This window comes from Bos javanicus, chromosome 26, assembly GCF_032452875.1.
Source record: "Bos javanicus breed banteng chromosome 26, ARS-OSU_banteng_1.0, whole genome shotgun sequence".
Lineage (NCBI taxonomy): Eukaryota > Metazoa > Chordata > Mammalia > Artiodactyla > Bovidae > Bos > Bos javanicus.
Genome location: NC_083893.1, coordinates 50,935,627 through 51,041,067, shown reverse-complemented (window position 1 = coordinate 51,041,067; position 105,441 = coordinate 50,935,627). Strand labels below are relative to the sequence as shown.

The 105,441-nt window shown below is 60.6% G+C and overlaps 7 protein-coding genes and 1 pseudogene across 31 annotated transcripts; 5 read left to right on the top strand and 3 right to left on the bottom strand.

Annotated features, from left to right (window-relative positions):
- Positions 1 to 307: 307 nt before the first annotated feature.
- LOC133239597 (uncharacterized) lies at positions 308 to 5,078 on the bottom strand. The gene is made up of 2 exons (XM_061403947.1): positions 4,995 to 5,078; positions 308 to 3,723 (listed from the first exon to the last, which is right to left on the bottom strand). The coding sequence occupies exon 2, from the start codon at positions 3,692 to 3,694 to the stop codon at positions 2,468 to 2,470; it is 1,227 nt and encodes a 408-aa protein (XP_061259931.1). The 5' UTR covers positions 3,695 to 3,723; positions 4,995 to 5,078; the 3' UTR covers positions 308 to 2,467.
- Positions 5,079 to 19,815: 14,737 nt separating this feature from the next.
- LOC133239621 (homeobox protein MSX-3-like) lies at positions 19,816 to 22,889 on the top strand. Its single transcript, XM_061403974.1, is given in 6 exon segments — positions 19,816 to 20,077; positions 20,355 to 20,636; positions 20,936 to 21,006; positions 21,172 to 21,526; positions 21,529 to 21,609; positions 21,612 to 22,889. Coding segments are annotated over 6 exon segments (1,092 nt in total). The 3' UTR covers positions 21,653 to 22,889.
- A 9,872-nt stretch (positions 22,890 to 32,761) lies between these two features.
- Positions 32,762 to 37,536, bottom strand: ZNF511 (zinc finger protein 511). The gene is made up of 6 exons (XM_061403962.1): positions 37,337 to 37,536; positions 36,990 to 37,063; positions 36,498 to 36,699; positions 36,227 to 36,351; positions 34,832 to 34,966; positions 32,762 to 34,158 (listed from the first exon to the last, which is right to left on the bottom strand). The coding sequence occupies exons 1-6, from the start codon at positions 37,487 to 37,489 to the stop codon at positions 34,080 to 34,082; spliced, it is 768 nt and encodes a 255-aa protein (XP_061259946.1). The 5' UTR covers positions 37,490 to 37,536; the 3' UTR covers positions 32,762 to 34,079.
- Positions 37,537 to 37,554: 18 nt separating this feature from the next.
- TUBGCP2 (tubulin gamma complex component 2) lies at positions 37,555 to 54,638 on the top strand. 3 transcript variants are annotated; one of them, XM_061403927.1, is made up of 18 exons: positions 37,555 to 37,654; positions 40,243 to 40,425; positions 41,731 to 41,859; positions 42,512 to 42,688; positions 43,505 to 43,664; positions 45,851 to 46,058; positions 46,241 to 46,440; positions 46,700 to 46,889; positions 46,974 to 47,119; positions 48,455 to 48,635; positions 49,055 to 49,235; positions 50,991 to 51,163; positions 51,309 to 51,437; positions 51,624 to 51,744; positions 52,177 to 52,320; positions 52,513 to 52,641; positions 53,283 to 53,446; positions 54,409 to 54,638. In XM_061403927.1, exons 2-18 carry the CDS (start codon positions 40,276 to 40,278, stop codon positions 54,542 to 54,544), a joined length of 2,718 nt encoding a protein of 905 aa, XP_061259911.1. In that variant the 5' UTR covers positions 37,555 to 37,654; positions 40,243 to 40,275; the 3' UTR covers positions 54,545 to 54,638. The 3 variants fall into 3 exon arrangements, with proteins under 3 accessions (XP_061259911.1, XP_061259913.1, XP_061259912.1); XM_061403929.1 differs by having other exon boundaries at positions 37,556 to 37,654; positions 41,764 to 41,859; XM_061403928.1 differs by lacking the exon at positions 37,555 to 37,654 and adding an exon at positions 37,758 to 38,141.
- Positions 54,639 to 56,676: 2,038 nt separating this feature from the next.
- On the top strand, positions 56,677 to 68,324 carry ADAM8 (ADAM metallopeptidase domain 8). 11 transcript variants are annotated; one of them, XM_061403934.1, is made up of 24 exons: positions 56,677 to 56,823; positions 57,825 to 57,928; positions 58,752 to 58,828; positions 58,903 to 58,981; positions 59,082 to 59,158; positions 59,287 to 59,470; positions 59,733 to 59,792; positions 59,911 to 59,979; positions 60,257 to 60,426; positions 60,528 to 60,609; positions 60,947 to 61,095; positions 61,258 to 61,435; positions 61,660 to 61,749; positions 61,833 to 62,022; positions 62,110 to 62,191; positions 62,505 to 62,667; positions 63,023 to 63,100; positions 63,573 to 63,657; positions 64,727 to 64,841; positions 65,306 to 65,483; positions 65,838 to 65,921; positions 66,074 to 66,124; positions 67,392 to 67,469; positions 67,833 to 68,324. In XM_061403934.1, exons 1-24 carry the CDS (start codon positions 56,778 to 56,780, stop codon positions 67,881 to 67,883), a joined length of 2,520 nt encoding a protein of 839 aa, XP_061259918.1. In that variant the 5' UTR covers positions 56,677 to 56,777; the 3' UTR covers positions 67,884 to 68,324. The 11 variants fall into 11 exon arrangements, 9 of the variants coding, with proteins under 9 accessions (XP_061259918.1, XP_061259914.1, XP_061259917.1 ...); XM_061403930.1 differs by having other exon boundaries at positions 65,306 to 65,531; positions 66,071 to 66,124; XM_061403933.1 differs by having other exon boundaries at positions 56,687 to 56,823; positions 66,071 to 66,124.
- Positions 68,325 to 68,411: 87 nt separating this feature from the next.
- Positions 68,412 to 76,539, top strand: LOC133239599 (sperm flagellar protein 1-like). 13 transcript variants are annotated; one of them, XR_009733910.1, is made up of 8 exons: positions 68,412 to 68,850; positions 69,319 to 69,430; positions 70,331 to 70,555; positions 71,329 to 71,708; positions 73,212 to 73,268; positions 73,385 to 75,542; positions 75,714 to 75,724; positions 76,353 to 76,539. XR_009733910.1 is itself a non-coding variant. In XM_061403957.1 (7 exons), the coding sequence occupies exons 1-7, from the start codon at positions 68,712 to 68,714 to the stop codon at positions 73,520 to 73,522; spliced, it is 870 nt and encodes a 289-aa protein (XP_061259941.1). In that variant the 5' UTR covers positions 68,412 to 68,711; the 3' UTR covers positions 73,523 to 73,586. The 13 variants fall into 13 exon arrangements, 9 of the variants coding, with proteins under 9 accessions (XP_061259941.1, XP_061259935.1, XP_061259938.1 ...); XR_009733909.1 differs by having other exon boundaries at positions 75,714 to 76,539; XR_009733908.1 differs by having other exon boundaries at positions 73,385 to 75,724.
- Positions 76,540 to 97,265: 20,726 nt separating this feature from the next.
- Positions 97,266 to 101,197, bottom strand: UTF1 (undifferentiated embryonic cell transcription factor 1). Its single transcript, XM_061403925.1, has 2 exons — positions 98,039 to 101,197; positions 97,266 to 97,871 (listed from the first exon to the last, which is right to left on the bottom strand). Exons 1-2 carry the CDS (start codon positions 98,601 to 98,603, stop codon positions 97,387 to 97,389), a joined length of 1,050 nt encoding a protein of 349 aa, XP_061259909.1. The 5' UTR covers positions 98,604 to 101,197; the 3' UTR covers positions 97,266 to 97,386.
- On the top strand, positions 100,779 to 101,900 carry LOC133239590 (ubiquitin-like FUBI-ribosomal protein eS30 fusion protein; annotated as a pseudogene).
- The last annotated feature ends 3,541 nt before the right edge of the window (positions 101,901 to 105,441 follow it).

The window sequence follows — 105,441 nt, the reverse complement described above, 5'->3', positions numbered from 1 at the left end:
TCCAACAGCGACCTTGCCTTGGGCATCTAAGAGGCCAGGTGTTGGGACCCTCGGGGGTGGGGGGTGGGGTCCAGCTGCTTCACTGCTGTCCCCCTGGAATGTTCCAGTGCCGGGGTCCAGCCCCGGTGGATCCAGGGAATTCAAAGCGGGGACGGCGTCGGTGAGGATCAGGAAACAACTGCTTAATTAAACTTTAATTAAGGATATAAAGAGTAATAGAATAAGGATAGCTCAGTAGGAAAATTCAGTGAAGAGGCTGAATAATTCAGCCAGAAGGTAAGAGAAAGAACGACATGGTGAGACCAAGTTTCGGTGAACAAGGCCCGCACTTTATTTTCCAAAGCAGTTTTTATACCTTAAGTTATGCATAGAGGATAATGGGGGAAGGGGTAGAGTCAGGCAGCAAGCCAGGCTTTCTTCCTGCAAACTTACCATATGCAAAAGCTTAGGTGATTTGCATCATCTTCTGGCCCGGAGGCCTGTTAACATTTTAAGACCCTTTCTTCAGAAAACTTATTTTTCTCTAAAGGTGATAACTCAAGCACCACCCTCCAAAAGCATTAGATAAAGTTGCATTCCTACAGAGCAAAGGTGTGGTGGGCTATAACAAGAAAAAGAATTAACTCAAGGGTCCCAGGTTACAAACATTAAAGCTACTACTTACACCAATTATATTAATCAATACACTGCCAGGGACACAGCAGGTAAGGGATATGGAAACTTAGCAGCAAACATTGGCCCAACAAGTGAAAATCCCTTCACCAATACAATTTCTAATCAATCTTTTAACTACTCAAAAGAATCTGTGTTTAGACAGTTTAGAACATCTCCTGCCTCTCACAGTTGGGAGGCTCTGAACAATCACTTGAGGCCGGAAAAACCTATTCAGGCAGGCTAGAGGATTTCCAAAGGAGTTTGTAGGTTGGAACACTGTCACACCCAGGAATTATTAACTGGAGCTGTAAGCTAACTCTTTTTCAGAGAGGTAGTGGGGGACAGCCCCCCGTAAAGTCAGAGGTGTAGGTGAAAGCACAAAGCAGAAAGTAGGCAGACTCTGGTTTTGAGGGTAGATGCTCGAGAATTTCCAGGGAGACTCCTGAGGCTTGATCCCGCCTTTGCGTATGCCAAGCCTCCTTCCTCAAGACCTTTGCCAGGGGCGGAGCTCGCTCCCTGCATTCCGGGACCAAGGCCATTCAGCGAGCTCGGGCTCACAGGACGTGCCCCCTCTGGGTAGTATCCATCGCCGCGTCCTGGCCACGCTGCTCCCCCATCAGCCCCGTGCAGGGGCTCCAGGTCCCACGGACCAGGGAGGGGCTGCGGCGGAGCCTGTCACGGGGCCCCCGAGGTCGGGGCCCTCCTAACCAGCGCCTATGCTCACACTGCCCCTGGCCCAGAGCCTCCTCTTCGGGGCCCTCGCACACTGGCCAGTCTCCTGTGGGGAACCCTTCTTGTGCCACCCCAGCTCCAGAACCAAGGTGACCCGTGAAGCCTGGAGCCGGCCTCCAGTTCGACAGACCACAGGGGACAATGAGACAGGGAAGCGAGTTCCCGAAAGGGCGGGCGGGTGGGACCAGAGCACGGGCTTGAATCGGGGGTAGGGAGAGTGCTGCAGGGTCCCTAGGCTGGGCTGGGTTGGGTTGGGTGGGGCCGGGTCCACTCTGGAGGCTTCCTCTAAGGGATGCCAGCAGGCCTGGGAGGGAGGGCGCTGTGGTTCAGGGCGGCTGGGCAGGCCCTTGAGGGGCTGCATTTGCCTGAGACTCTGGGGCTGCCGTCCCGGGCTGCGCTTGATGGACTGCAAGGCTACCCGGTCAGAGTGGCTGTGGAGCCACGATACCACGCGGGGCTTAGCCGAGCCCTCGTCAGCACCGCACTCGGCTGTGGACCACGGGCTCCCAGAGGAGGGCAGGAGCATTTGCTCAGCACTGGACTTGGATGCCAGCTGCTCACCTGCAGATCGGTAAACTGAAGCCAGGGCAGAGACCGAGGCCCACTGCACACCTCTGCGGACCTGCCTTGGTGTGTAGGCACCTCGGGGGCCTGGGCCAGAGTCCCGCTTCCTGGCTGCACGCAGAGCGATGGGGCCTCGCGGTTCAGCCAGGGCCCTCAGGTGCCGCCCTGCCGTCCGCACGCCCAGACCATTCTTCCGGGGAGTAACTGGGTCCACAGAAGAAAAGCCCGCTTCCGGGGGCAGTGGGCTGGGAGACGCCAGCCCTCTGCGGACGCCTCGGCTCCAGAGAGGGCGCGGCGGCCCAAGACACGCCCACTGCCGGCCCCAGGTCCGCAGTGGAGGAGCTGGGGCAGCTGGAGGGGAGTCTGCAGTCAGCTGGGTCTGACCGGGCGGGGCGCACAGTGGACCGTGGGGAGATGCCTGTGTGCGCCCCCCCAGGGCTCAGGGCAGCCCAGGCCGCAGGAACCCTCAGGGGCGGCCGGGTGTCCAGCAAGGGGCCCTGCCTCTGCCCTCAGACCGTCACACGGGGTTCACCCCGACCCCCCCGAGTCTCCTCAGCTGCAGAGTCACAAACTGGCAGAAGCACGGGCCCACCTCCAGGTGGCCCGGGGCCCCCGCGGCCTCCTCCCAGTGAGGGAAGTGCGAATGGGCGAGGCAGCAGGCGTAGCTGGACGCGAACCGCAGGATGGCCTCCTGGAACGCGGCCTCGCCATCGGGGGCGCCCAGGAAGGTCTGCTTGCAGTCGCCCAGCAGCACGTACACGAAGTAGAGCTTGTTCTTGGTCTCGCAGCCCATGAGCACCGAGTGCGGCGCCAGCAGCAGGTTGGCCTCCCCAACGCGGCACGCCAGCTCCCGCAGGGTCTTCTTGGAAGACCTTCGGAGCCAGCACAGGGTGTTGACGCTTAAGATCATGAAAAAGGGGCAGAAAAATGCATTGGCGCTGATTACGAGGAACCGCCGAGCTGGCTGGAGCTCCTGGAGCCCCAACACCAAGGGTAAGAACACCGAAACCACAGAGAGGAGAATCAGGACGATGGCGAGGATGATCCTGCAGCCCAGGTAACGCAGGCAGGAGCGGGGCGAGCGCACACCATTCAGGATGCCCACGGCTTGCTTGTACAGCTCGGGGTCCTCCAGCACCTCCTTCAGGGGGTCCGGCACGGCCAGCGTGCTGAAGCTGCCCACCTTCCACGAGGGCAGGCTGTCCCTGTTGATGCAGTCCAGGGTCAGCAGGGCCTTCCCACTGTAGAGGGCGGGGGCCGAGCGCAGGGCCGGGGGGTGCGCCAGGTGCTGGCTGGGGGTGCACAGGAGCTGCACCAGCTTCTGGAAGAAGCGGCCGTCCGTGGCCTCCAGGTAGGTCAGGTGGCTGAGATGCAGCGGGACCCGGCAGGGCCGCAGCAGGACGGGGAGGACCGGCTTCCTCTCCAGGCAGGAGCCCACGAGGGACAGGTCGGCCTCCAGGAGGCACCAGCGGCTTTGCACAAAGTCCTCGCTCAGCACCAGCAGCACCTTCTGGCTCTGCTGGATGCAGCCCGCCATGTTCTCCAGCACGTTCCTGCCGGGCGTGAAGTCCCGCTCGTGCAGGCACACCTTCAGCCCCGGGAGCTCGGCCTCCAGGCGGCCAGTGAGCCTGTGGGTCCACACGGCGTCCACGCTGCTGTAGCTCACAAACAGGTGGAACTGATCGCAAGGCCTCAGCGGGGGGATGGGCGGGGCCACGCCTTCCTCCCCGGCGCAGGAACCCATGCGTGCTGCCCCGGGTCTGCCTCTGGTTCCTGAGAAGGAAAGCACCCTTAGGCTGCAGGAGGTGGAGACGGACGGGCTGACTGTGCAGACGGACTATGGTGACCCTCTGCAGAGGTGGAGCCGCAGACACAACCGGCCACAGTCAGCCCGGGAAGCTGCCAACCACCCAAGCCTGCCAGGGTGCGGTCAGTGACGGCCACCCTTCCCCCTCCCAACGCGGGACCCACCAGAGGAAGTCACAGCCTCCCGGGAGGGCCCTGAGCCCCTCCCACTCTGGGGCCTGCCTTCGGGTCTCCACCAAACCCCAGTGACCGGGACCCTGCTCCAGCACACCCTGGGGGTCTGCCCTCTGCGGCGCCCACTCAGGGCCTCTGGGGACATCCACAGGACATCTGGCTCCAAAGGGCTGGGGCTCACGGAGGCCACACCGGCAGTCCCCAGTGGTTCTCGTTTCCCTCCGCATGGGAGGCTGGACGTCTATGCCCTCCCGGACTTCCTGTGCTGAGATGCTAAGCCCGTGGTGATGGCCTAAGGAGGTGGGGCTTTGGGGAAGTGACAAGGCCACTGGTGGAGCCCCCAGGCAGGGGTCAGTGTCCTTCTGAAGGAGACCCCATGGAGTTCCTGCTGCCCACACCCACCCTTGCACGAGGACCTGCTGTCGAGGAGCGAGGAGTGGGCCTCAGGGAAACATACCAGAGGCCCAAGGCCTGCAGCCTCCAGCCTCCAGGGCTGTGGGAGGGCGCTGGGCCAGTGCAGTCGCCTCCTGCAGTGCCGGCAGCGCAGCGAGTACACTGGCTGGGTCTTCCCAGCAATGTGCCCCCGGGAGGGGTCACACAGTGCAGGGCCCTGGACTGCTTCTGCTCTGCACGCAGACTCCCACTGAGGCCTCGCCGCGCCTGTCCAGGAGCCAGAGCTGAGCCTGGGCCGCCCTCACGGGTCTGCCTGCTTGTCCCCAAGAGCACCTCTTCCCAGGACCCAGTCCTGCAGGCTTCTTCGCACGCCCGTGGCCCCGTGCGGGTCCCAGCAAGCAGCTCTCAACCCCGCAGGCCCAAGGCAGGCTGTGACCTCACAGCCTCTGGGGCCTCCAGCTTGGACCCCTCCCCACTGGGGGATCAGGGTGGGGGTCACGAGGGCCAAGACAGCCTGGGAAGCCCCTGTGGTCTAGCCCCCCTGCCCCTGCCACAAGGCCCCTGCATCCCGAGTTGGCCGGGCAGCTGAGAACCAGGGGAGGAGGCGCTGAGGCTCTGAGGGACGCCCTGGGGAAGCCTGGCGCTCAGGACACCACCCCATCTCCTCTAACCTCCAATGGGCAGAAGGCGCTCCCCCGCAGCGTCCAGGCGTCCGGGAGGCAGAGGCTGCCGCTGTGCTTCCTGGGCACCGAGAGCCTCCTATGTGGTGCCCACGCTGCCCGCTCCCCAAGCCTGTCCTCAGAGGAGGCCTGGGAGCAGCCGGGGCGCGTCTGCCACAGACAGAAGGACTTCTCCAGCCAACGCTTTCTGAGACATCTCTACTAAATCTGATGAACAGCAGGAAAGGGAAAGAAGGAAGGAAGCAAACTGAGGAAGGAGGGTGTTTCAGGAGAAGTGGCCAGTGCGGCTGCTACTGGGAAAGGGCACCAGCTGGTCCCGGAGGCGGGACGGCCAGGGCTCCCTTGGAATCCACCTGATGGTGGTGCCAGGCGAGCAGGAGGCCCTGGCGGGGCCTGGAGCTCTCTGGAGCCTGGGCCGGGCCTCCCGCTGGAAGCAGCGATGGGAAGGGCAGGGGTACCATTCTCAGGAGGGCAGGCCAGGCTGGGGTCCGGGGGTGGGGAGTGCACACGGTAACTGGGGCTGGCTGCCAGCTCCGAGGGAAGATCCCAGCTGCCGGTGACCCTCCTCAACAGCCGCTCTCCTCCAGGAACCTTCCCCCGGGGGTGGGGACCTGGCGGCCCCAGCCTGCTGAGCCTTCCTGAAACCCTCCCTCCCTTCACCAGTGCTGCCCCGTGACTGGGGAGGGCCACTGTGTCCCTCGGGGCCTCGACCTCTCCCTCCCACCTGGGGAAGCTGGCCCCCAAACGCTCCTTTCTGATCTGGGCCATTGGACACATGTGATCACTTGAAAAAATCCGCTAGGCAGCCTCATACCCGAGGAAGAAATACAAGCTAAATCAAAGTGGTGCTAAGTCACTTCAGTCGTGCCTGCTCTTTGCGACCCCGTGGACTATAGCCCATCAGGTTCTTCTGCCCATGGAATTCTCCAGGCAAGAATACTGGAGTGGGTTGCCATGCTCTTCTTCAGGGGATCTTCCCGACTCAGGGATCAAACCCGGGTGTCCCGCATTGCAGGCAGACTCTCCCGTCTGAGCCACCTTTCCACTTAAAAACCTGAGATGTCACATGGGCAGGATAGAGTTAGAGAAAGTCCACTGGTAACCAGAGCACTGAAAACAGGGGAACGGAGCTGCGGCCTCGGGGTTCTCCTGGGAGCCGCAGCAGCAGCTCCGCGTGACCACGGCCCTGACCACAGATGCTGATTGTGCAGGACGGGATGTTCCTGGCGAGAAGCCCGCGGGGGCGCCCTGGGGGCTTGGCTCTCTCCTGGGACCACAGCCCAGAAGACTCCCGCCCCAGCCAGGCTGAGGTCCTGCTCTGCTCTCAGCACCCTTGACCTGGAGGAACGGGGAGGGAGCCAACAGACCGTGCCCCCTGCCGCGTGCTCCCAGGGCTCTCAGGGACAGGCAAGGCTGCTTCCTCTTCCTTCCCATCAAGGCTGGACTAGATGACTTCAGCCAGCTGCTGTCTGAGCCTTTGATCGGGGTCTGGACAGGCGCGGGTGCTGCCAGGGGGAGTGGGCCCTGCTGGCCAGCGGGGTCCCCAGGTGGTCTCCTCCCGAGCTCCATTGGCCCCTCACCCGGCAGGCCCCTCGGTCAGCCCCAGGGCTCCAGCCACACCCAGCCTCCATTGCCTCTGCTGGTCACCCTTTCCCTCTTCACCTCCAGATCTCAGGGGAGCCTCTGAGTAAGGTGCCCCTGGAGTCTCACCCCCTCCCCAGCAGCCCCCAGCACAGGCGCTGTGTCTCAGCTCACTGGCCCTGCTCGCCAAGGTCGGAGGTGGACTCAGTGGGCATCCGTGTGTCCAGCCTGCCAAGCAGCAGATGTATTTGGGATGGACGAGAGGGAGGGAGAACCAAGCTCAGGTCAGCTTCCCACAGGACAGGCTCCTCTGCCCTGGGTCAACCGTGTCTGCACCTGGACTATGCCCACCCCCAGGTGCAGCTCCAGGCCCAGGGAAGGCCTCTAGTGCGCCCTGCAGTCCCCACTCCCCTAGCCAGGGCCTGCCCACAACCCCAGGAAGGGTCTAGGTCGGATGGCAGCCTCAGGCGAGGGCAGGTAGAAGGGCCTCTGACCGGGGTTGGAAATGGTGCTGGTGGCCAGCTCTGTGCTCAGCTGTGACTGGCCAGGGGCACAGAGAGCCTTAAGCAGGCCAGGCCCACCGCCCAGAACCCAGACGAAGGGCAGGCCCCCAGCTCCGCACAGCAGGCTGAGGGGTGGGGGAGACATGTGCCCCCCGCAGATGGAACCCTGCCTCCCACTTGCTTGATCTTGAGAGCTCACGCCTGAGCAGCCAGCCAGGCACTCAGTTCCTCTGTTTTCAAGGCAACAACAGGATGCTGGCTGGCCCAACTCCCTCACACCATCTGGAACTTCCTGTTGGGCAGCCAGTGGGGGCTCCTTGTGGCAGCAGCTTCCTGCCTTCCTGCCAGTCTGTGTGCTGAGGCGCCTCAGGCAGATGACGGGGCAGGAGCCCACGGGTCAAGGGGGAGACTGAGTGCGATTTTAGAAAAGACACACCGAGACCTCGCAGGGAGGGCACACGGGGCAGGGCTGTGCCCACAACAGAGCCCGCGAGGGACTCTGGGGCCACGGGGCCAGGGAGAGCCCCCGGTCCTGGGTGTGGTCCTGCTTCCCAGGGTGCTGCACAGGGGTCGGGGAGACGGGAACCTGAGAGCCATAGTCCCAGCTGAGGCCCAGAGAGGCAAGGGTGCTGGTCAGCACGGGGCGTGTCCATGGCTGTTCCCACACCTTCACCTGGTCAGACTGAGGTTCACCCACGGAGGCCCCTGGCCAGGTGAGGTCTCTGCACTCACGGCCCCAGATTTCGAAGGAGCCCTTCCAGATCTGGTGTCTGGGCCTCATCACAAGATGGAGGCCAGCAGGAGACCAGAAGGCCCCAGTGTGACAGGTGTCCCCGGGGGCCCTGGCCCTGGCGGCCCGGCTGCGAGCGGGGCCAGTGAGGTGGAGCCAGCCCTGCACTGCAGGTGTGTGGGCTCCGGGAGCCACAGGTTGGTGTGGGGGGCTCTGTGTATGTGGGAGCCTGTGTGGTGTGGCTGGAGGGGAGGCCACGCCAAGGAGAGGCCTTCCCAGAGCAGGATGAAGGAGGGGGAGGAAGCCGCAAGGCCCAGGGGTCAGGGGAGTTGGGGGCCCAGGCTGAGGCCTGAGCTGGGACAGGGCCCCAAAGGGTTGTTCTCCCTGGCTCCCTAGGGCTGCATTCCAGGGCCCAGGTACAGCTGGAAAAATGCCCACAGCTGTTTCTTCAATGAATGAATGAATGAGCCAATGAAGGAAAGCGAGTTTACACCTGTGCTCTGCGCCCTTGCATGAAGAGCTGATTGTTCCAGGTAGAGAACAGCCTCCCCAGGAAGATGCGTGCAAATGGAAGGTGCCCTCCTCCGACTCCCACCCCCACGTCTGCTGGTCAGGCCCTCACCACTGCCGGCAGAGCTAGGGGCTGAGGGAACCAGAGCTGACCCCCAAGGGCACTACTCCACCACCACCCGTCCCCGCCATCAGCTCGAGCTCCCAGGGGCAAGACCTATGGGGTCCTTCACACCACACGGCCCTCCAGGAGGGCCGAGCACCGCCTCTGAGGCCCGAGGTCCAGGACGACTGGGGTGGGGCCTTGGTGGCCTGTCCCCTAAACCTGTCCGAATTTTCTCTACTTCTCCGTCTCATTCTTTCTACAAACACTGCTACTGCTGCTGCTGCTGCTAAGTTGCTTCAGTCGTGTCCGACTCTGTGCGACCCCATAGACGGCAGCCCACCAGGCTCCCCCGTCCCCGGGATTCTCCAGGCAAGAACACTGGAGTGGGTTGCCATTTCCTTCTCTAATGCATGAAAGTGAAAAGTGAAACTGAAGTCGCTCAGTCGTGTCCGACTCTTCACGACCCCATGGACTGCAGCCTACCAGGCTCCTCCGTCCATGGGATCCTCCAGACAAGAGTACTGGAGTGGGGTGCCATTGCCTTCTCCGCTACAAACACTAAAAACAACCAAACAGTACCTGGGAGACACACCTGGTCGCTTTGTAGGCTCAAGACGGCTGGCCACGCACGGCCTCGCAGAAACAGCCCGGGCCGTGTCCCCGCGCGCCTGCCCAAAGGGGCCGGGAACCGGACGGGGCGGGGCGGGGCTTCGCTTCCTTCCTGAGCATAGGCTCCGCCCCCTCAGCCATATGACCTCGCCCCCGCCCTCCAGCACAAAGGGGCCCGGGCCGGGGAGGGGCGGGGCGGGGCGGGGCGGCCCCAGAGCGTAGGTTCCGCCCCCTCGAACATGACCCCGCCCCCTGACGTCGGTTTCTCCGCTGGTTTTAATCAAGTGGAGAAGGAAAGGATGAAAAGGAGCTGAAACCGAGGGGCCTGAGGGCAGCTCCGCGCGTGGTGGGAGCGCTGAGGACGCCGCGAAGCCGGCGGGGGCTTCAAAGGGGCAACTACCCCAGGCGAAGACGGAGGCGGGAGGCCGGGGAGGAGGCGGCGGGGAGGGGAGCAGAGGCCAGGTGTGTAGAGGAGAGGAGAGGAGAGAAGAGGAGAGGAAGGGGTGGGGAGAGGAGAGGAGAGCCAGGGGTCGGGGGAGAGGAGAGGAGAGGCGGGGTGTGCGGAGAGCAGAGGCGGGGTGTGGGGAGAGGACAGGCGGGGTGTGCGGAGAGCAGAGGCGGGGTGTGGGGAGAGGAGAGGCGGGGTTTGAGGAGAGGAGAGGCGGGTGTGAGAGCGGAGGCGGAGTGTGAGGAGAGACAGTGGTGCGTGGGGGAGCCAGGGGAAGAGGCCTGAGAGGCTGCGCGGGGAGCGGAGGCCGCGGGAGGCCGGGCCGGGGAGGGCGGAGGGGGCAGGAAAGGAGCTGCCGCAGGACCGGCTCCGGCGCCCTCCCCGGGACCTGCCCGGCCTCCCCACGGGGCCCCGCCCGGCCGTGGCGTCTGAGGGCCGTCGCCGGCCCAGGGGCTCCGCTGCGGGACGCTCCAGACGCCTCCCGGGCACCCAGGGGCTCGGAGCCCGGGCCGGGCTCTCGCCGGGGGCGACAGGGGTGCGCCCCGCCCGCGGACTGGAGGAGCGCGCGCCTCCCCGGTGACCGGGGACGCCCTCGTGTGCGCGACAGAGGCGCCGAGTCCCGGCCCGACCTCGGGGGGCTCCTGCGGGGAGCCGGCGGCATGGCTCTGGCCCTCCCTTGGGAAGCTTGCCGCCAGCCGGCGCCGGCCCTGCTCTCCCGAAGCCAGACGGGCCGGATCGGAGAATCTGGGGCAGGAGGCCCTTGCGGCCAGAGCACCTCTGAGTCGGGGAGCCTGGCTTCCTCTGCCACTGTGGGAACCGAGGACCACAGGGTGGAGCCCTCGCCCTCGGGGTCCGGGGTGCGGAGGGTCCCGGACTTCACGCCCTTCTGCCTCACGCTCCCGGGTCCGAGGGGCAGGACCTGCGTGGACCTCCGCCTGCGGCAGCTCAGCCCGGCCTCCCTCCAGCCTCACACCTGGTGGACGAGGGGGGATGGAAGGGTGGGCAGTGAGCCCCCCGGGGAGAGGCAGCCCTGTGAAGATGCTCCTCAGCAGAGAGCCCTCACTGGGGACATCGGGGAGCCCCTGGGAGGAGCACTGGCCCGCTGCCCAGGGGTCTGGGACCGGGCCTTAACGGGCTGCCTGAGCCCCGCTCTGCCCCTTGTGGGCGGGTGGGGACCCTCAGGGTCCTCGGAGCCCCTCCTGGGGTTGTAGAGGGCGTGGCTGCCTCACGAAGAGGACCGGGACTCGCTGTGCTGGGACCCAGCCCGCCTCACCCTGACAACCTGGGAAGCATTGTCCTTCTCTGGGTCGTGTGCGGCCACAGGCTGCCCAGCCCGGACCTGGCAGGGGGCGACAGGCTCATCTTGGGTGACCGAGGCTCACATGGCAGGGAGTGCCTGGACCCTAGGAGCTCTCAAGCCGGGACATCCCTCAGCTTTGCCTCAGACCCTTTCGGGCCTCGGTTGAGGGTCCTGCCACTGCCCCTGACCCCCCGCAAGTCTCCCCACCCCTCAGATCACAGGGAGCCTTCAATCCTGCCGGGCTCCCTGGCATCCCGGGCTCCTCGCCACCGGCTCCAGGTGGGCCGAGCTCCTCCAGGATTTCACACGTGCCCCAGAGAGGGTCCAGTGACTCAGTGCTGGGCTGAGGGGCACACAGAATGGGACCCCAGCTCAGGCTTGGCCACCAGGGAAGTAAAGAACCCTCTAGTTCCGGTCAAGGCCCAGTCCTCTGCTGGCCCACCTCACAGAGGCCATGCAATAGCCAGGCTCCAGCTGCATGACGCTGCAGGTGTGGGTCAGGTTCGGGGACCAGGGTGGCTGCCCGGAGCCTGTGCCATTCCAGGGGAGGTGCTCCCTCCATGCCCATGAGCTTCCCCCATGATGAGCCCGTCACCCCGACCCATCTGGAGTCTGCTCGGGCAGTCTGGGGGTGCCCGACCCTCGTTCCCTCCTGACTCAAACCCTGGCTTGACAGGCACCCTGCTCCAGGACCTGGTGGTCAGACCCACTGCTAAAGTGTTCACTCAGCTGCTTGGTCTAAATAAACAGGCTTTCGGACCAGGATTAAATTAGATGCTCAGTTATTAGTTATCCTCTATCCTATGTTATTTCCAAACACAGCATCCTCAAACACAATTCATATTACTGGCCTGCTTTGATAGAGAGGTGGAATCCCACTGGCTCCGGTCAGGCCCTCATTGGCCCCCACCCATGGTCTCTGCAGAGCTCCTGGTTGCAGCCCACCCACCCTGCTGGAGGAATCTGTGAGGCGGGAATAGAGAGCTGTCATACCTCCTCTGGTCTGAGCCTCTGATGCTTCATGCCCATCTCTGCCCTGATGTGTTTAGAACAAAACTCAAAGTCTCAGTCCCAGATGTGTTGACCAAGGTCCTCTGTGCCCACAGTGCTCCTGGCCTTGGAGTCTCTGCTCAAAATTCACGCTGGGTTCCTTGACCAGGCCGCCTAAGCGTCCCTCTCCCATGTCAGGCGCCGTCACAGCTGTAGGAGGACGCGTCGGGAATGCCCCGTGTGACTCCTGGGCCCCTCGCTGCTCCTCATTCACTTTGTGTCCCTGGAGAGCCCCAGGCACTGCCCAGCAGCCACTGCGGAGGGTGCACAGGGTGCAGGTGGCCCGAGACCCTCCTTCCTCCTGACAGGGCACCGGCCGGGGAGGATGCATGCTCTGGGGCCACTCCTTTTGGCCCTCACTGCAGGTTGGCCTCCAGCTTGGCCGCATTCAGGAGCAAGGCCATCCTCAGAGAGAACGTCCCAAGACATGTATTGCTTCTTGAGGCAGGGTCTGTTCAATGTGAACAGAAGTCCCAGAGCGCCCTTGAAAGTCCCCTGCAGCTCCCGTCTGAGGTTCTGGAGGGCCCCAGCTCTGGCTTACTTTGGCCCTGGACCCAGACCAGGCTGGCTGACGCGGCCTGTGTGTGACCTTGCACAAGCTGAGGGGAGGCCCCAGAGAGGCAGGCAAGGCAGGCATCTCCATCTTTCCGCTTCATACCTGAGCACAGGTCCTGGACCTGGACCTCCAGGGCCCTGAGCAGGGGGCTTGGGACTGCAGAGGTCCACCCCTGGCCTGTCCCTGGGACCAGGATCTGCTGGCTGGCTCGAGTCTGCTGCATGTGGCTTTCCGCCTGCCCACAGGGATCTGAAGCAGGATCAGGCAAGATTACAAACTCCAGAAGCCTCCCACAGAGACTCAGAGGCCTGCCTGCCCTGTTGGGAGTGGTCCTGCTGCACGGGGGTTGGGGAAGGCTGACGGCACTTTGGCAGAACCCCACTTCAGTGGACAGAGGGTCTCTGTCTACAGAGCTGACCTTGAGACCAGTCAGAGGTGCCCTCCACTCTCGAGGTCCCGGGCAACTGTGCAGGCACCGTTGGCCCTGAGAGCTTGGGACAAGACGGACCCCCTTTCCTCCCCTGAGCAGCCAGACCCAGTAGCCCCTGCTTCCCCCTAAGCCCACCCACTGCCCGGTGTGGCTGGTGACCTGCTCTCCCCCAGGGCCTCTGTGCCTGGCCGACTGGAGGGGGTGCAAGGGCAGTGGGCAGAGGCTTTGATGACCATGACCAAGGGGATTCTTTGTGTGTTTGCTCTGGCTTACATGGGGGAGACCAAGCAGGAATCTGCGGCCCAGAGAGGTTAAGGTGCCAGGTCAGGTGGCACAGCCCTTCAGCAGAGCCAAGACTGGAACCAGGCATGCGAGTCCCAGTGCCCCTCACCCTCCCTCCCTCCTTCTTCCCCTCAAGACCCACCTGTAACTGGCACTGGGTACACGCTCCTGGTCCTCTGCCGTGGGTGAGCTCTGAGCCCAGGAGGGCGGTGTCACACAAGCGATGCAGTGCTGCGTCATGCGGGGGGCGGAGCTCAGGGGCCTGAGACGTGGGCACCGTCTCCAACTCATGTCTGCGGGCCTTAGCATCTAGAACCTTCCACCTGCCCGAGTGCAAAGGGCTCCGTGGGCGGGGGGTAGATGGGCGCTTGGAGCAGGGGCTCCCAGGCGTCGCCCCCGGCTTCTTGCTGTCTGTGAGGGCACCCTGGTGTCGCTCATTACCAGGGAAAAAGAGAACTCCCCTTGCGTGTTCGAGAACACGGTTCATCCCCACCAGGCTTCTTGCTGTCTGTGAGGACACCCTGGTGTCGCTCATTACCGGGGGAAAAGAGAACTCCCCTTGCGTGTTCGAGAACACGGTTCATCCCCATAACTGTGCTCAGGGGGACCCCTCTCTCTGCTGCAGGGTGGCCGGACACTGGGCCACCCCAGACACAGGAAATCAGTTCTGGGTTCTCCCAGCAACGAAAGTTGATCCCCGCAGGCCCTGAAGTGATTTTCACAGCCAGGGGGCGCGACTGTGTTTTCCAAGTGATTAACCAGCTGTAGCCTGGCACGGAGCATGTCCCCTGCGCAGAGCAGAGCTAGAGGGTTCCACAGGCCCGTCTCGCCTGGAGGCTGGAGCCAGGCTGCCCGTTGTCCCCGAAGTGCCCCGCCTGTTAATCAGGCCTGTTGAACACTCCTCCGGCCCTGGGGAGGGCCCTGCCTGGCTGGAGGGGCCAGGCCAGGATTGAAGGGCCTGGCTGGGCATTCAGAGGTGGCTGTGTGCTGGGCAGTTGGGCTGGGCGGGGAGAAGGCCTTTGGGAGGAAAGTACATGGCCCAGCTGAATAGGACTCTCTCGAACTTCCCTGGGGAGTGGCCAGACCCAGGAGGACCCCTCCATCTCTCCCAGAATGAGGCCTGGGGCGGCGGCCTCCCCCACTCATGCTGCAAGCCCGCACCCCTCACCAGCACTTCGGTCCACGGTGCCCGCGGCTGGCCAGAGGCCCCTTCCACGGTGCGACAGCCTATGGAATGGAGCAAAAGACTGCCTAAGGTGGGCCAGGGTGGCTGCCCACCTGCCAACAGGGCTCCATCCCCTCTCCGAACCAGGGCCACCTGTCTCCCGGGCCAGTGGGGTACGGGGCGGGGGGCCCGAGCCAGTCCTTCCTGTAGTGCTGAGAAGAGCAGTGACGCCCTGTGCCGGGGGCTCCCTCCTGTCTCCCTCCTCTCCCAGGAGCCGGGGGCTGCCTTGGGGCTCCTGGCTAGACCCCAGGTTCCAGGTATCACCATCCCTCTGCCCAGGTGCCACAGGGACACTCCTGTGGACTCCCAGAGTCCTCGCAGAAGGCTGGCAAGCAGTACGGAGATGAGCCAGGCCCCAGGCATTTCCTGCCGGTGAGCGTGTGACCCCGCCACGCCCGGTCCCGGTCCCGGAACTGCCCACTGCTCCCAGCTGCCGCTCTCCCCTGGCTCCCTGCATTCAGGCCACACAGGGTCTCCTCTGTTCTGGGTGCATGACGTCCCCCCAGAGGGCTCTCCCCCGAGGCTCTGGGTGGGCCGTTAACTCCCAGGAGAGGTAGAGTTACCCGCTCAGAGCCCTGGGATCCCTGTCCTTGAGTCCCGTGGCCCCTCAGTCCTCACAGGTCTGAGGGCCCCTTCTCTGAGCTCTGTGGCCCTGGCCTCTGCCCCCAGCATCTTTCTCCATCCCAGCTTCCCTTTCTCTCCTCCCCAGTCAAGGCCAAGGACAAGTGTCAAAGTGTAAAATGAAAACAGATACAGAAACGTCCCTGAAAAAAACTCAAATACTTGGGAACTCAGTAACATACTTCTGAGTGACCTTGGGTCAAAGACGAAATCAAAAGAGAATTAATATTTTGAACTAAGAATGAAAACGTCAAAATTGTAGGATGTACCAAAGCAGTACTTACAGGAAAATCCATAGCGCTGACAGCTATATCAAAAAAGAAGAAAGGTTTAAAAATCCATGACAGTGTCCACACTAAGAAACTGGAAAAAGTAGAGCAAACGAAACATAAACTAAGTAATGGAAACACAAAGATCAATGAAGTAGAAAGCCTTTGCAACCCGATGGACTGTAGCCCACCACGCTCCTCCGTCCATGGGATTTTCCAGGCAAGAGTACTGGAGTGGGTTGCCATCGCCTTCTCCAGAGGATCTTCCTGACCCAGGGATTGAACTCAGGTCTCCCGCCTTGTAAGCGAGACGCTTTACCGTCTGAGCCACCGGGGAAGTCCTGAGATAGAAAGCAGGAGATGATAAAGATGATGAATCTGAGAGCTGATTGCTAGAGATCAAGGGCGCTGATAAGCCTTTGCTGCCCAAAGGGCTGGTGCCAGGGGACTCTTGTGGCCTTCTTAGTTCACCCCTGAGTCACAGTCCTGCCCAGATGGCCCTGGAGCACCTGCCAGAGGCCCTGGGTCTAATCACTGTACCCCCCGGGGCCTTGGGGCCGAGGGGCATCAAGCCTGGAGTGGCAGCTTGGCTCCTATTTCCAGAACCATCCTACACTCATCCCCATCTTCTCCTGAATGGTGTTGTTTTCCCACCATGCCCTTGCCTTTTTTCAAGCATCTCCAAAGTTGTTCACTCTCAAAAATAATATATATATATATATATTTACAATTCAGTAATTCCAAAACAGCATCCTCTCTGCGGAGCTTGGTGGACTCTCCCACCCATCCTATGCTCGGGCCCACACCTGGGCTGCACCGCGAGCCCTTCCCTAGGGCCCCCGTTGCTGCAGGCAAGGACTTCCCTGGCCCACTGCTCTCCTGTGTCCACCGAGACCTCTAGCTCACCCGGTCTCTGCAGTTAGACGCCCACAGCCAGCTCCCCCAGGAGACAGAGCCCCACCTCCACCGGGCACAGACAGTCTGACTCCCAGCTCTGCCAGCAGAGGGCGTTTGAGCACTTCCCGCCTGGGGACTTGGCACCGGGGCCGGACAGGCAGCACAAGGGAGGCAACTCGGGATGCCCACGGCCTGGACTCTGCAAGAGCTGGTGCCTCAGCAAGGCCCCAGGTGCCATGGAGCCTGGCTCCCGGGTTCCTCTGACCCATGGAGACAGTGCCAGCCCTCCACCCCAGGCAGCACACAGAGGAAGGAGCACAGACTTGAGAGTGACTCAGGGCTGGGCCCATCCAGCCGGACCCCTGCCAAATCACTTCCCCCAGAGCCTGTTTCCTCTCCCACGAAAGCGGGGATGATAAGAAGTGCCACGTAGGGGACGCCAGCGCCCTACTGCCTCTGGACAGATGCACTGTGAGGGACTGTCTCTCGACCGCAGACAGCGCATATACACCCCTGCACAGACCTGGGGCCAGAAGTCCAAGTGGGTCTCCCTGGGTTAAATCAGGTGTGCGCAGCCTGGGCTGGTCCTGGTGGAGGCTCTGGGTCCTCTAGAGGCCACGGCCAAAGCCAGCTGTGACAGGCTCAGTCCGTCCCACGCTGCCCCCTCTGGCCTCTTGAGGACCCTCACAATTAGATTGGGTCTACCTGGATGCTGCAGGGTACTCTAGCCATCCCAAAGCAGCTGATGAACAGTGTCAATCCCAGCTTTGCCACATACCGTGACATACTGCTGGGTCCCGGGGATTAGGTAGCAGACATCAGGGCGGGGAGAGGTCGTTCTGTACGGGACAAAATTACCTGCACCTGTTGCTCTGGACAGAGGGTCACTCGATAAAAATGGGCTCTTCCTCTGGTTTCTCTTGTCAGGAGGTGTGCCTGAGTTTTAAAGCCCTGCATGTAAAGAGTAAGCATGAAGGTGAATTGGCAGAGAAGCTAGATGGGAACAGGAGAAAAGGAAAGACGTGGGGAGACACCCTGAAGTGACGGGGGTCTCAGGGTGAGTCCCGGAGCCTTCTCTCCTCAGCCCCCACCCTCGCCTGAGCCTGCCCCATCTCGTGGGCCTCATCCGACCTGGAGCAGGTCCTCTCCTGAGCGACGCCCGAGCATCCGCCTGGGGAGACGGACCTCCTGTCCGGCGGCCTCTCCCTCATCACTCCCACCAGCTGCTGGAGCTCGTGTCATCTAGCCCTCTTCTGGCCAGAGTCATGGAAAGTACCACTTGTGTTTGGAGCAATTTTCCAATAAGTCAAGAAGGAAAAAGTCAAAGGCTCCAACACGGATGCCTTTGAGAAGGAGAGTGGCCGGGGCCTTTCGGGATGAAAGGGAGGCGGTCGGGGGCCTCGGCTGAGAGAGATGACAGGGGGTGAGGCATGAAGCGGTGGGGCCGCACGGTACTCCCTGCAGAGTGCACTGTCTGGAAGGCACGGCCTATAGAAGGGGCCTAGAGGAGGGGCGGTGCTGCCCTGGAGCAAGACTAGGAGTCAGCTGTCTGTAGGCCACTGGCCAGCAAAGGTGCCCTGCCTGTAAACCACCATGTAGACCACGCTGGCTGCCTCCATCCATGTCCAAAAGGGGACGGTCAGTGTCCTCAGTCACGTGGTGCCAGCTTCCCTCCCTCAGCACCGCCGCTGTGAGCGTGACCTGACTTTCTCTCACTTCAGCAGACCCTCCCCTCCAAGGTTTTAAGACGGGGGGAGCGTTTCTATTCCTGTTTGAGTCCCACGCAGTTCCAAACCCTGCTGGATGAGTCCTACAAAACGAAATCTGTTCTCAGAACTCACCTCCCTACGCTGACCGCCCCGACAGGAAGCCTCTCGGCACCCGACCCCCGTGCCGGGACTTGTCTCTCGTTTCTGGAAGTTCAGGATGTGCTCATCCCTGTGAAGTCAGCACCAAAAGGATGCACCAGGACACAGGAAGAACAGGTGTCCGGCCTTTGCTGACCTCCTGGCCCCTCAGGGCTCAGAGCAAACCTCAGGAACAACGCCACTCAGACTGGGCTCGGTGTCCACCCCAGTGCGGACTCAGCAGGCCGGTCTTTGAGGCTTTGCTACCATTTCAGGGGCTCACCTGAGATGGGGTGGGGAGTTGGCACTGGCTTCAGCACCTACCAGCCTCAAGAGGGGCCAGTGCTGGGGCTGGGCCTGGTCTCCTGTCCACACAACAGGCCTGGCTGGCCTGCTCCTGGAAGCCAGGTGCCTGCAGGCATCTTCATCTCTTCTGGTGCCCAGAGACAGTGCCCAGGCTCCTACAGCTGGGTCCAGGCTTCTGCGCCCAAAGCCTGCACGTTGACAGAAATGGGGTCCTGTCCTTCTCACACCCAGCACCCCGGCCACCTCCCGTCCCAGGGCCCAGTGGGGCTGGAGAGGCCGCCGTGCCGGAGCCTGTTCGAGCTCGGTGCTGTGGTCTGGGCTTTGACGTCCACGCCCAGGGGCTCTCCTCCATCCTCCAACCCCCTCTGGAGCCAGGCCAGGCAGGAGCCTGGTCAGCACTGGCTCGCCTTGCTGGGAGGGAGACACACCAGTCCAGATGCCTCCTGGGAGACCTCCTGAAGGTCAGCACCGGTCCCTGGCCCCACAGTCCCATCCCACCCCAGACCAGCTAGACACAGCCCAGGCCCCACGTCATCCACCCAGACGCTACCTCTGGGCCATCCTGAGTGGACATGGGGCAGGCCGAGGCAGCTGGCTGTTATCCTCATTAAAATTCGTTTTCAAAGGCTCCGGTGAGCGGCCTGCTAAAGATAAACTATCAGGAGAGAGGCCTTCAAAGAAAGTGCTTTAATGATGCAATTATCTTCAATCAACTCAGAACATCTTTATTACATTAGAAAAGGGCAATTTATCTCGGAATGCAGAAAGAGCTGGTCTAGCCTCAGACACAGGCCTGGCAGGAGGGCTCTGAAGGCCCCTTTCAGATTTGCTTCTAAATTTGCATGGTGAGAAACTTGCTGAGTGAATTTCTCTAGCTTAACTGGACGAAGCATCATCCAAAACTAGTTTTCACTGAACAACTTTGCTTTTTCAAAAATTAACATTTAGTCGATTTACTTTGCTGCTTCTGCGTTCAGGGATATTACTCTGACATGAAATCGTTACTGGCAAACCAATCTCCTGATTTATTCTAAAATGCATGCGGGGTTTCTTCCCTTGGCGGAGAGACTGCAGAGCGGTGCCTCGTTTGCAGCACTCAAGGTTTCCAAACCAAAGATCCGTTCAGTTTCGATACGTGCTAGTCTCTGTCGGACCTTCGCTCCTTCTTCGAACCGGGTCTGGGATCGCTCTCCACCTGGTCGCGGCGTCTCGGAAGCAGATCGGCGGTCCGGCCGGGGTCTGTCCGAACTGGCGTCGCAGGGCTTTTCCCAGGTCCCAAGGCCCGGGTTTCCCGAGGATTCGGCCCAGCAAGTGCGGAGCGGGAGGGGCTGACACCCAGTGACCCGAGGCGCCCTTCTTGTGTCCCAGGCCCCGTGTCGCAGGCGCTTGAGACGTGGGAGCCTCGGCCTCCCCAGCGGCCCCGGGCCCTGCCCTGGGACCTTCGCCGCGCCCCGCCGGCCGCTCCCGGGCCAAGCTGTGGGACGCCAGGGAGAGCGCCCGCCAGCTACGGGCGCCTGGAAAGCCACCCAGGCTCAGGGCGCCATGGCCCGACTTCCAGGCGACGGAAGCAGAGTCTCCAGTCCGGGTGCAAGGTCGGCCAAAAGTGGCCCCCAGGGTTTGGAGACAGCGCCTGGACCACGGCAGGCACGCGCCGATGGCTCCGGCTCCGGGCTGTGGCGCAGCGGGACGAGCCGCCGGCGGGCGAGGACACTGCGGGAGGCGCCCGGACCGAAGCTCAACCCCGTCGCGCCCACTGCGGGCTCCTCCACGCGAGGAGGCTGGGGCCAGCGCCTCATGCTCCCCGGTGTCCCAGCCGCATCCCAGCCCGGCCACAGCGGGCTCTAGGAAACCGACGGGGTGCGCCAGGCTGGCCGGGGCTGGGACTCACATGGCTCCCAGTCCGGGGCTCGGCCGGCGGCCCCGCCCCTCCTTGCCCGACCCCTCCTCCCGGATCAGCGAAACCAATGGGCGTCTGAACCCACGCGGCAGCCACTGAGGCGATTGGACAGCTGGGTATGAAAGGGGCGCCGCTTTTTATAAAAAGGACACCGAGGGAGGGGGCGCCACCGAGTCCCCCGCAGTCTCGCTGCGCGCTGCCCCCACGTTGCGCCCGCCGGGCTCCGCTAGCCCAGCGCCCGCCCGTCAGCGCATGGCCCCGGCTTTGCTCGGCATGAACCCCGCTGGGCTCAGGACGTGGGACGGGGACCGTGCGAGGTTCGGCCCGCTGCCCTTCGGCGTCGAGTCGTTGCTGGAAGCCGAGCGCTGGCTGGGCTCGGAGCCCGTGCAACCCCAGAAGGAGAGGCCGCGGGGCGCCGCGGAACCCCGGGCCTGGTTCCCGCCGGCCGCCCTCTCGAGCGCCCCACGTAAGTGCCCTGTCGCGCGGTCCCGGGCTGCGAGAGGAGCCCGCTTGGCCCGGGCTGGGAGGACCAGGGCGGGAAAGGCGCTGTCGTTCGTAACTTCGGAAATAGCCATCCACTAACGCGCCGGCCTGAGTGCAAAGAAAGAAATCAGCCCAGGAGAGCCCGCCCAAGCCCTCCGGCGCGCGAGCCCTGACCCACCTGCCCCCTCCAAACAGGTATACCCTGCTCTACCCGGGGGCGGGGCCTCAACCCCAGACCCAGGGCCTCTCGGCTCGGAGTCTCTCTGGCCGTGCACCCTACAGTCCCCGCCAAGGTGGACGTCTGCTTCCCCTCCTCGCTCACCGCTCAGGTCTTGCTGCGGTTTCGTGCCCAGGTTTCTCGCTTTTCCAAGCGGGCAGAGTTCCCCTCCTCCCTGGGGAGCAGAGCCCCAGTCCACTTTGTCCCTCTCCGCGCGCCGCCCCCCTCCCCCTCCCGTGCCTTGCTTCTATTACCCCGCAGGCTTCGGGGGTCCCGTCTCACCTGAGGCCCGCGGTCATAGAGCCAGGACTCACATCCAGAATCGGCCGTGGCGGGCGATCCCGGAGTGCGTCCGAGCGCCCGCTTTTGCTCTTTCCTCCCAGGCGCCCCCAGCCCTCCAGCCTGCGCCCTCGGGAAACAGAAGAGCGACCGCGAGCCGCGGACGCCCTTCACCGCCGCGCAGCTGCTGGCGCTGGAGCGTGGCTTCGGTCAGCAGCAGCACGTGTCCGTCGCCGAGCGCGCCGCATTCTCCAGCAGCCTGAGTGTCTCCGAGACGCAGGTCAAGATCTGGTTTCAGAACCGCCGGGCCAAGGCCAAGCGACTGCAGGAGGCCGAGCTGGAGAAGCTGAAATTGACGGCCAGGCCGCTGCTGCCCCGTCCTCCCCTCCCTTCCCGCTGGGCGCCCGCCTTCACGACTCCGCCGCCGCCCCGCCGCAGGTGCCCGGACTCCTCGCCGCGCCGTGGCCGCCTACGGCCTGTATTACCTGCATATATTTGGGTGATCAGTTGCTTCCCCCTTGAATTTGTTAACATGGTAAATTACAGTGGAAAGTCCAGTTTCTCCCTATCATGTCCAATACTTGTTTCTATCTGACATTTTGCTTGCAGCCAGCCGAGTGAATGTGAAGCCTCAAGCTTTAATCTGTGTTTACTAGCGACACCACCTTCTCATGTGCTCATTTGCCATTTATATATTTTCTTTAGAAAAACATCTGCTTAAGTCCCTTGCCTAGTTTTCAGCTGGGTTTTCTTTTGTGTTGAGTGTTTGTAAGCATTCTTTATATGCTCAGGATAGTAAATCCTCATCAGACACAGAATTTGCAAATATTTTCTTCCATTATGTGGGTTGTCTTTCCACTTTCTTGACAGTGTCCCTTTGAAGTACAAAATATTTTAGTTTGATTAAATCCATTGTAGCTATTTTTAATTTTGTTGCTTGCACTTTAAAAAAATTTGATTTGGCTGGGCCGGGTTCTGGTTGTGGCCTGTGGGATCTCTAGCTCTGGCATGCAAGCTCTGAGCTGCAGGACCAGCCCGGGGCACCCTGTACTGGGAGCAAGGAGTCTTTACCACTGGCTCGCCAGGGAAGTCCTTGCTTCTGCTTGTGATGTCATACTTAAGAATCTTTTGCCAAATCCACAATCAAGAAAATTCACTCTGGTTTTTACCCAAGTGTTTTATAGTTATATTTCTTACATTTAGACATTTGATCCATTTTTAAATATTCTGTAAGTATACAACTTGATGCTTTTGCATGTGGTTATCCAACTGTCCCAGCACCATTTGTTGAAAAGACTACTCTCCCCCACTGTCTGTGATGCCCTCAACCGTCGCTTACTGGAGGTGTGTGGGTTTATTTCTGGGCCGTCAGTTCTGTCCCATTGATCTGGATATTTATCCTCTGCCAGGACCAGAGTCTGCATTACTGTTGCTTTGTAGTAAGATGTTGTTTTTTTTTTTTTTTTGGTAGTAAGTTTTGAAACCTTCCTATTTTGCTCTCCTTTCAAGAACAAGAATGACCTATTCTGGGGTCCTTGCAATTCCATATGAATTGTAGAATCAGATTGTCAATGTCTACAAAGAAGTCCACTAGGTTTCTGATAGAGAGTGCATTGAATCTATAAATTAGGGAATATTTTAGGGAATATTGCCATTTTAACAATGTTAGATTAATCATGCATGAGACGTTTTTCTAATTATTTAACTCCTCTTTATCTGAACAGTGTTCTATAGCTTTCATGGTGTGCCGGAGCCAGCCGGCAAAGTCGATCAGGTCCCGAGAACGTGCACGGCGGGGCTAAGAAAGAAACTAAAGCAAGAGACTACAAAGATGGGGTCGAGAGGTTCAGACACGTCACCACGAAGGGACGCAGTCTGACACCAACTTTATTCAACATCTCATATTTATACAGAAAAGCGTGAGAAAGACAAGACAGTTGACATTTTTTCTTGGTTAGCCTATACATCTTACAAACAGTGACAAGAAATCTTGAGAGCATGGGAATGGCTCCCTGTTATTATTTCTTACACCAGATAACATTTCTCTGTGCGTGAGAAGTTTGCACAGAACTCCAGGTGCCTGCAGTAAATAAGCGCCTAATCTCTGGGGTGGCGGGACAGAGAGCTATGTTTGCAAGCAAACCCTCAAGGACTGAGGCAGCTCCCAGAGCTGTGTCCTTCAGACAAAGGACCCCGTTCTCACGGGCAGCTCCCCGCATCTCCCCCTTTCTTTTTATATAGGCGCACGCTTATGTTCCTTTAACCGCAGACCATTTCCATAGATGGAAGCCTTTATGATCCATAGATCATCAATCAGTTTTTTAATTAAACAAGGTGTAAGAAATAAAACAGTTTTATTAGTGTATATGGGAATGGACTGACCCTCCCAGCCCACAGGTTGGAGAAGGGGAGGGTCAGGAAAATAAGCCCAGTAAGCATTTGAATTTTCTTCAGAGTGTGCAGTGTTAATCTGATTTAAGATAATTAATAAGTTATCAGAAGCTTAAGGCGATATCGGATCGCCCTGCACCACAACACGATTCTGTGCCTCTCGCATCAATGCTGAAGTTGTTGCCGAGATGGTAATTCATCATGCTCTTGAATTGTCAATCTCCTCATCTGATTTGCTAGAGACTGTCTCCGCCGTGCGTACCAACCTTTCCGGCAGCCAGCGCGGCGCTTCGGCATCCTGTGGGAAAACACAAACATGCCCTCGTCCCCAGATTAGTGCTGGATCTGGTCCATACCATTTTCCCACAAGTGGGTCTTTCTAAAAGACTTTAGGTCTTATTGTTTGTGCATCAAAGTTCCAAAATCGCTGTGCTGCTGAACGGCCACTTATATCCAATTGTAAAAAATTTAGAACAAATAAAGCGTGGTTTAGAGAGTTGGAGGGGGTATTGGGATACAATTCTCCCTTCTTTAGTTTTTGCAATTGATGTTTGAGAGTTTGATGTGCCCGTTCAATGATTTTTTGACCTTGAGGATTATAAGGGATACCTGTTTTATGTGAGATAGACAATTGCGTACAAAATAATTGAAAATTTTTTTCAGTGTATCTTGGACCATTGTCTGTTTTTATGGTTTTAGGGGTTTTCATAACAGCAAAACATTTAATGCAATGAGCTATACAATGTTTGCTAGCTTCTCTAGATTGTAGAGAGGCATGTAAAAAGCCGGAGAAGGTGTCAATAGTAACATGAACAAATTTTTGTTTATTAAATTCAGGAATACGGGTAACATCTATTTGCCATATATTGTTTGGCAACAATCTTCGAGGATTAACTCTATAGTGGGGGACGCTAAAAAACTGAGGACACGTTTGACATTGCTTAACAATCTGTCTGGCAGCTTTTCGAGTAATGCCAAATTGAAGTCTTAAGCTATTGCTGTTTTGATGGTGTAAGCTGTGGGAAGTTTTTGCCATTTGTTCTAGTGAAGGAAATATCATACGTGTAGCTTCATCAGCCAAAGCATTGCCTCGTGCTAAAGGTCCAGGAAGTCTAGAGTGAGCACGAATATGACCAAAATAGCATTTATTAACTCTGGAGCAAATTAAATGTTGTATATCACGAAAAGTTTGATATAAATTCAGGTACCAATAAATGGAACAGTCTCAATAGTGTTTAAGGCTCTTATGATATATTGACTGTCAGAATATAAATTAAATGGAGCAGAAATTTGTAATAAAGCCTGAAAAACGGCAAATAGTTTTACTTCTTGAGCAGACTTATAATTAGTATGCCAGGTGGTAGTATTGTCTTGTATAATCAAACTAGCTATTCCATTAGAAGAGCCATCAGTAAATACAGTTAGGGCATCGGCAAGGGGCTGAGAAACAATGATTTTTGGGAAGAGAAATTGGTGATAATGAGCAAATTGCAAAATTTTATCTGAGGGATAATGATTATCAAACCGTTTACTAAAACCAGCTAAGGCAATAACTCTTGTAATGCCGTGGCCAAAGTTATGCCTTGAACGTATGAAGGGCCGATATCAGCACAAATCTGTATATAGTCAGATAAGCCTCTCTTTTTCTTGTAAGGTCTCAGGGCAGCTTGACAAGCCGAATTGGCATTTTCATAAGCAAGCTGTTTAGTCAACACCATCTCTGTCTGCTCATCCCTTATCATTTTACTAATTGTCTTAAGCAGGCGGGCAACAAAATCTTGATATGGCTCATCTGGCCCCTGGCGAATTTTAGATAAATCTTTAGTCTTTTTATCAGAATTTGGAAGCTTTTTTCATGCTTGTAGAGCCGCAGCACTAATCTGAGGGTAGGCTCCAGGTAAATAATTAAGTTGACTATTAGTGTCTTGATATTTTCTCTCTCTCACTATCATTTCATAAGTGGTGTTCAGTCTCTGTCGCCGGTTGATATCGGCTGTGATCTCACATTGCTCAGCAAGCTCAGATTTTTATAGTAAATAATCTCTTTTAGATAAACAAGCTTGAGCAACCTGTTTCCAATCATTAGGTGGCAGATTTTGATTTCTTAAAGCCTCTATAATAGCCTGAGTAAACGGCGCAGTGGGGCCATATTGTGCACAAGCCATTTTTAACTCTTTCAGTTGCTTAAAGGGCAGCGGCTCATAATACCTTTGCTGTTGAGCATTTTTAAACACTGGATAGATACCTGAAAACCCGGGAATATGTTCTCTTTCTTCATTAGCTCGCTTAATTGCTTGTTGAAGAGGAGATAATAATATTTCACCTTTAATTTTTATGTTTTTACCGGGCAAAGAAGCAGGGATAGATATAGGCTCTCGCGGTTCTACGAAAGGCGGAGGTGGATTGAGTCCAGCAAGAACCGAGGGAGGATATGCTGGAGGCGCAGGCTGGCTGGAGTGGGAGTCTCTCTGTGTATCTTTTTTTACTGCTATAACAATCTTTTGAATTAAATTCTCCAGCTGTTCTTCAGAAAGCCCTGAATGCTTTAATTTCCCTTTTCTCGAGGGGGATTTTATGTTAACCATCATCTCCCAAGGCATATTTTTTCTATGGTACTGAGCCGCTTGTTTATTTAACTCTTTTTGTTTATCAGAGCTTAACACATTATTATTTTCTCTAGCCTTAAAAGCTGTTTTTTCAGGCACAGCATAAAGCGGCTCAGGTGGAGGGGCAGAAGGCTTTGTAACTTCGGGTCTTGTGGAATTTTTGAGAGCCGTTTGAATTTTATGTCTCTCATGTTTAGGATCTAGGCAGTCTCTTATGAGAGTCCACAAAGAAAAAGCATCCACAGGAACACGATTGGGACCATGTAAGGAATAATATGTCTGTAATTGTTTTTTTACTTTTTTTTAAGTTTCTAGACTAACTGTTCTTTTTTCTGGAAACTAAGGACAAACCTCTTTAATAAAAAGTAAAAACTTTTTTAGCTGTAACTTATTTACATGAATTCTCCTACCTTTTAACATAGTTTTCAACATATGTACAAATAACTGGCGGCTATTGCCTTGTCCCATGATTTATTACTCTCGACAATCACCCTCTCTGCCCTTTACTTTTAATTACTTAGGAATTTTTCTTTACTTACTTCAATCTTGGCGGGCAGCGGCCGTCGTCGCACTCTGATTCTCGGGTCCCTGTTCGGGCGCCACCTGCCGGAGCCAGCCGGCAAAGTCGATCAGGTCCCGAGAACGTGCACGGCGGGGCTAAGAAAGAAACTAAAGCAAGAGACTACAAAGATGGGGTCGAGAGGTTCAGACACGTCACCACGAAGGGACGCAGTCTGACACCAACTTTATTCAACATCTCATATTTATACAGAAAAGCGTGAAAAAGACAAGACAGTTGACATTTTTTCTTAGTTAGCCTATACATCTTACAAACAGTCACAAGAAATCTTGAGAGCATGGGAATAGCTCCCTGTTATTATTTCTTACACCAGATAACATTTCTCTGTGCGTGAAAAGTTTGCACAGAACTCCAAGTGCCTGCAGTAAATAAGCGCCTAATCTCTGGGGTGGCGGGACAGAAAGCTATGTTTGCAAGCAAACCCTCAAAGACTGAGGCAGCTCCCAGAGCTGTGTCCTTCAGACAAAAGACCCCGTTCTCACGGGCAGCTCCCCGCATGGTGTTTGTTCCTCAGTCACTAAGTTGTGTCCAAATCTTTGCAACCCCATGAACTGCAGCACACAGGCTTCCCTGTTGATCACCAGCTCCTGGAGATTCCGCAGACTCATGCCCATTGAGTTAGTGATGCCGTCCAGCCATCTCGTCCATGCAGGCTTCCTGTCCTTCACTGTCTCCCGGAGATTCCTCAGACTCATGCCCATTGAGTTAGTGATGCCGTCCAGCCATCTCGTCCATGCAGGCTTCCTGTCCTTCACTATCTCCTGGAGATTCCTCAGACTCATGCCCATTGAGTTAGTCATGCCGTCCAGCCATCTCATCCATGCAGGCTTCCTGTCCTTCACTGTCTCCCGGAGATTCCACAGACTCATGCCCATTGAGTTAGTGATGCCGTCCAGCCATCTCATCCTCCGTGTTTCCTTTTCCTCTTACCCTCAATCCCTCCCAGCATCAGGGTCTTTTCCAATCAGTTGGCTCTTCGCATCAGGTGGCCAAAGTGTTGGAGTTTCAGCTTCAGTATCAGTCCTTCCAATGGATATTCAGGGTTGATTTCCTTTTGGATTGACTAGTTTGAACTCCTTGCTGTCCAAGTGACTCTCAAGAGTCTTCTCCAATACCACAATTTGAGTGTATCAATTCTTTGGCACTCAGCCTCATTTATGGTCCAACTCTCACATGCATACATGACTTCTGGAAAAACTATAGCTTTGACTATACAGATCTTTGTCAGTAAAGTGATGTCTCTGCTTTTTAATATGCTGGTTAGGTTTGTCATAGCTTTTCCTCCAAAGATAAGCCATCTTTTAATTTCATGGCTGCAGTGCCTGTCAACAGTGATTTTGGAGCCCAGGAAAATAAAATCTGTCACTGTTTCCACTGTTTCCCCTTGTATGTGCCATGAAGTTATGGGACGGGATGCCATGATCTTAGTTTTTTGAATGTTGAATTTTAAGCCAGCCTTTTCACTCTCCTATTTCACCCTCATCAAGATGCTCTTTAGTTCCTCTTCACTTTCTGTCATTAGAGTGGTATCAGTTCAGTTCAGTTGCTCAGTCGTATCCGACTTTGCGACTCCATGAATTGCAGCACACCAGGCCTCTCTGTCCATTACCAACTCCCGGAGTTCACCCAAACTCATGTGTGTCGAGTCGGTGATGCCATCCAGCCATCTCATCCTCTGTCATCCCCTTCTCCTGCTGCCCCCAATCCCTCCCAACATCAGGGTCTTTTCCAGTGAGTCAACTTTTAGCACGAGGTGGCCAAAGTATTGGAGTTTCAGCCTCAGCATCAGTCCTTCCAATGAACACCCAGGACTGGTCTCCTTTAGGATGGACTGGTTGGATCTCCTTACAGTCCAAGGGACTCACAAGAGTCTTCTCCAATACCACAGCTCAAAAGCATCAATTCTTTGGTGCTCAGACTTCTTCACAGTCCAACTCTCACATCCATACATGACCACAGGAAAAACCATAGCCTTGACTAGACGGACCTTTGTTGTAATATTTTTGCTTTTTAATATGTTGTCTAGGTTGGTCATAACTTTTCTTCCAAGGAGTAAGCGTCTTTTAATTTCATGGCTGCAATCACCATCTGCAGTGATTTTGGAGCCCCCAAAATAAAGTCTGACAGTTTCCACTGTTTCCCCATCTATTTGCCATGAAGTGATGGGACCAGATGCCATGATCTTACTTTTCTGAATGTTGAGCTTTAAGCCAAGTTTTTCACTCTCCTCTTTCACTTTCATCAAGAGGCTTTTTAGTTCCTCTTCACTTTCTGCCATAAGGGTGGTGTCATTTGCATATCTGAGGTTAATCACCGGGCCTTATTATTTGTTTTTCTGGTGACTGGTTGGATTATTTCAGTGAAGACTGTCTGCTGCACACACACCCTGCCAGTGGTGAGTGCTGTGCTGAGGGAGACACAGCCCTGGGGCCACACGCCACTGTTCAAGTCCACTAATTGCTGAAGTAGATGCTTTTCTGGAACTCTGGTTGTTGGCGATTTGATCTCTGGTTCCTCTGTCTTTTCTAAAACCAACTTGAACATCTGGAAGTTCACGGTTCACGTATTGCTGAAGCCTGGCTTGGAGAATTTTGAGCATTCCTTTACTAGTGTGTGAGATGAGTGCAATTGTGCGGTAGTTTGAGCATTCTTTGGTATTGCCTTTCTTTGGGATTGGAATGAACACTGACTTTTTCCAGTCCTGTGGCCACTGCTGAATTTTCCAAATTTGCTGGCATATTGAGTGCAGCACTTTCACAGCATTGTCTTTTAGGGTTTGAAATAGCTCAGCTGGAATTCCATCACCTCCACTAGCTTTGTTCATAGTGAGGCTTCCTAAGGTTCACTTGACCTCACACTCCAGGATGTCTGGCTCTACGTGAGTGATCACACCATTGTGATTATCTGTGTCATAAAGATCTTTTTTGTATATTTCTGTGTATTCTTGCCACCTCTTAATATCCTCTGCTTCTGTTGGGTCCATACCATTTCTGTACTTTATTGTGCCCATGTTTGCACGAAATGTTCCCTTGGTATCTCTAATTTTCTTGAAGAGATCGCTAGTCTTTCCCATTCTTTGTTGGGAAAACATCTACTTCTGCTTTATTGACTATGCCAAAGCTTTTGACTGTGCAGATCACAACAAACTGTGGAAAATTCTTCAAGAGATGGGAATACCAGACCACCTGACCTGCCTCCTGAGAAATCTGTATGCAGGTCAAGAAGCAACAGTTAGAACCAGACATGAAACAACAGACTGGTTCCAAACTGGGAGAAGAGTACATCAAGGATGTATATTGTCACCTTGCTTATTTAACTTATATGCAGAGTACATTATGCGAAATGCCGGGCTGGATGAAGCACAAGCTGGAAACAAGATCACCGGGAGAAATATCAGTAACCTCAGATATGCAGATGACATCACCCTTATGGCAGAAAGCAAAGAGGAACTAAAGAATGTCTTGATGAATGTGAAAGAGTAGAGTGAAAAAGCTGGCTTAACACTCAACATTCAGAAAACGAAGATCATGGCATCTGGTCCCATCACTTCATGGCAAATAGATGGGGAAACAATGCAAACAGTGTCAGGCTTTATTTTCTTGGGCTCCAAAATCACTGCAGATGGTGACTGCAGCCATGAAATTAAAAGATACTTGCTCCTTGGAAGAAAAGCTATGAAAACCTAGACAGCATGTTAAAAAGCACAGACATCAGTTTGCCAACAAAGGTCCATCTTGTCAAAGCTATGGTTTTTCCAGTCGTTATGTATGGATGTGAGAGTAGGACCATAAAGAAGGCTGAGCGCTGAAGAACTGATGCTTTTGAACTGTGGTATTGGAGAAGACTTGAGTCCCTTGGACTGCAAGGAGATCAAACCAGTCAATGGTAAACAAAATCAGTCCTGAATATTCATTGGAAGGAATGATGCTGAAGCTGAAACTCCAATTCTTTGGCCACCTGATGTGAAGAACTAAGTCATAGAAAAAGACCCTGATGCTAGGAAAGATAGAAGGCAGGATGAAAGGGGACGACAGAGCATGAGGTCGTCGGATTGTATCACCAACACTATGGACTTGAGTTTGAGCAAGCTCCGGGAGTTGGTGATAAACAGGGAAGTCTGGCGTGCTGCAGCCCATGGGGTCGCAAAGAGTTGGACACAACTGAGCGACTGAACTGAACTGAATTGCCAGCTGATTGCTGTACTGATTTCAACAACCCCCTGGGCATAAATTCCTCTACAACTTACCCAATCCAGTTCCAGCCTGTCTGACACAATCTTTGTTTTTAAACTGGAGTATAATAGCTTTGTAATGCTGTTAGTTTCTGCTGTACAACAACAGTGAATCAGCTGCAAGTGCACACATACCCTCTCCCTCCTGAGCCTCCCTACCCCAACCCCATCCCACCCCTCTTGGTCATCGCAGAGCAGACTGAGCTCTCTGTGCTATACAGCAGCTTCCCGCTATAGCTTTTACACATCACAGTGCATATAAGTCAATGCTACTTTCTCAAGTCATCATGCCCTTTCCTTCCCCCGTTCCCATAAGCCTGTTCTCTATGTCTGTGTCTATTTTGGCTCTGGAAATAGGTTCATCCGTGCCATTTTTCTGGATTCCACATATATGCATTAATTTATGGCATCTGACACAATCTTTTCTGCGTTGCTGTTTCATGTTCCCACCCCATGAGGGCTCCCCTGGTTTTCTTATTCCCTGGTTCCCTCCTGTGAACCAGCCTCCAGCTTAGCCTTATCTCGACTTTCCTCCTGAGTGTCCACCACCGCCTCATGAAACTTGAGAACTTGGGCTTGAACTTGTCCACAGTCTGTTGCAGAGTCACTCCTCTGGGAAGAGATTAGGAGCAATCTGTTGCGCTGACTTGCTCACTCCCCACAGTCCGAGCTGTGACTCTGGAGCCGGCGGGGAGGACAACGGCAGATGTTTCCGTGACACCCCTGCTCCAGGAGCTTGGAGGCGGGGCGCCGGCCTGGGGTCCTCTCTGCCATCTCTCCTGGCGAGAACCACTGCCCCACAGCTGAGGAAGTGATCCGCGGCCCAGCACCCTCAGTGGTGCCAAGGTGGAGCGTGCCCGCCAAGAGGGGGCTGGGCAGGAGGGCGCCCTGCGCTCAGGCGGCCTCACCCCCACTTAGGCAGGCACTGGGCCTGCTCCTCGGGGAAGGAGCCGGGGGAGGAAGCCTCGAGTCCTCAGCTGCAGCCCTGGAGCAGGGTCTCTGCAGTGGACACGTGTTTTGTGTTTGAACATTAAGAACTCACGGATGTAAGTATGTTTGCTGTTTCTCGGTTGTAGTTCTTGTTCTCGGTCCACACCAGCTGTCTAGCCCTCGGCCAGCAGCACCTTTCTGGGGTGCCTCCTGAGCCGAAGCTTGGTATTCCTCAATAGCTTCCTTGATCTCAAAAGACTAATCTGGCTTTCAATAAAGTTGTAGCTTTCGTAAATATGGTATATACATTATAGCTTACAACAAAACTTCTAATTCAAATTCAGGACTATGGGTTTTTAACTTCAATGCTCCTAAATCTACTTTTTCTCGAGCCAAAAAATTTCAGTTCTTGAAACTACTCAGGTCATTTGGTAATTGGGACATTTGAGTTGTTCTCAGTAGTTATTAAAAATTTCACTGAATAAACTGCCTTTTGTATAAATCTTTTGAAGTATTGCAATGTGGATTCAGAATGTAGTCCTAAAAGTGGGGTTGCTAGGTCAAAGATATGTGCAGAAGTGACTTTGTTAGGTATTAGTAAATTCCCCTTCCTAGGGGTTTGCAGCATGCAGCACCCCCACTGACCACATGTGAGATGCCTGTGCCCCCACTTCACACACAAAAGGGTATGCCATCTAACCTTTGGGTTTTGTCAACTGGATGCAGAAGAATGGGTCTCTGTGTATTTTTATTTCTATTTCTCTTTCTATGGGTGAAATGAGGGGTCATAGGGTTGTGTAAAGGCAACACCGAAAGGGCATGGGTGGAAAAGAGAATTGGGGTGAAAATTCATAACCAATAATTTTTAACAATCTATTTTTCTAATAATTTATTTTAAAGTGGCCTAGATCATAGATCTGCAGTCATATGGCAGAAACAAATATTCATTTTTTCACCTAGAACCTAGACATGTCAGAGAAACTCCAGTGGTAAATTCCAAGAAATACAAACTCACAGCCAAAAATCATAAAATTCACCAGGAAAGAAGGCAGCATGAGTGAGGCAACAGAAAAAAGCATAGAGGGATCAGACCCACAGACTTCTGATATTGGTGTTATCAGTCAGAGAGTGTACAGTAAGTTTAATTTGTTAAAAGAGAATGAGTTGAAAATAAGTTTAACAAAAGCTATAAAAGTCCAGCAAATCAGAAAAACAACATAGGACTTAAAAGAACTGAAAATCATAACTGTGGAAATTAAACCCTGTGAATGAGTTCAACAGCACATCTGATACAGGTGATAAGATTAGTGAACTGAAAAATGGGTCTTGAGCAATCATCCAGAATGCAGCAGAGACAGATGAGGGACAGGAAGCAGGGAAGGGCTGCGGAGGGCAGAGCGAGGGCATTTGGACTGCTTCTGCGGTTTTAGAAGGAGCAGGAACCGAGAATGGGGTAGACGTGCCATCTGAAGCGAGAAAAGCCCAGGTTCAGAACACCCCCCGTGGGGCAGGCAGGGGACGAGGGACTTCGCCGGAAGCGCTGATGGAAACCGCACGGAGGAGACGAGGCACCTTCGGGCTGACGACCACAGCACTGCCGGGGCAGCAGGGCTCTGTGCGGGGCTCAGAGGGGCCAGGGACCAGCACCCGCTGACCCGGCCAGACCCCAGACCCGAGCGCCCAGCAGGCCCCTCAGGGGGACGGGCCCTGGAGGACAGCCAGCCGCTGGATCCCCGCTCCCAAGCCCAGCGTGGCGGGCCGGGCGAGCCGCCCGCCCGGCCACGCCACTCTGACTCCGCAGGCCTCGCAGCCCCGCCCGAAGCAGAGTCCCCCCCCCACCCGCCCCGAGCATAGACACCAGGGCCGCGGGCGTCTCCCTAAAACTAGGAAGAGCCCCCAGGGACCTGTCGCCCCATCGCCCCCTCTGAGAAGTGGCCACCGGAGGGCGAAATCCTGTCACCCAGCACAAAAGGCTGACCATTCACTCAATGTAAATGAAGGCCCTTTACTCCATGCCTCTCAAACTATTTACAGCACTCAAGGAAAACTGTTTACCCCACGTGTCTCCAAAGGGCGTTGTGCGGGGTAGCGGCTGCTCTCCGCGCCCTGGTCACCCACAAGGGTCCCTTCCCCGAACCCGCGCGTCCCCCACGGCCTCGGTCAGCTGGCTATTCCCGGCCCGGGCTCCACCATCACTGGCGCTTGCTTCTCTTCTTGGTGCTTTTAAACCCTCGAGAGGCGCCCTGCCCGAAGCAGACAGTCGACGGTATCCTGAAACGGAAAACGTCCACAGGAAGCCGCTGCGGTTTCGCCCACGGGCGGCTCAATGTGGCAGCAGTCTCCTGGGGCCTGACTTGCCGCTCCGATGCTCCCTCCTCCCCAGCGGACCGCAGGGCGGCCACGGGCCCTTCAGGTGGGCGCTTCCTGCGTCCAGCGAGGCCACCGCGGCCGCGCTCCGCCCCCTGTGCCCGTCCCCCGTGGAGCCTGAGACCGCCACCCTGCTCTCCCACCGGGCCCGGCTCACTGTTAGGCCAGAGTGACCACACCCGCGAGCCGGCCGCAGAGGGCCTCCAGGTCCTCCCTCAGACGGGGTGGGCTTGTTGGTCGTTTTTTCCATTTCTCCAACACTGACCCCCAAATTAGACTTGAAATCAAATTAATCCAACAAAAACAGCATTAGCACTAGAAAGACAGGCGGTAGTTGTAACCTGGGCAGTCGCATCCTGCGTCTTTCCATCCCCGCCTAGGCTGCGGTCAGGGTAGGCTGTGCTCCCAGGGCTCCAGGTCACCCAAGGGCAGCGGGGGGGTCAGGCTTTTCATCTCCCCCTGAAGCCAACACTCCAACCCAGTGCGGCTTCTCTCAGTGGGGATGCTAAGCATCAAACCCAGAATTCTCCAGAAGCACAAGTTCAGAACCTGGTTCAGAAAGGGGCCAGGTACTGACCTGTGGCTGTAGACCCGCCTCTCTCTTGGAGGTTCTGGGTGGGCCTCTGCCTGTTCAGAGCAGACTTCCATGGCGTCTCCTTCAGAGGGTGCCCGGTCCTCCCCGATGGCTTCTGTCGACACCTGCGAGGCTGGGCTGGGGAAGACAGAGGCTGAGCGCTCTCCCGGGGCCAGCTCCTGCAGCCCCACCTTCCCCCAGGACTGAACTTGCAAAGCTGTTTTGGCTGTTTATGGCTGTTTTGTCAGAGTAACTCCAGGCTACTGGAATTCCAGGACAAAGAGAGGTGGCGGTTAACACGACACACACCACGTTTTGTGAATTTAGGTACAACGGTCACGCTTCGTCTTTTAAACTACTATACACCACGTTTTGTGAATTTAGGTACAACGGTCACGCTTCGTCTTTTAAACTACTATACACCACGTTTTGTGAATTTAGGTACAACGGCCACGCTTCGTCTTTTAAAGTACTATACACCACGTTTTGTGAATTTAGGTATAACGGTCACGCTTCGTCTTTTAAACTACTACCTTGATGGTGTCATGTGGTAAATGACTATCGATGGTACCAAGTGTCTTTCCACAACAATTAAGTGAGAAATTCACTAAAGCCAGTCAGACAATACTGAGCTTCTCCTCCTTAACACCACTGTCTCAATCCAGCACTGCATGATTTTTCTCCTTAACGTGATTCCTTGGAAAGGAAGGAGTTATGTTATACTCAAGGTCTTAGAAAAATCTCCCATACTGAAGTGGGTTTTCCTGATTATTCTACTTTGAACAGCAAAGTCCTATCTGGGGACAACAATTTAGTCTAACATGATTTCAATCAATGCAATCTTTAGATGGTTACAAAGCTTCCCCTGAGAAAATAAGTTAATGAAAAGGCAAAGAAAACACGAACTTTAGGGCAGTTTCCAGGGGCACTTCCCACAGTGCATGCTGAACAATATTACACAGCTCTGTCGTCAAGCTTGTAAATGGATGGCACAAATGAAAAGCCAAAGGGCTCCATGTGCGGGAAATGGCTCATGGCCTGGGACAAACCCCCCAAAGCCCGTGTGAGGATGGAGAGGTGATGGGGGGGCGGCAAAGGCGAAGCCTGAGCTCAGAGGGGCCCCAGCAGACCCCATGGCGGCACCACGGCCACCGCCCACACAGACCCAGCAAAGCAGCTCCCCCTTCTTGTCCTCCTTACAGACAGAGTGGCCACACACAAACCACCTCCACCTGCTCCACCCCTCTCGGTTAGTAACTCCTGACTCCCAGGGTTAACCCACAACTAAATGTGACGTTAGGTGTCAGGGGTGCTGCACGAGGGCGTCCACAGCCTCTGAGTCCGCACACTCTCAGGCCTGCTGAGCTCAGAAGGCGGCTTCCTCGAGCACCCACGTACCGTCTGCCCTTCCTCGGTTTATCAAAGCGGAAATCTGCAGGGTAGAGGTGATGAGTTACCAGGTGCTCCTTCCGGTCTCTGCTGGTCCTGAACTTCTCCGTGCAGCCCTCCACCAGGCACTGGTACTACAGCAGAAACAGTGTCACCGCCCTGACCCCGGGACCACTGCCTCGCCCAGTCTGGACCCCAGGCTCCAGCACCATGAGGCACACGGCTCCGGGACAAGCCCTGTGATGACTGCCCTTGGCCTCAGTGGGCGAGCGTCCCTCACCATGTCCTGCCGTTCAGCCAGGATCTGGAACAGTGAGTCGTGCCACTCCTGGATGTGGGTGTCCAGCAGGTGACCAGAGGGGAAGGCCCGCTTGCAGGAGGAGCAGACGTTTCCGTGCAGAGTGTGGTAGTGATGCTCGTAGTCCTCCAGAGCGTCAAACGCCTGGCAGCAGCCGGCCACCTGACAGGTGAACTCAGGCACCCTGGCCGAAAAACGCCTGGTGGGGATGCAATTCCTCGGAGGGCAGGACGTCAGGCTCCCTGTCACCACTCCCCTCAAGTGGCTTGGGATAAAGCTGATAAAGCTTCGGATTTTCTCTTGCAATCCCAAGCCCTGCCTTCATTACAAATACATCTTCACGGACAAGCAAGCTGGTGTAGAGGCCAGCCATGCTGGTTTCTCAGTGGTCCAGGCCAGACACCAGGGTGGGGCGAGCAGAGGGAGGGGTGAGGAAAGGGCAAGAAGGGCCCTGAGCTGGGCCACAGCACTCACCTGGGCCTCTCCGGCTCCGCAGCCACCTGCGTAATCACATCCTGGAGGTAGAGGTGCCTCTGCACGTCTCCGTCCTGCGGAAGACAGCTCTGCGTGCTCGCACCCCCGCCCGCCCGGGCCCCTGCCCACACGGGCCCTGCCCCCGCCCCCAGGACCCGGGCCCCGCCCCTAGGACCCCGGCTCTGGCCCACCCGGGTCCCTGCCCCGCCCCTAGCCCCGGGCCCCGCCCCATCGGGTCCCGGCCCCGCCCCTAGGGCCCCGGGCCCCGCCCCGAGCCTTGGCCCCGCCCACCTGGGATCCGCTCCGCCCCCACCCGCAACTGCCTTCTCTTTCCTCTGCTCACGCACCTCGAAGAACTCGTGTTCCCGCGGGAAGCGCACCTGGCGCGCCGCGAAGCGGAAGGGCGCGTTCCCGGCCAGGGAGTCCCGCTGCACGGGCAGCGGCGCGGCCGCCCCAGGGGCCCCCGCCAGGCGGGCGTGCAGCGCGGGCGGCAACTGCATCGCCCTGCGCGCCGGCGGCGGCAGGGCCTGCCGGCCACCGTCCGCGAGCCGGCCGGGGCGGGGCCGGACGTGACGTCATGAAGCACTTCCGCCGCCGCCGCGGGCTTGGCGGGCTCGAGTTCGGGCTCTGGCGCGCTGGGGTTCGGGCTCCGGCACGCAGCCGTGGTGAGTCGGCCTCGGGGCGGCTCTCCCGCGGGTGGCTCGGGTCCCTTTCCCGGCCCCGAGCACAGCACCGCAGGCTCCTTCCGGCCCTCGTCGCCGTCGCGCTTGCTCCCCGCCTCGCCTCCCGCCTGACGTGCTGCCGCGGCCTCCGCGCCGACCTTGGCTCCAGAACGGAGCCCCAGTGGTCTCCGGGGGAGGTTCACGGTTCGCTGTGTCGCTTTGCTGCGCAGAGCCCTCGGCGCCCGGCAGCTCAGTCTCTGTCACGGGGGCCTGTGGGTCCGTTGGCGGCGGCCAGCAGGGAGAAGCGCTCGGGAGCGTCAGCAAGATGAGCTAGATGCTCCTCAGAGCTGTGTTGAGCGGGGCGCTGCCGCGCTCTGGAGGGGGGGTTCGGTTGGTGTTTGGCCCCCCGGCGTCTTGCCCAGGGAGTATCAGGAGCACCCTTCCAGCGAGGCCACAGCCAGAAGTCCTCTCAGGGCGGTGCTGCCCGCCGGTGAGAGCGCAGAGCTCGCGGGAACTGTTCCCAAACCCAGGCTCCTGGGAGTGTCAGTCCTTGTGATGTCTGTTTCTCCCACAGATGTGAGGGTTCACGAAGGTAGTTTTTACATAAATGTTTGCTTACATGAGTTTTTTCACAACAGCCCTGTCCACCCGTTTGTGTCTCTTCCGGTGGCAAGTGCAGTGTTCTTGCCATCTAGTGTCCAGAGTGATCCTCAGGCCTGCTGTTACGGGACACCCCCAGTCCTTGGGAATCTCTTAGAATGTGGGTAAAAGCCCTTGGAATTGAAGAGGCCCCTGAGAGCTCTGTGCTGTCTTTTCTGGTTTGCTTGTCGTTTCCAGGGCCTCCTTACTGCCCTTTGTGACTGGTTACAAGGTAACCATGGTTTAGGGTACTGGCTCTGATCCATGGCCAGTTTTCCATTTCTCAGGTAACAGCCGTTTCCAGTAATTGGCCGGAGAAGGAAATGGCAACCCACTCCAGTGCTCTTGCCAGGAACAGGGGAGCCTGGTGGGCTGCCGTCTGTGGGGTCGCACAGAGTCAGACACGCCGGAAGCGACTCAGCAGCAGCAGCAGTGTTCATTTCTGCTCTTGGTAGCGACAGTGCAGACTCTTAGGTGCCGTATTACATCTCCACGACAGCTGTGTGAGCAGGATCTCGTACTCACCCCCTTTCAGAAGAAGCCTAGAGAGGACAAGCTTTTTGTCCAGGGTCCTACAGCCTGGAAGCCCCGTCAGGGTTCAGCCTCAGCCCCTGCCCCGCCATGCCTCAGGCCCATGACCGTGGTCCTGTGAGCGCCTCCTGATGTGAAAAGTGCATGTGCTGGTGACTTACGTGCCAGCTCATCCTTGCTGTCGGCTTTCTTGTCTGGAGATACTCTGCCTCTGGCCAGTGTTGGATGTCTCTGTCCGATGACTGATGTTCGTGTGCTGGGAGCTTGTTTTCCGTCACTTGGGGTTAGATTCTCTCTCTGTGTGGTTACAAATCAACATTCATACTGTGGGCATGTGTGCTGAGGCTCCCCCAGCTGGGATTTCACTCATAGCTTGTCTTCACTGGAGCTATTGGCACAGTGGTTCTAATCTTAGGATCACGGAGCCTTTGAGGATCTGTTGAAAGACCTTCTCATAAAAATCAGAAATTATCTTGCCTGTAATTTCCAAGGGTGTCCTGTGGTTCATGATCCCAAATTATGAATCCTGCGTAGGTCGTTCAAACGTTGATGTGAAGCACGTAAAGCCTGCTCGTGTTTGTTTTTTGAATCTAGTTGTCCGTCGTTGTCTTAGTGTTAATAATAATGACTAACTGGACTGATCATCAGTGGGAGAACAGAAGTCCCCATGCAGGCCACCACTGTTTGCTTGGCAGGATCTCATTTACAGTTTTGACCTGGAGGGTTATATATCCAGTGAGGAGACATTCGGACATCTGGTTGACAGGGCAGGTGGAACTGAAGGGGAAGTCCATCCAGCTACAGTGCGTGGTGGATGTGAACACCTGGCCTGGGCAAACAGAGGCAGCATCTTGGTTACCAGAGCGGCAGCTGGGGCCTCGCGGCGGGAGCCAGGACGGGAAGTGGCTTAGGCCTGTGCAGAGCTCCCTGTGTGATCAGGACCCCTGAAGGGCAGGGGCCGCTGTGTCTGCGCAGCTGGGGCTAGAAAGTGCTGGCTGCCAGCTGAGGGAGTAGCTCCGCGCTGGCCCAGGGCCGTGTGAGGCTGGAGTCACCCAGAGGAAGGAGGCCCAGGCCTTTAGGCCGCATCCACTCTCTGTGCGTGTGCCAGGCCCCAGGGGAGAGCAGCCTGGACACTGGCCGCAGTTGCCGAAGCTCTGAGTCAGGGCTCCGATTCCCCAGAGCTGCCCACTGAGACTGCCCCCACCAGCAGGGGGATGGAAGGGCCTCCCCAGGAAGGGGCCCCACAGCCTGGTCAGCGCAGGCTGTAGTGGGGGGTCTGCCCGGGGAAGCTGTGGGCCCACCAGGCTAGCTCATGTGACAGTTTGGCTTTTCAAAACCTGACATTGGCCAAATTTGATTGCTTTAAACTTTTTTCATTTATAGGGATTTGTTTTTATAAATGGCTTGTTTTTTATTCTTAGGGGAGCACATTGTGATGTCTCAGAGCCAAAATCATGAGTGAATTTCGGATTCACCACGATGTCAATGAGCTGCTCAGCCTACTGCGGGTGCATGGAGGAGATGGTGCCGAGGTCTACATCGACTTGCTGCAGAAGAACAGGACCCCGTATGTCACAACCACGGTGTCTGCGCACAGCGCCAAGGTGAGTGTCGCCCCAGTGCTGTGCTGGGTGAGGTGGTCCCGCCCCCTGTGCTGGGCTGGGTGAGGTGGTCCTGTGCCCCAGGGCTGTGTGGGTGAGGTGGTCCCACCCCCAGGGCTGTGTGGGTGAGGTGGTCCCACCCCCAGGGCTGTGTGGGTGAGGTGATCCCGCCCCCAGGGCTGTGTGGGCTCAGGTGGTCCCGTGCCCCAGGGCTGTGTGGACTGAGGTGGTCCTGCCCCCAGTGCTGTGCTGGGTGAGGTGGTCCCGCCCTCTGTGCTGGGCTGGGTGAGGTGGTCCCGTGCCCCAGGGCTGTGTGGGTGAGGTGGTCCCGCCCCCAGGGCTGTGTGGGGCACAGATTCACCCTCCTCACTGGGTGGCCACAGTGGTGCCCGTCTGATGTCAGATGCGCTCTGTGGACCGCGCTTCTGCCCAGCTCTACCCGGTGGCTCCTCACGGCCCCTCTGCCCGCCAGGTGCACTGACCGTGAGTGAAGGCTTGCAGCGCGCTGAGCTGCAGCCTGACCTCCGTCTGGAGGCCCAGATGGTCCTGGTTTCTGTTCACGTCATGGCACAGATTCTCTTCTGGGAGGAAAAGCAAGCTCCCAGCTTTAGCCATGGTGAAATCATTTTAAAGTGGATTTTTAAAAATTCGAATACTGTGCAATTTAAAATCATAGGTTTTCTGTAAAAGACAATTTTGAAGTCTGTCTTCAAAACACTATGGGAACTTTCCTGGTGGCCCAGTGGCTAAGACTCTGTCCTCCCAGTGCAAGGAGTTCAATCCCCGGTCAGGGAACTAGGTCCCACATGCCACAGCTAAAGACTCTGCCTGCCTCAGCTGAGACTGAGCAGCCAAGTAAGTAAATACGAACATTTAAAACAAAACATCATGAGAGTTCATTTATTTTGACAGTCTAATGACGGTACAAGGATGACTCAGAAAACTTAGTAGAACAGAGTTTGAAAACACGCAGTTACATCTCCTTTATCATAAAGGGGGGCATATTGATCGGTGAGAACACATAACTCCTGAACCTGTGTGTAGTGATGAATTCCAGAGGGATAAAGTTAAATGTAAAGAATGGATGCATAATCTATCAACAAAAACATGTGGCTGTAAGTTGCTTAGGAAAGTTAAAGTGAGGGAACCACAGAGGAGATGATAACAAGTCTGACAGATTGTTTCTTAGTTTTATTTCAGAGATGGGTGACTATTTCATCTCCGGTTTTTTGGGGGGAGGTTAGTTATTGCACAGCCTTGTAAAGTTCCTGGTTCTGGTCTCTAAATCACTCTGAATATGCTTTTGAGGTTAAAATAGCAGAATTTTCTCGTACTCCTGAGGACTTTCTGAAGAAATACGATGAACTGAAATCTAAGAACACGAGGAACCTGGACCCCCTGGTGTACCTGCTGTCGAAGCTCACGGAGGACAGGGAGGTGTGTGCGGGGCTTGGGGCCGGGCGGGCGGAGCCTGGGGGCCGGGCGGACGGGGACCTGCCTGGCCTGTGTTCTCTCCTGTTCCCTGGTGGTGGCCCCTTGTTGACCCTCAGCCTCAGGCCCGCGGCACTGAGATAACTCACGTGCACCCGAGCAGAAGTGGGTCCTGATGGTGATGAGCACAGGGCGTGTTTCCGGTGACCTCTGGGGCTGAGGGGCTGTGTCTTCCGTGTCTAGTCTGTTTTCCTCTCTTAAATTGAGCGTGTGTTACTTGTGACACTGAGACGTGCGCGTGAAGAGTGTGAGCTGTGGCCCCAGGGTGTGCGGGGCTGGGCAGTGCTTCTTCTCGAGTCATGAGGCCCAGGGTCTGTTCGGGGGCACCTGGTGGCCCCACGCCGGGACCCTTGAAGGGATGTGGTCTCGCACAGCAAGGGAGGCTGGCCACCTGCAGAGGACAGGCCGAGCCATGGGAAATGGGTGTGGGGTCCTGTCCGGTGACCTGGGGACGTGGCAGCTCGTGGCGTGCAGCCTGAGGAGACCCGGCTGCAGCTGGAGGACCCGCAGGCCGAGCTGCGGGAGGGGGGCGGGGCAGCCGTGCCCGGCGAGGGCGGCCATGTGTGGCCAGCGTGACGCTGGGGCCCCGTGTTTTCAGACCCTGCAGTACCTGCAGCAGAACGCCAAGGAGAGAGCAGAGCTTGCGGCCAGCGCTGCGGCCAGCAGCACCGCCAGCTTTGGCGCCCCTGCCACAGCCTCCAAGATCTCCATGCAGGAGCTGGAGGAGCTGAGGAAGCAGCTGGGGAACGTAGCCACGGGCCCCACGTGGCAGCAGGTGAGCAGGTGGCCATGGTGTAGGCCCGTGGAGACTTGCCTGGGGGCACCGGCTCTGGGATGGGGTCCTGGGCCCCGGGCAAGAGGTTCTGGTCTGCCCTGGGGGTGGGGGGTGCCTGCTGCCCGCTGTGCTGCGGGCTCGGCCAGCACGGACCCGGCTCTGTCTCCCTCGGGGACGTGGGCAGCTGGTTTGAGGTGATGCTCTATCTCCCTTTCTTACTGCTTCTCTGACTGTCTCTGGCCCTGGTCGTCTCCCCCCATCTTGTTTCTGGGCCTTCGAGCCCCTCAGAACCACACCCTGAGGTCTGAGCCGCAGGCCCGTGCGGGTTGGGCACGTGCTGTGTCCAGCACCTTGTGGCTCCTCACAGCTCTGCCCCCCCAGTACCCTCCCCCGCAGTGCTTCTGGAAGCGGGGCGCCCTCGGGGACCACTGCTCCCTGTCTGTGCCAGCGGGGCCATGTCTCCCTGCTTCAGCCCAGGGGGCTCAGGTGTGAACACCCCTTCTCTGGCCAAGCTCTCACTGGGCACTTTGCACAGCTGGCAGCTCGGGTCCACACCGAGGACCAGGGGAAGCCATGAGGGTGCGCTGAGGGGTCCGGGGGCCTGTGTGCTGGAGGGGCTCCTGCTTCACCTCGGGCCCCGCCACCTTGGCCCCGGCCCCCTCACCGTGATGGGCTCTGACGTGTGTTTCGCTTCCACATGCGTTTGTTCTCCCACGTGCTTAGGGATGTGTCTTTTCATATGGTAGGTGTGTTAACTTTAAGTGTTTGTATTAAAGGTGTGTGTTTTCTTTCTGTCTTTAAAAACCTCCCCACCAGTCTCTGGAACTCACGAGAAAGATGCTTCGAGACAAGCAGAACAAAAAAAACTCAGGGCAGCGCCTCCCAGTCTTCCCGGCGTGGGTGTACGAGAGGCCCACGCTGCTCGGGGACTTCCTGACTGGCTCAGGCACGAGCACAGATGCAGCTGTGCCCATCGGTAGGTGACGCACAGCTTCGGACAGTGGGGCCTCATTGGGACAGGGAAGCTGATCTCCTTGGAGGTGATGGGTGGATGGCGTCATACTGCCCCCAGGCCCTCTGCTGCCCTCGGCCATGTGGCCACATGCGGTACCCCCTGGCCTCCACATCCTGCCCCCCACCGGTGGGTAGTGATGTGCCAGTGTCTGGGCTGGCTTGTGCCCAGCTCTCAGGAGCGTGTGTGTCTTGGGGCTTGGGTGACTTGGGGGCAGCGGGATCACCAGGGTCCTCCTTCTCGACAATGAGTTGTGTCCCTGCAGGTTCTGCCATTGGGGCGATGGCCTTGGCCACAAGCACCATGGGGCGTTGGGGTGTGTGGGTGTCTGTGCCTCTCCCCCACGTCTCGTGACCCCCTGGGGGCAGAGAGCTGAGTCTTGCCCTCCTGCTCACAGTGTACAGGGGAGATGGGGGTGGGAGGCATGGTCGTGTTCACAGGCGCTAGAGGGGCCTGCCCTGCAGCGGTCTCGTGTGGTGGGACTCATGGAGCCTGGTCCTCGGGGCCACATCCACGGGCGAGAAGCGGGGTGGGGGCTCTGATGCTGCAGCCTGGGGCCCTGCCTCCTGGGGCAGCTGGTTGGGGCATCTGCACGTTCAACACGATCCAAAGAGGTTCATAGGAAAGCCCCCGAGAGGACCTGCTCCCCGAGGTTGTGCAGCCTGTGACTTGATTTGCACGTTTGGATCGGTCAGAAGACTGATCAGTTCAAGACCGCGTGAGGCGCTGCTTGGAACCTTCTGGGGAGGCTTTGCTGGGTTGAGGTGGGGTGCGGTTTTTCGAAGCAGAGGCGGCTGGGCGCTGGTTCTTAGGGCGGGCGGGCTCACAGGGTTTGATGTGGCAGGTTTTCTTTGTAGCGGGATTGCTGTGCTGCCTGCTGGGAGGGGTGAGCTGTGCCTGAGGGTGGCCCCTGAGGCTACCTTGTATGATGCTGTTTCAGGGAGGACTTGGCCAGGACAGGTGGCCTGCCCATTTCCCTCCAACAGCCACACTGCATGGGCTCTGGTGGTGAGATCAGCGTCTGTCCCACGGGCCCTGTGTCACCTTCCTGGCCTCCGTCACACCCTGGCCTGGCACCACAGGCCCCGGTGCCATCCGTGCCAAGATGCCCGTGAGCATCACAGTCATCCTCGGCCTTCCCTGCTGTCCCCCTGACGTAGCCTTTCCTGGGGGGCCCTGCCTCCTCGCGTGGCGTGCAGCAGCCCTGCTGGGCGTCCCCCGCCAGCTGCGTGGTGCCCCCCACAGTCACCTTGACACCCGAGTCCCTTCCTACAGCAGAGGCATGCCCCCGGCCTATGACTAGGCTGATCTCCTCACGCCAGCCTCCAGCTTCCTCTGCTTGTCTGGGCCATCCCGCCCATGGCTGGGCGGCGTAGACTCGTGTCTTCACAATTCCTGGCCTGTTCCCAAGGCCGTGGGCACAGGCGCCTTGTCGCTTCTGACTGTGTGTGTGGTTCCCGCTGGGTCCCTGAGCCTCGGGCTCATGTCCTGCAGACACAGCCAGTTTCCTGGAGTCTGAGCAGCACGTGGCTCTGTCCCTCGCCCCTCCCTGGCCCCCACCCCTGCCTTGGGGCCTCAGCCAGAGCTCCGGGCTCTCAAGTTTCCCCTTTCTGGGGGACCCCGTCTGCGAGGAGGGATCTGCTGTGCCCCGTGTGGCCCAGCGCGCTGTCTGTGTCCCTCTCCTGATTTCCGCATCCGTGACGGGCTCCAGCTTCCCTGGCGTCTCCTCCTGGCCATGTGGTGACTGTGGCGCCCGTCTTTGTCCCTCCCATGGCACAGCCTGGTCCCAGCCTTCTGAGCGACCCAGCCTCACCAGGTTGTGAGTGTTGTGAGCACAAGACGTGTTAGAAGCACTTTGTCACTTTGAAGATGAAGCGAGTGTGTGTGGAGGGTTTTACTTGCTTTAAGGCTCTGATCATCAGGTCCAGACTCGTCCTGTGGTCCCTCGCTGTTGGGTGGTCAGTGCCTCTGCTGGTGGTGGTTTTGGACTCTCAGCCTTTGGTTCCCTGACAGGATCGGTTAACCCAGGCGGCCACCTTGGTTTTCACGTTCACAGCGCTGGAGGAAGTTACATAGATGGAGGTGGGTGGGGAGAGAGGCCAGGGGAGCGGGGCTCTGGAGGCGAGGCCCGCTGGTGTCTGCACCCACAGGCACGCTGCCCCTGGCCTCCCAGGAGGCGGCCATCGTGGAGGACCTGCTGTACGTGCTGGTGGGTGTGGACGGCAGGTACATCACGGCCCAGCCCCTCACGGGGAGGCAGAGCCGAACCTTCCTCGTGGACCCCAACCTGGACCTGTCCATCCGAGAGCTGGTGAGCAGGATCCTGCCTGTGGCCGCTAGCTACTCCACCGTGACCAGGTAGGCACCCCGCTTGCTGCAGTGACTGGAGAGCGCATGCGGAGCCCTGCTGCGGAGAGGCCGGCCTCCCTGTGGGGCCAGCAGACCCGGAGGAGTGCGGGAGGTGGCGTCCACAGGCCCTCGGGCCATCCCTCCCGAGACGCAGCTCGCAGCTGCTCACACTCAGGGCCGTCTTCTCTCAGATTCATCGAGGAGAAATCCTCCTTCGAATACGGGCAGGTGAACCATGCCTTGGCCGCCGCCATGAGAACCTTGCTGAAGGAGTACCTGATCCTGGTCACACAGCTGGAGCAGCTGCAGCGGCAGGGCCTGCTGTCTCTGCAGAAGCTCTGGTTCTACATCCAGCCAGCCATGCGCACCGTGGACATCCTGGCCTCCCTAGGTGTGAGGGCCTGGTGGGAGGGACTCCCTGGGTCAAGGTGGTTGTCTTCCAGTTTTTTCAAGCAGTCGGAGATCACGTATTGTGTTTTACGAATTTGCGAGAGGAAGACTCTGGGAGTTTCTAGAAACCCCAGCTTCATAGTTTGAATTTCTCCCAGAGAGAGGACTGGTCTTCTGAGAAGGTGGGAGATGAGCTGAGGGCTCTCGCCCACCGTGGCCAGGGGCCCTCTCGGCACTGAGCGCCGCCCTTTCCCCGGCAGCCACCTCGGTGGGTAAAGGCGAGTGTGTGGGGGGAGCAACCCTGAGCCTCCTGCACGACCGGAGCTTCAGCTACACGGGCGACAGCCAGGCGCAGGAGCTGTGTCTGTACCTCACCACGGCCGCCAGCGTGCCCTACTTTGAGATCCTGGAGAAGTGGATCTACAGGGGCATCATCGACGACCCGTACAGGTGGGGCGGGGGGCTGTGGGAGGGGTAGCGGCCCTGCGGACCCCCGCCCTCTGCATGCCCGGGAACGCGCGCCCTGCCTTGCAGCGAGTTCATGGTGGAGGAGCACGAGCTGCGCAAGGAGAAGATCCAGGAGGACTACAACGACAAGTACTGGGAGCTGCGCTACACGGTGGTGCAGCGGCACATCCCGTCCTTCCTGCAGAAGATGGCGGGCAAGGTGCTGAGCACGGGTGAGCGCCGGCCCGCCGCGCCCCGGGCGCCCGCGTCTCACGCAGCAGCCGGGGCCCCCCGCCGCGCACCCCGGGCGCCTGCGTCTCCACACGGCAGCTGGGGGCCCCCCGCTGCGGACCCCGGGTGCCTGGGTTTCCACACAACAGCCAGTGCCCAGCGCCCCCGTGGACACCAGCTAGGGGACCACCCCACTGAACTCGGCTCTGACACTTAACCGCCGGGCCAGTGTGGCCCCCAAGGATCAGGGCTCCCTCGAGGCCTGCCCCAGCAGACCCCCGTCATGAGCGTCGGGTCCCCAGGCCACTGCATCTTTCCAGTGTGGCCACCAGTTGGGGTCCCGGGCTCCTCCCCAGGTTTGATATTTGCTACGCCGGCCCCCAGATTTGGAGAAACTTTACTTAGCAGATACGCTGGTCTGCTATAAAGAATGTTGTAATGGATACAAACAGCCTGATGAGGAGGTCTGCAGGGCAGGTCTGGAGGGTCCCAAACTCGGGAGTGTGTCTGTCCCCAAGGAGCTGGGGGCCAGCATGCCCCTCCCTCCTGGCAGGTGGACGTGCTCACCAGCCCAGAAGCTCTCCAAGCCCATCCCGTAGGGGAATCACGTAGGTTCCAGGACAGGGCACGACCAGTCCTCTCGTGGGCTCTTGGTCCCTAACTTGACCTCCAGCCACTCCCCTCCCCAGGTATCGGGGGACAGGCCGAGGGTCTCACTGTCCTGCCGTGTGGTTGGTTCCTCTGGCCGCCAGCCTGCCTCCTGAAGGTCTACAGTGATGGCCAGGAGTCCCCTCGTGGGTGTGAACTCAGGTGGGGTGAGAGGGTTCTGGGTGCTCAGTGATGAACCAGGAGCAAGACCAGAGCACGTGTCGTCTTTCTCCCAGCATCACAGGCCAGCAGAGGAAAAGCAGGAAAGGGCACAGGCCCTGCTGGGCCGGCGGTGTTTTTAGGCATCACCTTGTGGGTCAGGAACCTGGTATAGAGACACGTGTGTTACCTAGAGACAGGCTCCAGCCAGGGCCCTGACGTTGGTTCTGAGAGCTGGGCTGGGGGCAGGGCTGGGAAGTGGCGGAGGGTCTGGCTCTCTGAGGTGGTTCTCGTGGCCTCGATGAGGAAAGTCCGGGGTAAGGACTCGCAGGAAGTCGCAGCGCTCGGTGGGTGACGGCTGTACTGTGCTGCTCTGCTCTGGGCGGGGGGTGGTTTCTGGGACTGTTCTCTCCCGGTTGGTTCTGTTCCCGACCTCTGGCCAGCGTCGGGGCGGCAGCCTCTCGGGTTCAGGCCTGCAGCTTGTCACGTGTGCAGCAGAAGCTCCATGTGTTTTTCTCCACCCTTCCTAGGAAAATACCTGAACGTGGTCAGAGAGTGTGGTCATGACGTCACGTGTCCGGCGGCCAAAGAGGTCATCTACACGCTGAAGGAGCGGGCATACGTGGAGCAAATCGAGAAGGCCTTTGGCTATGCCAGCAAGGTGCTGCTGGGTTTCCTCATGGAGGAGAAGGAGCTCGTAGCTCACCTGAGGTGCGCGGCTTCCTCCTGGGGAGAAGGGGCTCGCGGCCCATCTGAGGTGTGCGGCTTCCTCCTGGGGAGAAGGGGCTCGCGGCCCATCTGAGGTGCGCGGCTTCCTCCTGGGGAGAAGGGGCTCGCAGCCCATCTGAGGTGCACGAGCTCAGCGGCTCCCTGCCCTCCAGGGGCCCATCTGCAGCCCCCTCTGTGCCCTTCTGGTGGCATCTCCTGCACAGCCTGGTGTAGTAGGCCTATGCCCCCAGTTCCTTTGAGCTCATTTTGAGCTTACCTCTGACGCCCGTGTAAGTGTGTTTCTCAGTGGGGGCACTCATAGGCTCTGCGGTCACACGTCCTCCCCGCCCCACCCAGTGCCTTGTGACCTGGCACCCACTGTGGGGAGCACGAGGCAAGCCTGGGCTCTCCCCTGCCCACAGGTCCATCAAGCGCTACTTCCTCATGGACCAGGGTGACTTCTTCGTGCACTTCATGGACCTCACAGAGGAAGAGCTGAAGAAGCCAGTGGACGACATCACGCCCACCCGCCTGGAGGCGCTGTTGGAGCTGGCCCTGCGCATGAGCACCGCCAACACCGACCCCTTCAAGGACGACCTTAAGGTGGGCCCTTGGTGAGCTCTGCTCCCCGGGGGGACGCTCCCAGGAGTGCCCGGGCTCTGTCAGGGACACGCCTCGGGCTGTGGGTGCCCAGCCTCTCCGTGGGTCTCTGCGGCCTCTGCATCCGCACTGGGCAGGGACACTGGCCTTCGTCTTCTGTAGTGTCCGGCCTCATGCGTGGAGCTGGATGGGTACTTGTTTCCATTTTCTGGAAGTTTCAGGAGGGCCGGTTCTAATTCTTCCTGGAAGCTTCTTGGGTTGTGAGGGATTAGTGGTGTCCCCCGTCTGCTCCGCAGTTACAGGTCTGTGCCGATCTCCCGTTTCTTCTTGAGTCTGTTTGCTGCTTTGTGTGTACCTAGGAATTTGTGTAGGAATCAGTTCTCATAATCCTGTTTATTTTTGTAAGATTAACAGTGTCCCCACTTTCATTTCTCTTTTTAATAATTTGTGTCTTTTTTAGTTAAATATAGCTAAACACTTGTCAGTTTTGCTAATTTTTCAGAGCGCTAACTTGGTTTCATCTGTTTTCTATGTTGTGTTTTATTTATCCTGCTCTAATCTCTCCTATCTTTCTATTTCTGCTGATTCTGGGTTTAGTCTGTTATTACTTAGTTTCTTGAGTTGTAGAGTGAGGCTGTTGACTTGAGGCTCTTCTTCCTTTAACACAGACATTTGTGGCCCTGGGTTTCCCACAGCTCTGCTTTGCTGTGCTGGCTGTAGTGTCTCCATTTCCGTTAGTCTGATAGTGTTTTCAGATTTCTCTTGTGATTTCTTCCTTGACCCGTTTGTTTTTAGGAGTGTGTTTCATTTTCTCTGCTCGCGCTTTCTGGTTTTATCATGTTGATTTCTGACGTCCCCCTTCTGTCGTCTGAGGGCTTGCTGGGATTCCGGTTTTGTCAGCCTCATTGAGTCTTCGTGGCTTCCCCTGTGGTCTGTCCTGGGGCGTGTTCTGGGTGCATTTAGTGTCTGGCCGTGCCCTGCGGGCTCAGTCAGCCCACTGTGCTCACACCCGTCCCTGGCCTGCTGGGCGTCTGCATCGTGGACAGCAGGGTGTCAGGTCTCCCTCAGGCCTTCAGCTCACGCTCCATATCTTTTGGGGTCTCTTGTGAGGTAGATAGAAGATCCTGGAGTCAGACTCTTGAGTCAGAGCACACAGCCAGTGCCCAGCTAGACCAGCATCACTGGCACTCCGTCCCTGGGCACTGGGCCGCCCACGGAGCAGGGCTGCAGCCCAGGTGGGAGGCAGCACACGTGTTCCGGGCCCGCTTCTGCAGATGATGTGTGTGCTCACCTGCGGTTCCTGCTGCTGCTTCCCTCTCTTGTCGTCATCCTCTCAACCTTCTTACCAGTTACCATCCCACCATCGCTGGTGCGTGGGAGGCCCTCGTGTGTGTGGCGGAGGCGGGGCCTGCACTCCCTGCCTGGGCTGCCGTGCTGCCCTCAGCACACGCACCCCCAGCTGGGCCTGTGGGAGCTGGGGCCGGGCAGTGACTCACGGTTCGGGGCTTCTTCTTGCCCTTGTTTCTCGTCGATACCGTCAGGGGTGTTTGTAAAGTGATTTCTCTGTACTCTTTTTCTGCTTTCTTGGGAAGTGGTTTAGTTTTTTAATCAGTTTGTCAGTGGATGTCTGGTGTGTTCAGCCATCTGCCAGACTTAGAGTCTGTGTCTGGGGTGCTTTCTTGGCTCTGGGCTCACTGTCCAGCCATGATGCCAGGGTGGGTGTGGCAGGGTGTGATGCTGTTCGTCTGTTTCCCCAAGATCGACCTGATGCCTCACGACCTCATCACCCAGCTGCTGCGGGTCCTGGCCATTGAGACCAAGCAGGAGAAAGCCATGGTCCACGCCGACCCCACCGAGCTCACACTCAGCGGCCTGGAGGCCTTCTCCTTCGACTATGTGGTCAAGTGGCCCCTGTCTCTGATCATTAACAGGTGCGCGTTGGGCTCTCATGCCCGCTCGTGCCCCAGGGGTTACTGGCTGCTGGGCCGTGCTCTGCCCCACGAGCCTCGCGTGGGGCGCCTGGGGCAGCAGCAGCTCCCGAGCGCCCATTGGAGCCACCTCGTCCTGTGCTCACAGGAAAGCCCTGACGCGTTACCAGATGCTCTTCAGACACATGTTCTACTGCAAGCACGTGGAGCGGCAGCTGTGCAGTGTCTGGATCAGCAACAAGACGGCCAAGCAGCACTCCCTGCACTCCGCCAAGTGGTGCGTGCTGGCGCGCAGGTGGGGCCGGCCCCGTGCACACCCGGCACAGACCTGTGGCATGCGCCCACGGCCTCCACCGCCCCGCGTTTGTGCCGCGTGCACGCGGGACAGACCCCGGCCCCTTCAGGGTGTGGAGCGGTGGCATGGGTGCAGCAGGAGGCCACCTGCTGACGCCCTCGCCTGCAGGTTTGCGGGCGCCTTCACGCTGCGGCAGCGGATGCTCAACTTCGTGCAGAACGTCCAGTACTACATGATGCTTGAGGTGGTGGAGCCGACCTGGCACGTCCTCGAGAAGAGCCTGAGATCTGTGAGCTCAGTCCAGCCAGCCCCGCGCCTGGGGGTCTGCAGAGCGGGGTCAGGGAGGCAGGGCCCGGGCCCCACGGCTCCCAGGAGGGGAGGCAGCATGCCCAGGACTCCTGGGCTCAGGCTGCTGGAGGAGCGCATCCTTCCCTCAGAGCCTCGGCGCTGGGCGGGCACCCCATCCAGGGCCCAGGGCCCTTCAGCCAAGAACGTCACGTCACCAAACTCCAGGACTAAAAGCACAGCGAGCACTGTTTTTTGTCTTTAAAAACCAGAATCTTAGACCTTGTGGGGCACGTGAAACGTGCTCTTTCAGCAGCATTTTGGAGGTTTTCCCTAAAGGCCCCAGGGTTGTTTAGAAGCGGAGCAGCGCGGCACGTGTGGCGGCCGTGGGGACGCGCTGCTGCCCCGCGGGCGCCCAACGGTGCCTTCCACGCAGGCCTCCACCATTGACGACGTGCTGGGGCACCACGCCAGCTTCCTGGATGGCTGCCTCAAGGACTGCATGCTGACCAACCCCGAGCTGCTGCGCGTCTTCTCCAAGCTCATGTCCGTGTGCGTCATGTTCACCAACTGCATGCAGGTGCCACCGGGACTCGGCGTGCGGCGGGCACGGGGCGGGTGTGGGGTAGGCGGGGAGCGGGGGATGTGGGGCGGTGGGTGTGGGGCGGGCAGGAGCCACGACCGGAGTCCGCAGTCCGTCCTGGCCACGCAGGGGCTACATTTACTCGCGGAGGTTGGTCGTGGCTAATGAGCATTCCTCCCGACCCCCAAGAGATTTACGCAGAGCATGAAACTGGACAGCGAGCTGGGCCGCCTGACGCTGGAGCACGGCACGATGCAGGGGCCTCCCACAGAGGCCGAGCGGGCCGAGGAGCGCACCCGCAAGGAGCTCGCCCGCAAGGTGGGTGGTGCCGCACGGCCGTCCCCGACGGCCTCCTTCCTCACCTCGCATTTGACACAGTGTTCGGGTCACAGCACTTAGAAGCCTGCTTGCTATATCCTTCCATTCCTGCCTTCCTTTGATTGATAAAAAGACTCTTTAAATTACGTTCCAAACACAAGCCGTGGAGAATCTGCCTTCCCAGCTTGCCTGGTGCAGGGCCGTGTCATCCAAGGGTGTATGGTTAGGCCAGGCCGTGGGGACACCCCACAGGGGCCCAGTGAGCTCGGAGCTCGGGCCCTGTGGCCCCTGAACAGAGTCTGTCTAGTTGGCAGAGTCGGGCACCTGATCGGGTGCAGGTGTGTGTCCTGTAGGGTGGGCGGGGTAAGGTGACCCAGGCGGGCACTTGCAGGTTGCCCACTTGCCTAGGGGCAGCTTGAAAATCTGAGCTCCCTGAGGAAGCCCCGCGGTCCACGTCCTGGCTCCTGGCTCTGTGTGCTGGGGACACAGGGCCTCCTGCCTGGACGCGCCTAGGTCCTCCCGTCTCAGGAATTTGTACGGTGCCCTAACTTTTTATCTTTTATTGATGACTCTCTAAGATGTGTTCTTCTGTTTAAAAAGAGGAGTGGGTTTTGAGCTGTCGGGGGCACCGTGTCTTGCAGTGCCTGGCTGAGCATGTGGACGCGCCACAGCTGGCCTCCAGCTTCGAGGCCACCATCAATAAATTTGATAAGAATTTCTCAGCTCACCTGCTCGACCTCCTGGCCCGGCTGAGCGTCTACAGCACCAGCGACTGCGAGCACGGCATGGCCAGTGTCATCTCCAGGTGGGCCCCCGCCGCGCCGAGTCCTCCCACTGCCCTGCGCCCTCCTGCCCCTTGAGCCGCGGGGACTGAGGCCGCGTCCTTGGCCTCCGTGTGCTGGTGCTGATCCCCGTCACCTGCTGAAAGGAGGCCGTCTGGGTGTTCACACATGTGCGCGCGTCTGTGTGTGCGCACATCCATCAGAGTGTGTTTGCGTGAGTGCTCACAGGCGTGCACGCATGGGCCAGCACGCGTGAGGCTGCTGCATCAGCACCTCCCCCAGCCCAGTTGGTCTGTGTTCCGAGGGCCAGGCCGGGGTCAGCTACACCAGCTGCTGTGCCCTGAGCCAGGACCAGACAAGGGCAGTGAGGAGGTGCTGCCCTCCCCACGCCCCGCCTGCCATGGTGAGTACGCGAGGTGGCCACGCCTCCAGGGCTGTGGCCGTGACGGTGCTCCCATGGGGTGCGCTGCCTGTGACCCCAGGAGCGACGAGCAGCAGGCATGATGGGAACAGAAGTGTGGCCCTGGGGGGGCCCGTGGGCCAAGCAGTGGGGTCTGTGGCTCTGGGCCAGCAGTTTCCGCTCCTCAGAGGGACGTGGGGGGCCCGCTCACGCGGGCTTCGGTGAGTGAGGTCGGGGGAGGAGGGGCGGCGCTTGCTCTCGGAAACTCCGGTTGGGCGGCCTCCGGCTCAGCCGGATGCTGGGACCGCTCTGTTGCGCCCGAGGGCCCTGCCATCCCGGGGCCCAGGGTCCTGAGAGCTGTAGGGTCCCGGGGCTGGAGGCTCTTGTCTCCTCTTTGACCTGGGTGTTTTCTTGTGTCTTTAAGCTCTGCTCTCACTGGTGCTGGAGCAGGTGGTGCTTGGGCTGTGTGTGCGTGTGTGTGCACGTGTGCTGGTGATTCGAGTGCCCTGGGCCTCGCCGTGGGTGGTGAGGGGGTCGCCAGGGTGACTGAGGCCTCCTTGGGGACCCCACCTGCTTCCCCCACAGGCTGGACTTCAACGGCTTCTACACGGAGCGACTGGAGCGCCTATCTGCAGAAAGGAGCCAGAAGGTGGCACCCCCCGTGCCCGGCCCGCGGGGGCCTCCTGCCCCCGCGCCCAGGGTGGCCGTGCCCGCGCAATGACGGTGCCCAGCTGTCCCGGCTGAGCCTCGGTGGCAGTGTCTCTGGAGCGTGTGTGCCGTGTGTTCTGCCCAAACATAAAGTTGACGCGCCTGCACTCGTCTCCTCTCGTTCTTGGGCTCACACTCGGACCCGAGAGCGTCTGTTGGTTTGGGCAGGCACGGGGCAGGGCCGTCGTGGTCTCTGCCGTCCTCCTCCAGATGGAGCAGAGTCACTTGGAAGAATTTTTTGGCTTCATATAAAGCAAAGTGAAAACACATGGCCTTAGAGCAGCTTTAGGATGGTCACCAAGGTGCTGGGCCAGGCGAGACCCGGTGTGGTGTCCGCACTGCTCCTTCATGCTGGGGCTGGCTCCGGGCAGCAGGGGGCAGCACAGCCCCTGGTCCGCAGCTGGAGCCGCCTGGGTGTGGGTGAGTCACCAGCCTGCAGCCAAGAGGGTGCAAGAGCAGCCTGGGGCTGCCGCCTGAGGGGAGGCCCCACCCAGCCCAGTGTCCTGGGTGTGTCCGGTGGTGAGCATCTTCCTGCTGCCCCTTCCTGCAGAATTCCGTGTGTCTCATTTTCAAAATCCGGTTCTGACCACCTGTTCCAGGGGCCCCTGGCAGAGGATGGATGCCCAGGTTCCCCCAGGGACGGGAGTGGGGCAGTGCTCGGCCTGGCTGTGCCCAGCAGAGGGCACCCTCCGAACAGGGGGCTGGACTCGAGCTTCCTCTTCTGAGCTGTGTGTAGGCGTGACCTGGAGCAAGGAGGCTTGTCTGCCAGTCCGGGTCCTGTGGGGCTTCTGCAGCACAGGGTCTGCCTGCGGGCACCTGCTGGCCTCCCACCTGGCCCTGAGGCCCTCATCCCTGTCCTGGGCTCAGCACTGGGCTCTCCTGAGACGCCTCTGGGGCAGGTGGTGCGGGGGGCGGTGGTGGGCTTGGTGGCCGGGTCCTCTGTGGTGGGAGGGGCTCTGGCCCATGTTGAGGGGTGGCAGGGGGGCTTCCTGGCTGGCGGTGGCTCCCCTGTTGCTGAGCTGCCTGCTGTGCTCCGGGCAGCTCTGTGGGAGGCCGTGCAGTCCCAGCAGCTGGTGTTTTTGCCCAAATAGGGTCAGGCTGCCTTTGAACTTCTGCTATCAGGTAACACGCAACTCCAGGGAAGAGAAGTACAGTCGGCAGATAGTCTGGGCGTCTCACACGCGTCGTTTGGTGATGTGAGCTCAGGGACAGAAGCCACCTCTGCCCCCCACTGTCACCTGCGGCCAGGGCACCCCAGAGTGTGTGTGAGCCCGCCCTGCCCTGTATTTCTTTTCCTGCCATTCACTTCCGGGGAAATGATGGCCCGGTGAACTTTGACCTCTGGTCTGGAACCACTCGTGAGCACCACACCATCTCACCTGAGGCCCTGATATGCCCCGATGTCTGATCATGTCAGGGAGCCGGTCAAGAAGGAGATGTGGGTGCCAGTGGACGGCTTGGCTGCAGGAAGCCTGGGTCCCTGGGTACCAGGCCAAAGAGGGGCAGCCCCACCCTGCAGGACCGGAGGGCAGGACTGGCAGAAACCAGGAGAGCCGCCAGTGGGCAGGCTGCATCCAGCCGCTGTGCAGGGCACTGGCACAGTGGCCTGCTCCTGGGCTGCCCACCGGGCAGGCAGCCTCGCATGCACCCTCTCCACAGCGCAGGGTCTCTGCCCCGAGTGAAGCGGCCGCCCCTGGGTGCGCCCTGCACCAGGCTCCCCAGCGAGGCCTCAGGGCCTGGGGACAGGGCTGCCCAGGGGCCGCTGGGGCTTTCTGTTCCCAGGAAGCTGGAGGGATGCCCCCCCCAAGAGATCCCCCCCACACACACACACACAGCCCTTCCCAGTTAGTTAACTCCACCATCCCAGCAGGCCCCCGGCAGCCTGGCCTGTCCCTCACCCGCCTGGGGGACGCAGTACCTGCCCCTGGTTAATTCTGCTCACATTTAGCAAACTTCCCTGTGCTGAGCACTGGCTATAGTACCCGACTGGGAGCCTCGGGGGACTAGCGGGAGACCTGGGAGGCGGTGGGGGCCCCGCCCCTCCCGGTACCCGAGGCGCTGATTGGCCGCGGCCCGGGGGCTGGTCGCCGTGGGTGGGGCGCGCGGGAAGGAACCTGACTTGAGCGCAAGACGAACCCCAGTGCAGGCGCAGCCGTGGCGGTACCTGCTCTCACCGCCCTTCCCGGACCCCGGATCCCTGCGCCCCCGCAGGCCAGCGCGCACCCCACGCCCGCCAGACCCCCGCCATGCGCGGCCTCGGGCTCCTGCTGTTCGCTGCGCTGGGGCTGCAGGGTGAGTGAGAGCGGGGCCCGCGCTGCCTGCACCGCCGCCTGGCTCGCGGCTCCCCGCGCGGGACTCTGGGCTCGTCTCGGGGAGTCAGCCAGTCAGCGGGGAGACACGGGCGGTGGACGCAGGGAACCTGCAAAAGGGAACTGTGTGGGTAAATGGTCAGCTGGGCGTTTCCTGCGCTGGAGGAGGGCCTTGCAGGGAAGCTCAGAGTGAAGGGCTGGCTGCCCCCGCTCCATTCCAGGGCCTGGGGGTGATTGCCCACCTTTGCTGGGACCCCCAGCCTGGCGAGGAAGGGAGGATGGGGAGCGGTGGCTTGGAGCTGGGGGGTCGGGGACACCCCACGGAGTTGCCCAGCCACATGGGGACCTGACTTTCTCGGGGGACTGGCCGTGCTGCTGGCCTTTACCCCCACCCTGGCTCCCAAGAGCCTCCTGGGGTTCTGGGGTGAGGGCACTTCCTAGGCAGGCGCCCTCCCCTCGGCCTCTCTGTCCTGGAGCTTTGCCAGACAGTCTAATGGGGGCACGACCACTAACACTGGCAAGAGGAAGAACCTCGGGGGTGAGGCCGGTGGTCAGCTGGGGTCTGGGCTGTCTGGTCGGGGACGGGGCAGCTTCGAGCTCCAGGCGGGGTGAACGCTGCGGAAGAGGCTCTCACTCCGCCTTTAGACGCAGCTGAGTGATTACGGAGATGAGCGGGCAGACCCGGTTTCCCCCACCCCCCAGGGCCTGTGTGCGCCCTGGCCCCTGAGGGGGGCGGTATCTAGGCCACCCTGGGCTCCAGGTGGCAGCTGGTGAGCTCCGAGATGGGCTGGCGCTGGGCAGCGTCTGTGGGCACCGCCCAGGTGGGGGTCCTGTGGTCTAAGGCAGGGCCCCAACTCCGGCTGGGGAGCCAGACCTCGGGGTCTGTGGTAATTCCCCCAGAGAAGGGGCCGCGCACGGCAGCCTGGGAAGGGGCTCCCGGGGCGGGCGGGTGTGCTGTGCACTGCTGATCCCCCTCTCCCACAGAGGTTGCCCCCAGGGCCGCCCTGCCCCATGTGGAGCAGTACGAGGTGGTGAGGCCCCGGCGCCTGCCTGCACCCCGCGCTCGGCGGGCTCTGCCCTCCCACCTGGTAAGTCTCAGCGGGATGCTGGCCCAGGGGGTCCCCCCACCCGCCCCAACCTGGGCCCTCAGAGCCCATTTCCGACTCTGAGCAGGGTGATAGCTCCCTGTGTGCCCCGATCGTAGTAAGGGGGCTGAGGGCCAGGGGGCTTCCAGGCCTTTGGGCAGACTCCTGGGAGCTCACCTCCGCCCGAACAGCCTGCCCCCTGCCCTCAGGCCTCACCTTCTTCCGTCCTGCTCACCCTGGAGGCAGGGCTGCCTCGGGTGGCCCCGGCTGGCGCAGCCCCGTCTTCCTTTTTGGAGCCCGCGGGCCAGGGCCCCGCCCCGGTTTCACTCCCAGGGTTGACTCGCTAACACCTTTCCCGGGTGTTGGGGCCGGGCTGGGATTCCCCGGAGCTGCCTGGGGGCATTCCTGACTGGGTATTCGCCTGCTTGTTTGCATGTGCGGGTGGAGACAGCCCTGACCCTCCCTGTCCCGGGAGGCGCCGCCCACCGCCCTGGGCCCCTAGCCCCCTCTGCAGGCTCCGCACACAAGGTCCCAGGGTCAGCTGCAGCCTGGGGGGGCTGGAAGGGGCAAGGCCTTGCAGGAGCGGGTCCCCTGGAGCAGGGAGGGCGGCCCGGCCCCCTTGTCCCATGTCGGGGCCGGGGTCCCCCTCCCCCTCGTGGCCTGGGAGGGGCGTTGTCCTCTCCCCGCGGCCTGAGGCCCAGCTCTGGGTGCAGCTGCCCACCTGCCCCACTCCTGGGTACAGCCCAAGCCCCCTTGCCCCTCCAGGTTTGAGGTGGGCACGGCCGGGCAGGGCCTCACCCTGGACCCCTCCCTGCCCCCTGTCCAGGGCCTGTACCCAGAGAGTGTGAGCTATGTCCTAGGGGCCCGAGGGCACACCTTCACCCTGCACCTTCGGAAGAACAGGTAAGCGCCCATCCTTCTGCCCCGCACCTCTCTGTACCAGGGGTGGCCAGGGCACCACGGTGGCTCTTTTCCAGGGACCTGGTGGGCTCGGGCTACGTGGAGACCTACACAGCAGCCAATGGCTCCCAGGTGACAGAGCAGCTGCAGAGACAGGTAGGGCCCCAGTGCTCCTGCCTTGGGCCAGCAGCGGGCGCGGGAGCCGGGCGTGGGGAGCCGGGCTTGGGAGTAGGGTCCTCACACCCTCCTCCCGCAGGACCACTGCTTCTACCAGGGCCACGTGGAGGGGCACCCGCACTCGGCCGCCAGCCTCAGCACCTGTGCCGGCCTCAGGTGGGTGCTGCGGGCCAGACGCCCCTCACCCTCCAGAGTGAGCGGGGGCCAGGAGGAAGGGGTCAGCCGGGTGCGGCAGTGGGGTCCCTGGGGCCACAGACTCAGGGTCACGCTCGTCTCTGCCCCAGGGGCTTCTTCCAGGCGGGCCCTGCTGTCCGCCTGATCGAGCCCCTGGCAGAGGCCGGGGAGGAAGGGCCGCATGCCCTGTACCTGGCGCAGCACCTGCAGCAGGAGGCTGGCACCTGCGGCGTCAATGACAGCAGCCTGGAGAGCATCCTGGGTCCGCGGGTGTCTGCAGCCTTCAGACCCCGGGTGAGTGGAGGCCCGACGCCTCTTGCCGCTCTGCTTGGGCCCGAGCGCCCCCAGACTGCTGGCTGCTCAGCGGGGAGGGGTGGGCCTGCGCCTGGCTCCGCCCCACAGCAGCAGAGCCCCCACCCCCGACGGCTCCCCCAGCGCTAGCCGGGGCGGGGCGCCAGCTCCAGGGCCCGGGAGAGGGTCAGCGTGTGGAGACTGGCTGAGGACAGGAGGGCTGTGGCTGGTGGCTGACTGGATTCTTGTCATCGCTTCCCAAAAGTGGTCAGAACCCAGAGAGACCCGCTACGTGGAGCTATTCGTGGTCACGGACAGTAAGGAGGTACCTGGGGCGGGGGCGCGGGGCGCAGGGGGAATGCCGGGTGGGGGGTGCAGGGGGGATGTGGGGGTGGGGTGGGTGCGGAGCCCCAGGCTGCCCGTGAGGGTCTGCCATCCTCCAGTTCCAGCGGTTTGGGAGCAGAGAGGCCGTACGTCAGCGGGTGCTGGAGGTGGTCAACCACGTGGACAAGGTGGGCGCTACTTCCACTCTGGGGGCTTCCAGCAGGGGCCGCTGGGACCCCTGGGCAGCTCAGGGCCAGCCTGACAGAAACCCCGCTGGACAGGAGGGTTGGGGCGGCCGTGGTGGCGGCCGGGCTGCAGGTAGAGCCATCCGCCGGGGGAGTGGGGAGCCGGGACCCCGCCCCAGCCCTGAAGACCCCTCGCATCACAGTGAACACCGCGGAGCCTCAGGCCCTCCGCCAGCCTCACCGCTGAGCCTGCCCCTCGCGGTTCCCTGTCCTCTGGCAGCTCTATCAGGAGCTCAATTTCCGCGTGGTGCTCGTGGGCCTGGAGATGTGGAATGGTGGGGACAAGATTCAGATCAGCTCCCAGCCCGACGCCACACTGGACAATTTCCTGGCCTGGCGGACTCGAGAGCTGGTGGGCCGGCAGGCGCACGACAACGTGCAGCTCATCACGTGAGCCAGCTGGGGGGCGGGGCCACGCCGCCCCTGGGGTGAGGGGCTTGGGGCGCGGGCTCCGGGGCGCCGCTCTCCAGCGGACGCTGCTCTGCTTCCAGCGGGGTCGACTTCACCGGGACCACCGTGGGACTGGCCAAGGTGTCCACCATGTGCTCCTCGAGCTCCGGGGCTGTGAACCAGGTGCGGGGTCTGCAGGGCTCGCTGGGCAGAGGCTGTAGCCGGCCGTGGGGGACGGGGGCGGCCGTGAGGCCCGGGCCTGACGCAGAGCACGTGAAAGGGGGCAGGGCACTCAGGTCCCCCGCTCCGCCCCTGCTGTGCCCGGGCCGCTGGGACGGCACTGATGCTGTTACTGTTATTTGTAATAATATTACCGTGTATCTGCTATCTGAAGAAGCCACGCTGGCGGGAGCACCGCCAAGCCTCTCAGCCTCCCTGGGGCGGACAGTGGGGGAGGAGCGGGCACTGAGGTGGGACATCAGCCCTGGGAGCAGCCCCAGCCAGCACGGCCCCCCTGCAGGACCACAACCAGAACCCCATCGGTGTGGCGAGCACCATGGCCCACGAGATGGGCCACAACCTGGGCATGGACCACGACGAGAACGTCGCCGGCTGTTACTGCCCCGTGCCGCGGGAGGGCGGCGGCTGCGTGATGGCGGCCAGCATCGGGTGAGGCTCGGCAGTCCAGCCTGGCCCAGGGCCCCAGGCTGGGGGTGGTGTCAGCGCGCAGAGCTGGCTCCACCCACCCTCCTGATAACTGGGATGACCCCAGCTCCCGGTACCCCAGGGACCCTCCTGATAACTGGAAGCCCTCCCCCGCTCCGCCCCCAGCTCCCAGTACCCCAGGAAGTTCAGTCAGTGCAGCCAGGCCGACCTGGAGACGTTCGTGGAGAAGCCCCGCACGGCCTGCCTGTTGGACGCCCCGGACCTTGACCGGCTGGTGGGCGGCCCCGTGTGCGGAAATGGGTTCCTGGAGCGCGGGGAGCAGTGTGACTGTGGCCGTCCCGAGGTACAGAGCTGAGCACCACCACCCTCCGCTGTCTGGGCTCGTGGGACAAGTCTCCATCTGCAGGCTGGGCGTCTGTGCCTCACCCCTGGGTGCCCTGCACACCCGGCCACACCTCCCGAAACGACCGGCAGGGCTGCTGGGTGGGAGTGACCAGTCCTCCCACGGCGGGGGCGGGGGGCCCGGTGTGCGGCCCACTTGGACCTTCGCTGTCGCCCCCTCCCCAGGACTGTCAGAACCGCTGCTGCAATGCCAGCACCTGCCTGCTGGCTGAGGGGGCCGAGTGCGCCCACGGCACCTGCTGCCACGAGTGCAGGGTGAGCCTGGGGCCCGGGCTCAGGGCAGGCGTGCGTGCTGGGGGCCTCCCGTTCCCATGCTGATCTTGGTCCCCTGGAACCAGGTGAAGCCGGCCGGAGAGCTGTGCCGCCCCGCGAAGGACCAGTGTGACCTTGGCGAGCACTGTGACGGCCAGCAGCCCACGTGCCCTGAGGACGCCTTCCGGGAGAACGGCACGCCCTGCCCAGGGGGCTACTGCTACAACGGGGCCTGCCCGACGCTGGCCCGGCGCTGCCAGGACTTGTGGGGGCCAGGTGAGGCGGGCACAGCCGCGGGACCGTCAGGGAGGCAAGGGTGGCAGCAGGTCCCAAGCCGGAGGACTGACCCGCTCCTGCCTGCAGGCTCGAGGGTGGCGGTGGAAACTTGCTTCCTCTACAGCATCTCCAAAGGCTGCGGGGCTGGGGTCCCCCTGCCATTCGGCAGGTGAGCGTCCCTCGTGGCCCAACTCCCCTGAGGCCAGGGCCTGGGATGTCCCCCTCCCTGGGGCCACAAGAAGGTGCTCTGCACAAAGGAGTCTGAGGCTGAGTCGGGGCCTCTCGGATGGCAGGGGTGGGGGGGCCGCCCTGCCCTGCCCTGCGGGACCCTCAGCCCGAGCATGCTGCCCTTGTAGGAAGGCGGGCCCCTGGGGCTGAGGTGTGGATGCCGGTGGCCGCCTGGGGCCTCGGAGCTCCTGGCGCGCTGAGCCTGGAGCAGGCAGCCCCGCAGAGCAGCCCCGTGCTCGTCCCTCTGTCCCCAGGGTCAACAAGTGTGGCACTCTCTTCTGTGAGGGGGGGCAGAAGACCCCGGAACGTGGATACTGCACGCTTACCATCTCCTCAGGCGTTTGCCGGGTTATCGTCCAGGACGGCAGCACGGAGTATGAGCTGGTGCCCAAGGGCACCAAGTGCGGGGAGCAGCAGGTGGGCCGGACACGCCTCCCGGTCAGGCTGCTGGGCTCAGGGCGAGCTTGCAGGCCCCACAGCAGGGCCGTGGCGGCTGTGGGAGAAGCCCCCCGTCAGTGAACGGGTTTGAAGACAGTCTGCGAGCCCTGGGGGTGGGCGCGGGGCGGGGGGTCCTCCGGCCCTGGTGGCCGCTGACGGCTGGCTGGGCGCAGTCCTTCCCCACAGCTGAGGTTGGCCAGCAGATGACGTGCAGGCGGGCCGTTGGGAGGGTGGGGGCTGTGGCCTGCCCGCCCATGGTGGCTGATGGTGGAGACTGGGTGCTTCAAGCAGGAGTTTAGACTGGCCACCTCAGGAGACCCCCGCTGTTCTCCAGGTTTGCTGGGACGGCTTCTGCCAGGGCCTCCACGTGTACAGATCCAGGAACTGCTCCGCCCAGTGCAACAGCCACGGGGTACGTGGGCCCAGGGCACAGCCCGCCACCAGCCCTCTGGGCTTGAGAGATGTGCCGGCCGTGCTTGGACCCCCCGCCCCGAGGCAGACAGAGGGCCAAGGCTGGCACCCTGGGGATGTTGGGAGCTGTTGGGACCTCCCGAGGCGGGGACTGTCGGGGATGTCCCAGGTGTCAGAGCCGGTGGACACGTGGGCAGGATGGTCAGGTGTGAAGCATCTGGTTCTGAGCTCTGACACTGGGAAGGCCAGGGCCCCGGGGCTGTGCCCTCTTGTGTCCCCTCCTGGGGAGGAAAGCTCACCGCCACGCCGCCCTGCTCCCTGTGGCGATGCCTGCTTTGCTCAGCAAGCCCTGCAGTGTCTGGGAGGGCTGCGGCTGTCGGCACCTGTGGTGAAGCCTTGGTGGCGGTGGTCCTAGACAGCCCGCCCGTCCTCTGTCGGGCGTCCCGAGGCCCTGACACCCGGCTGTCCCCCAGGAGTGCAACCACAAGGGTCAGTGCCACTGCCGCCCGGGCTGGGCCCCGCCCCACTGCGCAGAGCCGCTGGCCGACGCGCGCGCAGGTAGGCTGGGCGGGCCCGCGCCTCTTCACACGCTCCCAGGCCTGACGGGGTCCGGGCGGGGGTCCTGCCTTTCCTCAGACCACCTGGGCAGGGCTGAGAGGAGGCCGTGTGCCCTGAACCGTGAGGGGCCTGTGGAGAGTGTGGCCTTGCAGCCTGAGCGCACGGGTCCAGGGCGCCCACCCTGAGAGGGGAGGCCTGTCCCAGAAGGACAGCTGCAGGTGGCGCAGGCCGCTCCTAGCTGGTCCTCAACCCGCCTGGGCCCGGGGCCCGGCCTCCCAGCCCCACTGTCTCCCACTGAACACAAGGTGTGCACAGCGCTGCGGCCCCCGGGGCCTGGCCCGGCCACACCCGCGTCACTAGGGCCAAGGGCCACCCGCCACCAAGCCCCCACCCGAGGGCCGCCCACCAAGCCCCCACCCGAGGGCCGCCCACCAAGCCCCCGACCGAGGGCCACTCACTAAGTCCCCAACCGAGGGCCACCCGCCACCAAGCCCCGGACCGAGGGCCGCCCACCAAGCCCCTGACCGAGGGCCACTCACTAAGTCCCCGACCGAGGGCCGCCCGCCACCAAGCCCCCACCCGAGGGCCGCCCACCAAGCCCCCGACCGAGGGCCGCCCACCAAGCCCCCGACCGAGGGCCACTCACTAAGTCCCCGACCGAGGGCCGCCCACCAAGCCCCCACCTGAGGGCCGCCCACCGACCAGGCCGCCTGCCACCAAGCCCTCAACCAAGGGCTGCCCACCAACCAGGCCACCCGCCACCAAGCCCCCGACTGGCATCCCAGGAGCCCGGAGCGCCGGTGTCACACACCAGGTCTCGGAGCCTCAGGGCCTGGGCTTTGGGTAGCGTGGCCAGGGTTCTGGCTGTTGGCTTCGGAGCCTCAGGGCCTGGGCTTTGGGTAGCGTGGCCAGGGTTCTGGCTGTTGGCTTCGCCAAGGAGGTGGTCCCCTTGTCCCTCCTCAGCTCCGGGCTGGCCTGGCCAGGGCTGAGCTGCTGGCAGGCTCTCCTGGTCCCTGTGCCTTGAGCCAAGTCCGGCCCTGGTAACACCTGGCCTTCTGTGCCCCCACAGCCCCTGGGAGCCTCCGAACGCATGTGCTGGTGGGCGTGGGTGCCCTGGTGGTACTGGCGCTGATCCTGGCGGGCGTGCTCATCTACCGCAAGGCCCGGAGCCCAGTCCGAAGGAGGTGGGGGAGCTGTACTCTGGGCTCAGAGGACGTCAGCGTGTGCAGGGCCAGTCGCCTGCTGGCGCTGTTGGGGGGAGAGGGGACCCCATGGTGGCGGCCCCGCCCTGGGCCCCTGCCTTCTGCTGCAGGAGCAGGTTGGGCTGTGTGGACAGGTTGGTGACGAGGAAACTCAGAGAAGGCCACACCGGCGCACTGCCCGGGGGTGACACTGCCCTCTGAGCCCACCGTGTGGGGACCTCACCCCTGGCTGCGGCAGGACACGCCTGCCAATGGCCTCCAAGCCTCCCTGCCCCGGGCCTGGCCTGACCCCAGAGCTCTCCCTGCGCAGCTGTGGCCCGCACACCCCGCAGGGCAGCTGCAGCTGAGGGGTCTGGGGCCAGGCCAGGGTCCCCACGCACAGGAGCCTCAATTCCCTGGGCTGAATCCTGAGACCAGGACACACTGACCCATCTTATTTCTCCTAGGAATGTGGCACCCAAGACGGCCATGGGGCTCTCCAACCCTCTGTTCCACGAAGGGCTCAGCAAGCCTGCAAAAGGCGGGGCTCAGGCTCCCCCCGGGGGCTCCCCAGAGCTGGCCCTTTACTCCCAGCCCCACAAGCCCACAGCTTCCTCGGTGACCCCTAAGCGCCCACCCCCTGCTGTAAGCGCCAGCCATCCCGACAGACTCCAGGCCACCCCCAGATCTCAGGTTCACGAGGCTCAGAGTGGCCCCCGTGACCCCCGTTTAGAGGTGAAACCAAGGCTCTAGGACGAGGGGTCTGAGGAGCCGCCTCAGCGGGGAGCGGAATCGAGCCTGAGGCTCAGTCTCTGCAGCGTCCATCCCAGGATGGTCTGGAGGCCCAGAGGCCTGTGCTGCTGCCAGACCTCCGTGTGACCCCAGGGCCGGGGGAGGGGCCAGAACCCTGGGTCCTCAGCGGGTAGGGGGCAGCTCTGAGCCAGGCCCCTCTGGGGATGGTTGCCCTGGGAGACCCAGGCTCACGCCTGCTCCCTTCAGCCTCCAGGCTCCCTTCAGCCTCCAGCCGCCAAGGCCAGCCCGCCGTCCCCGCTTCCTGTGTACCCACCGCAGGCCCCGGGCCAGGTGAGCAGGGAGGGGGCACAGCACGGGCCCTGGGGGAGGAGGGTCTGTGGCTGCACTTGGTGGGCCAGGCGCCCAGTCTGGCAGTCCAGCGAGGACATAAACAGCACCCAGGAGGCCTGGGGGTTCTGACCAGTCCTCCCCATTCCCAGCAGCTCAGACCCGCTCCTCCTGCCAAACCCCTTCCGGTGCTGAAGCCAAAGCAGGTGAGAGGGCTGTGGGGGAGCAGCTCAGGGGCGCTGTGGGCCCCGCCTCCCTTCTTTCGAGGCTTCCACGGTTTGGGAAAGGTCTCTCCCAAACTTGAGTCACTGGTGCCCCAGCAGGCCCCCTGCCTTGGGGCGCGTGTGGGAGGCCCTTCTACCCACTGTGAGGTCTGGCTCTGGTGGGTCGCCTCCATTGCTGGGAGCACTGCTGAGGGTCCTACACACCCCTGGACACACTCTCACCTCCCCGCAGGCGGGGGCTCCCCTGCTCTGACAGATGGTGAGGCCCAGAAGACCAGGCTTTCTCTGCCCTCCTGGGGCGGGGCTTTGCCACCAGGCGTCCTGTGGGCCCGTGTCAGCCTGTCCGTCCCCAGTGGTGTGAGCTCATCACCGGTTGCAGTGGTGTCACTGTTAGAGCCCTCCTCCCTTTGTGGTTAAAGCTTGGAGGTGTTTGGAGAGACACCAGCCCGGTTCCTCCTCAGGCCAACCCACGGGGCCTCTGTTGGTGGATCTCGCCTGGGACAACCGTTACTGCAGTGTCTATTCAATGAAGACTGAATATTTCTCTTTTCTTTTTAACTTTTCACGTTGAGTTAATTTTAGAGTTACAGTAAAATTACAAGAAAAAGTCTTTAAATAAAGTTTTAGGAGGGGTTTTGACAGGCCAAACAGGGACGGGGGAGTTGGGCAGACAGATTTCCAGCCCAAGAAGTGGAGGCAGCCAGGGAACTGTGCTGGAGAAGAAAGTGCAGGCCGCCCCCATCCCTCAGCCCCCAGCCCCTTAGCAGGGCCCTCCGGGTGCTGGGCCACACCCCACCCTGGCCTGGGCTGAGCAGGGCTCCTGCTACAGACCTTCCTTCCCCACCCCAGACAAGGTTGCACCTGGAAAGCTGAAATGCAAACAAACGCACATTTTAGTGGGGAATCCTTGGTTTTAGACCTTCCAAAGACCCATATTTTGGCAATTTAAGAGCTTTTCCTGGGTAGTGTTGGGGTGGGGTGAGGCGGGGAGTTGAGGGAAGGGGGCAGGGTGGTGAGATGACCCGACAGGCCCAGGAATGGGCGCCCTGCCACGCTTGGGTTTCATTCAAAGGTGGTACCAGCCAGGGCAGGGACCGTGTTGAAGGCAATTTTCTGTAGAGAGAGCGCAGCTCAGAGAAGCCTGCAGGCCAGTCCGGGGCCGAGCACAGCACCCAGGGAACTTCCTAGAAGTGCTGGGCAGACAGCGCCCGGGCACTGCCAGCCATCAGCTGTGTCTCCGTCCTCCCAGGTCATCAAGCCGACCTGTGCTCCCCCGATGCCACCCATCAAGCCTGGAGCGAGAGGGGCCCAGCCTGGACCCACTCAGGTGAGGCCCTCACTGCCAGATCAGTGCCCACTGGGTGGGGCAGAGCTCGCTTGCTTCCCCACAAGAGGCCGTAACCTCTGCTCTGTACTCTGTCAGAGGACTTCTCAGTGCTTACTGCTTCTTCCGGCTGCTAACGTCTTTTTCTGCGCTGGTGTAAGTACGGACGTCTACTGCTTCTGGATAGAGAATAGACTTCTTGATAAAGCATCAGCTGTTAATATCCAGGGCTGTTGCCACTCTGAGCAGAGTCATGTTTTTGGATGAAATGAGGATCCAAATTTTAAGAAAAGTAAAAGGAAGTTAGATTCAGTTGTGCTCTTTGTAGTAGATGGTCTTTACTATCGGTTTTTTTCCTTCCCCAAGGGAGCTGCTGACCCGAAGGTTGCTCTGAAACCCCCTGTCCAGAGGAGGTGATGGGGCCCAAGCTCAAAGCACCCTCAGGGGCATCTGTGCACCTGTCTGGATGTTGCATGTGGTCTTGTGACCTCGCCAGCAGCAACAGCAGCAGCAGATGCAGCCGCCTGGCCCCAGGCCCTCCACCCCATCAGGGCCTGAGTCCTCTCTGAACTGTCCTAAGAGAAGAGCCAGCTCCTAAGGGCCAAGATCACTCTTTGGTGTCTCAAGGTCACAGCCTAGGGCCTCTGGACCCGGCACTCCCTGGCTGGGCCCAGGACTCCCAGCTGGGCCATCGGCTGCTGTCCTGACCTGGGGAAGGAGGTTGGGGGAGGCCAGCCCCTCCTCAACCACGTGTGTCTTCAGACGGCCACTGGTGTCTTATCTGGGTCCCTGAAAACCTCAGGTGCACCTTCAGCAGGGCTCAAAAATTTAATAAAAAGTTTCTATTTTACGATTAAATTATTGATCAAGTTTTAAATGACGGAAAGTTTTTACTAGATCAGCGTAAAGTGTTGCATGCGAAACAATGTGGAATTTAATTTATAAGACGGAAGAGTTCAACGCTTGTTAAAGCAGAAGTCTACTGTCGATGCCTGGACGGCAGCGCGCCGGGCCCGCCGGCCCTTCACCGTCTCGGGGACCCCCCAACCTCACCGCGTCGGCTCTGGCTTTCCGCCCCGACCCCGAGCCTCCGGCGGGCACCCAGCGGGCCCGCGCCCTCACCTGCGCCCCGCCCTTCCGGTCCCGGCCCTTCCGGCCCCTCCCGGAATTCCGGTCCCACAGGCGCTTCCGGCGCCGTCGCCCGGCAACGGCCTAACAGCTGGCCGCGCCGCGCCGGCCGCCGCCATGCTGGACGCTGCCAGGCCGCGCCCCCCGGCCCCGCCGCCGCTGCCGCCCGGCGCCCTCCACCGTCTCTACGCCTGGCTGGACGCGCTGCCGCCCAGCCGCCGCAAGCGCCACCTGGCCCGGGACTTTAGCGACGGCGGTGAGGGGCCGGGGGGCCTGCCCGGGCGTCCAGGCCGAGAGCCCAGCGCTCGTCCTCCTCGGCCAGCGGGAGCCCCGGGGCCTGGTTGGCGGGACGGCCAGGCGAAGGCCGCGGCCCGGGCAAGGTCCCCGCACCTGGGCTCCCTGCGAAGCCGGGGCGTCAAGGCCCCCGGGGAGGGGCGGGAGAGCCGCTGCCTCGATGGCCCTGGGAGGAGGAGTGGGGCGGCAAGGTGGGGCGGGGGGAGGGGGGCAGGAGTTCCTCACGCCCCGCCCCCGCCTGCCCCGGGGGTCCCCTAGCAGCTCCTTGGAGCCCGCTGGCCCTCACGGTCCTCCCGCCGGGGCGCCCACACCCTGCGGGGGCTCCCCGGGACCCCTGTCTATCCTCCTCCGTGTGGAGGCCCTGGGGGACGAATATGCAAATATCCGGGGCCCCTCGGCTCGCCCCACACCCCTGCCCGCCCCGCCCCAGTGATGCTGGCGGAGGTCGTGAAGCTCTTTGGCCCCCGGCTCGTGGACCTGCACAAGTACGTCCCCACCTGCAACACCGGCCAGAAGCGCAGCAACTGGAGCGTTCTCAACAGGCAGGGCTCAGCGGGGCTTTCCGCCCCGCCTTCCCTGCTGGGCCCACTCCTCGCTCCCCAAGGCGGGCCTGCATGGGCGGCCCCCACCCTGGGGACAGGTTCTCAGGCTGTGTCCCTGCCGTGGGCTTCCCTGATACTCTGTCCAGTTCCACTTGAGGCTCCTGGGGGCTCCCCACCAAGAGGCCAGCAACAGTCACCGTGAGACACACTCTGCAGGGCATTATCCTGCTCACTCACCTCGCCTCTCATGCACTCACCCGCCAAAAATTCTGGGTGACAGGCTGCTCAGGCCCAGCAAGTCAGAGGGAAGACGGATAAGTGAGGAGATGGGGCCAGCGTCAGTTGTGACAAGTCACGTGAGGACACTGAGGCAGGAGCACAGGAAGTGACAGGGAGCAGCCTGAGGGCGGCCACCTGGGTCTTTGCGAGGCTGCAGTGGGGAGGGCATGCGGAGCCACCAAGGGCCCTTGGAGGACACTGCCCGAGGGCACAGTGCCTTAGCCGGCTTGAGGCCTGGCAGGTTCTGGTGGGACTTACTCGGAGGGGAGAGAGACTGGGGGAGTTGGAGGTGGGGTGGGCGGCTGCCCCACCCCCAAAGCCTGGAGAGGTGGCAGCTGCAGGCAGACCTGTGAGAAGTCAGGCTCTGAGCGCTTGGGAGGTGAGCCGAGGCGCCTCAGGAGGATGAGCGATGCCTAGGGAGGTGGCGGCGGGCCGGGGACTCAGCTGGCCTGAAGGCACAGCACTCTGTGCCCCGTGAGCCCCGGGTGGCGACCGGGAACGAGATGGCCCCAGGCCTCTGTGGGTGTGGGGGCCGGAAGGCACCCCAGTCCAGCCGCTCCGCACGAGGTGAGCGTCCCCACCTGGCCTCTGGTCTCAGGGCTGCACCTGCTGCCTCTGCAGGAAAGTCTTCCACAAGCTGGGTCTCAGTGTCTCAGGAAGAGATCCGAAAGGTGATCGTCAACACCCCTGGGGCCATCGAGCCCATCCTGTGTGCAGTGAGGGACAAGGTGGAGGCCTCGAGGACCCGCCCGGCACGGCTGGACACGTGGGTACCATCACGTGGCCATGGCCTCTGCTGTGTTGGGACACGGGCTCGTTGCCTGCCGATGAGAGTAAAACCAGGAAGTAAGTGGGGGCGAAGCCCCGTGTCCCCGTGCCCAACTGGCCTGCATCCCTTTTCAGAAGCGCTTGGGTCCAGACCGTGCCCCCTCCTCCAGCGAGCCCGTCCCCCTGCCCATCTGTGACAGGGAGACGCCGGCAGGCCTGCGGACAAGGACGGAGTCAGCCTCTTCCGGGGGTCTCACGGCACAACGCTGGAGCCCCTTGCAGGAAGCAGGACGCTCCAGTGGTGACGCTGGTGGGTGGGGCTCGCCTCCCCTGCACAGGCTGGGGGTGTCCAGACCACCCCCCACCCCCGCCCCGTGTGGGGGCCTGTGCCCGGCAGACCACCCTGCCCCCCGCGGGGGTGGCACCCAGGGGGAGGGGTGCGCCTTGCTCAGAGGGAGCCCCGCTCCCGTCACCCCCGCAGGGGCCCTGCCCACAGGCGCCAAGTGGCTGTCGTTCAGGCTCAGGGGTCAGGCTCAGGGGTCGCGTCTCTGAATGAGGAAGCCGTTCAGAGGTGTGGCGGCTGCACCTGCGGACCAGCTCAGGCCCGACATGCCCACAACGCACAGCCCCTACCCGAGCTGGAGGCCGGAGCTGACGTGTCCGGTGGTCTCGCAGGCCTGCTGAGCCCCTCAGTGCACTCTGGGGCAGAGACCCATTGGAGTCAGAGGGCTCCGGAGAAGATGGGCCACTGTGCATGCAGAGGGTGGGCTCTGGGTTGAACCCTCTGCACCGCCCTCACTGGCCCGCCTGCCTGCCCGCTAAAGGCCCGTGCCTGCCTTTCTGTTTTCCAGCCGGGGAGCCCTGGCAGCACCTGGACCCTGGGCTGCCGCAGCGGCTGCTGGAGGAGAAGGAGCGGGTGCTGGCAGTCCTGCGGGAGACCGTCAAGGTGCAGGCCTGGGCGCCCTCCAAGTAGCTTGGCCCAGCATGCGGCGAGGCAGGGGCAGCCAGGCGGGGCCCCTGACCGGGGGAGCCCGTGAGTGTATCCCAGAGATACCCAGAAGCAGAGGGGAAAGTACAGTGGGCCACCACCCCTCGGAGACTGACCAACCAGCCTTGCCTGTCATCAGACACCAGAGACCACGAGTCAGGGGCTGCAGACTCACAGGCCTTGCCACCCAGACATACTGGACAGCAGGCTCGAGGGCCCTGGGGCCCAGTCAGGGAGCAGAAGGTAGCTCCCTGAGACGCAAGCCTGGTTATGGGGCGCTCGCCTTGTTCTGGGCGAGCCTGTTCCCCCTCTCGCTCAGGGTCTCCAGCACTCCCGGGTTCAGGAGGTGCCTGGGTGTCACTGCCGTTCAGCAACCCCTGCGTGCTCTTTCAGCAATGCCTGCGTGCTCTGGCTGGGCGTCCAGGCTGTATGTTTGGACCTGGGACAGTGGGGGGTGGGGCGTGCAGGCCACTCAGCCTCGGTGTCGGAGGAGCTGTAGAAATGGTGATGACAAAGCGCTTCCTGCTGGCTCTGCGAGTCTTGATGCAGCTTTTTTGAGGAAGCAGGAAGGTGGCGTCATCCTGTGGTTTGCATCTGCTGGATGGCAGGGAGGAAGCCCTGTCTCAGCAAGGCCCCTTGCCGCCCTCATTCCCTGCCCGGTCTGGGCCGTATGCTGACACGGAGGCACGGCCACCGTGGGCCGCAGAACAGCAGGGTTTGAACCGCACGGCGGTGTTCACTAGACGGGCACCAAGGCGCTGTGGTCTGCGCTGCAGACCCGACGGGGAGGGGCTTGCGGCTCCCCCCGCCACCAGATTGATCAAGGACCAACCGCGTTTGATTCTTGAAACCCAGAGGGCAAGACAGCTCACCTGCTGTCTGGGTGACACAGTTGAGTTCCGCTTCCGTGACCGTCACTGACGTCAGATAGAACAGATGTGGGGGCGGGGGGCGTGGAGGGGCAGCATCCCAGGGCTGACGGGGGGGGGGGGGGCGGCCGTGCCGGGGTCCGAGCCTGCAGCATCAGCTGAAACAAGGCAGCATCCAGCCTCGGGACGCCCCTACCCTTCATGCTCACCGCCGAGGGGCAGTGCGGCCAGCCATGGCATGCTGGAGCTCAGGGCCCTCGGAGGGTCGGTCTCCTGAGACGCTGGCCCCCTGCCTCAGCCAGCGGGAGCCCTCTGTCCTCTGGACACGCGTTCGGGGGCAGACGAACTTCCAGATCTGTTCACTCAATGTTGGGGCATGGCGGGCGCTCTCCTTCCAGGAGGGGAGTTTGCGCCCTGGCCTTGCTTGGGGGAGGCTGGGGGGCAGTGGCTGTGCGTGAAGACAGCTGAGCAGGAGCGCTGGGCGGGCGGTCCTTGACCGTCTGTCTGCCTGGGGACGTGTTCTCGGCCGTTTCCCTTCAGGAGTGACCCCTGCACGTGAGGCTGTCCCCTCGGCAGGCTTGCTCCGAGGACCTGGCCTGGCCCGGCTGAGCCGCTGGGCAGGGCTGCAAAGGGAACCGGCCAGGAGGCTCCTTGGGTCTCAGGCAGCCCCTCCCTCTCCTGGCCTGTCCTCTATCACCTGGGGTCTCAGGCTCATTTCAGGGACCCACGTTTCTGCCCAGAGTGGCCTGCTTGAGGGCCTTTGGTCTGATTGCTGACGGTGTGGCCTTTAAGGGGGCTGGCTAGACACTCAGCCTGGGGCTGAAGCTGCCCGCCGCAGGAGTGTGGACAGGCGTCCCTCGGGTGTGTGTTCCTGCAGATTCTGCAGATGAAGGTGGCCAGGCTGGAGCACCCGGTGAAACTAAAGGACCAGCGGGTCAGAGCGCTCACGCGACGGGGGGACCAGCCCCAGGGAGGGGGCACCCGGGGCCAGAAGGGCCCCCTCCCCTGTCCACCAGACTCCGACCTCGAGCCCACTTGGAAATCCCCTAGACTGGGTGTTTCTGGGTGTGGCAACGCACTGTCCATCAGACGTGGAGCAACCGAGGAGGACCCGAGCCAGCGTGTCCACAAGCAGAGGCCTGGCCCCTCCTGACTGCACATCCCGGGTGCCCAGCCGATGTGGCCTGAGGTTCCCCTGCTGCCCCCCACCCCCCCGCCTCCTCCCCACCGAGAAGACCAGTTTGGACATGAAGATGGGTCTGGTTCCCTGGAGCCCCTGAGCGTCCCAGCGTCACTGTGAACGTGGAGCATATGCGGGCAGTTGTGTGCTGAGGGCGGTGGGGTGGGGGCAGCGTCTCGAGTCAGCCAACCTGCTGTCCCGGGGGCCCCGTGGAAACAGCTCGCGGGAGGTTGTGCTCCCTGAAGGGTGCCTGTGGGGACCTCACAGTGGTCACCCGACATGGCCAGTCACCCCTCCTTGCTCTGGAGGTTTTGGGGGTCAGAGCAGTGCCAGGACGGGCTCCCCCCAGTGTATGTGGGGCCCTGGCCCTGGGTGGGGCCATCAGGGTGGGGGCCAGGGAGTCCTGAGATGCCGAGGTTGGGGGCAAGGGGCTGTGTCCTATCTGTCCTGTGTCCTGGCACTTGCGCCTTCCTGCTCCAGCATCCAGGGTACTCCCTCCCCACCCCGCCCCCAACAACTGACTCACTGGCCCCCCTTCCCCGTATGCACTCACACGCCCCGGGGCCCCTGCAGGGTTTCAGGAAGCAGCGTCAGAGCAGAAACCTCCATCGGTTTCGGAGCTGCTCTGAGTCAGCCCACGTCCTCCCTGAGTCAGACGTGCAGCCCTGACCCCACAGCACAGATCTGGCCCCCAGGCTTGGAGGGACCCGGGGTTTGAGGCGGAGGGTCTGCTTCCCCAGGAGGGGCCGTGGAGGCTGGTTAGGGGGGTCGCCCAGGAGGGGCCATCTCTCAGATTTCTCCTGGGCACAACCTCGCCCCTGGAGAGAAGCCCGAGGATGTGTCTGGGGGCAGGTCCGGGCTGCCCGCTGTGGGATCCAGGCTGCAAGCAGCCCCCGCCGCTCCAGCATCAGGAGCCACAGAGGGAGATGGGCTCCACAGCCCAGAGCTCGAAGTGTCTCGGGTCCAGGGGCTGGAGCGGGCTCAACAGGGCACAAGGCCGGGGGGCCTGTGGAGGACCATGCCCCCCATCCTGCCAGCTGAAGGCTCCGTGCCACCCGCAGGGACAGGAACGCAGAGGAGCAGCCAGGGTGGGGGTCAGGCACAGGGCACACTGATTCAGCCTGGCCGGTGGCCAGGTGGCTGTGTGCTGGGCAGTGGGTTATGGGCAGAGCTGGCCAGGCCTGGGCCCTGGGGAGACGCAGAGGCAGGCTGTCCCTGGAAGAACATGAGGTGAGGCTGCTCTGTGGCCACCCGCTGACCCGAGCTGCCCGCGCCATCCGCTCACTGCTGCTGGCCAGGGGCAGCTGTCTGCTGTTAGAGGCCTGGTGAACTCACTGTGAGCTCACCCCAGCTTTCCCCTTGAACGGTGGGTGCAGAGACAGCCCCTGGGGGTTAATGATGTTGAAGTCAGGCTGCCCTGCCACTCCCGCAACCAGGACGCAGACACCAGGGCCTGTTAGGTGTCTGCCTCCACGGGTGTGGGTGGACACCCGGCGCCCGGCGAGTCATCTGGCAGATCTTTTTGCACCCGTTATTTCATGATTTTAAAACATTTTTAGGGGAGACCCTTGGAGGTGCAGAGGTGTGAATGACAGCCTGCAGGCCCATAGGGACGCCCCCTGCCCAGGGTGGGCAGAGGCAGCCTGCCCGTGGGCCTCCCCAGTCTCCTCCGCGAAACGCGGCCGCCGCTGCCGTAGAGGTGCTGAGGAGGCCACGCCCTCACTACCCCTGAGGCCCCCAGGCTGGTCCAAGGACGGCCCCCTGTGGCCAGGGCAGGAATCACGCCCTCCTGAGTGAGTGAACTCCGCGAGTTGGTGATGGACAGGGAGGCCTGGCGTGCTGCGATTCATGGGGTGGCAAAGAGTCGGACACGACTGAGCGACTGAACTGACCCTCCTTAAAAATGGCAAGAGGCTGTGATGCGGGGCTGGAGCCCTGGTGACCTTCCTGCCGCAGAGGACTGGAGGGCTCTATGCTAATTCCCGTGTCAGCCAGAAGCCCTCCAGGCCTCCACCCACCTGAACGCAGGTGAGCGGTGTGGACTGCACCACGGAGCCCGCAGTGTAGACAGAAACGCCAGTGGCCTCCAGGCCTGTGGGAGCTCCTGGCCTCCCCCCGCTGCCCCCATGATGCCCTCCCCAGCTTGGCACGTCTGTTTCCGTGATTTCTGAAGCAACTGATCCGGCCTTTCCTTCCCAGATGGGTTTCGAGTGAGTGCCACCGACGCTGGGGAGATGCTGGCCATGGCGAGCTGGACGTGCTGCTGTGGACGCGGCTGGGGGCGGGGGGCGCCCACGGGGCTGCTACAGAGGAAGGTCCTCCCGACGGGGTGGGCGGTGCTGGGGCCGCGACCTTCCCGGAAGCCCCGCCCTGCCCACGTGGCACGCCGCAGTCCAGCGGGAAGGGGGGCCTGGGGCGAGGGACCGCGCCCCTGAAACAGCCGGGAGGTGGGATGAGAACAGGCGGACGTGTGGGAGGAGGGCCCTTGGGAGCCCAGCAAGGCTGACTTCTGAGCAAAGGCGTGAAGAAAGCGAGAGGCTGCAGCTCAGACGCGGCGCAGCGGGGCAGAGGCCCGGCACGGGCGGCGCACGAGGCGTTGGGGGTGGCGGGGTGCGAGGCTGAGGCTGCGAAGATCGGGGCTGCAGCGCCTCTGAGGCGGCCCGAGCTCCTGGGCATTGCTGATGCCTCAACGGCTAGGGCTCCAGAAGGCAGGGGCGCGGGTGCTTGACCACAGGGCCATAGAGCCATCCTGGAGGGTGGGGTGGGGGTGGACCCCGGGCTTCCCGCTCCCGGGCTTCAAGGCTGAGAGCGAGCCAGGCCGCGTTTCTACTCCGCAAGGTGCAGCAGCGGGGCCTGATGATGTGGATGTATTGAGTGTTCTCTGACACGTGAGAAGCACCTTTCCAGAGGAAAAACACCCTAGCTGCACAAAATGTGTGAGAAGTGAACTAGTGACAGCTTGCATGAAACCATCGCAAATTGTAAGGTAATTATTCTCCAAATAAAAAGTATATTGAAAAACTGACCTAGAGGTTCACCCAGAACATAAAGTTTGTTTAGTTCAAACAGTGTAAGTGTTAGTCACTCAGCCCTACTCTTTGAAACCTCAGGGACTGTAGCCCGCCAGGCTGCTCTGTCCATGGAATTCTCCAGGTGAGGATACTAGAGTGGGTTGCCATTCCTTTCTTCAGGGATCTTCTAGATCCAGGGATCAAACCTGAGTCACCTACATTGCAGGCAGATTCTTTACTGTCTGAGCCACCAGGGAAGTCCTGTTTAGCTCAAAGCTTTGATTAAATTCAGGTAGTAAATTAGTGTGGATTCAATGGCATCCCACTCCAATACTCTTGCCTGGAAAATCCCATGGACAGAGGAGCCTGGTAGGCTGCAGTCCATAGGGTCACTAAGAGTCGGACACGACTGGGCGACTTCACTTTCACTTTTCTCTTTCATGCATTGGAGAAAGAAATGGCAACCCACTCCAGTAATCTTGCCTGGAGAATCCTAGGGGCGGGGGAGCCTGGTGGGCTGCCATCTATGGGGTCGCACAGAGTCGGGACACGACTGAAACAACTTAGCAGTAGCAGCAGCAGCAGCAATTGATGGAGATTAGAAATGAAAACCCAGAGAAAAGACAGGAAAGAAGAGCAACTGGCTGCTGTCCCAAGGCGGGTCGGGCCCTCGGTGCCCCAAGGGGCAGCTCCACCCCCTCTGGGGGCCCACCGCTGCCGATATGCTGACTTGCCGAAAGTGGTGGAGAGCTGCCTGGAGAACTGGCTGGCAGAAGCCCATCAGTTCACAGCGATGGCTCTTGGGTGGGAGAACGGTTACTTCCGCGTTGCTGACAATTCCCATCGGAGCAGTGTGTTCTACAATCAAGAAACGGTGAAAACAATGCTTCTGGCAAGCTCACCTGAGAGGCAGTCCTGCTTCTGGGTCACGCACACACTGGACATCTGTCGTGTCCCTCCCTGTTCAAAGAAAGACCCTCCCTCAGAGAACCAGCCAACACGGCAGCTGAAGGCACAATCCACCTCTCGCCTTTCAGGGAAAGCAGAGCCTCGGGGTGTCCAGCGGGGTGCTGTGGGGACGCAGAGGGCCCGAGCATCCCTGGCCTCACCCCAGGGGAGGCGAGAGGACCCCAGGCTCAGCCCCCCTACCCCCACCACATGTTCTGTGGGATCTCAGTTCCCACAGTGTAACAGGCCGCACGGGGTGAAATGCCCCTGACTCCGCCCTCAAGTCAGCGGAGTGGCCGTCCAGGCAGAGGGCAGACGCAGAGGCCGAGGAGGTGGCCAGGGGCAACGCAAGGCTAGGGGTGGGGGGGGCGTGTCTGGACGCCCCCACAGCGGCAGTCACCTGGACCAACGGCCCCCAGCCCCCCAGCCTGGGGGCACTGTGCTGCCCACCCAGCTCCCCGCACGCAGCCACGCTGGGCAGCTGGCTGGTGGGTGCTGAGCCTTTTCTGGGCACCCAGAGGAAAGCCCACCCACCAGGCCAGACCCCAGGAGAGACCAAGCATTCCTTGCTGGCCCCTCGGACCCCCTTCACCACTGCAAGGTCACAGGTCCTCACACACGTGCACACGTGCTCATATTCAGCCCCCAGGCCTCCCCTTTGTTCCTACCACCCAAGGGCCCTGGCTCTGACCCGCCGGGCTGGGCATTCAGGGCTCCAGTGGGCCTTCTTCCCGGTGACCTGAGGCTGCCTGCAGCAGGGTCTCAGGACTCCTGCCGTGTTCCCAGCCCAGCCCCTTTCTCGGATCCAAGGTCCTCCCAGACCCAACCTGGGTCTGGGACAAGGAGTCAAGGGGTGCTCCACTGAGAGCTCCCAGAGGGATAGCACCCCCACCCTGTGCCCCCGCCCGACCAGCCAGGCCAGGGGCTTCTCTGTCCACCAGGGGATGGGGAGGGTTCCCTGGGAAACGCCTGGGGCCAGGAGGAGGTTGGTCACCTGCCGCTCTGGGCCTGCGTCCTCCTCCGCACGGTGGTGGCCACTCCTGGTGGAGGCAGGCGGGACCCGTCTCGGGCTCTGTGCCCACCCCTGGCGTCCCCAGCACCTAACTGACCCCCAAGCTTCTACAAAGGGGCTCTTGGTGTTTGTGGGGACCCCAAGGGGCCTCGGATCAGGGACACTGAACTTCAGGAGGGGCATCTGCCTGTGGATTAGTCGGCCAAGGACCCTGGGGAGGCCCAGGGGCTGTAGAGGCTGAGGAAGGCTGTAGAGGCCAAAGACCTGGGGAGGCTCATGGCCATTGAGGCCGGTGGCCTGGGGGAGGCCCAGGGGCTGTAGAGGCCAGGGGCCTGAGGAGGCTCAAGGCTGTAGAGGCCGAAGACCTGGGGAGGCTCATGGCCGTAGAGGCCAGGGGCCAAGGGAGGCTCAGGGGCTGTAGAGGCAGGGGAGGCGGGGGAGGCTCAAAGGACCATAGCGGCCAAGGACCCAGGGGACGCCCAGGGACTGTAGAGGCCGGGGCCCTGGGGAGGCTCAAGGCTGTAGAGGCCGAAGACCTGGGGAGGCTCATGGCCGTAGAGGCCGAAGACCTGGGGAGGCTCATGGCCGTAGAGGCTGTAGCTGCTGAGGGGGGAGGCCTGAAGGTGACAGATCCTTCCCCAAACCTGGGGGCCCAGCCCCTCAGTGAGAAAGAGACCCCGGCTTCTGGGTTACGGACAACAGCGATTGCCGGGGCCAGCCCTGTGTGCACAGGTGTGTGGTGTGTGCACACCTGTGTGCAGGCCCCGTGGTCCAGGTTCTCAGAGGGGCTCCCTGTGGCCAGGGTGGGGGCTGCCGGGTCAGCCCTGCGGACAAAGGGGCCACATTCTCCCTCCGGCTGGGGATCGGGAAGGCCAAGGTGCCCCGGGAGGCCGCCCGCGCTGTGGCCTTGAGTGGAGGGAAGTTCCCATGGCCCGGCTAGCGTCCCAATCTGCCCGGGAGGGAGAGGATTATCTCCCAGCAAAGGAGTCACACAGACTCAGCCTTGAAACCCCGCCGTGGAGGCAGGGGGGCTCCGGACCCAGCCTTAACCCCTTGTCTCCCTGCCTGGCCCACATGCAGGTCCTGCCCAGGGACCCAGAGCCCACAGGTGCCGCCCATGGGCACCCCAGGCCACGGGGGCCACTCACCATGCTCACGCTGCCCACAGCCTGGGTCAGGCTCACGGCCGGACACCCCCAGCCCAGGAGGCCCCGGGGACTTGGCCCAGACGGTTTCCTGTCAGCCCTCCAGGCCCCTGTCCTCTGACAGGTTTGGGGACACCGCTTTAGCAACAAACCCTGACGGCCAGGCGAAGGCCAGGATCAGAGCAGCCACACATGTTCACCGTGGCCGCACGCCCCTGGCTCCGTGTGCTCCACCCCGTGGACCTCGGGCCACGGGCCTCCCACCCCCTGCTCTTCGAGGGCCCTCGGGGGGGTGGTTCTCCAGTCTGAGGACACTGCTGTCCGCTCTGTCTGGGGCAGATCCTCTCAGGTGGACAGACCTCGCGGGCAGACACCCTTCGGCCTGCTGTGCCCGAGAGCTTCACCGAGTTCAGTGTCTCCCTGATGGCGGGAAGCTGAACTGGGGGGTGGAGGCTACCACCCACTCAGGGGCCAGGGCCCCCAACCCGGCCTCGGGGTAGCAGTTACTAAGCCGGGGAACCACGGGTTGAGGTGCAGGGCCAGCTGGGAGAGGGCACGGCCGCACTGTCTGGGAACCCGCCAGGGGTTGATGCAGCCGCCTCTGGGGCTGGGAGCTGCCCGAGCTGAGCAGACAGCTGCAGGGACAGCGCCCTGCCGGGAGTGCATGCAGGGAGGGAGTGAGTGGCCCTGAAGGACGCCCCTTATCGCGGGCCCGCTGTGTGCCAAGCACGTCCTTCAGGGCCGGCAGAGATACTTTCTGTCCTGTGGGCAGAGGGAGAGCCCAGCCCAGCACATTCTGCATTCCGGGGGCCACTTGTGGGGGCCCCGCCCGCAGCAACAGGGCCCAGGACCCTGTGTGGGCCTGTGTGGACACCACAGAGTCGGGGAGCGTGGAGTGTCCCGCCCTGGGCACCTGCTGGCGGCCGTAGGACTGCAGGGCAGGACCCTGCCTGAGCTGAGTCCAGTCCCCGGCCGGCCTCGCTGGAAGCCAGCTGCTGTGTCTGCCCCTTGGAATCATCCTCACTGCCTGGGGAGGGGGCTGGAGGCGGCGATGCCCATTCCACTCAGCTCCCGTTAAAGTCTGACGGTGCCGGGACGCTGGGAGCAGGCTGCGCGGCCAGAGTGCGGGGAGGTGCCGGGGTCCCTGCCCTGAGCTTGGGGTCCACTCCAGGCCCCGAGAGGCCGCGCAGTGCCTGGCAGCAGAGTGGTGCTCGGGTGCACCCGTCAGGCAGGGAGCCGCCCTAGCGTCCCCTGGCTGGCCTTCCTGCCTGCGGCCACTCCGGGTGGAAGCCGGCCCTGCGTCCATCCCTTCGTCCCCAGAGTCCACAGAGCAAGCCTTCCAGGGGCTGAGACTCAGGGGCTGGGGTCTCCGGGGGCCACAGCCAGGTGGGCTGGCTGGGACTAAGCTCCTGGTGGGAGGCCCAGCCTGCAGCCTCCTTCTCCCTCGGACTAACTCTACCTGGCAGCCCAAGGAAGGCTTCCGCACACAGACTCTGCCGGGTCAGCACCTGCCTCCCAGGGGCCTTGGGGGGCAAAAACAGACCATGGGCCTGGCCCCCAGCTCCCCACCGGCCGCCCACCAGGCTCCCCAGGCTCCAGCTGGTAGGGGGCCAGCCACCCCGGCGTCCGAGCAGGGCCAGCAGGGTCCACACACCCGAGGCCCGGAGCCGCTGCCCCTGCCCGTCTCCTCTCCAAGCCTCTCTGGTTCCCTGTGTGGTTTATAATCAGCAGGCACTGATGTTACAATCAGGTCAGCAGGACGACCTGGAGGGCCTTGGAGGGCTCTGGGGTGCGAGCCTCACACCCTGGACTCCCTGCCTGTCTACCTGCCTCCTGCCGCCTCCCTCCTGCAGGCCTGCTGCTGCCCGCCTGAGGAGCCAGGGGCGGGAGCAGGAGTGTCTCCCAAAAGTTGAAGGAGGCAGCTGTGAAGGGGAGGGCTGATGGCGGTGGGGGCTCAGGGCGGGGAGGCCCCAGGGGTGGGGGGACCCCGAGTGGTTCTGGAGAATGGGGGACCCACGGAAATGGCCCCAGGGCTGCCGCCTGAGTCGGAGCTCCACCCCTCAGCCTGGCACTCAGCAGGTGGCCCCCTCGAGCCTCTGAGCTCCCTGGGAGGGGCGTCTCCTCTTCCACCAAAGGTCCCCCCTCCCCAGCAGAGGCAGGGGTCTGACACCCCCTCTGTGGCACCCTCTAGCCCAGAGACTGGCCCCTCCCAACGGCCCGGGAGATCCCTGAGCGGCTGACCACCCACTGGCGTCTGCAGGCCCCTGCACCCCCTGCCAGGCTTCAAGGCCCTCAGAGACCCTTGAGTGGGGCTGCGGACAGGCTCCTGGCAAGGGCTCTGGACCCTCTATCCAGCCCAGTGTCTGCAGATTCTCAGCTACACTCCCGGCCCCGAGGGGTCCAGGCCCTGGTTGGGGTGTCAGCGAGGTCTGGGTCAGGATGGCAGAAGCCCTGGCACGCTCTCGGTGGGTGCTCACTCGCCCGGCCTCCCTTGCACGGCCACCTTGTACCCTTGGCTTGCCTTTGCATCCAGGAGCCCGGCCCTCAGCCCCCAGGCCCACTGGTCGGGTGAGTGTGAGCGGCTGCACACAGACACACCACAACACACACAGCAGGCTCACACACACACACACACCAGGTACACAGACACACACACAGAGCAGGCTCACACACACACACACACACCAGGTACACAGACACACACACACAGACACACAGACACACACACACACAGAGCAGGCTCACACACACACACACACACACAGCAGGCTCACACACACACACACACACACCAGGTACACAGACACACACACACAGACACACACACACAGAGCAGGCTCACACACACACACACACCCCAGGCACACAGAGACACACACGCCAGGTACACAGACACACACAGACACACACACACACACCAGGCTCACACACACACACACACACACACAGCAGGCTCACACACACACACACACACAGCAGGCTCACACACACACACGCACACCAGGTACACAGACACACACACACAGACACACACACACACACACAGAGCAGGCTCACACACACACACACACACACAGCAGGCTCACACACACACACAGCAGGCTCACACACACACACACACACACAGCAGGCTCACACACACACACACACACCAGGTACACAGACACACACACACAGACACACAGACACACACACACAGAGCAGGCTCACACACACACACACACACACCCCAGGCACACAGAGACACACACGCCAGGTACACAGACACACACAGACACACACACACACACCAGGCTCACACACACACACACACACACAGCAGGCTCACACACACACACACACACAGCAGGCTCACACACACACACACACACACCAGGTACACACACACACACACACACACACACCCGGCTCACACACACACACACACACACCCCAGGCTAACACACACATACCTGGCTCACACAGACACACACACACAGCAGGCTCACACACACACACACACACACAGCAGGCTCACACACACACACACACACCAGGTACATAGACACACACACAGACACACACACACACACACACACACACACACACACACACAGCAGGCTCACACACACACACACAGCAGGCTCACACACACACACACATACCAGGTACACACACACACACACCCAGCTCACACACACACACACACACACCCCAGGCTAACACACACACACCCGGCTCACACACACCCCCACACCAGGCACACACAGACACACAGGCGCACACACGCACACCAGAGCCACCTCAGCGCAAAGGCAGGGCGGGGCAGGGCGGGGGCCATCCTGGGTCCAGGGGGCACAGGCCACCCCAGGGCCGAGGGGGCAGAGGGCGTGAGGGCTGCACGGCAGGACCCTGGGACTCAGGACGGGGGGTGGGTGGGGACACCCGATGGCCGGTCCGTTTCAGACTCAGATCACCCCTCTGTCATCCCCCACAGGGGGAAACGTCTGTGAACAGGGTGGTGGGCATCCATCCACATAGACCAGCTGTGGCCCCGCCAGAGGGTACTGACTGGCAGCCCTGTCCACGGTCAGCAGCTGAGCCCTCCTGGGCCCTGGGCCTGGGGGCAGGGAGTGCATTGTGAGCGGGTGGCCGGGGGTCTTTGGTCAGCCATCTCGGGGCTCCCTCACCTGTCCCCGCGTGTCCCCCCAAGACTGCAGGGGCCCTGCCCTTCTTCAGACCCCTGGGGTCCTGGGGGAAGAGCTGAGCACGGGGCGGCCTGCGGGTCCTCTGGGCTCTGGGGGTGGGTCCGGGGCTCAGTGCCCAGGCAGGAGGGGAGACGCCGCTCCTGAAGTCCGCCCCCGCGTGCGTGTTCCGGGCCCTGACGCAGGCCGCGGGCAGGGAGATAAGGCCCGGAGGAGGCTGCGGGCCAGGGCTGGCCCCAGCCCAGGTCCGCGGGGGCCCGCCCGCCAGGGCTGGGCGCTCTGCTCAGAGCAGGCCTTTGTGCCCCAATCTCCCAGGTGCGGGGGCGGCCGGGGTCCTTGGCACAGCGCGGCCCATGACCGCACGTGACAGCTGCTGCCGGCTGCCCCGCCAAGGTCTCCGCCTGGCATAAAAGGGCGCCAGGCGGCCACAGCCGCAGAGCTGCGGTCCTCACGCAGCTCTCCGCCACTCTGCCCTGCTCGCCTGCCGCCGGGACCCCAGACCAAGCCTGACCACGACCAGGTAAGGCCTGCAGGCCTCCCGGTCTCTCCCACAGCCTGCCGGCCGCCCAGATTGCTCGCACCCGGACCCCTGCAGCCGCGACCGCAGCTTGTTCAGACTGACCCCAGCCGGCACGGACCCCGGACCTGCAGCCACGCCACTCGCTGTTCCTTTTTCCTATGCATATACTTCTTTGAGGGTCTGGCCTAAAGAGGTGTAGGGCATGGGAAAATGGGGCCCCGAGGTTCCCCTGCGCCAGAGCCTGCTCCCCGCCGGGCACCTGCCTCGAGGCCTCCACGCCCCGCACGCCGGGTTGGGGCTCCTGAACTCCACTTTGGGTTGAGGCGGGGGGGTGGGTCACGGGTCGTGGAACGGGATGGGGCGACTTTCACTTCCATGGGTGTGGTACAAGCATCGTCCCTGGTCTGCACCCAGGAGCGTGGTGGGGGTGCGGCCTTGGGGACAGAAGGTGCGGGAACTGGAGCCACGCGGGGCCTGACGCGCCCAGAGGTGGGGGGTGTCAGCGGGGGTGGCCATGGGGCTGCTTCTCCACCCTCATCGTGTTGTGATGAGTGTAATGCGAATAAAGAAAACTTCATGTAAAGTTCAGTGTGAAGAGTGTTGATAGGTGCGTTTAAAACAAAGCTCCCTCATCGTGTGGTTTCTTCTCATCCAAGCTGGTGGCGGGGGGTGGGGGGCACATCAGTAAGAGTGGTCTTGGGGAAACTTATTAAAAACAAGAAAAACACGAGGGAGTGAGAGGACTCCTAGACATATCAGCGGGGAGGGCGGCGGGTGGGGAGCTTTCTGAGGACCTTTCTGATAACCAGGGTCATGGGGACAGGGCCCTCCCAAGTGGTAGGGCGGGCGGGCCAGGGCTCCCAAGGCTGCAGTGGAGACCCCAGCACTGCCTGGGGCGCCTGCCGGGTGGCGGGAGCTCCCTGGCGAGGGCTCCTGGAAAAGGGGCCGAGGGGGTCCAATGAATGGGGGGGTGTAAGCAATGACTGTCGGGCTTATTGGCTGATTGACCCGGCAACCACAGCTCACAGACGCCCTTTATCAGCCGTCGTCCCAGGCTCAGCTGCAGGGCAATCCTGTGGGGGGTGGGAGATGGGGACAGGCCGCAGCTCCTGGAGGCCCCCGGGCTCAGGCAGACGCCCACCCCCAGTGTGTGCTCCCTTCTGTCCATCCTCACCAGGGGAATGGGGAGGGCTCAGCTCTCCTGGGACCCCTGAGTGTTGAGGAAAGCAGTGTGACACCCTCGGTGCATGAGTGACAGCGGCACTGAGCCAGACACCTGTGTCTCCCGTGATGGGGAGAGAGCTGGGCTGCAGGCAGGGCTGGGTCCAGGCCGTCAGCGGCTCTGCCTTGTTTTCCACCGTTACCGTCCAGTCAGCAGCTGCAGGGAACGGCTCCTGGGCACAGGGAGGGAAATCCCTCAGACTCACCACGGCCTGCCAGGCATGCCCTCCCCCTGGGTTCTGGACTTGTCCCTGCTGCAGGGGAGGCATCCCTCGTGGACACCTCCCCGGGCAAGAACACAGACCTGGGAGTGTCCACCTGGAGGTGGAGCAGAGCAGGCAGTGTGTCCTGTATCGGCTGAGTCCAGCAGAGGAGCATGGAGAGGCAGCCAGGGCCAGGCCTGGGGCTGGGAGTCCTTCAGGAAAGCCAGGTGATGCCAGACAGGCTGTCAGTCGTGGGGGGCTTTGTCCTGTAAAAGGTGGGGTGGGGGAATGACCCTCCCTCATAAACCTCAGCGTGGCTTCCCTGGGGAGGTTTCCCTCTACCTGCCGCCTGGCCACTTGCAGTCACCGCCAGGGCTGGGAATGTGGGTCTCACCAGCCTGCAGAGGCGGTGACACGCAGCCCTCCAGCTGCAGAGGCCAGGAGCCCTGGAGGCCATGCAGTCCTGGGGTCCTGACCCCTGGAAAACGATGGTCGGGGACGGCAGGTCCTCTGCCGCCAGGTGTCGCTGAAACTGGAGGACAGAGAATCTGCGTCATGGCCTTTCCATCGCTGCAGAGCAGGGCTGGGCTGGGGGCACCCCCACACCCCAAGGGGGCTTGGTGGGGCTACCTCTGCTCTGCAGGCCCATTCTTTCTACTTGACGTGGGGGTAGCCTGGCTGGGCATGCCCGTCCCTGACCCACAGCTGGGGTCACAGCCTGGGATGAGAATGGGAAGGAGACTGGGAACGGGCTGGCAGGGGGTGGGTAGGGCGGTCACTTGGACTTCGTGCCAGTCAGAATCCTGCACAACGGCCGCGCCTGTGGGCCTCCCTTCGGGCAGCCTGCTACCTGTCTCCTATCCTGCAGGCAAGGACACCCTGGTGTGGGGCGGGGCGGGCAGGCATGGGTCCTGGGTCCCAAGCCTTTCCCCATGATGGGGGAGCAGGGTCGGAGCATACAGCCCCCGGAGGCTCCGCCCCCAGCGCCGCAGGGCAGGCACCTCTAGGCCTTTCTGGTGTCCAGCTCTGAGGTCACTGTTAAGGTGGATTCAAACCCAGGGTGACAAACACCTTCACTTCCTCCTAATCCTGTTGGTTTTCACATTTGTGCACAAAGCTCGGAGCACCCAGCACAAGAATCCGCCTTTATCTACTCCGACTGGAAGGCCAGCTTCCAGCACCTTCTATCGGATAAGCTGTCCCTGATTGTGACGGCCCAGAACAGCCCCGTCCTCCTTGGCCTTTGGAGGCTCGCTGACCGTCCCCTCCTACACAACCCTGTGGCTGTTTTCAGGGAGGAAGGAGAGCACGGCCGCCCCCGCCCCTCTCCCGCGGGCCCCGCCCCTCTCCCGCGGGCCCCGCCCCTCTCCCGCGGGCCCCGCCCCTCTCCCGCGGGCCCCGCCCCTCTCCCGCGGGCCCCGCCCCTCTCCCGCGGGCCCCGCCCCTCTCCCGCGGGCCCCGCCCCTCTCCCGCGGGCCCCGCCCCTCTCCCGCGGGCCCCGCCCCTCTCCCGCGGGCCCCGCCCCTCTCCCGCGGGCCCCGCCCCTCTCCCGCGGGCCCCCGCCCCTCTCCCTCCGGCCCCGCCCCTCTCCCGCGGGTCCGGGCGGAGGAGCGCTCCGGGGCGCCCCCTCCCCGCGCCCTCAGCCTCCCGCTCCCGCCCCGCTGGAGGACGCGAGGCACCACGTCCGCGCGGCCGAAGCGCCGCCCAGTGGAAGCTCTGGAGAGGCCAGGGCCTTGGGAAAGCCGCCCGCTCGCCCCCCGCCCTCGGCCGGCCTCCGGAGCGCGGACGCCGGGGGGAGCACAGAGTGGACGCTCTCCCACTGCTCACAACACGCAGGCGCCCCCTTCCAGAAGCAGTTTCTGTCACCGGTAGACGAGGAGCTCTGACCCACCGGGCGGGTGCCACGGGCCCGGAGCCCGCCCAGGCCAAGCCCGCCCCCCGCCGGGTCCTCGGGGCCCCGGCTCCATGACCGCCGCTGTGTATCCGGAGGGTCGGTCCTGATGTGTAGGGAGGCGACGGGGCAGCACCGAGCTCCTCCGTGAGGTGAACACGTCTCCACATTCTTTTTTTTTTTCAAGAAGCACATTATTTTATTTACAGTCCCACTGTTGTATATGTACATTTATGGGCTGTCCAAAAGCACTTCTTTTTTTAAGCAATCCTGGAAATTTTAAATACTTGAAGCAGCTCCTGAAGATCAAGTTGTCAAATTCCTCACCAAGGACAGCCTTAGGTCATCTTCACGCTTCCAGATAGTTAAGTATTCAGTTGGCAGCAGTCTATGCTTCCAGCGTCCATCTTTCACCTGCACGGATGGTGATACTCATTTCCGCCAAATTCCGCACCACGACATAGTTATCAACATCTACACCTGAAATGGCACTCTGGCGTTGACCTGATTTCACACCACGACATGGTCGGCATACGTACTGTTACATGGTGAAGCCTTTCCCTTTCACACGCACAAAATTCCCTCATTAGAAATTCCCTGACACACAGTCGATGAAGTCAAAAGCCCCCGCCCCCATCGCCGCGTCTCCTGGCATGGAAAAACGGACTCGGGGCCGCTTGGGGCCTCCTGAGGTCTCAACAACGTGGCGGAGGCCAAAGCAGGCCGCTGCCCTCCACGCGTTCAGGTGCTGGGAGCATCTTGCCCGGCCCGGTTGCGGCAGCAGCCTCCCAAGACTCAGGCAGGCCGCAGGGTCCTGCCCGGCGCCCGGGCCCTCAGAGGGCTGGCTCCGGGGCGACCCGAGCCATCCGAACCTCTAGCAAACGAGCATCCCCCACCGAGAGGTGTGTGTGTGTCTCCACATTCTTTATTTGAACTTTTTAAAAATGGAAATACAGTCAACACCAGCTCCGCTTTTGGCCACGCAGGACCCGACACGGAAGCGCAGTGGTGAAGTCACAGAGACTGAACGACAGTCTGAGTCTCCTCCGCTGCGGACAGAGGGTCCTCGGGGTTCGGAAGCCACGGGATGTTCACGGGAACAGAATCCAAACGGCACCGCGCCGCAGCCGCCCCTGGGCGAACCTGCCGGACGCCAGGTGGCCGGCGAGCTAGCCGTCTGGAGGCCGAAAGAAGGCGCCCGGCACTGCGGAGTGGCCCTGCTGACCTCGCCAAACTGAGCGGGCTTCGCGAGGCGCAAGACGGGCTAACTTTTGACCCTCTTGCAGAAGTGGGTTCCGAGGACTTGGGCTTGGACGCCGTGGGCACCGAGCGTCCGACTGCGGCTCATATGGAGGGTGGGGACAGCTCCTGGCGGGAGGGAGGAGTCCCAAGGGCCTGAGCAGGGAAGACCCGGATCAGAGGGGAAGCCCCAGGCCTGGGAGGAACGCCCCACCTGCAACAGGAGTACAGGGATGGGCGACTCTACTCCCGGACCCGCCCCAACTCCCAACCCAGCCTGGGGTTAGGAGGGCCCCCTGCACACACACCAGGTGTGGGCAGCCCCGGGGCACACACTCCTGGGGACTTCAGGGCGCCCGTGCCCACGGTCTTGAGGGGGCTCCCCCACCCTACACCTGGAGACCTCGGTGGGCCCAGCTGTACCTGCTCGCCCCGCGCAGCTGCTCCGGGAGAGCCAGTCCACCGGGCCAAAGCTGCCGCGAAGGGTGGAGGCGGGAGGCAGCCCCACTCACAACTGGGCTCCGGACAGACGGTGGGACTGGGAACTGGGTCCAGCTAGCTGGGTGGGGCCGGCCGAGCACAGGGCTCAGCAGGGCTGGGCTGCACGTACAAGCTTAGGAGGTGGGTGGGATGTGGGTTTACCTGGACGACCCAAATCCCCCCTCCCCAGATAAACGGCACCTGATTGCTTTCAATTCCGAGGCACAAAGGAGGCTGTTTGCACCTCCTCCAGCTCTGCGAGGTCTGAGGGAGGCAAGGGGCTATGGCCAAGGAGGCAGAGGCGGGCAGCTGAGGACTTGCAACGTGGTCTCTGCTGCCCCTGCGCTGGCCAGGGCTGCTGGAGGGTGAGGGTGGCCCCTCCCCTCACCACCCGCTGTCCAACCTGCACGGCGCTCTGCCCACCCGAGGGAGTCCGGGTCCGCAGTCACTCCCGGGACAGATGGGCTCAGCCAGCGTCTGTGCCGCAGGCTGTCCTGCTCGGCAGGAACGCGGGTCTCGAGGAGCTAGGCAGGATGGGGAGGGGCTGGTCCGCCCACACGCTCTGCAGGGGTTCACTCTGGTCACAGGAACTGCCCTCAGATTTGAGTGGCAGGAAGGAAGGGGGTCTGCTGGCTCAGGGCAAGGACACGTCTGTGCCTGGCTCCTGGGAAGGGCGGAGAGGAAGGACAGAGTCTCCTGAGCTGCTCTGCTGGGCCGCTGCCCGGCGCCCTCCCCACCCCCCCAGATCCCTCGGGTAGCCAGGCGGGTGCAGGGGCTGCTCTACAGTCCCCCGGTCCTCGTCCCGGTGCCCCTAGCGCTTTACTCATGTGGCCTGGTGCGAAGCTGGCCTCAGGGAAGTGGTGGCGAGATCTGGGGGCCGGTGCTCCGTGGGGAGGCTGCCAGTCAGCCGGCCCTCTCTCTCCCCCCCAACCCTGGCCAGCCTGCGTCTTCCCCCTCCATGCCACTGGCAGACGGATACGTGGCGTGTCCTAGACGACCTGCAGGGCCCTGCTGCAGGGACCCATCACAGGAGCCACGCCCTCAGGCAGACAAGGCCCCGCTGGCGGCTGGATCCAGTCCCCAGCCCTGAAGGCTTTGGAACGGACAGGGTGAGTCTGCAGCCTAGGCTTCTGGGGGCGCCGGCCTGGGCTGGGAACCGAGGCCGCCCCCCACCCCCACGCCGGCCCGCCTGGCTGCCTCGTTTCAAGATTAACACCCCAATCCTGCCCTCGAGCACTCTTGGGCTCAGCAGGGAGCAGAGGCCGACCGGCATGGTCCTTGACCTGGTGGGGTGAGGGTTGGAATTTAAATCCCTAGCCATGTCAGGTGAGGTGTCTCCTGAGATAACTGCAGGATGTCCTGTGAGTTGCGTGTGCCTGGAGTGCCCCCAGGATGCTCGTGGGCAGGCTCCTGAGCACAGCTGTGGACGTGGGTGTCCCGCCACCATGACAGCGGCCGAGCTGTGGGTGCTTGGAGCCCCTGGGCCGGCCACGGTGCCTCCCCAGCCTGGTCGAGGGAGTGAGCTGCAGCCCCTGACTGCTCCAGGCACACAGAACCCGCGGGACAGGCACCCTCTAGGTCACAGGGCCTCAACCCCCAGTCTGTGGGCCAGTATTGGTGCTGCCTGTTAGAACTGGGTGGTACAGCAGATGAGCAGCGGCTGGACGCGGGCTCAGCCGCTCCCCACCCCTCACGGCACTGCCCAAATCGCAGCCTCCTCTGTGCCAACCCTGTCTTCCCCAGACCTGGTTCCTGGTCCAAGAAGGTTGGGGACCACTGGCTTAGATGAAGGGGACGTTTGTCGAGAATGACTGCACTGAGTGCTAAAAGCAGTACTTTATGAAATGTCAGGCATTAACACGTACCACGCCTTTCAAAACCCAGTTTTAGCATCTCCTTCCTTCTGATCTTCCAGGGCCAGTCCATTGGCCTTTTGGCCCCACACGGGCAGCATGCGCCGCAACCCCACCCCAGGTCTGCTGGGTGACCCCTTCTCTTAGGGGACCCACCTCTCACGGCCACCCGACCTCGACTTCACGGCCCCTACCCCAACCTCCCCTTCTTGATCCCAAGGTGACCTCCCCTCGTGGGCCAGACGCCCCTCCCTCCAGCTGGTGTGTGTAGACTCTCCTCACCTGGCTTTTGTTCCCTGGGGCCTCCCCACCTCTCGGTCTACCACCACGGGCTGCTCCATGACAGCTGTCGCCCGGTGGGGCCTCAGCTTCCTCAAACCTCCTCTGGGTCCAGGTGATCAGGCACAGGTGTGGCAGTGGTTCTGGGTCGCTGGCCTCCAAACCCAGGTGGCAGCTGACCTCCCACTGCACTGGCAGGGGCTGGTGGGGCGAGCGCGGGCTGCTTGCCCGCAATCTGCAGCGTCTACACTCCGGGGCCCTGAGGCTGCGACTCAGCCCGCGACCAGTCAACTCCCCCCCACAGCAGCCCAGCTGTCTGAATTCTTGGACCTGCTGGGCCCTCACCATCACCATCAGGCCACGACTAGTGCAGGCGAGTGAGGCCCCCTTCCCCTGCCCACGCCCCCCGAGAGGCCGGGAGGTCCCATGTGGCTCCAACGCTGCCCCCCAGTCCTGGCTCTCCCATGCTCCGCGGTGCTCAGAGTCAGGGCTTCGGCCACCATGCCCCTCGCCCCCCTCGTTGGAGCCAAGAGGGCGAATCTGTGCTTCTGGTGGGGAGAACAGAGGTGTGCGCCTCGGGGCGCGGTGGCCATGTCCCACCCGAACAGGGCGGTGGTCTGGGGGTGCCGTCAGTTCCCAGGTTGCAGGTGTGGAGTCAGGGAATGGGCTGCCTGTGAGGACTGGCTCACGTCTGTCTGGGCCTCCCTGTCAGCTGGGTGGGCGCCTCCCCCAGGCCCCTTCTTTCCTAGGGAGTCAGGTCGGAGAGCTTCCTGCTGCTGTGCGAGGGGCCTCAGTCCTGGCCTGGCCCCTCCGTCCCACCCACAGAGGCGGCAGCAGGGCAGGCTGAGTGGACAGGCGGGGGTGGGGGGCAGACCCCTGCCTCCCATCCAGGCTGCAGTGCCCCCGGCTCCCCCCTCCCCGCACCGGCCAGGACTCACCATCCTTGCTCGAGTCAGCAGCTCAGAGGCGAGTCCCATGCCTGGGGACCCCCACGACGTCTCCTTGGCAGGTGGGGGCCCCGCCGCCTTCCAACCTCGTGAAGATCTCTGGTTGGAGGGGCTGGGCCAGGCTGAGGTGCCTTGTGAGGCCCTCAGATGGACACAGACTGGAAGCCATCACCCACAGCCAGGCCCTGCGGCCTTGCAGCGGTCTCCCTGAGACAGAACCAGAGTGATGTGGGGGTGGGTCCCCCATCAGTCTGAGGGACTCCAAAAGGGGCCCCGGGTGACCCTGGAGGGAACTTGATGAAGGTCTAACTCCAGGCCCTGGTCTTTGGTGAAACAGGTTCTGAAGCTAGGAAGCTGAAATCAACAGCACTAAAACAGTTTTACGTAAGGACTGAATGTGGAGCTCTGAGCACATGAAAGTTAATTTAGATAATTCAGTGTCTCAGTCGCACAGGCAGGTGTGGCTGGTGGCGGCCGGGTTGGACATTCTAGAACGTTCCTGTCACTCCAGAGTGCTTTTGCTTGGTGCTGTCATTAGAAACAATGAACAAGGTGAAGCCAGATAAGCACTTCCTCATGAACATGATGGGACAATAGCCCCTGAGGTCTTCACAAAGGGACCTTCTGCAGGTCAGGAGAGTCCTTGTAGGATTAGGTCAGCGCCCAAAACTCAGAAAACGAAGAGGGAGTGCCCGCAGGTGTCCTGAAAGTGAAGGAAACAGATGAGACCCCCGAGGAGCAGAGAAACCCAACTGAAATGCACAGAGGCGCTCATGTAGATAAATGGCCAAAGGCGATGGGCCCCAGACACTCCCGCTGACTGGCGGCGGAGGGCGGGTGGGCTGCGCCCGCTGTGAGATTCGGGAAGTGGACCTGGACTGGCCACCCTCAGGGTCCACGCCAGGGACTCAGCAGGCCCTGGGGCTGGGCCAGGTGAGCGGGGTGAGCCGCACGCCCGCGTAGCCGCTCCCGATCCTCAGCGACCACAGCTCTGGGAGAGACCGGCACCTGGGCGCCTGTTGGAGACACTGCCGGCACCGGCTCAGGGTCCCGTCTGTCTTGCTGCAGGGACGCCAGGCCGGGGCTGTGGGGCGGATGCCGGCTGCTTCCTTGCCGTGGCCTCCAGAGCGGGGAGCGGAGTCATGGACGCTAAGCCCAACTACGAGGCCTCGCCCTCAGGGCCTGTCACCTCCCAGGGCCCCTCCTGACTGCACCACCCTGGGCTTGGGGTCTCAACGTGGAATCAGGGGGACGCGTTCGCTCCGTAACACTCAGCGCTGGGTCTAGTGCAGAACAGGGAGGGGGGAAGTCAGCGCTACTGTGCCTCTTGGCACACCCCCTCCTGCTCTGCGCCCCCACAACGTGGGGGAGAGACTGCAGACGTGGCGCGGGTTGTGAAGACAGTGGCGAACCGCGCGGACCTGGGGGCTCTGGTGAGGGTGTGGAGGAGATGCCGGAGGCAGCCGCGCTGACCTGAGAGCACGAACATGTCTGCCCACGGGCCCCATCCGCATGACCTGGAAAGGTGCAGACCAAGGGAGCGCAGGCAGAACTAATCAGGTGGAATGGAGCCCTATCCAGGAGTGCGGAAGCCCCTGGACTGAGAGGGTCAGATGCCTCTTTGGGGATAATGCATCCTGATTGAGGTGGTCCCATGTCACTGGAGTAGATGTTCTTCTAGGGCTCAACAGCACTGACCCTTGATGGGTGAATGTGCTGTATAACCGCTCTCTCTGGCCCCAGGCCCGGAGGGAAGGGAACTGGTGTGGGGGGCCGAGGGTGCTGAATTAGGTGGGAGCTGGCTTCCAGCCCCTGGCGGCCCACACGGAAACCAACCGGGCCCAGGGGTGAGCCGGTGCAGCCAGCTGGGTGCAGCCCTGCCTTACGGGGTGGATGAGGCTAAGGGCCCAGGGCAGTCCTCCACACACACAATAGGAGCACCAGCCGGCTGTGGGGTGAAGGGGAAGAGCAAAGCCAGCCCCAGAGCCCTGCAGCTGCCGGGGTGGGGCGGGGCCAGGCCCGAGGTCATGGCTCTTGATCGTCCAGGCCACTGTGCACGGTCTCAGCGCCACAGGACAGGTGAGCCGGTGAGCTCACCCGTGCAGACAAGCGGCAGCTGGACAGGTCCCCGAGCGCCGGGGGGCAGGGCACCGGCCACACTGCTGACCGCGCACTGCAACACCACTGGTTAAAGGTACGAACCTCACACTCCCTAGGATGGCTGAGGTTAAAAAAACAGTAACACAAGTGTGGTTGAGGATGTGGGGAAACTGGAACCCTTGTTCAGTGTCGGTGGGAATATAAAATGGGGCAGCGGCTGGAAGACGGTATGGAGGTTCCTCAAAAAATTAAAAACGGAATTACTACATGATCCATTCCACTTATACACCCCGAAGAACTGAACACAGGGTCTTGAAGAATATTCACACATCCATGTTCGCAGCAGCATCGCTCACCACAGCTGAAATGTGGAAGCAGCCCAAATGTCCACCAAGTCAGTGGACAAGCAAAATGTGGTCCATCCATGCAGTGGGCTATCATTCCGTCTTTAAAAAGAAAGAAAACCCACCGTATGCTGTGTGTGTTATTCACAGCTTGGAGAACATTATTCTGGGTGATATAAACCAGATACAAAAAGACAAATACTGTGTGATCCCAGTTTTGAGGTCCCCAGTGGCTCAGATGGTAAAGAATCTGCCTGCAACGCAGGAGACCTGGGTTAGATCCCTGGGTTGGGAAGAGGGCACGGCAACCTACTCCAGTACCCTCACCTGGAGAATCCCACGGACAGAGAAGCCTGGCGGGCTGCAGTTCATGGGGTCGGAAAGGGTCAGACACAACACACGCAAGAGCATCCTGCCGGGGGTGGGAGAGGGGGCTGCAGAGTGAGTGTCCAATGATTCTGTTTGGGAAGAGCAAGCTCTGGAGCCGACGGGGATGGCCACTGCACAACGTGAACATCCCTGCACACTTGAAACAGGTAAGACGGGAGACTTCGTGCTCCATGTATTTCACCAGAGTGAAAGAGAAGGGGTGAGCATGCTGGCCAAGGGGCCCCTGATGACCCCTGAGGATGGCCCTGGAGGCTGGCTGGGTTGATGCCCACACAGGCACAGGAAAAGGTGTGCTCACGGTAGGATGCCATCCCTACTGGGAGGTGCGCTGCACACGTGCTGAGTCAAACCCAGGATGGCCGGCATAAGACCCACCTCCCCCCACAGCCCCAGCTGCCACCCCCACAACTACAGCTGAGGCGGGTCACGGGCAGGCCGGGGAGACGGGATCTGAGTGTTTCCACGCGTCAGGAATGGCTTAAGTCACAAATAAACCCCTAGCCGAGGCGCTGGAGTGAGACAGGCTCGCCCCTCCCCAGACTGGAAGACCTTGGCCAGGCTGGGGAAGGGGTGTGCAGGGTCATCAGGCCCTGAGGAGAAGGCCCTGGACATGCCCCCAGACAGCCAGGCAACATGGGGCGTAAGGCAGACAGGTTCTCCTTGGTGCACCCCAAACCTTGGTCCCCAAAGACTCGGAGGCTTACATGGATCTCAAGCCCCCAAACAGCCCTTTCTCCGAGCAGAGTCCCGGTGACATCACCCCCTGCCCCCGGCGGCTTCGGGATTTGCTGGGAAGCGGTCCAAGGCTGTCTCAGACCCCCCCACCCTTGGCTCTTACCTGTGGGAATGTGTAGGGTGTGCGGGTGTTTACAAACGCCAAGGGTCCCCCTGCAGGTTTCTGCCCTCGAGTGGACTGGAAGGGGGCAGGCACCGTCTCTCACAGCAGAGGCCAGCATGTCCTCGAGGATTCGGGATCTTTCACACATAGCCCCCCGTCCTGCCGAACGGTGGGTGCACCCTTGTTCTGCAGGGTCCCTGCGGCTGGCGGCCCAACCGGGGCCTCTTAGAAGACAAAGCCAGAAAAGGGCTGGGGGAGGGGCTGAGTGCTTGGCCGCCTGGAGCCTCCGGAGGGCGAGGACTGCAGGGCGCTTGGAGACAGGCTTCCCGTTTACCTCGCAGACCAGAACAACCACTTAAGTCTCTGAATGATCCCCTAGCTGCTGAAAAGCCGCCGGGCATTCAGCCCGAAGGCGTATTGTTATGCGGGCCCGCGCCTCTGGCTGCTTCCTCATCCCACCCGGCTGGGAGCATGTCCGGCCCCGCCCCGTCCCCGCCGGGTCTGAGCCCCCAGCGCAGGGTGGGGCCCTCAGTCAAGACTTGGAAAATGCTCCTGGGGCAATTTCGATAAAGTCCTTTTCAAGCTGCACGAACCCTGGCCTCCGTCAAGGTGGAAAAGCTCAGACCCGCCGCGCTTCCTGCCCCGGGCCCACCCAGCCCACGCACCTCCGTGGACAGGAGGGGACCCCTCCCCGGGAGTGCGTTATCCTGGGAACCTCCTTCCTGGACGCTGCTCGGCCCAAGGCCGCGGACTCTTCCCTGGACCGCCCGCGGGGGGCGGCCGGAGACCGCTTACACCTCCCCCACCGGTTCCGGCTGAACCCGGCCCCCGCCGGTTCCCGGGGCCCTCCCCGTGGCGCCCGGCCTCCTCCCTGCTCGCAGGGCTCGCCCACCGCGGCCGGTCTGCGCTGGTGGGAAGTCCTGGCAAGCAGGGTCTGGAGACCTGGAGAAGGCTGGTATGCGATGCGGGCCCCGAGCTCGGGTTCCACGTGCCCACAGCCCTCCCCCGACGGGAGATGGGCCTCCTAGGCCTGGTGGGGCCGGGCAGAATCCCAACTGGGCCCCTCCCAGGGGTCCCGAGGCCATTTTAACCTCCCGGTTATCTCCAGCCCTACGTTCCTACCCAGCGCGCAACCCGCACACAGGATTGAGTCAGAAAAAGCAATCTTTTTATTGGACATACCTAGGTTTGGTTGGGGGAGGGGCAGCAAGGAGGGTCAGGGCTGAGGGGGCGGCCCTCCGGCGCGGGGACCGCGGAGAGACAGGCCTCACGGGCGCGGGTCGGCTAGGACACCTCGCTCGGCCGCGGCGCTGCCCAGGATGAAGCCCACGGCCAGGGACACGGTCTGGTCGAAGGAGCCGCGCAGCTGCTCCACGTGCTGGTTCAGGGTCAGCAGCTGGTCACGCAGCGGGCCCAGGATGGACACGATGTCGCCGAGGTGCCCCAGGGTCTGCAGGAGGGCGGCGTTCAGAGACGGCGGCGCGGGCTGCTGGGGCGCGTGGTCCTCCAGGCGGGCGGGCGGCGAGTCGGGGTCTTCCCGGGCGGGGCCCGGGGACGGCGGTGGCGGGGAGCCAGGGGCGCGGAAGGACTCGGGCTCTTCGGGGCGGACAGGCGCGGGCGTGAAGGTGCTGGGGGCCGTCGGGGAGCCGGGCGCGTGGGGCGCGTCCGCAGACTTGGGCGGGGACGGGCTGAACCTGAGTGTCCACGCGGGATCCGAGTCGAGCTCTCGGGACGCGGGCAGCGGCGGGGCGCCTGGAACGCGGAGCCGCCGGTTGCCGGGGGCGCGCGCGCCCCCCCTTTCTCCGTCTGGGGCGCCCCCGCACCCCACCCCCGCTCCTCCGTCTGAGGGGCTCTCCCCACAGCCCGCTCCCCGCGCTCTTCCGTCTGGGGCGCGCCCTCCCCCACCCCAGCCCACCTACCCGGCTCGGCGGGCGCGGCGGAGGCCGGCCGGCGGCCGCGCGGGGGTCGTCCGGGCCCGGGGGAGCGGCGGCGTCCGCGCCTGCGCCCGTTGTCGCCCAGGAGGCCCATAAGCTGGCGGATCTGCGCGTCGAAGGGCCCTGGCGGCTGGCCGTGCGCGTCGCGGACCTTGTCCTTGAGGAACTTGTAGCGGCGGCGGCACTGCGCGGGGGTGCGCCGCACCTGCTGGCGGGCCAGCGCGGCCGACACGCGGCGGTAGGTGGGCAGCGCCTGGCGGCGGTCCAGCAGCAGCGCGCGCCACACGGCGGGCTGCAGTAGCGTGCCCAGCAGCAGCTCCGTCTCGTGCGCGCTCCAGGGCGTGCGCTGAGCCGAGCCCGGGGACACGGGCGAGCCGGGGGACGCGGGCGAGCCTGGGGGTGCGGGGGTTGTGGGAGCCGCCAGCGCGCCGGGCGAGGCGGGCCTCCGGGGCGGGGTCTCCGGGGCGCCCCCCGCCAGCCGCGGCTCGGGGTCCGGGCTGGCGGGCGATGGCGGCTCGGGCGGGGGCGGCCGCCGCGGCCGCAGCAGCATCCCGGGGCCGGCGGGGTCGAGGCCGAGGCCCGGGAGAAGCCTCCAGTTGGCGCTCGGAAGCCCCTGCACGCCCGCCCTGCTCGAAGCCGGCGCGGAAGCCCCGCCGGGTCTACGCGGCCCTCCCCCTGCCCCGCCCCGCCCCGCCCCGCCCCGCGCGCCAAGTTCAACCCGACCGCGGCAACGCCTGGTCTCCGGGCCAGTCTTTGGGTTCCTGGGTCTCGAGCTCCTGGAGTAAGGCTCTGCCCCCGCCCGCCCACCGCGAAAGCGCCCGCCCAACCTCCTTGTCTGTACTTCTTAAACCGCTGGATCAAGTCCAAACAAACATGGCAATGTGTGTCGGGCGCGCAAGGGTCCGTCCGTGTTTACGCATGTGCGGTGCCCTTTCACCCCTGTGTAGAGGAAGCCGTGGAACATTCTGGTTCCAAAGGCTCCTTTTTCCTTTGGTGCACCCTTGCTTGCTTGCTTGCTAAGTCGCTTCAGTCGTGTCCGACTCTGTGCGACCCCATAGACGGCAGCCCACCAGGCTCCGCGTCCCTGGGATTCTCCAGGCAAGAACACTGGAGTGGGTTGCCACTTCCTTGTCTTGGCGCACCCTAGCTATTCCTAAATGTAAACATGTTCTGGTTCTCCCAGCCCCCCTGCGGCTTCAGTTTGCGGAGGCGGTAGTGTTCATCGCTATCTGCTGGACCTGATGGAGAGCTAGGCCATTGGTCAAACTTAGTGTCGTAATTTACACACACTGCACATGAAGGGACTTTCTTATTCTGATGCAGAATGGCCACCGCCAACATTGTGTTTACTAGTGTTAAACCTTACCCCCTGAGATACTAAGGGTAAGAGAAAGGTGCCCAAAGTTAAAGCTTCTGCTCAGCCGTCTAGAGGTCCTAGCCAGAGGATAAACCAACAAAAAGGTGTGGAAAGTATGGAGATAGCCAAGGAAGAAGTGATACAGTGCTCCTTGCACATAATATGGTGGTACACGTGGAAAGTGCAGAATCTACAGGCACAGAACTAATGAGCTTTGCAAGGTCATTGAATATAAAAATGAAGAAAAGTCATTTCTGTATACTAACTACAGTAGTTTTATAAAACTCCTGTTGTTCAGTTGCTAAGTCTTGTGCCACTCTTTTGAGACCCCATGCAGTGCAATACACCAGGCCTCCCTGTTCTTCACTATCTCCCGGATCTTGCTCAAACTCCCGTACACTGAGTGCATGATGCCTCCAACATCTCATCCTCCGTCCTCCCCTTCTCCTGCCCTCAGTCTTTCCCAGCGTCACGGTCTTTTCCAGTGAGTTGGTGCTTCACATCAGGTGGCCAAAGTATTGCAGCTTCACCTTCAGCATTAGTCCTTCCAATGAATATTTAGGATTGATTTCCTTTCAGATTGACTGGTTTGATCTCTTTGCCATCCACGGGACCCTCGAGGCTTCTCCAGTACCACAGTTTGAAAGCATCAGTTGTTAGGCGCTCAGCCTTCTTTATGGTCCAACTCTCACATCCATACCTGACTACTGGAAAATTGATAGCTTTGACTAGACAAACCTTTGTTGGCAATGTGATGTCTCTGCTTTTTAATATGCCGTCTAGGTTTGTCAAAGCTTTTCTCCCAAGGAACAAGCATTTTTAAATTTCATGGCTGCAGTCACCATCTGCAGTGATTTTGGAGCCCAAGAAATTAAAAGCTGCAACTGTTTCTACTTTTCCCCCATCTGTTAACCATGAAGTGATGGGACCGGATGCTGTGATCTTAGTTTTTTTAAATGTTGAAATTTAAACCAGCTTTTTCACTCTGCTCTTTCACCCTCAAGAGGCTCTTTAGTTCCTCTTCGCTTTCTGCCATTAAACTGGTATCGTCTGCATATCCAACATCGATATTCTCCCAGCAGTCTTGATTCCAGCTTGTGATTCATCCAGCTTGGCATTTCCCATGATGTGTTCTGCATAGAAGTTCAGTAAGCCGGTTGACATAAGCATACAGCCTTGACGTACTTCTTTCCCAATCTGGAACCGTCCATTGTCCTATGTCTGGTTCTGACTGTTACTTCTTGACCTGCATACAGGTTTCTCAGAGGCAGAGTTGTCTAGTATTCCCATCTCTTTAAGAATTTTCCAGCTCTTTCTTGACTCCATCTTTGCAGTAACGGCAGTGGTGTCTGTGATCTAGTTGCCAACATGCAGCTCTTTGCGCCCAGGAGCTACACACTCGAGGTGACCGACCAGGAGACCATTGCCTAGATCATGGCTCAGGTAGCCTCGTTGGAGGGCATCCCTCCAGAAAGTCAAGTTCTGCTCGTAGCAGGCACACCCCGCAGAGGATGAAACTACCCCGGGCCAGTTTGGGGTGGAGGCTCTGAGCACTCCGGAAGTAGTTGGCTGCATGCTTGGAGGTAAAGCCCATGGTTCCGAGGCCTATGCTAGGAAAGCCAGAGGTCAGACTCCCAAGGTGGTCAAACAGGAGAAAAAGAAGACAGGCCGGATCGAGAGGCACATGCTGTACAACCAGCGCTTTGCCAGTGTTGTGCCCACCTTTGGCAAGAAGAAGGGCCCCAGTGCCAACTCTTCAGTCCTTTGTAATCTTGACTTTCTCTAATAAAGCTGCTTAGCCCAATCCAAAAAATAAAATTTCCACAGTTTGTTGTGATCCACACAGTCAAAGGCTTTTGGGTAGTCAATGAGGCAGAAGTAGATGTTTTTCAGAAATTCTCTTGCTTTTTCTTTGATCTGGTGGATGTTGGCTTTTTGATCTCTGGTTTCTCTGCCTTTTCTAAATCCAGCTTGTACATCTGGAAGTTCCTAGTTCATGTTCTGTTGAAGCCTACCTTGAAGGATTTTGAGCATTGCCTTGCTAGCATGTAAAAGGACTGCGATTGTACAGTAGTTTGAACATTCTTTGGCATTGCCTTTCTTGGGGGTTGGAATGAAAAGTGACCCTTTCCAGTCCTGTGGCATTGCTGAGTTTTCCAAATTTGCTGGCATATTGAGTGCAGCACTTTAACAGCATCATCTTTTAGAATTTGAAATAGCTCAGCTCGAATTCCATCACCTCCATTAGCTTTGTTTGTAGTGATGTTTCCTAGGGCCCACTTGACTTTCACACTCCAAGATGCCTTGCTCTAGATGAGTGATCACACCATCACGGTTATCCGGGTCATTAAGACCTTTCTTGTACAGATTTTTGGTGTATTCTTGCCACGTCTTCTTAGTATCCTCTGCTTCTGTTAGGTCCTTGCTGTTTCTGTCCTTTATTGAGCCCATCTTTGCCTGAAATGTTCCCTTGGTATCCTCAATTTTCTTGACGAGATTTCTGCTGCTGCTGCTGCTGCTGCTGCTGCTGCTGCTAAGTCACTTCAGTTGTGTCCAACTCTGTGTGACCCCATAGACGGCAGCCCACCAGGCTCCCCGTCCCTGGGATTCTCCAGGCAAGATCACTGGAGTGGGTTGCCATTTCCTTCTCCAATGCATGAAAGTGGAAAGTGAAAGTAGGAAGTCACTTGGTCGTGTCTGACTCTCAGCGACCCCTTGGACTGCAGCCCACCAGGCTCCTCCGTCCCTGGGATTCTCCAGGCAAGCGTACTGGAGTGGGGTGCCATTCGTTCCCATTCTGTTGTTTTCCTCTATTTCTTTGCATTGATCACTGAGGAAGGCTTTCTTACCTCTCCTTGCTATTCTCTGGAACTCTGCATTCAGTTGGATATATCTTTCCCTTTCTTCTTTGCCTTTCACTTCTCTTTTCTCAGCTGTTTGTAAAGCCTCCTCAGACAACCACTTTGCCTTCTTGCATTTCTTTTTCTTGGGAGTGGTTTTGGTCACCGCCTTCTGTACAATGTTACGAATCTCTGTCCATAGTTCTTCAGGCACTTTGTCTACACCGGATCTAATCCCTTGAATCTATTTGTCACCTGCACTGTATAATCATAAGGGATTTGATTTAGGTCACAGCTAAATGGTCTAGTAGTTTCCCCTACTTTCTTCAATTTAAACCTAAATTTTGCAATAAACAGCTCCTGATCTGAGCCACAGTCAGCTCCAAATCTTGTTTTTGCTGAGCCTCTCCATCTTCAGCTGCAAAGAACAGCATCAATCTGATTTCAGTGCTGACCATCTGGAGATTTCCATGCACAGCATCGCCTCTCGTGTTGAAAGAGGGTGTTCGCCATGATCATGTATTCTTGGCAAAACTCTGTTGCCTGCTTCATTCCGTACTCCAAGGCCAAACGTGCCTGTTATTGCAGATACCTTTTGACTTACTACTTGTGCACTCTAATCCCCTATGGTGGAAAGGACATTTTTGTTTGGTGTTAGTTCTAGAAGGTCTTGTAGGTCTTCATAGAACTGTTTGACTTCAGCTTCTTCTGCATTAGTGGTCGGGGCATACACTGGGATTACTGTGATATTGAATGGTTTGCCTTGGAAACAAACTGAGATCATTCTGTCATTTTTGAGACTGCACCCGAGCACTGCATTTTGGATTCTTAATTTTCTCTGAGGGCTACTCCAGTTCTTCTAAGGGATTCTTCTCATGGTAAATAAAATGGTCATCTGAATTAAATTCTCCCTTTGGTGTCCATTTTGATTCTTAGACTCCTTCAGTTCAGTCCAGTTCAGTCGCTCAGTCGTGTCCGACTCTTTGCGACCCCATGAATCGCAGCACGCCAGGCCTCCCTGTCCATCACCAACTCCCGGAGTTCACCCAGACTCACGTCCATCGAGTCGGTGATGCCATCCAGCCATCTCATCCTCTGTCGTCCCCTTCTCCTCCTGCCCCCAATCCCTCCCAGCATCAGAGTCTTTTCCAATGAGTCAACTCTTCGCATGAGGTGGCCAAAGTACTGGAGTTTCAGCTCTAGCATCATTCCTTCCAAAGAAATCCCAGGGCTGATCTCCTTCAGAATGGACTGGTTGGATCTCCTTGCAGTCCAAGGGACTCTCAAGAGTCTTCTCCAACACCACAGTTCAAAAGCATCAATTCTTCAGCACTCAGCTGTCTTCACAGTCCAACTCTCACATCCATACATGACCACAGGAAAAACCATAGCCTTGACTAGATGGACCTTTGTTGGCAAAGTACTATCTCTGCTTTTCAATATGCTATCTAGGTTGGTCATAACTTTCCTTCCAAGGAGCAAGCATCTTTTAATTTCATGGCTGCAGTCACCATCTGCAGTGATTTTGGAGCCCAGAAAAATAAAGTCTGACACTGTTTCCACTGTTTGCCCATCTATCTGCCATGAAGTGATGGGTCCAGATGCCATGATCTTAGTTTTCTGAATGTTGAGCTTTAAGCCAACTTTTTCACTCTCCTCTTTCACTTTCATCAAGAGGCTTTTTAGTTCCTCTTCACTTTCTGCCATAAGGGTGGTATCATCTGCATATCTGAGGTTATTGATATTTCTCCTGGCAATCTTGATTCCAGCTTGTGTTTCTTCCAGCCCAGCGTTTCTCATGATGTACTCTGCATAGAAGTTCAATAAGCAGGGTGACAATATACAGCCTTGATGTACTCCTTTTCCTATTTGGAACCAGTCTGTTGTTCCATGTCCAGTTCTAACTGTTGCTTCCTGACCTGCATATAGGTTTCTCAAGAGGCAGGTGAGGTGGTCTGGTATTCCCATCTCTTGAAGATTTTTCCACAGTTTATTGTGATCCGCACAGTCAGTGGCTTTGGCATAGTCAATAAAGCAGAAATAGATGTTTTTCTGGAACTCTTGCTATTTTGATGATCCAGCAGATGTTGGCAATTTGATCTCTGGTTCCTCTGCCTTTTCTAAAACCAGCTTGAACATCTGGAAGTTCACGGTTCACATATTGCTGAAGCCTGGCTTGGAGAATTTTGAGCATTACTTTACTAGCGTGTGAGATGAGTGCAATTGTGCGGTAGTCTGAGCATTCTTTGGCATTGCCTTTTTTACACTCCTTGGTGTGGGATAATTCTAAGTCTGCACTCAGGTTATACAGACGGCACAGAGTGCCTGGTGTCTTTCTCGGCCGTGGAACTTTGGCAAAGCTGAGAAGTCGGTGGTTGCACAATCCTGCTGTCTACACTGCAGTGTGGCAGGCTGTCTGCTCACACCCGTCGTGTGCTCCAGCTGCGTTTAGTTAGCCTGTGCTCTCAGTCTGCCCCCGTGGTCCTCTCTAGGTCTTTTTCCCCACGTACTTGCCACTTGGAGACTGGTGGGTACTTTGAGGCTTGCCCCTCAATTTGGGTTTGTCTAGTGTCTTCTCATGATTAGACCAGGGCTCGGGGGCCTGGGATGAGAGCCCAGAAGTGATGTGCCATCTCCTTAGTGTGACCCTCCTCTGCAGTTAGGGTGAAGCCTGCGTCTCCCCACTGTGAGGGCACCCTCCTCCTGTCCTGCCCCACAGGGTGGCCAGCCGCACCTCCCGGGGCAGGTTCCCCTTGGTTATTCCTGTCACTCATCAGCTGTCCTCTGACGCCGGTAAGGACTCAGACTTTGAGCCTCCTCCTGGCCCACAGCCCATCACTGTCACGCGTGGGGCGCACGTGGTCTGCTCTGGCTGTGGGAGCAGCTCTTTCCCTCTTGTCCTGTGTCTTTCTGACGTGATCTGCCTCTATCCCCTTCCCCCCGTTAGCTCCTGACTCATCTGCTATACTTTCTCCACCCCAGCCCTGGAATCAGCCATTCAGCTGTTTCCTTTTTTTTTTGGAGACCTGAATGTTAATCTGGAAACCAAGATTTGGGGTGTCAGTGCTTTAGGGGCTGTGGTTTGGGGGGCATTTCTGCTCCCCAGGGGACGTTTGGTGATGTCTGGAGAGTTGTGGGTTGTCACAGCTGCTGGGGGGGGTGGCGGCGGCGATGCTGCTGGCATCTGGAGG

Excerpts from the sequence above, each read along its gene's own strand:
- LOC133239597 (XM_061403947.1), bottom strand. The coding sequence starts at position 3,694 with ATGGGTTCCTGCGCCGGGGAGGAAGGCGTGGCCCCGCCCATCCCCCCG.
- ZNF511 (XM_061403962.1), bottom strand. The coding sequence starts at position 37,489 with ATGCAGTTGCCGCCCGCGCTGCACGCCCGCCTGGCGGGGGCCCCTGGG. Across the intron at positions 36,700-36,989 it reads GCGGAGCCGGAGAGGCCCAG|GGTGCCTGAGTTCACCTGTC; the intron begins GTGAGTGCTGTG and ends TTTTTCGGCCAG. Across the intron at positions 34,967-36,226 it reads AAACCGAGGAAGGGCAGACG|CCCAGCCTCGCAGGTGTCGA; the intron begins GTACGTGGGTGC and ends TGTCTTCCCCAG.
- TUBGCP2 (XM_061403927.1), top strand. The coding sequence starts at position 40,276 with ATGAGTGAATTTCGGATTCACCACGATGTCAATGAGCTGCTCAGCCTA. Across the intron at positions 46,059-46,240 it reads AGCTACTCCACCGTGACCAG|ATTCATCGAGGAGAAATCCT; the intron begins GTAGGCACCCCG and ends GTCTTCTCTCAG. Across the intron at positions 47,120-48,454 it reads GGGCAAGGTGCTGAGCACGG|GAAAATACCTGAACGTGGTC; the intron begins GTGAGCGCCGGC and ends CACCCTTCCTAG.
- ADAM8 (XM_061403930.1), top strand. The coding sequence starts at position 56,778 with ATGCGCGGCCTCGGGCTCCTGCTGTTCGCTGCGCTGGGGCTGCAGG. Across the intron at positions 61,096-61,257 it reads GTGATGGCGGCCAGCATCGG|CTCCCAGTACCCCAGGAAGT; the intron begins GTGAGGCTCGGC and ends CTCCGCCCCCAG. Across the intron at positions 62,023-62,109 it reads CCAGGACTTGTGGGGGCCAG|GCTCGAGGGTGGCGGTGGAA; the intron begins GTGAGGCGGGCA and ends TCCTGCCTGCAG.
- LOC133239599 (XM_061403950.1), top strand. The coding sequence starts at position 68,712 with ATGCTGGACGCTGCCAGGCCGCGCCCCCCGGCCCCGCCGCCGCTGCCG. Across the intron at positions 70,556-71,328 it reads GATGAGAGTAAAACCAGGAA|CCGGGGAGCCCTGGCAGCAC; the intron begins GTAAGTGGGGGC and ends TCTGTTTTCCAG. Across the intron at positions 73,269-73,384 it reads TGAAACTAAAGGACCAGCGG|ACTGGGTGTTTCTGGGTGTG; the intron begins GTCAGAGCGCTC and ends GAAATCCCCTAG.
- UTF1 (XM_061403925.1), bottom strand. The coding sequence starts at position 98,603 with ATGCTGCTGCGGCCGCGGCGGCCGCCCCCGCCCGAGCCGCCATCGCCC. Across the intron at positions 97,872-98,038 it reads CGCCGCGCCCGCCGAGCCGG|GCGCCCCGCCGCTGCCCGCG; the intron begins GTAGGTGGGCTG and ends TCCGCGTTCCAG.